Raw genomic sequence first — 111,208 nt, forward strand, 5'->3', positions numbered from 1 at the left:
GTGGCTACCACCACCACATTGCTGCCTGTTCAAAGCACTTTTCATTTATTTTTACTTTCATTTTGTCATGCCATCACTAGGAGGCTAAGGGGAACAGGGATCATTACTTCCATTTCACAGATGGAGAAACTGAGATCAAAAGAGGTGACATTCCCAAGGTCACAATGGTATTGTGTTTGGAATTCCACTGGGTCCTAAGCATTTCTTCCAGATCTAAAGAAGGAACTGCGTAGAAAGGTCCAGAGGAGAGGGGGCAGGTCCCTTTCTGAGCAGGATAGGCAGTGGCTATGTATGAAGCAGCGGCCCATCGGGAAAGGAAAGGGGTGGGCGGAAGAAAGGCTCAGGGACAGTCCAGTGTCCCCGTTTGCCTTGCAGGGGTTTGCCCTTGCAACCCCCCACTGCCATACCGTCGCCCCAGTTCCTCCTCTGCTTTTGGAGTGAGCCAGTAGAGTGTTGTGTTTCCAACTACATCCTTTGTCCTTTACAATATCCTCAGCGCTAGAACCCTTAAAAAATCAGTTATTTATATTTGAAAGTTAGGCTCCGTACCTGGAGAAGCCATTTCTATATCTACAGGAAAAGAATGGAATTGGGGAATTGACGGGAAGATGTTATCACCTCCAAGGTGGGAGAAGCGCTTTTGGAAGGTTTGCGGGGGGCGTGGGGGTTCTTTTCTTTTTTTCTAAGGGAGGTATGAGGGGAGACGTCCAGGGTGTACCACGGAAAACAAGTTTTCTTCCAAGGGGGGGGGAGAACAGGACGGTCACACCCCCAGTCCCGCCACCAGCAAAACGTCCAGGAAAGCCACTCTCCCGCTCGCCGCCCTCCCACGCGGCCTTCCCCCCCCCCCCCGCCGCGACCTGGGTCAGCGGGGGACCCCCGGCCGGGACCGAGCTCGCAGAGGGGCCTAGGGCAGGGGATGCGGCCCCGAAGCGCGCCCACGCCCCCAGCCCGAGGCTCCTCGGCGCCCGGCCGCGGCTCTCACTCACCCGCGCTCCCGCCTCGGGGGGCCCGGCGCGACGGTCCCCGGCGTGTGACGGCGGCCGGCCAGGGGGCCGTGCGGCTGGGGCCGGGGGGCGCGGGCCCGCGGCGCTCCCGGGGCGGCGTGGGCGGCGGCGGCGGCAGCTCGCGCTCGGGGCCGGGCTCGGGCGGCCGCGCCGGCCCCGCTCCTGCGAGGGGCGCCCCTCTCGGCGCGCGGCGGGCCGGGGAGGGCGGCCGGCCGCGCGTCCCGGGGGCGGCCGGCGGCGGCGGCAGCAGGAGCAGCAGCAGCGGCGGCAGCAGCAGCAGCAGCAGCGGGCGCGGGAGCGGCGGCGAGGCCATGGTGGCGGCGCCCGCCCGCGCTCACATGCCCGGCGCGCGGGGCGGGCGCGGGGCGGCCGCGGGTGCGAGGGAAGCGGGCGGCGGGCGCCGCGCGGGGCCGGGGAAGTGAGCGAAGTGAGGCTGCCAGCGCAGTCCCCGCCTCAAAAGTTGTGGGGAGCCGCGGGAGGGCGGCCGGGGCCGGGCGGGCGGGCGCGGCGGAGGCGGAGGCGGCCCCGGCGCCGCTACATGCTAATTAGCCCGGGCGGGCGGCGGGCGGCGGGCGGGCGGGCGGCTCCTCCTCGGGTTGACATCACCGGCCGAGCGCGGCCGGGCCCGGGGGCGGGGAGAGGGCAGGAAGGGGGCGGGGGCCGGCCGGGGACGCGGGGTGAGGTCCACACAGCCGGCCAACTTTGGTCTCACACACACACACGCACACACACACACGCCCTCCCACCCCCATTAAGGTTGCTTTGCCATTGGGAGAAAAATCAGAAAAACCGAGTCCTCCCAATCGGGAACCAGAATTTCCCAACTCCTTAAATGCGCAGTAAGTGGGTGAAAAGCGGGTACCGGGTGATGTGGTTAGCTCTAACTAGATTGTACAAAGTGCTTTCACATGTGAGAGAAGTGGAACCTGTCCCCCTCTTCCCACCTCGCGTGGTCACTGCCCCTTGCTAATTGGAACTGCCCCCCTCCCCTCCCACCACCACCACACCTCCTCCAGGCCCCAGGGTTGGTGTCGGGGGTCGCTGCTGCCAAGCCTAACACCTCACCCTGTGGCCAACGCGGGAGTCACCCTATTCTCCAGAGCCTTCTCAAGCCTGGACTCCCATCCCCATAGGACCACTGCCTTTGGCTCACACAAGAGTTCTGCAGAAATGTCACCTCCAGGACACCCAAACAGGCCACAGGGAAAAGAAAACTGTGAATTGGGGCATGGCTAGGCAAACTCATAATTAGAAAAAGGGCTGCAGATCAAAAATTAAACAAAAGGACACACAGAGATCACTGAATTTTAAATGAAAACTTTCAGGGGAGAGATTCAAAGATTTAGTGAAAACAAAATTTCCTGGCAAATAAACTTCCATTTGTGTCCATATCCCTTTCCTTCCGGGTAAATAAAGGATAAAATGTCTGTATTTTAGGGACTGCAAGCCTTTTTATTTCTAGGTTGAAGAAAGAGGGGCTCAAAATGGGAAAATAATTTGCTCAAAATTCTGAAGCTAGACCCAAAGATTAAGAGATTTACCTGTGAAGGACTGTGTGGCATTATTAATTCTGGTCCCACAATTCAAATTTGCAATAATCTAGACAATGTCTCAACTGAAATGAATACTGGAGTTCCTTGGGGAATCTTGTCAGTTCCATCGGGGACTCCTGTCTGACCACCAGATGCTCAGGAAACTATGAGTATGGACTTCCCTTTCAGGCCTGACTCTCCACCCCACCCCATTTCTCCACTCCTCTCTGCTGTCTCCAGAGCTCCATGACCCCCACCTCCAGGGCAATGAGCAGATCGTGGTGTCCAGGGCAGCTGCAGATGGACCTAGGCCCACTTTCTAGTGATTCAGTCCAAGTGAGTCACTTGGCAGAAAACATGAAGGATGCTGTGTATAAACAACCTCACCTTAAACAGGGGAGTAGGGAGTAACCATTTGGGTTTATTTTATTATGTTTGTTAAGAACCACAAAACAGACCCAACTTGCCAGGGCTCTCATGTGGAATTTCCAGGTCTTTCCAAGAAAGTACCATACAATGATCCCCCTGTAAGTAACTAGGTTTGCTTTCGTGGCCCCAGCTCAACTTCTCAGGATCCTGCTCTCATATTAACAGGCAGAACTGCCCAGCTGCCCAGACGCAGCCAGACAAGCCCCAACAGGCCAAGACGCTGTGCTCAGAGGTTCTGGTCACCGCCACTCCCTCCCCCCTCAGAGTACTTTTCCCAGAGCACGGGTTGCCCTCCCAGGCAACCAGTGACATTCAAGGGTTTAATGGCCCTTGCAGGCTTCTCACGGGGATTCAGAGATCCCACTAGGGAGTCTGCCATCACTACCAAGGCCCAAGGAGCAAATGTGCACCTGGGACACATCCCTCCCTTGTAGGCAACACAGATTTCTCTCTCCCTAATCTTCTCTTTGCCTTCTAAGAGAAATAGCCAAGCTCACATCAGCTGGGAAGGGCTTCCCCTGGGGGGCGAGGAGGGGGAGACACAGGAGAAGGTGGAAGGATTGATCACAGTGAAATGGACCTGGGCACTTTTTCATCACCTTCTAGGACAGAAGAAGAGAAAACAGCAAGAGAGAGTTGGAGGCAAATAGAACCTTAGAAAGAGTAGTCAGCTGGGCCTTCGAGTCCTGGCTTGTCCTGACTTGACCGCTGTTTAACTGTGTGGTTCCGGCCTCAGTCTCCTCATCTGTAAAACAAAGATTGTTCAAGATGATTGCTAAGGGGTGCTCCAGCTCTGGTGTTTTAGGGTTCAGTAAGGACCTTCTGACACCGTAGCAAGGAGGTATGAAACAGGTGTTTAAGGACATTTGTGGTGTTTCCTGCCCAGGGATATAAAAATCGAAACATGATTTTTGGTCACTGTGGATGGCTTGGAAGAGGCCCTGACTGGAGCCAGGGGATAAATCAGATGACATCTCAGATCCATCCCAGCCCTGACAATCTACTGACTGAAAATGAAACAGTTGGGGAGCCAGCTTGGACCAAGTTCCCAGACTGAGTGAGGCAGGAGTCAGGCATTCCTAACCTCTCCAGCGGTGGGAGTGGGGGCCTTCCAAAGTGGTTGACAGTGAACTCCACAGTCAGCCTGCTGTCTCCCCCACCTGATATTGCGTGTAGTCAGAGCTTTTGCGGGGGCTCTCCCGGCTGCCGTGTGAGCTAGATTAGGTTTAGGCCAGATTGCGGAACTAAATCAGCCCCCCCGCAAAAGCTGCAGCTTCACGTGATCGATGTTTTATTCTTCTGGTTCTCTTAGCAGCCGTAGGCATTCATGTCAGCGCGTGGCTCTTCTCCACACAGTGTTCCTGGGACCCACACTATGGCAGCTCTGCCTTTCTCTAATGTATGGTTCCGAAGTTACCCTTGGAATTGACATCCCAATCAGCCAGAAGTGAAAAGAACATGGAGTTGTGAGCATAGGAGGTTTGAAAGAGCCCAGCCTGAACGTGGCATGCCGCCCTTCCTCTCACATCCCACTGGAGAGAACATTTGTCACGTGGCTCCCCAAACTGTAAGGGAGTCTGGGAAATACAGTCTAGCCATAGAGGCAAAGAAGGGGAAAAGGGGTCTGGGTAGACAGCTAGCAGTCTCTGCCCTACCACTCACTATCAGTAGGGCAGGGAAAGGAAAGGGAGGGCAAAGGAGATTCATCGCTCTGGCCTCAGTTTCCTCCTTCCTAAAACAAGGGTGTTGAATCAGATGATCTCTGAGGGCCCATCTGCGTTAGCATTCTGTGGTTCCAAGAGGTGATGAAATGTCCTTCTGCACCAAAGTAAACAAGCTTTTGCAGATTCCTGCTGCAGCTCTCGTCCTCGGCCCGAGGAGTTCTCCTCTGCCAACTGGTGTGGCTGGCAGATCCTGGAGAGAGGGCCTTGGGTTCCCTCCAAGCTCTGTTCCCAGACTGTTCTCACTCCCTGGCCAAGTCCAGTGATCTCTATTGACCTCAGTCTCCCCACCTGTAGAGTGGGGAGAGAAATCACTACCCTTTGCTGCCTCCCCGGGTTGGCCTGAGGATATGATGAGGTCATTGTCCAGAAGGCACAGAACTCTTCCCACTGAAGCGCTCCACATGATGCTCTAATTGTAACCAGAGCCTTTAACCATGCTGCACCCTGAACAGTGCCCAGCTCCTGAGGAGAGTGCCCTGTAGGATTCGTGGCAGTGTGGGGTGGCACGGCCATGGCTGGGACACAGTGGTGGCTGCAGAGCAGTAACATCACAGGACTAGGATCCTTGAGGGCCAAGATCAGCCAACAGACACCTGGATTGAGCTTCATCCGGGGGTGGTGAGCTGGGCCCAGGCAGCACCATCTCCTCTGGCCTGCTCCTCTGCTATGTGCTCATCACCCTGTTACACCCTGACTCTGTTTAGTCAGCCTCTCCTCTGCTTGCACCCTCCCATCCCAATTTGCGAGCTTCTTTCTGGGAAGTTCCATGCCTCATTTATTTTTGCAACCCCAGACTCCAACACAGTACCTTCTTTCTTTTATTTAGTCATTCAACAAATATTTACTAAGTGACAATTCTGTGCCTAGCATCGTGCTGGTTGTTGGGTCAGTCTCAGACCTCATAGCCCTAAAAGGTTTGGAGGAGACAGACGGTTATCAAAAGAACATAAATGTAAGCTTGTCACTGTGGAAAGTGCCCTGAAGGAGAACACTTGGGAGGGATTCTCAATTTCCCTATAAACATGAGACTGAGCCACCATCTGAAAGCTCTGTAGGCTGAAAATCAGCAAGGGAGAGCAGGGACAGTGTGTGCAAAGGTCCTGAGGCAGGAAGAATTGGAGTACCTGTAAAAGACCAAAACAAAACCAATGTGGCTGGAGCACAGAACGATGAAGAGTGTGGAGGGAAGTGAGGTTGGAGATCCTGATAGCAACCAGGTCATACAGACGCTCACTGCCCATTTTAAAGGTTTTTGCTTTACCTTAAGAATTTAGGGAAGTCATGGGGTGCCTGGGTGGCTCAGTTATTAAGCATCTGCCTTCAGCTCAGGTCATGATCCCAGGATCCTGGGATTGAGCCCCACATTGGGCTCCCTACTCAGTGGGAAGCCTGCTTCTCCCTCTCCCACTCCCCCTGCTTGTGTTCCCTCTCTCGCTGTGTCTCTCTCTGTCAAATAAATAAATAAAATCTTAAAAAAAAAAAAGAATTTAGGGAAGTCATTTTAAGGTTTCATGTTGGGGAGGTGGAAGTGGAAAAGAGAAAGGGGTGAGGAGTGACATGATTTGCAACTGGAAATCATTATTCTGGCTATGGTAATGGGAATGACTTAGAAAGACATAGAGCTGATGCCTGAACTCTTGAAGTCCAAGTGAGAAATGATAATTCTTGGACAAGGATGATAGACATCAGTTCACAGAAGAATATGGACTCGAGATTGCAGGAGGCACAATCCACAAGGTATGTTGATGGATGTAGAGGATGAGGGAGAAGAGGTCAAAGATTGCCTGAGTTTCCGTCCTTTATGTTTGGATGGATGGTAGTACCATTCACAAGGAGAGGGAACAGTGGAGGAGAACTCAATCTTTGAGGTTAAGGTCATGAACTTTGTTTTGGACTTGGGTCTGGGTGACTTTGAGACATCCAAGTGGCAATGTCAAGTGTGCATTTAGATGCGCAGGTGTGGAGCTGAGAGGAGAGGTCCAGATCTGCATACAAGGGAATGAGATCACTGAGAAAAGAGAGCACTCTTGTAAGTGAAGAGAGCCTAAAACTGAGCCATGGGGCCAAAACATGAGATGGCTGGGGCGAGGAGACTGAGCCAGGAGGGGCTGGGCGGGAGCCACACAGATGAGGGAGGAAGCCCAGGAGAAGTCACATCACTGGAGTGAAGGGAAGGAGATGGTGGTTCCTAGTGGGTGACCCTGACAAAAGGTCAAGTAAGGAGATGACCGAAAATACCCATTGGCTTTAGCAACATGGAAGTCCCCCTTGACCATGATAAGGAAAGTGTCTGCGTAGCAATTGGAGCAGATGCAGCAAAAGAGCAAGTAGGGAGGAGTGGGAAATGCAAAAATGAAGTCTCAAGAGAGCCTGGCTTTGAAGGGGAAGAATGAGTTAGGATTAGGACAGCAACCACAGGGGAATGAAGCAGTAGGGGAGTTTTTTTTGCTTTTAGGGGAAGAATTTGAACATGGAAAGGGTGTACACGGGAGAGAGAAAAATCAAAGCTTTAGGAAAGAGAAAATGTGGTTGGCAGGACAAGGCTTCTGAGACGTGGGAGCCCAGGCCAAGGGCCTGGCCTTGGAAGGAGGGAAAGACGAGAAGGTGGCCCAGCAAAGGGCTCTGGGTTTCTGGCTGAGGACTTCCATTTTCTTTGTAAAATAGCAACTACAAGGCTATCTGCTGAGGGTGGAGGGACTGGAGTGGGGGCAAGGGAGCTGAGGGGTGGGAAATCTGGAGGAACATGAATATAATTTATTTCCCAGGGCTGCTGTAACAAAGTACCACAAACATGGTGGTGTAAAACAACTGAAATTTATCCTCTCTCAGATCTGGAGGCTGGAAGTTCAAAACCAAGGTGTCAGCAGGGCCGAGCACCCCCCGAAGGCTCTAGGAGAGAATTCTTCCTTGCATTGTCCTAATTTCTGCTGGTTGCTGGCCACCTTGGTGTTCCTTGGCATGTGCACACATCACTCTAGTCACATGGCCTTCTCCCTTCCACGTGTGTCTGTGTCTTCACATGGCCTTCTTACCAGCACAACAGTCTTTGGATTTAGGGCCCAGCCTAATTCGGGATAATCTCCTTTTAACTTGATTACGTCTGCAAAGACCTTTTCAAGTAAAGTCACATTCACAGGTACCAGGGGTTAGGACTTGAACATACCTTTTTGGGGACACAGTTCCATCCACTACAATGAAGAAGTTTAAAAATCATAGAGGGTGCGAGAAATGTGCTAGAATGCCCAGCCCTGTAGGGCTCACAGAAATTACTGGAGAGTGTCCAGCAGCACGAGCTGTTCCCAATTTGCTTCTCTGTGCTGACCTGTGTCCGGCATCCCTGGCCTGAGCTGGGGCACCTCAGTCCTCTCCCACTTCAGGGTAGATTCCCTCTCACCAGGAACAAAGACTTCTGACCTCACATGACCTCCCCTTCCTGTCTCAGTCTCTGCATCCCACTCAGTACAAGAACCCTTTCAGAGAGAAACTGCTGACCCTGGCAACACTAGGGGTTACAACAGAGGAGAGGGAATTCAAGCCCCCCCCCCCCCCCGGACACTTACTACACCAGCACCATTTTGTCCAGAGTCCTGGAAACAGAGTGCCTTGGGATTTTGACAAAAGAACCAAAAGGATAAACCCATCTCCCTATTTGTGACCTCTCAGGAGAAGCCTTACTGTCCCCTTTCTGAAATGTCAGGAATGGTTTCATTTTGTCCAGGTGAGCCAGGCTGCTCGCTGGACCCCAGGCCTCGGGAGCCCTTGCTGTGCCTCTACCCGCTGGTGGATTTGCTTTGAGGGCCAAGGTGAGCCGTAAACACCACAATCCCGCAGCAGACCGCTGGGACCTCCTCCAGGGAGGAAGGCTTGCTCACAGCTTGGCCAGGCTCCCAAGCATCATGTACGGCAACCCTGAGTAACCACTGAGACAGCTTGGGGTGGGTCCTCGAATGACCTTCCGTTTCTTGTCTGCCCATCTGAAAGGACCATTCCATTCCAAACAACATTCCTCCGATAAAATCGGTTACACACTGTAAACGTCAATGAGCCAGGAACATTCTCCGACGCAACAGAATTCTGATAAAAGCGGTCTTATTTTGCAAAACCTTCCAGCATGAAAAATCCTCCCCGGAGCAGGCAGGGAAATTCCTAGGATGCCAGGACCCTGGGCAAAGTGGCCGAGGCCCTAGGGGAAGAGCAGAAAACTCAGAGGTGAACTTCCCATTGGGGGCAGAGGGGCCTGGGTTTTCAGGCATCGTTTCATTCAGTCAAGAAGTCAACACCTATTGGATGAGCACGTCCCATGTGCTGGGCCCTGAGCCAGAGGCACTGGGGAGGCAATGTCCTTCTTCATGTGATTGCCAAGCTCCTTGCCTTTTAACAAGCTGCCACAGTCCACGGTCCGGCTGGCGACCAGGTTCAACATCCACACTTTTACCTCCCCCTCTTGGCTGGACTCCCCCATTCCCTCTTTCTGCTCCTCTTTGCCTCGCTCTGTGAGGCTGGGGGTTTTCACCTTCCTCTCTAACCCCTGGCACCCTCCCCCCATTTTGGGGGGTCTTTCTCTGTTGCTTTCTGTTCACAGGTGTCTCCTCCATGGGGCTGTTTCTGCTTCTTTCCTTCTTGACTTTTCTTCACGTCTCACTTGACATCCCTGAGTGCCTCCCAGCCCATCCATTTCTCTACTTCTCCATCAGGCTTTTCGGTTTTTTTTTCTCTTTGTATGGCTTTCTTCCAATCAACTCATGCCCAATGTTTCTCTCCTTCTCTTTTCTGTTTCTTCTCTTTAACAAACTGTTACATAGAACTAAAGGTGTTTAAAAAAATATTTGTGGAATCAACTTTTACATTCCCTGGGTTTTATTTTTAAAATTGGTTGAAGAATATGTGTGCTTCCCGGTGTTGTCTGAATTTCTCCCAAGAGCATGAGCAACTATTTGAAACTTTTTATTAAAATGTGATGTACATAGATAAAAGTGCACCTGCGGCATGCCATAAACGTGTCCTGCAGAGCTCCAGGAACTTCACTCATTGGACGTCTGTGTACTCAGCGCTCAGAGGGAAAGATACCCGTACTCCCTTCCACTCTCTGTGCCCGTGGGTCACCGCCATCCTGACTTCTCTTGGGATGGGTTAAACCAAATAACAGTTACCTTACGAGTCTCTTGATTTATCTGTTTCTAAAATTTGGAAAAAAAGGAACATTTGAACCCGTGACTTTCATGAGACAAAAGATCTCTCTAATCTCTGACCCACTGTGGACAATAAGAGGTAAGTAAATGTCTCAAAGATAATAAGTAGTAGGTAGAAGATAATAAATGTCTCAAGATGTCCTGTTTCCAAAGGTCTTTGCTTCACCGGAGCAAGTGGAAACACGTGGCCTGTGACATCGTTTGTTCCTTCTAAGTAGCCCTGGCAGCTGAGGGCTCCTCGTCTTGAGGAGAAATAAAAACCCCTCTGACTGAGCCGCAGGGGCCTGAGCCACAGGCCCACGGAAGACACGCAGAAGGCCTCATGGAACTCATCTGCAGACACCAGCCCGGTGCCCCGTCCACTCCCCTGTCTTGTCCCCACTTTGTAAGAAGAGAATTGGAAAAGAATGTGGGACAGGAAATAGGGCTACATGTCTGCTGACGAGCAGAGCCAATCTAAGGCTCTGTGCTCTCGGCCACCATGCCATGGGGTCATTGTTGGCGTGGGGAAGCTGGTGCGGTCCACACAGCGGTGGGGAGGTGGCCGAGGCACCTGCCGTAAGTCCCACCCAGTTCTTCCTCCCCACCCAACCCAGACAGAGCCTGTGCTCTGAGGCTTGCTCCCTGAGGGGGCTCCCCCACACTCCCGGCTCTGCTCGGTGCTCTGGGATGCACGCCAACAGGGCCCTGCCCTGGGTGGGGACAGACGGGTGGTCTGCATGAGAGAGAGGGCGATTTGGGAAGAGGCCAAAGGTGTGAGAAGGTTCTGAGCGGGAACTCCTGTGTGGATGGAGAAATGGATGAGAATCTTGAAAACTAGGCCTCAGACCGGTGGTTCTCAATCCTGGCCAGATAGGAGAATTGCCAGGGAAGTTTTTACAAAATGTCAGTGCCTAGAACCTATGCACCTAATCAGAATCTCTCTGTAGGGCCGGGCATCAGTAGTCTTCAAAAGCTCCCAAGTGATTCTAATGCACATCCGGGGTAGAAAACCACTGCCGTAAACTTCGTGCGGCGGAAACAGAGACTGAGTGTGAGCTTTCAGCAGTAGAGGGATGTGATCAAAATGGTGGCTCGAGAAGCATTTATTGAGCACCTACTCTGTACCCATGCTAGACTCTGGGTACACAGAGATGAGGAAGATACATAGTCCCTGCCCTTGACTAGCCAGCGGATTAGGAGAAAATGCAGATCCACAAATAAGTATAACAAGTTATTTTACAAAAGTATGAAGCAAGTCCTCTAAGAACATTGAGGATTTGCTGGAGAAAGTTTTCTTAGAGAGGTGACATCAGAATTCTTTCCTGAGGGGGTTTGCCAAACAAAGAAAACAGAAGAGAACATTCTAAGTGGAAGAAAGTATGACACAGGTGCTGAGTGCCACAGAGACCCCGTGTTCAGTATGACACAGGGAGTGTGGGAGAGGACTCTGGAAAGAATGGCAAAGGCAAACCCCAAGCACCTGATTCTACTTGAGCTCCTGGAATTTGAAAAACGAGCTAGAGAAGGGGGAGGTAGGGACACCAGTCAGGAGCCTCTGTAGTGATCCAGATGTGAAGTGACAAAGGGCTGGACCAAGGAATTGGTGGGGATGAGGAAGAGAGTAACCCAAGAGACATTTCCAAAAAAGGCAGCAGAATTTGTTAACAGAACAGATGTAAGGAGAGGGAGAGAGAGAGAAAGACAAACTAATTTGAGACAGCAGAATGACACGGTCTTAGCAAGGATGGGATGCCAGGTAGATTATATGAATTTCATGGAACTCCAAGACATCCACATGGAGATGTGTTCAAAAGACTAACAGAAGGGCAGAAGCTGGAAGCTGGATGGTGGAAGGTGAGGAGGGAAAGTATAAGGAGAGAAGGTGAGATATCCAGGGGTAAACCTTATATACTAGTTATTTGGCACAAAAGAAGGAAAAAGGGATGGCACTGAGCAGATCAGGCACAGGCGTGTGTTTGCCAGGACTGACCTGTGGGTGGTGGAAACAGGAGGAATAAGGAGGAAATGGGGTAGCTGAGGAGCTAGGTCCATGAGGCACAAAAGCATGGCTTCCAACAGAGCAGGAGAGTTTACCTTTAGGAAGGAAGGGCATCGCAGATGTCTGAGAAAACTCATTCCCAAGGGCGTGGATCCAGGCCAAAACTCTCAAAAGCAGGGACCAGGAAACTTTTCCCATAAAGGGCCAGAGGGCCAGTATTTGAGGCTTTGTGGGCCGTATGGCATCTGCCACAACTGCTCACCCCCGCTACTGTGGTGAGAAGGCGGCCATAGACAGTATGTGACCCAGTGGGCATGGCTGCATTCCAGCAAAACTGTATTTTGAAAAACAGGTGGTGCTTAAAATGGTCAATTTTATTTTATGTGAATTTCACCTCAATTGAAATAACGACAAGCTCTGATTGATTTGACCTTGATTTGACCCACGGGGCTGTGGCTTGCCAGGGCCTGCTCTGGAAGGAAAGGATGAGCTGCGGGCGACTTGCAGAGAGCAGATCAGGTCTGGACTGTCCTCCACGGGGACTGTGGACAGTGACCGAGGAACGATCGGAGGTCAAATCCAGACTTGCCGCTGACTAGCTATGGGAACTTGAGTAAATTACTTCACTTTCCTGAGCCTCAGTTTCCTCCTTTGTAAGATGGGGGAAATAGTACCTACCTCACTGAGCCGTTCTGAGGATCAAATGAGACAATGAATATGGGTGTCCAGCATAATGCCCGGCTCAGTGAAGATTTTCTTATTTGATTTTTAAGGGTTGACCATGACTTGCAGGACCCCAGCTGCAGATGAGTGCCAAGACCGCAGAGCCCTAGCCTCCTGAGAGGTGGGACTGGAAGGAAGGGAGGATTTGGGGGCGGGGCCGGAAGGTCAGGGGAGGGCTGTACCTGTCAATGGTAGAGACAACAATACGTGTGTATCCAGGTCTAGAGATAAATAGACCCACAGCCGCAAACACACGCACACAAAGGTGATGTAGCCCAACTCCACTATTCTTAGTGTTCTTAGTGGAACGAGGTTCTGAGGTGCTTTGTCTCTAGTCAATCAGTGTGGCCCATGGGGAAGTGGTTCCCACAGTGAGTTTATTGGAGCCCAGCACGGACCAGCACGCCTCACCAGCAGACATCACCTGAAGCTCTGGACTCAGAGTGCTACTGCGCACCACGAGCCTGGAGCTCATAAAGACAGCTAGTCTCAGATTCACGTTAGCCCACAGCCTTTCCACCTAGGCTGCTCAAACTTTCAAGAATCACCTGGGGCAGAGGTTGCTTAAAAATGCATGTTCCTTGGCTGATTTAGGAGGTCTGATTTAGGACGTCTGGGAAGGGCCCAGAAATCTCCATTTAGCAGAAAAAAATCCCAGGTGATTTCTTATATTAGTGAGCTGAGAACTACACTTTAGAAATAAAGCTTTATCCCTTCACCCCTGAATGCAGCTGTATGGTGGAACAATGGGATCCCCGAACCCATTCCTGGAACTGCTACCATAGAGCATGGTCCACCCCCATCTCTTATGCTTCTTCCTACTGCTCATGAGGAAAAGATAAGCTCAGGTCTGGTGTCTTGGGGTAACATGACTAATTCTAAAACAGACACGAAGATTTTCCAGGGCACTGGGTTTACCCCAAAAAGTAAAACATCAGTCCAGAGAAGAGCTGATCTATTCTCTTCGGTCTTTTAAAAAATCTTGCAGGTAATTACTCTTCCCAGAGCGCTTTGGTTGAAACATCCAAGTGCAGTCTGTCCCAAGCCCAGTTCCTCTCTTCCTGGCCATCCAGGAAGTCTGCACCCAATTCCTCCTTCCTCATCCTTGAACACTCTGCTTCCAGCACCTACGGACTGAGCCGCAGAGGGAATGGCTTTCATCTGGTTTCACAGTTTCTGATTTTTTTTAAGGGCTTTGCACACACAGACATTCAATAAATACTAAGTGAGTGACTGAACGAATCCATGATAGGTTGGATGGGTTGACAGAGCACATAAAAAAATATTTAAAACCACGAATTGGGATGCTTTATAACTGAAGATATGCGTATACTATGTACGGAAGGTCTTTCCATCTGGGAAGGCAAAAAAGACCAACACAGATTGTGAATAAAAGACAGTGTATGAACCATAACCACCATCACTCACCCCCTCCCACACACATGCACACTCACACAATGTATCTAAATAAATGCTATCAAGTCAGCACTTTGAGAGGTCTTGTCAGTCCTCAAAATGTGTTATGTTGGGATCCCAACTTTGGAAATGGCCTCAAGAGTCAGCTGACTTTGTGGTCACACTTCATTTTTGACCCAAAGAAGAAAACGTAGCTGAATTGTCCCCCTTATCCCCAGATTGGGTTCCTAGTTATTTTGGATGCTTCCAGAAATCAAATGAACTTTCAAGGGATACAAACTTGCCTTTTATTAGAGTATTCAAAGGCTCTGAAGAGAATACGGAAAATGGAATTCTACACACAATAAAGGAATGGCAGAATCATTGGATTAAGTGTGGCGAAACAACACAGAACAGATTAGGAGATGCACTCAAATTTGCCCTCAGTAAGTTGCTCATCACAGCTGTTCTCATCCTGAGCACGGTGGCAGAGAGTGGTAGAGAGCGACCAGAGGCCCACCAAACCTGGTTCCTCTTCTTCCTGAACCCACAGCTGCTCTGTATTTCCCAGCCAGTCTTTCATTTAGACAGTCTATATGTCTAGTTCTGGCCAATGGAACACAGGAGGAAGTGATATGAGCCCGTTTAGCCCTGGGCCCTAAAACTTGTAGGGCCCCGTCCACATGTCCCTTTTTTCCACCTGCCAGCTGGATGTTGAGAATTCAAGGGGAAGACTCTGCCTGCCTAGATAATGTTCAGCTACTAAACCGAAGGAGCCTCAGTCCCTGAATGACAGTGAGGAGGAGGACTCCCACCCCCTTCTGATTTGCATCAGACTCTGGAACATGAGCCAGAAATAAATGTCTACAGTGCCAAGTCAATGAGATCTGGGGGCTGCTTGTTGCAGCAGCAAATCTAGCCCGACTAGTACACACATAGTTACACAGAATAACCCATCTGACAAGCAGCTCAGTTAGAAACTGACACTGCCATTTGGAGCATCTGCCCTTGTGACTTTCAATTTGGGGTTCATATTTGAAAGCAGGGCTGTTTTCTCCATCGTCAGCCTCTTATCGCATATGCTGCATGTCACATCACAAAGATCAGTGTTCATCAAGCCCTCTTGCTGGCTGCTGGGAGGGGGCTGCTAATGCTTTGAAATGCCACTCACCCTCAAGGCTTCCCAAAGTGGATCTGATGTGGGCCACATGGCCCCTATTTTAAGCCAGGCTTCACATTTGGTGAGTCCAGCTTCTTTTACATAGTGCCTTCTCTAATAGATAGTCAGGAAAGTGCACGTACACACAGACACAGGCGGACCAACAGACAGACAGACAGACAGACACACACACACACACACACACACGCCTTTTTAAACAAACAACAAAATCGGGAAAAAAGCCCAGGCTCTCCATTACAGACTCCCATGTATAGAACTGCTTCTGCCTCTTTTAGAAGGAGGCCGTGGCCACCCTCACCTCAGTGAATGGTAGGGAGGAGTCGACTGCTATCCATCCTCCACTCACTCCCAGCCCATCAGACGGGGGAACAGAGAAAGGGCACCAGCCTTGATGCTGCAAGGTGGGCTCCCTGCCCAGGAGCACAGCCAACAGGGGACCCCCCGATGCTGGTGGGCCTTTCTTGCCATCTGCTTTGCCTTTTACTTGAATGTGACCTTCTCCCCAAGAAGAGTACCTTGACAAGAGCCCGGGGCTTACGCCTCCACTCACTGCCTCAAACTGACAAACTGGTCTCTATTTCTGCTTATGAGCTCCCTCCAAGGAGCCCAGGCACACCTCGCAGATGCAGGGATGCTGAGCAATGTGGGGTGAGTACAGACTTCTGCATTCCCCTATCTGCGGAGAAGTGCAAACAGTACAGAACCCCCACATACACACACCCATGTAACCACCATATCTGAGCCTCTCTTCTTGGGCTCTATGTGGACACTGAGGGGATAAGACATAGCAAGAAAGTGGGTTATTTGCTCTAGAGTAAGCCCTGGTTCAAAAGAACTGGAGAGTGAGTAGGTTTTTGATGTTTAAGAAAAATTCCCAACGCTCTGGGAAGGGAAGGGAGAAGCCTGAGAGGAGAAGTGGTGTAGGAATGTGGCCAAAGAATCTGATAAACTGAGGGGCTGCTGGGGAAGAGGTAGAACTGAACTGGCGGCAGGCGACTCTGCTGGTTCTCCTCGCTCTTGCCCATGAGCAGGTTTCCTGGCTGGCTGGTGACGGCGTCTCACTCTGTCTGTGGCTGACAAGATCCAGTGTGGCCCGCCGAAGCAGTAGGACTCCCCTCTGCTCCGAAATGTCGGGCTCGCTGGTGCTAAGAATCACTGCAATGACTGCTAGGTTTTTTCTTCCTTTCTGTGTCCCCCGCGGCGAGTGACGGGGCACCAGCAGGGGTGGTAGAACATTTCTAGGACACCTCCTCCACCCTCACTTCCTCCAAAACAGTGCGCATCTCATCTTAGTTGTACCCACAACGCCACTTGGAGGCAGGCAGGAATTAGAATTCCCATTCCACAGAGAAGGAAGTCAGAGATCGGAGAGGTTAAGAAGCCTGCCTGAGGTCACAGAGCTAGCAAGTGGTAGAGCCAGGATTCAGACCGAGGCGTGCTTCCCTGAATCCCATGAATTTGCAACTACACCAAACTCCCTGCAAAGGAGTCCGCTTAAAAGGCAAAGGAAGGAAGAAGAGTCGTCAGGCTGAAGGCGAGACCTGCGTCCTCTTGCTTTGCTCCTTCTGTCTCATTTGTCTCCGAACCTCTTTCTGTTGGTTCACAAGCTTTCCATATCCTCTGCCCAACCGGGTTCAAAACCCGCTTCCCCAAGAAGTCCCCTGGATGTCTTCCTCCCTCCACGTCTCCTCAGCACGTGTGAGTTGAACTCAGCAGCCTGTCGTGGGGCGGCATCCGCGCGCTCTGTCGCCGTGCTTCGGCTGGCCCCCTGCGCACCTCCCCCATCGCCCCAGCTCCCCGGCCCCCACGGATGGCCCCGAACCTATGACTGGTTTCTTATATGGCCAAAGGAGCTTTGCGGATGGAGTTCAGCTAAGGACCCAGAGATGGGGAGAACGTGCAGGATTATCCAGGGGGCCCTATGTCATCCCACAGGTCTTTAGAGGTGGAAGAAGCAGACAGCGGAGTGGAGAAGGCGCAGTGACAGAAGCAGAGGCCAGAGTACAGGTGATGGCTGAAGATGGACCGGCCCACCACCCAGGCCTGCAGGCAGCCTCTAGAAGCCGGAAGAAGCAAGGATAAATACTCTCGTCTTGATCCCCCGAAGGAACACAGCCCTGCGGATGCCCTGAGTTTAGCCCAGGAGAGCCATTGCAGACCGCCAGCCTCCCGACTTTACCTAAGAGAACACATCTGTGTTGTTCCAAGCCACTAAATGCGTGGTCGTTGTTACCGCCGCGCTAGGAAGAGTACTCTGTTCCTTCTGCTCTTAACCCCGCCCTCCTCCCGCCCTGGCCGCCCACGCTCACCGCTTACCCGCTACCCGTGCGGTTGCGGCTGCGGCTGGGGCTTGGCACCGCACGCAGTGGGGGCTCCCTGCGCCTCAAGTGGCTGGTCCCTGCCCCTGCGGACTTCAGGGCTGCTTCCGCGGCCCCTCCCCCCACCGGCTCTGCCCTCAGGGCTGGAAGCCCCCACTCGCCCCCTCTCCAGTGTGGAAGGGCAGGAACAGCAAGATGTGTCAGGGGAGGCGTAGAGCTGAAGCTGCGTGGTTCCTGGATCATGCGTGCTTAATTCTTACAAGGGTCTTCTGATAAAGCCCCATAAAATGTTGAAGATGGATTTTTATTAACATTTCTCAGCCTTCCATTCTCACAGCATACAGAGTGGGCTACAAGCCCCTTCAGGACCTGGCCCTTGCCTCGTAATTCTCTTGCCTCAAACCGCCTCACTCCTATGCCTCTGAAACCTTGAATTACCCCAAACGCCTTTCATCATGCTGTCCCCTCTGTTGGGAACGCCCTGCTTCTCTTCTCTTCTGGCAAGTGCTTGGATGCAGGTCAGATATTTCCCCTTCCAGGGAGCCCTCCATGACTGCTATCAAAGTGGCTTAGGGCTTCTGTGCCCATTCACAGCCCCTGTGTCTGCCTCTGTCAGTGCTCTTACTGCTGCTGGGGTCCCTTCCATTCTCCTCATTTTCCCCTCTGCCCATGGAGAGGAGAGAGCCACCTCCCAAGCTCCCCCCGCCACACCACTGCAGAAGCGAGGGAACACTTCGGTCCCCACCTCACTGGCATCCTATATCTGCTCCTCCCCATGGGAGTGGGAGGCCTGTCTGATTGGTCAAATCTGGGGCCACATTTCATTGGTGAACAGGGCCCAGATTTGAAAGGCAACTTATCTGTAACTGGGTGACAAGGCCAGCTCGTCATTGTCTCTCTTGATTCCAGCTCCTCATCCAAGGGTCTTTGGGAGAAGTGAACTCTTAGATTCAGAAGTCAGACACTATGGGCCTTACTTCAACCTCTGACCTCAGCTGCCTTCCAGACGACAGCTCTTACACCCTTGTCCAGGTATTAATACATAAACTGGCACATTGTTTCCCATCCTTAAATATACTCCCTCAGTCAGAAACCTGGAGGAGAGGAAGGAAGATGGAATCTTGAACCTCAAACTTCCACATTGATTTAAAATTGTTTGTGCAGGATATACTCTACTGTGTAGGTCAGAGGACTTGTTAGCATGACTCCCAGAGACATCTGAGAAATGACCCCTATTCTGGTTCCCAGCCCTGAACTCAAGAGTGCTCTAGAATTGGTCTGTACTCACCCTGAAAGTCTGAGGGTGGTGGCTGAGTTCATTTCTGTCGGAATGGCCTGTGATCATATTTTTACACTGTAAAACTCTGAGATTGGTGAGGTGTACCTGGCGCAGGTGAGGTGGTCTTGGGCATGCATACAGTTGCTCCAGGCATGGATGGGCAGGTAGATGGGTAGATCAATGGGTGGGTGGATGGGTGGATAAATGGCTAGATCAATAGGTAAGGGGGTAGGTGGATAGATGGTTGGGGGAATGATAGATCATTGGATAGATTAATCAATAGACCGTGTGGCCTGAAGGGAGACATTCATGGTTCTAGAAGGTCTGATATGACCCTCACTCATTCACACATTCTCATCTACAACTGTGGACTCCTTGGTAAAATCTTTATGCCAGAATCTTCCCCTCTGTCTATTTTAGAAAATGTTCCTAGTCTCACTGCCATATATCCTGACTGTACTGACAGTTTTGAAACTCTGTCTGAATGATCCAGTGACATCTTTGTCTCATTTTTCTGACAACTGTACTTGCTACCGACCTTTGTCCTTATGCAAGTTGTATACAACATCTCCTACGTGCCATCTCAGATCCTCTCTGTCGCACCTGTCTCTGGGGCCAAGGCCACCTGTTTCGTCTCAGCCACCCCTGCAGGGACCAGTTCTGCTGGGCTCCAGCCAGTTTCACGCACACAGGTTGCTGCTTGCTGCAGAGCTTGTTGGCACTCACATAGTGCAAATCACAAGTGTGGGCAGGAGTGAGGTTGGGAGATGCTTTATGTCTCCTGGCTAACCTGTGACTGTGGGAAACAAAAACCAGTGGATAATTCTCATCCTTTCCTCCCTCTGCAAGAAGGTCTTGAGATGCAGGTGTCTCTACAGACTCTCAGAAAGGGGCCTTTGAGATGAAGCGTTCAGCTGCCCCTGACGCTAAGCGGTTGCTAAGTCAATGCCGAGTCTCTCTCCCTGCCTCACTCCCATTTTCTCTCGCTCCTGCTTCCCTGGGTGCACCCTCAGGAAAGCAGTAGCACATAAACTTCTGCTTTCTGGGGATCCCAGGCTAAGATCTGATGACTGCTGTACTGGTTACTATTACAATTTATACGTTATGATTGGGTGAAACACAAGAGTTTTTTGGACTTAATTAGATTATTCAGTGTGTTTAGTATCTGCCTCCCACACTAGGTTGTGAGCCATTCACTGAGGTATCCCCAACACTGAGTGGAATGCTGGAAATCTTTACCCCATTCTCCTCTTACTCTTTTCTGTAACATTAATAATGTCGGGGAAGTTCTTATCCTGGATACTTGAATCTTCTGCTGTGTAAGGTTTTCAGAGTCAATACCATCATTTTCAGAGGGGTTACTTTTCTTTAGCTTGTTATGCAGAATTCAAAAGAACAAAACGCAGAATCATTAAAGGCTTCTGTGGTAGGCTGAAAAGTGGTACCCCAAAAGATAGCCACATCCCAATCCTTCAGGCTCTTGAGATGAGGTATCTTGGATTGTGTGTGTGGAACCTAAATGCACTCACACGTATCCTTAGGAGTGAGGCAGAGGCTGACATCACACACACAGAGGAGAGAGGGTGTGACCATGGAGCAAAGAGATTTGACGATGTTGGCCATGAAGATGTGAGTGATGTGGCCACAGGACAAAGACTGCCCACAGCCACCAGAAGCTGGAGAAGGCAAGGATAGAATTCTCCCCAGTAATCAGAGCCCCTGGAGGGAGCAGAGGCCTGCTAACACCTTGATTTCAGTGACACTGATTTTGGATGTCTGGCCTCCAGAACTCTGAGGATACATTTCAGAAACTTAGAGCAGTTTCTTCTTGAAAAGGGACCTCAGAGATCACCAACCTTAGCCTTCATGAATACAGTCACTTTATGTTGTTACTATTTCCCACATGCCTATTGAGTTGGTTTAAGTTGTTTCTAATAATGTTTGTAAGTCTGGTGTTTAACTCAAATGGTGCATGAGCAGTCACCATAAACTTTACCTCATTTTCTAGGAGAGAACGAGATCCAACTAGCCCCTCATCATGACCTTCCCCTCCCACTGGCTTTAAGCCTGTTCCATTCAGCAGGCCAGCACTCCTCAACATGGGGCCCAAGGATGGCCTGCGTGGAATCGCTGAAGCACTCATTAAAAATGTCTAGTCCAGGGGCGCCTGCGGTGACTCAGTCAGTTAAGCGTCTGCCTTCAGCTCAGGTCATGATCCCAGGGTCCTGGGATTGAGTCTGGCATCAGGCTCCCTGCTCAGCAGGGAGTCTGCTTCTCCTGCTCCCTGCCCACTGCTCGTGCTCTCTCTCTCTAATAAATAAATAAAATCTTAAAAAAAAAAAAAAAAAAGTCAAGTCCAGGACTCTGCTCCAAACCTACTGAATAAAAAAAATCTATGGATGAGGTGGAGAAATCTGCACGTTTAACAAGCCTCCCACGTGAGTCTCCATACACCGGCTTAAGAACGTCTACTACAGAAGAAAGGGGTCACAATGGACTGGCTCAGCGGGGAAACTATCAATGCCGGGGCAGGTGCTGAACTTACCGGGGGGTGGGGGGGGGACCTGCATGCTTGTGATGAATGCCACCCTGAGCTCATCAAGGAACCAAAATCGTCCTATCCCCTCATGAGTTCCTACTGTAAAACAGCTGCAAACGTGTCCCCAGAGCTGGGGCCCACAAAAGCTTTTGAGAACATGAGTCACCATTACATATTTCACAGTAATTTAACTTTTTAATTAAAAGACTTTCCCTAAACAATAATAGCTTGCAAATGCATGTGCCCTTTGATCTCATAATTCCACTTCTGGAAATTTATCCTACAGATAGACTTTATGCTTGTACATATGTACAAGATTATTCACCGCAGAACTGATTATAATAGCAAAACACGGGAAATGATCCAAATGTCATCATTGTGGAACTGATGAAATAAATTATACCACTTTCATACAGTGAAAAATAATGAGGAAACTGTATATGTATTGATATGGAAATGTCTCCAATGGGAAAAGCAAGGTGCAGAACACATGTATAATATACTACCTTTTATGTATAAAAAGGGAGTAATAGGAACCCACATTCCTATTTACTTGTATATTCATAAAGAAATGCTGGAGGTATATATAAGAACAATGGTTACCTCTGGGGCAGGGGATGAATGTATGAGGAACAAGGATGGGAGGGGGAATTTTCACAATATATATATATGATTATCCTTTGGGGTTTAGAACCATGTGAGTGTATTATTTATTCAAAAAATAAATAATACAATAAAATTTAAAACAACCATTTATTGTGGCCTTCAGAACAAGCAACCTGGTCTGATTCTCTACACCTACAAGTCTTGATGTCCGTGTGGCACTCTCCAAACTGGATGCATGTTGCAGAGCCCATAGCCATTCCAGGGGTTACCCTGATGAGATGGGTGTTCCAGACCAGAAGGCAGATTTCCGTTGTCCAAACCAGCAGGGGGAGGACAGGTCTCTGAGTTTCTTACTGAGGGGAACCAGCATCATGAAGGTTCTGGGATTTGGATCCATTATGCCCTGGACAGCTCCAACAGAGGAGGGTCCTTGGGCTGCCTACTAATGAGTACTCAGCACGTCAGTACTGAGACATCAGCTGTTCCCGACTCACAAGGGAGGAGTGGTGGTAGCGATCCCGAGTGGCGAAGTCTGCGTTCTCCTGGGTGAGCTGAGTCATCTCCATGTCAACCCTAGCCAGGGACGGCGCCAAAATTATCTGCTCTTGGGGAGATCTCAAGCTCCTTCGGTGAGAGAAACACAGAGGCGGTCAGAACGAAAGACAAAGTGCTGAACAGTGGGGATGAGTCTGCTCGGGGATAGAGTAATGCTTTGCACAAGTGTCATTGTGCTTATTACTTTGTACTTCTTATTTAACACGTATTTAAATAACTGTGGAACACTATATGTATAATAGTTTATGAACCCAAACTATAAAAAATAAATATCAAATAAAATAAGGAGAGAGAGTGATACTTACCTCTCTTTAGTAGAAACATATAAAACTGTACCCACCCAATAAGAGACAACCCACAAAGATAACCTTCCAAATGGTGTCATGTTGGGGCTCTACAGCTTTTCTTTGATTTCCTGTCAGATGAAATAATGGAACGGAGAGGCTGGAAAACTGAGAAGAGGAGAAAGAGAAACTTTCTCTTTGGTTCTTTGGAAAGAACGCTGACTGAAGAATGATTTCCGGGGCTGAGGTTTACATAGGAAGCAGCTACGAGGGGAACTGCAAAGGCTTTTGACACTAAACTGGCCTGAAGACAATGTGGACTCCATTGTCACTGATGTGGATTCCATTGTCACCGAAGTGTCTCCATACAGTTGGAGTGAGAATAAACTGGTAAAGAAAAATGTCTGGGAGACAAGAGGAAAGTGCTAGAGGCAGAACGCAGTAAGGAAGATGGAGAGTCACCGGCCTGCCACTAATCAGCCCCATGGCCCCAGGCCAGCTCTTCACCTCCCCTGCCTTGTTTTCTCATCTTTGCAGGTCCCCTTCAGTTCCCTCAGTCTGTGGTAGGTCCTTAAATCACCTCAGCCATGGATTTCCTCCTTAAAATTTTACTCAGAAAGAATCATCTTCTTTGTGAGTAGTAATGTTCCATTCTTTAAAGAATATATTTGACAACTATCTTAAAAAGGTAGCAATCTAACATTCTAAACTTGTGGAACCCCAGTAGAAAGCTCTAGTTGCCTCTGGCAAAATGTGCTGTTATAGAACTTTAGATCACAGGACTAAGGCTTGCAGCCACTTGCTGAAAACATACCTAAATTAGATAGATGGAGGTCTCCTGAGAAATGAGTGAACTTCTATAAAGGTTGAATCTTCAAGAAGTAAGGTTAAGAGGCGACATTCAGTCAACATACGAGTGTTTTTGCCAATGAATTATTTTTGTTAATGCTTTTTTTTCCCTTTTTTTTTAGGTGAAACCATAGTATTCTTCTGAGTTCAGGGAAACACTATGCTTCACTTTTAGACTAGAATGGCCTGAGAATTCTCACCTGGGCAATTGTTAGGACTTCTGGAAAGAAAGCCCTCTCAAGGTCAGGCTTCATTTCACATAATTCTGGGAACTGTATGTGTAACACAAGAAGCAACATACCCAAGTTCCTTTGCCCAAACACATTCTACAACATTCTTCTACTTTGGTTTTGAAGAGCATCTGGGACTATAGTCGGGGAAGTGGCGGGGGGGGTGGGGGGTGGGGGACAACAAACCTTTCAACACTACAAAACAACAATTTCTACTTTTAAGTGAACCATCCTTTCTTGGTCCTTTCACTCTCCTGAATAACCACCACAGGATCTCACCCAGTAGGCACGTGAGGCCAGCAAGTGTGATGTTGAGACTTAGCGGAGGCCTCCACCACCCACTTCACAAGCCCACAGAGCTATGAATAGTGTGCACTGGGTCCTATTCCAACCAAAGCACTATCCTTCTCTAACAATAATCTCCTCTGAAGACATTGTTTTCTCTAAATAGTATTATGGTGACCTCAGACGTGAAATTCCTGGACTTCAAGTGCAACTTAAGGAGTAGTGACCTCCTAGGGTCATTTATAGGCTTTAAAACCAGAGATGCCTAAAAATATTCCTGTGAATCAGAGAAGGCCAAGTATTCTCAACCACACACCACTTGCAGCTCCAGATTCTGTAGGCAGCTTCTACACAGAATCTATGTCCACTCAGCCTCTACCTTTCCTCAGGACCAGGTGGTAGAGGAGAGGGAGCAAGGCTGGTGTGTTGTGACTTAAGTCACCCAACCTGGTGCCCCAGACTGGAAGAGAGGCCGAGGGGCAACCCACCCCCTCCTATCGCTGCACAAAGGACAACAGCCCAGCTTCCAGGCAGAAGACAGGGGTTCTCCCCTCCACACCAGCTCCTCCCAGCCCTCTCCCTGGTGGTTTCCAGAGCCCCTGTCCTTTTTGTTCATCATCCTAGGCTCTAGCACCAAGGTTTCATTTCTTCTGTCAAGTTGAACAGATTGGTAGTGCTACAAAGAGCTGTCTTTAAAAGGATTCTTCGGAGGGAGGAATGGGGAGTTATTGTTTAGTGGGTATAGACTTTCTGTTTTGCAAGATAGAGAGTTCTGGAGATGGATGGTGGTGATGGTTGCACAATGATGTGGATGTATTTAATGCCACTGAACTGTACAGGGGTTAAGAAGTTTAAGTGGCTAGGTTTAAGTGAACTGTGGGTGGGAACCTGACATTTGACGGTTAAGATGGTTAAGATGGCTAAGATGGGGGGTGCCTGGGTGTCTCAGTCAGCTAAACATCTGATTCTTGATCTTAGCTCAGGTCTTGATCTCAGGGTAGTGAGTTCAAGCCCCGCACTGGGCGTGGAGCCTACTTAAAAAAATGGTTAAGATGATAAGGTTTTTATGATACGTTTATTTTATCACAATAAAGAAAAATGGAAAGAAAAAAAAAGAGGATTCTGAATTTACATTTGGGATCCATGGGAAACGCTCCCATCATCCATTAGCAATGTCAGGGCACAGAAGGTGGCAATATTGGTAAGGGCAACCCAAACATCTCTAGTTTCAGAAACAAACCAACAAAATGAAACCAAATAAACACTTGGTTGGGTTCTGCCTGGATTTTCCCAGCCCACAGCCCTGGTTCCTCACTGGTACTAAAAGGGGAGGGAAGTGATTTTCCAGAGTCCTGAGGCCTTCAAAGTCAAGGAAGCATTGTACCGGAAGGGTGGAGGAGGAAGAGGAAAGAGATGAGAGCACTCCTGAAATCTTACCTTCTCCATGAGGCCTCCTCCTACTTCTCCCTTTCCCTGTGTATTTGAACACGGAGGGCCCACAGAAATCCTCTAGAATCTCTGCTGTGTTTCTGTACTTGACCTCTGCACTTTCACCAATACAATCACATCAACCACCTCTGATTTGAGATGACAGAAGGGGTGGCCTTGAGGCCCTAATCTTGTGTATGGTTGTGTATTGATGCTCATGTGTCTTAGACTGGGAACTCACTGACTCAGCACCCAGCAATCAGATTCTAGATAAAGCCTCTGTTCATGATTCCTGAGGGTATGAAGGCAAGACGGGAGCCAGAGGAAGCTTCTGCTGAGCTGACACCGGGCGTGGGGTTGGGGGGCTGGGTGGTGGAAGGCAGTGAGGAACAGAGTCTGAGTGTCACTGAGGTTGTCAACTGTCAGGTTCCCACCCACAGTTCACTTAAACCTAGCCAGGGACTGGACACCCTGACTACCTCCCACGGCCCCAGATTAGCACAGACCTGCAGGAGGGGATCAGAAGGGACTTCATCCACCTGAAGAAGTTGAAGCTGGAGGCTAATCCTGCAGGGAAAAAATATACATAAATATTAATAAAGGCTCTACGTCCAGAAGCCCAGTTTTAATAGTGTGAATAAACACTCCCTGACACACACACAGAATTAGCACAAAATCTTTCTTTCCTTTTTCAGTTTAAACTTCATTTATTGTAAAGACTCTGACAGCAACCTACTAAGGACTTTGTACCCATATATAGCTTTCAAAAATTTCTAAAATCCAAAATCCCAAGAAAGAAACTAAATACAGTGCTATAGAGGAAAAAGCAGAGAAATAAATTTGCCAACTTCGGTCTTAGGAATCTAAAAATTTTTTGACAATTTTTTTCCTGTTAGTTTCAAATTGATAATATGTTAAATACATGCTATAAAATCCCCTACTAGACCATTCACTCTTTAAGCATAGAAAGGATGTCTTTTTCATCTTGGAACACTCACAGTACAATACCCACAGGATCTGGCACTGAGGATGTTTCTTTAGGTGTTAAGTGAATCACTTAGCTCAATATATAGCCATGTCAGAGCTGAAGTTTGAAGTGAGATTGTCGTGATACTGGCCAAATAGCCTGACATCAGGCACACTGATTAGTATAGGACTTATCAACTTTTTTTTTTTTTAATCCATCCCTCCTTTGGTGCGGGTTTTAAAAAAAATCTCATAGGGCGCCTGGGTGGCTCAGATGGTTAAGCGTCTGCCTTCGGCTCAGGTCATGATCCCAGGGTCCTGGGATCGAGTCCCGCCTCGGGCTCCCTGCTAGGCGGGGAGCCTGCTTCTCTCTCTGCCTCTGCCTCTCTGTCTCTCTGACTCTCATGAATAAATAGATAAAACATTAAAAAAAAAAAATCTCACATAATAAATTATATATAACTTTAGGAAATCAAATCAAATGTAGTTTTTAGAAAATGCTTCTCCAAACAGAGGAGCAAGATGGTGGAGGAGTAGGAGACTTAAATTTCGTCTGGTCCCAGGAATTCAGCTAGTTATCAAACCATTCTGAACACCTACGAACTCAACAGGAGATCGAAGAAAAGAATAGCAACAACTCTCTGAACAGAAAAGCGACCACTTTCTGGAAGGTAGGACGTGCAGAGAAGCGAATCCGAGGCGATATTCGGGAGGATAGACGGCGGGGGAGGGGCCTCCGATGGCCGCTTCTGGCAAGTGATAGAGCCGCGGAGCACAAAATCGGAACTTTTAGAAGTTGGCTCCGCTGAGGGACGTCACTCCAGTGGCTAAGCGGGGGGTGGAACCCTCGTGGGACAGTGTGGTCTCAGGAGCCTCAGGGTCACAGAAAGACCGGGGGTGCCTGAGTGCGGCAGAGCTCCCAGGTATCGGAGCGGGGAAACCGGCTGCAGAGACGGAGCCCAGGCGTGGGCTCTCAGCTCGGGGTTGCCATAAACCCTGAGCCGCAGCACAGTTGGGCCACTGCTCCTCCAGCAGGGACCCAACAAGCGACAGATCCGGGGAGACTCCCCTTCCTCCCCCGGGAGGAGCGGCGCAGGAGCGCACCACACGGATCTGCTGGGTTTGGAGACTCCACACGGGGTCGTGCGCCAGAGATAGAAACACTCTGTCACAGGCCGGGTGAGCACGGAGTGCGGCCAGAGACTGGGGAGACGGGAGTGATTGACTGCTTTTCTCTGGGGGCTCACTGAGCAGTGGAGCCCTGAGTTCTCGGCTCCTCCAAGGCAGAGATTGGGAGGCCGCCGTTTTCACTCTCGTCCTCCAAAGCTGTACGGACAGCTTGCAGGGAACAAAAGCTCCTGAGAGCAAACCCGAGCAGATAACTTAGCCCTGACCGGCAAGGGCGGGGCAATTCCGCCTCCGGCAAAGACGTTTGGGAACCACGGCAACAGGCCCCTCCCCCAGAAGATCAGCGAGAACAGCCAGCCAAGACCAAGTTTACTGATCAATGAGAACGGCAGAACTCCAGTGCTAGGGGAATACTGCACATAGAATCCATGGCTTTTTTTACCATGATTCTTTAGTCTTTCAAAGTTAATTTTTTTAATTTTCTTTTTCTATTTTTTTTAATTTTTCTTTTTCCCTTTTCCAACCATCTTATCAATCCCTTTTTATAAAATCTTTTTTATTTTTCATTTTTAGAGTTATATTCTATCCCTTCATTGTAGTTAACCTTATTTTTTGTATATATATAAGTTGTTCTCTCTTTAAAATTTTGGGATATGGTTTCTTCTAACAGACCAAAATATACCCTAAATCTCTAGTGTATGGCTTTGTTCTAGTCTCCTGCCTGATCATATTCTCTCCCTTTTTTTTTAAATTTCTCTCCTTTCTTTTTCAACCAACTTCTTATCTTATCAATTCCTTTTATAAAATCTTTTATAATTTTCATCTTACAGTCATATTCCATCCCTTCATCATATTTACCCTTATTTTTGTACATATATAAGTTTTTCTTACTTTAAAATTTTGGGAGGCAGTTTCTTCTAACAGACCAAAATACGCCCAAAATCTAGTGTGTGGCACTGATATATTCACTAGCCTGATCATGTTTGATGATATTCCTTTTTTTTTCTTTTTTCTTTCTTTCCCTTTCTTTTCCCCCAGGTTTCAGGTCTCTTCTGATTTGTTTAGTGTATATTTTTCTGGGATTGTTGTTACCCTACTACCATTTTGTTCTCTCATTCATCTATTCTCCTCTGGACAAAATGACAAGACAGAAAAACTCACCTCAAAAAAGAGAAAAAGAGGTAGTACTGACTGCCAGGGACCTAATCAATATGGACATTAGTGAGATGTCGGAACTAGAGTTCAGAATGACGATTATAAAGATACTAGCTGGGCTTGAAAAAGCATGGAAGAGACTAGAGAAACCCTCTCTGGAGAAATAAAAGAACTAAAATCTAACCAAGTCGAAACAAAAAAGGCTATTAATGGGCTGCAATCAAAAATGGAGGCTCTAACTGCTAGGATAAATGAGGCAGAAGAGAGAATTAGTGATATAGAAGAACAAATGATGGAGAATAAAGAAGCTGAGAAAAAGAGATAAACAACTACTGGATCACGAGGGCAGAATTCGAGATAAGTGATACCATAAGACGAAACAATATTAGAATAATTGGGATCCCAGAAGAAGAAGAAAGAGAGAGAGGGGCAGAAGGTATATTGGAGCAAATTATAGCAGAGAACTTCCCTAATTTGGGGAAGGAAACAGGCATCACAATCCAGGAGGCACAGAGAACCCCCCTCAAAATCAATAAAAATAGGTCAACACCCGGACATCTAATAGTAAAACTTACAAGTCTCAGAGACAAAGAGAAAATCCTGAAAGCAGCTCGGGACAAGAGGTCTGTAACCTACAAGGGTAGAAACATTAGACTGGCAGCAGACCTATCCACAGAGACCTGGCAGGCCAGAAAGGACTGGCATGATATATTCAGAGCACTAAACAAGAAAAATATGCAGCCAAGAATACTATATCCAGCTAGGCTGTCATTGATAATAGAAGGAGAAATAAAAAGCTTCCAGACAAACAAAAATTAAAAGAATTTGCAAACACCAAACCAGCCCTATAAGAAATACTGAAAGGGGTCCTCTAAGCAAAGAGAGAGCCTAAAAGTAACACAGACCAGAAAGGAATAGAGACAATATACAGTATCAGTCACCTTACAGGCAATACAATGGCACTAAATTCATATCTTTGAATAGTTACCCTGAATGTAAATGGGCTAAATGCCCCAATCAAAAGACACAGGGTAACAGTTTGGGTAGAAAAACAAGACCCATTGATATGCTGCCTGCAAGAGACTCATTTTAGACCCAAAGACACCTCCAAATTGAAAGTGAGGGGGTGGAAAACCATTTACCTTGCTAATGGACATCAAAAGAAAGCTGGGGTGGCAATCCTTATATCAGACAATAGATTTTAAACCAAAGACTATAATAAGAGATGAGGAAGGACACTATATCCTACTTAAAGGGTCTATCCAACAAGAAGATCTAACAATTGTAAATATCTATGCCCCTAACATGGGAGCAGCCAATTATATAAGCCAATTAATAACAAAATCAAAGAAACACGTCGACAACAATACAATAATAGTAGGGGACTTTAACACCCCCCTCACTGAAATGGACAGATCATCTAAGCAAAAGATCAACAAGGAAATAAAGGCTTTAAATGACACACTGGACTAAACGGACTTCACAGATATATTCAGAACATTCCATCCCAAAGCAACAGAATACACATTCTTCTCTAGTGCCCATGGAACATTCTCCAGAATAGATCACATCCTAGGTCACAAGTCAGGTCTCCACTGATACCAAAAGATTGGGATCATTCCCTGCATATTTTTGGACCACAATGCTTTGAAACTAGAGCTCAATCACAAGAGGAAAGTTGGAAAGAACTCAAATACATGGAGGCTAAAGAGCATCCTACTAAAGAATGCTTGGGTCAACCAGGAAATTAAAGAAGAATTAAAAAAAATTCATGGAAACCAATGAAAATGAAAACACAACTGTTCAAAATATTTGGGATTCAGCAAAGGCGGTCCTATGAGGAAAGTATATAGTAACACAAGCCTTTCTCAAGAAACAAGAAAGGTCTCAAATACACAACCTAACCCTACACCTGAAGGAGCTGGAGGAAGAACAGCACATAAAGCCTAAACCCAGCAGGAGAAGAGAAATAACAAAGATCAGAGCAGAAATCAATGAAAAAGAAACCAAAAGAACAGTAGAACAGATCAATGAAACTAGCAGCTGGTTCTTTGAAAGAATTAATAAGATTGATAAACCCCTGGCCAGACTTATCAAAAAGATGGCTTCCCAGGGGAATTCTACCAAACATTTAAAGAAGAATTAATACCTATTCTTTTTAAAGTGTTCCAAAAAATAGAAATGGAAGGAAAACTTCCAAACTCGTTTTATGAGGCCACCATTACCTTGATCCCCAAACCAAACACCCCATCAAAAAGGAGAATTACAGACCAATATCCCTGATGAACATGGACGCAAAAATTCTCACCAAAATACTAGCCAATAGGATCCAACAGTACATTAAAAGGATTATTCACCACGACCAAGTGGGATTTATTCCTGGGCTGCAAAAGGTTGGTTCAACATCTGCAAATCAATCAACGTGATACAATACATTAATAAAAGAAACAACAAGAACCATATGATCCTCTCAATAGATGCAGAAAAAGCATTTGACAAAGTACAGCATCCTTTCTTGATTAAAACGCTTCAGAGTGTAGGGATAGAGGGTACATACTTCAATATCATAAAAGCCTTCTATGAAAAACCCACAGTGAATATCATTGTCAATGGGGAAAAACTAAGAGCTTTTCCCCTAAGGTCAGGAACACGGCAGGGATGTCCACTATCACCACTGCTATTCAACATAGTATTAGAAGTCCTAGCCACAGCAATCAGACAACAAAAAGAAATAAAAGTCATCCGAATCAGCAAAGAAGAAGTCAAACTCTTATTCTTTGCAGATGATATGATACTTTATGTGGAAAACCCAAAAGACTCCACTCCAAAACAGCTAGAACTCATACAGGAATTCAGTAAAGTGGCAGGATATAAAATCAACGCACAGAAATCAGTTGCATTTCTATACACCAACAACAAGACAGAAGAAAGAGAAATTAAGGAGTCGATACCATTTACAATTGCACCCCAAACCATAAGATACCTAGGAATAAATCTAACCAAAGAGGCGAATCTGTACTCAGAAAACTATAGAATACTCATGAAAGAAATTGAGGAAGATGCAAAGAAATGGAAAAACAGTCCATGCTCATGGATTGGAAGGACAAATATTGTGAAGATGTCAATGCTACCTAGAGCAATCTACACATTCAATGCAATCCCTATCAAAATACCATCAACTTTTTTCACAGAGCTGGAACAAATAATCCTAAAATTTGTATGGAACCAGAAAAGACCTCGAATGGCCAGAGGAATGTTGAAAAAGAAAAGCAAAGCTGGTGGCATCACAATCCGGACTTCAAGCTCTATTACAAAGCTGTAATCATCAAGACAGTATGGTACTGGCACAAAAACAGACACATAGATCAATGGAACAGAATAGAGAGCCCAGAAATGGACCCTCACCTCTACGGTCAACTAATCTTCGACAAAGCAGGAAAGAAAGTCCAATGGAAAAAAGACAGTCTCTTCAACATATGGTGTTAGGAAAACTGGACAGCCACATGCAGAAGAATGAAACTGGACCATTTCCTTACACCACACACAAAAATAGACTCAAAATGGATGAAAGACCTAAATGTGAGACAGGAATCCATCAAAATCCTAGAGGAGAACACAGGCAGCAACCTCTTTGACCTCAGCTGCAGCAGCTTCTTCTTAGACACATCGCCCAAGGTAAGGGAAGCAAGGGCAAAAATGAACTATTGGGACTTCATCAAGATAAAAAGCTTTTGCACAGGGGGCACCTGGGTGGCTCAGTCGTTGGGCGTCTGCCTTCGACTTAGGTCATGGTCCCGGGGTCCTGGGATCGAGCCCCGCATTGGGCTCCCTGCTCAGCGGGAGGCCTGCTTCTCCCTCTCCCACTCCCCCTGCTTGTGTTCCCTCTCTCGCTATCTGTCAAAAAAAAAAAAAGCTTTTGCACAGCAAAGGAAACAGTCAACAAAACCAAAAGACAACTGACAGAATGGGAGAAGATATTTGCAAATGACATATCAGATAAAGGGCTAGTATCCAAAATCTATAAAGAACTTATCAAACTCAACACCCAAAGAACAAATAATCTAATCAAGAAATGGGCAGAAGACATGAACAGACGTTTTTCCAAAGAAGACATCCAAATGGCCAACAGACACATGAAAAAGTGCTCACCATCACTCGGCATCAGGGAAATCCAAATCAAAACCTCAGTGAGATACCATCTCACACCAGTCAGAATGGTTAAAATTAACAAGTGAGGAAACGACAAATGTTGGCGAGGATGTGGAGAAAGGGGAACCCTCCTACACTGTTGGTGGGAATGCAAGCTGGCGCAGCCACTCTGGAAAACAGTATGGAGGTTCCTCAAAAAGTTGAAAATAGAGCTACCCTATGATCCAGCAATTGCACTACTGGGTATTTACCCCCATACAAATGTAGTGATCCAAAGGGGTATGTGCACCCCGATGTTTATAGCAGCAATGTCCACAATAGCCAAACTATGGAAAGAGCGAAGATGTCCATCGACAGATGAATGGATAAAGAAGATGTGGTATATATATACAATGGAATATTATGCAGCCATCAAAAAAACCGAAATCTTGCCATTTGCAACGACATGGGTAGAACTAGAGGGTATTATGCTAAGCGAAATAAGTCAATCAGAGAAAGACAAGTATCATATGATCTCACTGATATGATGAATTCTTAATCTCAGGAAACAAACTGAGGGTTGCTGGAGTGGTGGGGGGTGGGAGGGATGGGGTGGATGGATGATAGACATTGGGGAGGGTATGTGCTACGGTGAACGCTGTGAATTGTGAAGGACTGATGAATCACAGACCTGTACCCCTGAAACAAATAATTCATTATATGTTTAAAAAAAAAAAAGAAGATAGTAGGAAGGGAAAAACGAAGGGGGGAAAATCGGAGGGAGAGATGAACCATGAGAGACTATGGACTCTGAGAAACAAACTGAGGGTTTTAGAGGGGAGGGGGGTGGGGGGATGGGTGAGCCTGGTGATGGGTATTAAAGAGGGCACGTATTGCATGGAGCACTGGGTGTTATACACAAACAATGAATCATGGAACACTACATCAAAAACTAATGATGTAATGTGTGGTGACTAACATAACATAATAAAGTAAAATTAAAAAAAAATGTTTCTCCAATTTTGTATCATCTATCTGTCTATCTATCTATCTGTCTATCGTCTATCTATCTAAATGGCTGGTTGAAAATTGGTTGATAAGATAGTATTCAGTATATAATCAGGACATTAGCATTATGGGGCTTACGTTAGAATCTTGGCTAATGTCTACAGGATGTAGCTGATAATACATATTTCCTCAGTTTCATTTAGGGTTCATGTGGTTAAAGGGGGGGACAAATTTTAGATTTGCATTAATATCTGCAATTGCAAGAGAAAGTTTCTAATATATTTTGATACTGTTGGAAGGAAGAAAATAAACATAAACATTTTACTGAACTTACTTATTTGTGATCATTTGGATTCTAAATTATCTAAATTCGAGATGTAGATTGGCCTGAAATTTTATTTCATATTTTCGTGTGAAGAAATTTCTGGGAAATATTTAAATTTCTTAATATCAAAGTAATTTCTAAGAAATTCAGAAGTAATCACTAATATAACCCCTATGTTAATCAAAATGTATTCTATTCCTTAAACTAGCTGATAGGAGGACCTCTCCCTAGCATGACTTTTTCTAAAGCATTATTTTTAATGTAAATGGGACTTACAATGTTTGATGTGCTTTTCTTTTAAAACATCAGACTGTTCCAATTCTGAAGAACTTTTTTTTTCTTTTCATTTTGCCTGGATTGTTATGGTCTGATTTAGTTAGAACTTGAAACCATTTATTGCTTTATTTTAAATTGGGGCATCAGGGGCACCTGGGTGGCTCAGTCGTTAAGGGTCTGCCTTCGGCTCAGGTCATGATCCCAGGGTCCTCGGATGGAGCCCCACATCGGGCTCCCTGCTCAGCAGGAGGCCTGCTTCTCCCTCTCCCACTGCTTGTGTTCCCTCTCTCATTGTCTCTCTCTCTGTCAAATAATAAAAATAATAAATAAATAAATAAATAAATAAATAAATAAATTGGGGCATCATAGTATTTTGCTGAAAAGGGCTCTCAACCGTACTTTTTAAACAGCTTTATTATTGAGGAATAACGGAATACAATCAGAGTACTGATTGTGTTTTCTTACTTTCTAGATTCTTGACGCTCTGGAATTTGTGACCTTAATCCTGGAGGTGGGAGGTAATTCCTAGAGATAGCAAACAACTCCCCTGTGAGCATACTTTGGATGTACAAACCAACAAATCCAGAGCCCTCACCCCCAATTACCTTCTTTGTTAAACTCCCACACACCAAGCCAATACTCCCCTGCCCTAAATCACCCCAGAGCCAGGTACTGGGTAGCCAGTGACCACTTTTATATCCCAGAGCCCACCAAAATTACTCAAACTATCCAATCCTAAATGCGTCAGCTACCTACCTGCCTCGCCCATCCCTTCCCATTAAAACTTCAGTAATGGCTCTGGGCCATGTTCTCCTCTCTTCCTCTTCTGCCTCCTGACCGACACTGGTCCTTCCCCACTTGGCCCTGAGTGGCATGCCATGCCTCCTGTTTCTAGGGAGCTGTCAGCATAAACTTCTTCCTTCGTGACTATCATTTCTGTGTGTGTGTGTATCTTACCATTTCTGTGCCTCTGTTTAATCTTACTAATTAAAACAAATTAGTACATTTTTAGAACAACTACATGTATTTAAAGTGTAAAATTTGGGAAGTGTTGACACATATATGTACTGTGAAGCCATCACCACAAACAAGATAATGAACGTATCCATCACGTCCAACAGCTTCCTCAAGCTGCTTCATAAGACCTCCTTCCCACACATCCCCCCACCCACAAACCCCACCCAAAGGCAACCACAGTTCTGCTGTCATTATAGATTACTTTGCATTTTCAGTAATTACATATATATGAAATAGTATACTATGCACTCTTCTTGTCTGGTTTATATATAAATTATATATAAAATATATTAGTTATACATATATGAAATACTACACTATGTACTCTGTCTGGTTTCTTTCACTCAGCATCTTTATTTTGAGATTCATCCATGTTACTACATGTATCAATAGTCCATTCTTAAAAAAAAGTTCATTCTTTTTATTGCTGAGTAGTATTCCATTGTATGGTTATACTACAATTCATTTACAGAGTCACCTCTTGGTGGACATTTGAGTTGTTTCCAGTTTGGGGCTATTTACAAATTAAGCTGCTATGAATATTCATGTGCATGTTTTTTTTTTTTTTTTATGGCCATACGCTTTCATTTCACTTGGGTAAATAACTAGGAGTCCAGTAGCAGGTTCATATAGCAAGTATATGTTTAACTTTACTTATTTATTTATTTATTTATCAATGTCTTTATTAAATTTTAATTCCAATTAGCTAACACACAGTGTTATATTAGTTTCAGGTGTACAATATAGTGATTCAACAGTACCCAACATCACCCAGCGCTCACCACAGCAAGTGCACTCCTTCATCCCCATCACCTATTTCACCCATCGCCCCACCCACCTCCCCTGTTTAACTTTTTAATAAACTGCCACACTGTTTTACAAAGTGATCGTATCATTTACATTCCCACCAGCAGTATATGATAGTTCTAGTTGCTCCATATCTTCAACAGGTGACATGGTCAGTACTTTTAATTTTAGTCATATTAATAGGTGTATAGTAGTATGTTGTGATTTTAGTTGAATTTCCTAATGACCACTCACATTGTGCATCTTTTCATGTGCTTATTTTGCCATCCATTTATGTTCTTTGATGAAATCTATTTAAAATCTTTGCCCGTTTTTGTTGTCATTTCCTTATTATTGAAATTTGAGAGTTTTTATGTGTTCTAGATACAAGTCCTTTATCGGATATGTGAATTGCTAATATTTTCCCACAGTCTGTGGCTTGCCTTTGCGTTTTCTTTTTCTTTTTTTTTTTTTTTAAGATTTTATTCATTTATTTGACAAAGAGAGAAAACACAAGCAGGGGGAGTGGGAGAGGGAGAAGCAGACTCCCTGCTTAGCAGGGGGCCTGATGCGGGGCTCAATCCCAGAACCCTGGGATCATGACCTGAGCTTAACTGACTGAGCCACCCAGGCACCCCGACCTTTGCATGTCTTTACCAGTGGAAGATCAGAGATCTTAATTTTGAGGAAGTTCAATTTATCAACTCTTTTCCTGCATTGAGTGTTATATCTAAGAAATCTGCCTCATTCAGTCACAGTTTCCTACATTTTATTTTAGAAATTTTATAATTTTAGGTTTTACATTTAGTTCTATGATCCATTTTGAGTTATTTTTGTATTGTATGATGTATGCAATTGCAGCTTAATTTTTGAATATGGATTTCCAATTGTTCTAGCACTGTATGCTAAAAAGACTTTTCTTCCACTGAATTGCCTTTGTACGGTTTTTGATAATCAACTGACCATGTATGTAGGGGCTAGTTTCTAGACTCTCTACTTTGGCCACTGATTTGTCTATCTTGATGCCAATACCATGCTACCTCAATTGCTTTAATTTATAATCAGTCTCAAAATCAGGTAATGTAAGTTCAACTCTGTTCTTTTACAAAGCTGGTTGGACTACTATAGGTTTTTTGCATTTCCATGTGAATATTTTGGAATCTGCTTGCCAGTTGCTCCACAACAGGCCGCTGAGATTTTGACTGGGATTGTGTCGAATTATAGGACAGTTTGGGGAGAACTGACATTACGAATATTGAATCCTCCAATTCAAAAACACAGTAGATCTCTTCATTTATTTCTTTAATTTCCTCTTTAACTTCTTCTCAGAAATGCTTGTAGTTTTCCCCTTGTAGTTTGTGAATATTACACTAATTGATTTAGAATGTTAAACCTCGAATTCTGGGGTACATCCATTTTGTTATGATGTATTATCCTTTTTATACATTTTTATATTCAACTTGTTAAAATTTTGTTATGATTTTTTTGCATCTACATTCATGAGGGGTATTGGTGTAGAGTTTTCCAAAGAGTTTCTACAGAATTAATATTCTTTCTTCCTTAAATATTTGACAGTTTGCATTAGTGAAGCCATCGGGGCCTAGAGTTTTCTCTGTGGGCAGGTTTTTAATGACAAGGTATTGAGATTACCTAAATAGCCCTATATTCTAGAGTGAGCTTTGATATTTCCATCTTTCAAGGAATTTGTCCAGTTTATCTCAGTCGCCAAATTTATTGGCATATAGCTATTTGTAATATTTCTTTGTTTTACTTTTACATCCGTAGATGCTAGTAATATCATCTCTCTCATTCCTGATATTGGTATTTTTGTGCCTTCTCTCCTTTTATACTTATCAGTCTAGCTGGAGACCTGTCAATTTTATTGATCTCGCATAACCAGATTTTTGTCTCATTGCATTCTCTCTATATAAGATTTTTATTGATTTCTACTTTGATCTTTATTTTTTCCTTTTTCTTCTTTCTCTAGTTTCTTAAGTTGGAAGCTGGGGTCATTGATTTCAGAACTTTCCTCTTTTCTTTTTCTTTTTTTTTAATTTTAGGTAGTTAACATACAGTACAATATTGGTTTCTAGTCTTCTTTTCTAATATATGCATTTGATGTGATAAATTTCCTTCTAACTATTGCATTAGCTGCATCCCATAATTTTGAGATGTTACATTTTCATTTTTGTTCAGTTCAAAATACTTTGTAATTTCACTTTTTATGTCTTCTTTGGGCCATCAGTTATTTAGTTTCTTTAGTTTATTTAGTGTTCTTAGTCATTTAGTGTTATTTAGTGTTCTTTAGTTTCTAAATATTTTGATACCTGGAATATCATTCTATTACTTATTTCTAATTTACCTCACCCTTAGTCAAGGAACATACTTTGTTCTTGAATTTGCTTGAATGCTTTTAAATTTATTTAACCTTTTAAAAAACTTTTTAAAATTTATTAAACTTTTAAAAATTTATTAAACATTTTTTAATCCTAGACTATGGTCCATCCTGGTAAATGTTTCATGTATACTCAAAAGGAATGTATATTCTGTTGTTAGGTGGAATGTTCTATAAATGTCAGTTTGGTCAAGTTTGTTGACAAGGTTCTTCAAGTCTTCTAAAGCCTTATTGATTTTATGCCTACTTATTTCAGCAATTATTGAGAGAGAGGTATTGGAATCTCTGACTATAATTATGAACTTTTCTATTTCTTTTTGCAAGTCTGTCAGGTTTTGCATCATGTTATTAAAGCTCTGTTTCTAAATGCGTAAGTGTTAAGGTTTGTTTTGTCCTCTTGATGAATTTTTCCCTTTACTTTTCTGAAATGACCCTCTTTATCTCTGATAATATTCTGTTCTCTGAAATCTATTTTGTCTGATGTTAATATAATCACTTCAGTTTTGTTTTGATTCATGTTATCATGAGATTATCTTTTCCCTCCCTTTTGCTCTTAATATATTTTTGCCTTTATATTTAAAGTAGATTTCTTGTAGGCAGCATATAGTTGGATCATGCTTTTTTATTCAATCTGACAGTATCAGTGTTTAGACCATTTAATTGGGACTGTTTAGACCATTTATAATTAGTATGTTTATTGCTATGGCTAGGTTTATATAAACCACCTTGCCATTTGTTTTCTGTTTGTCTCATATGCCATTTTTTTTTTTAAAGATTTTATTTATTTATTTGAGAGAGAGAGAATGAGAGAGAGAGCACACGAGAGGGGGGAGGGTCAGAGGGAGAAGCAGATTCCCTGCTGAGCAGGGAACCTGATGCGGGACTCGATACAGGGACTCCAGGATCATGACCTGAGCCGAAGGCAGTCGCTTAACCAACTGAGCCACCCAGGCGCCCTCATATGCCCTTTATTATCATTTTCTTTTTTCCTGCTTTATTTCGATTTGAGTATTTTTTTAAATTCAATTTTATCTTCTTTATTGGCTTATTAGCTATACTTCTTCGTTGTATTATTTTAGTGGCTGCTTTAGGGTTTGTAGTATACCTTTTTAACTTATCATGGTCTACCTTTAAGTAATATTATAGTATTTCACAGTAGTATCAGAAACCTAAAACAGTATATTTCCATTTCTTTCCTCCTGGCCCTTGTGCTATTGTTATTAATTTTACTGCCATATGTCTTATGGCCCAACAAGTTGTTATTATTTTTTATTTGTTACCATTTGTGTGCATGTTATATTTTTCCTCCTAGACTATAAGCTACTTGAAAATGGGATTCATAGGTGAGTCAATGTTGGCATTTAATAGGTGCTCAAAACACATTTTTTCAATGAATGCTAAAAGAGAAGAAGGAAGATGGTGGCAAAAAGACTCTGCTGCTTACCAAGGTGAAGCCCTGGACTGGCCCGACCAATGTAGAAATATACAACAGCAGCAACACCCATGTTAATGAGGGTGTAGACCCACTGGATCACAAACATGATGAGAAGAGACCCAAAAGCCTGTGGAAACAGAGTAGGAAGGGCAAGTCATCTAATGGTATATCACATGGTAAGCAAGCCACAAGGCCAGGGCCGTAAGAAACAACAGTCCCTCTCATCAACCTCTGATCACTATAAATTCTGAATAGTTGAAGTTCACATATAATTCAAAACCTCCCTTAAGCAGATATTTGAGAAAACATCCACCCAAAAGTACCCTATAATCAAAACTATCAATAAATAGATATTCTACCCTAGCTCCTTGTCCTACCCCTCCTTAGAAGAAACAAATTAGAGTGAAATTATGCTAATTTGCTATAGCTAGAAATTTAGTGACCCAGAGGTTATCACGGATGATTAATTATTTTTAAAGTAAACCATTGATTAAAATAAGTGGTTCATTAAATATAATCTTGCCATTTGTAGTCTCATCTAAACTCTAATGTAACATACTTAAATCACCTTACTCCTCGTTAAGACTCTCCTTTCTCCTCTCCCCTATGCAGCCTCCTAGATTGACATCTCTAACTGAATTCTTTCTCAAGGACAATTGGGATAAAAATGAAGTTACTCACCCCTAACAGGGAGACCCAGGGGTTGCACACGTGGGTGTAGAAGGAAGTTGATCTCTGGATATCTTGTTCTCGGAGCGTAGACTTTAGGAAGAAATCTAAAAAATAAATGAGCCAAATCCTTGGTTACCAATTTGTTACCAAACCCTTTTCTATTTTTATGAGCAAATACCTATGAATTCCTCTTCTCCAATTTTGTAGCTCAGCCTAAAAAACAACTTCCATTCACCTCAACCATTAACTCCCTTGACCACACTTAAGGCTTGTTTATGAGTAATCTCAATCCATCTACCTCTGCCTATCACCTCCTTTTTTTTAAAAATTTACTCTGCTGTCTCTTACCCCAACTATTCATAGCCTACAAAGGAATCTTCCGTCAATTTGCCCTAGTATGTTTTTGCTTTCTATTACCTACTTCCTCTTTTCACTACCCTCTTACCTAGCTAAGATTCTATAAGACTTGCAGCATTCCCTTGCTTACCTCACCTTCTTCCATGCTTCAGCATTCCTCAGCAGTCTTGTACTTAGTCAACTCATTCTCCTACTCTCTGATGTAACAAATTTACAGCTTCTCCTCTCAAACAGAGCTTTTATATGCTCTCATCACAAGTCTACCAGGCTACTTGCATCTGTACCCTCTCTTCTACCTTTCCTCCTTTCACAGTGGGACGAACAGTCCCAGCTCTTACCTAAGGCAAATCCCTCCAGTTGTGCCCTGTTCAAGGGCTTTGCTTTCGCATTATCAATTTCTCCATCCTTTACCGAATCATCCCCATCAAATACAAATACACTGTAATTTCTCCCACTTAAACAAATATTTCCCAGTCCACTCCTTAGTTACTGCTCTATTTACCTTCCTTATAGCAAAACTCCTCATAAGAATTGCCTCTACAGTCTCTACCTCCCATTATTTCCTCAGCCCACTCTTAAGATTGTATATAACATTCCACTAAAACCACTCTTCCTAAGGTTGTCAGTGACTTGAAACTTTTCAGATTCAATGGTCAATTCACAGTCCTCATTCTACTGGACCTTTCAGACAGCATCTAACACATGTGGTCTCTTTCTTCTTATTGAAACACTTTCTTCTCTTGGTTTCTAGGATGCCTTACTCCCCTGGTTTTCCTCCTCTCTCACTGGCCACTCCTTCTTAGTCTCCTTTGCTGGATTACCACCCTCTTCCAACTCTCAAATATTGGAGTATCCCAGCATTTATTCAGTCCCTGGCACTCTTCTTATTTCCAAATATACTCACTTCTAGGAGATTTCATCTAGTCCCAAATGGCTTTATATACTATCCACATGCTGATGTTCCAAGTAGACATCATCATCAACCTCTCCCCTGAACTGAAGTTGTGAATACCTAGTTGTCTTCTTAATATCTCCCCTTACCTGGCTAACAAGCACCTCAAGCTTTAACATGGCTAAAGCAGAAATCTATTCTCCCCAAGTCTTCTTTATCTGAATAAATGATACGACCATTCACTCAACTATCGAAGATTTATCCTTAACCCCTCTTTTCCTCACAAATACGTCTATTCCATCAGTAATTCCTGTTGATTCTACCCCCAAAATATATCCAAAATATGACCACTCCTTACCACCTTCATTGTTCCCATCCTAATCCAAGCCACTTTCATCTTTCATCTGATTTACTGTAGTGTGTTCCTATAGTAGAGATCACAGTCATAGTACATTTCCCAGGATTTCTTGCAGTGAGGTGTGGTCACATGACTAAGTTCTCACCAGTGGAATATGAACAAAAGTGGTAAGTACCACTTCAGCACCAAGGTCTTTGAGAAAACACGTATGCCTCTTCTCTGTGCCTGTAAATCTGAACATGGTAACTGAGTCTTGACTTTATATGACAAGGTACTAAGGGATAATACAGTCAAAAGAATGGAAGGAGCCTGAGTCCCAGAATCAGTGCATGGAGGAGAGCCTTCCTAGACTATTAATGCAAGTAAGAAATAAATTTCCATTGTGTTTGAGCCACTATTTATTATTATTATTATAGCAGTTTAGTCTGCCTTAATATATCTCCAACAGGCTTGGCTCTTTCTCTTACCTCTCTCTATACAATACATTCCTCACAAAGCCAGTGATTTTTTTTCTTTCTTTAAGTGATCTTCTTGAAGCCTGAACCTGATCATATCACAACCCTGGCCTGCATGGCCCTACAGTGCACTGACCTCCACTTTTCTCATGTACTCATCTCCTACCTCTCTCCCCTAGCCCACTCCTCTCAAGTTACTGCTGGACTTCTGCTGTTCTTGGAACTTGCCAATCCTATTCTCACCTGTACCTTTATACATGCCATTTCTTCTGCCTGGAACTCTTCCCCCACATACCTACATGGCTCACTATTTTATACAATTAGATTCTCCATTAAAATATCCTCTTCTTGGGGCGCCTGGGTGGCTTAGTTGTTAAGTGCCTGCCTTCGGCTCAGGTCATGATCCCAGGGTCCTGGGATCGAGCCCCACGTCGGGCTCCCTGCTCAGCGGGAAGCCTGCTTCTCCCTTTCCCACTCCCCCTGCTTGTGTTCCTGCTCTCGCTATCTCTCTCTGTCAAATAAATAAATAAAACCTTTAAAAAAAAAAATCCTCTTCTCAGAGATATCTTTTCTGACAAACCTATCTGAAACAGTACCCTTTCTCCCCACCATCGCCTCTCTCTATCCTGTTACCCTGCTTTACTCTTCATCATAGTAGCTATCACTTACTGACGTTACAGTATATATTTGTTTGCTTGTTTAGTATGTGTCTTCCCCTCCTAGAATGCAAGCTCAAGGACAGCAGAGACCTTCTATGTCTATTCAGAATGTTCCCCCACACCTGGAACAGCGTTTGAAATGTAGGAAATGTTCTATACATGTGGTTAAATGAATAAAGAAACTATCCTAGCCCCCAAAGTAGTTTCTATCCTTTCAGCATCTGTCTGCCTTCATCATGTGCTTCCAACTATCATACTTATCTTTTGTATCTCCATACCTTGAGGGCAATGACTGTCTTTTTACATCTCTAAATGCCAAATCTTGGCATTTAGAAGTTTGTGTATAGGAAGTGCTCAATAAATGTCTCCTCTTTAATTGTGGATTAAAATAAACTTTGCCAAAGTTTATGATTGATTTGAATTAATGACTTTATTACTTTTTTAAAAAAAAGTAGGAATACTGTTGATTGCCATTAATTAAGTTATACAATTTTAACATGCCCGAGGCATGATTCATTTTTCCAATCACAGGCTTAGTGAAATACAGTTGCCCCCTTGGTTATTAAGAAGGAACAGTATTGGTTAAGGACTTAGATTTTTGCCTCTCTGAGATCTGTGAAATGTTAAGCTCACCTTTTCACAGTTAATCTCAATCTCACACAACCTCAATTACACTGTACCTAAGGAAACTGTATGTGCGTGTATGTTTTCTGAGGAACCTGGGGGGAAACAGAAGAAAGAGGTGTGCCTTCCAGGCAAGCACAATGCAGTTTTATACACCAGCAATGTGAGGGAAAATTCATGCAAGGATGCTCAACTACTTTGAATAGGCACAATAAAGCAGGCAGACAATTATTCAGAATTCTGAACAACTATGGTTTCAAAACCCTTTGAAAATGACTAAAAGAATTTTTTTCTCTTGTCAAGGATTTTGCTGAAAGAAGAAAGTCTTACAGACTAGTGTGGGAGGGGACAGTTTCTCATGTTATAAATTCTAGAATAGTAATCAAGAAAGCGACTTTACTTTATCATGCCTTATTTGCAAAACAAACAGGTAAACAAAACCATGCATCAGGCATGTTAAAAATATCAAATACAATAAACATAATTATGTCAATTTTTAAAATAACAAATTAAGTAATTTTATAGAAGGCACTTAAAATAAATATTAAACCATCTCTGAAAATATACTCCATATCTTTATCAGAATAAATAAACACATACCTCTAATTAATATATATAAACTAAGAATGTGCAGAGTCCACAAAGGATCATATTTCAAGTCCATGTGGTATTTTATTATGTTGATAATACAATTCTTTTAACCACTTTCCAAATGTTGCACATTTAAGTTACGTCTAATTTTTTGTTAACACAATATAGCTATGAAAATCTTGAACACATCTTATGGTTTATTGTTTGGTTTTGAGTTGTTTCCTTGATATACAATTCCCCCAAATAGATTTAGAGAGTCAGAGCAATTAAATAGTTTTATATTTCTTGTTACATCATGAAAGATCATTCTCTAGAGAGAATGAACTGGAGACGTTAATGTCAACTATACAGCAATAATAAAAATTAAAAATAAAAAAAAAAGAAGAAGAAGAATGAACCAGAGGGACTGTCAGCTATGGCAATATGAAGAGGTCAGTGAATCCTCTCCACAAGAAGTATACAACTAGACAAAATAATAAAAAGCAATCACTCAGGGCTCTAGAAACCAAATGGAGACAAGTAATTAAGAAGTATTTATTTTTCAAAAACTGCTGGAACTGAGGGTGAGAACAGTGAGAGCCTCTGGCCTGGCCTCCCATCCCCATCCCAGTTCTTCCCAGCATGGAGCCAGTCAGAAACTGGCAGTTTTGCTGTCAGAGGGGACAAACTTGTGAGTTGTGCCTTTATAAGCTAAATGTGGTGAATACAGTAGGAAACTGGGAGGGGAAAAGTCCTCAGCTTTGCTAGCCTGAGGTTGTGGACCCAGCTAGGGCAAGCCGTGGACCAACCAGAAATTTAATGGAAATATCTAGAAATGAGAGAGCCACAGAAGCACTATAGAAGAACTAGATCTCCCCATATTTCCCTGGCTGACTGGAAAACTGCTCCTGCCTGAGGAGACCAAAGAGAGACTGGCAAAAAGTAAAAGCCAGGGGAGACTGGAGAACTAGCTGTAACTTTGACTGCTTCCCAACCTACACACAGATCCACTGGCAGAGGGTGGAGCCTCATGGGCCACATAGACTCAAGGGCAACCCCCAGGAAGCCAAGCTAAAAATTAAAAATAAGAATAAAAAACTGAGTAAGGACATCAGAATCCACACACCACAGAGGAGAGAGATTCCATAGTTCAAATCCGGGAAATTTACTAAAACAAACAAAAACTTGGAAACATATACCAGAATCAGGAGTTGCCACACTATATTATCTAAATTGTCCAGTATTCAACCAAAAATTATAAAACTTGCAAAGAAACAGGAAACTGACCCTGCTTTGGAGAAAAAGCAATAAAAAGAAACTGAGTGAGTGGGCCTGCATGCTGGGTTTAGCAGACAGACTCCAAAGCAGCTAGTATGATAAATATATTCAAAGAATTAAATAAAAATACAACCTTAGGGGCTCCTGGGTGGCTCAGTTGGTTAAGTGTCTGACTTCAGCTCAGGTCAATCTTAGGGTCCTGGGATAAAGCCCCATGTTGGGCTCCCCACTCAGGAGGGAGTCTGCCTGTCCCTCTGCCCCTCCCCTGCTCACTCTCTCTCTCAAATAAACAAATAAAATCTTAAGGAAAATATGATGGCAGTTATTTCAAAATAGGGGATATCAACAGAGACATATTAACATTAAAAAAAAAAAAAATCATGGGCACCTGAGTGGCTCAGTTGGTTGAGCGTTGGGCTCTTAATTTTGGCTCAGGTCATGACCTCATGAGATCCAGCCCTGAGTCAGGCTCCATGCTCAGCGTGGAGTCTGCTTGTCCCTCTCCCTCCATCCACTCTCACGTACACACACACACACGCTCACACACTCTCTCTCTCTCTCTTGAATAAATAAATAAATCTAAAAAAAGCAAATGAAAATTCTACAGTTAGAAGGTCAAATAACAGAAATAAAAACTTTACTATATGGGCTCAACAGCAGATTTGAGATGGCAGAAGAAAGTATCAGTGAACTTGAAGATAGATCAGTAGAAATTATCCAAACTGAAGAACAGAGCCTCAGAGACCTGGGGGACAATGTAAAGTATACCAATTAATGTGTAATTGGAGTCCTATAGAGATGGGAGAGAAAGAGAAGAGCAGAATAAATATTTGCAGAAATAATGGCTCCCAAATTTGATGACAAACTTTAATCAACAGATCCAGAAGGAATGAATCCACTGGAATTGCTTCCAGCAATGTGTACATATACCTGATTACCACAGACCTACTATTTTTTATTTAAATTTTTGATAGCTTAATAGATGTGCAATGATATTTTAAAGGTGGTTTAATTTGTGTTCTTTGAATTAATGTGATGGCCTAGTTCATAGTACATACTATCAGCAAGTAGCATACGTTTTGTGTAGTGGTTAAGAGCACAGGACCTAAAGTGAAAAGGACCTGATTTCAAAATCTGGCTGTCTCATAACCTGAGCAAATGTTTAACTTCTCTAAGCCTCTGTAAAAAGATAATAACAATGCCTAACTCTGAGCTTACATGAGATAATCTGTTAAGTGCTTATCTCAGTGCCAAGAACATGGACAAGCTTGAAAAATACTGGCTATTTTTAGCTACCAACAATATTTAACAATTAACAATAAAAGTTTGTTGAATGAACAATGAACGAGTCTGGGCATTGATTTTTCAAATGTAAACTGCATATTCATCTACACACTTCTCTTTAGTAGAATCTGGAGTTTGACCTTCCTATTTTAAAAAATAATATGCATTGGACGGTATGCTTTTATCAGCTGTGCTTGTCAGAATAATTGTTTCCTTCTGTGACACTGTGTTGTACAAATGTCTTTTATTTCTACTTAATCAGATCCTCTTTGTCTTTGATGATGTCTTCAATAGTCAGAAATATCTCTCTTGCACAGCTGTTATAAATAAGGAATTCATGGCTATATAAGGTATAAAATACAGCCCAGGTTAATCTTTTTGATCCATTTGATTTCAACAATGTTTACTCAATAGTGATTTGATTCTTATTATTGTATGACATCTGGTTTGTCACAGATTAGGTTCTTATAATAGTATAACTCTTTCTACTCTACTTTATTGATCAATGTTTCATTTTTTAAGCTAATATTTTCTCAATTGTGCATCAATTTAGCCTTTTATGAGTGTTTGTTGCATGCTGTGTACTGTGCAGGAATACTGTGATGAATATAAGGTGGAAAGACATGGCTTGTGACTAAAGAAAGGCCACAGTAGGGGTAAAGAAATGAAACTAATATTTCTTTTCCGTAAGACAGACAGACATGTAGGCCTGAAAACAAATGTGTAAACAAATTTGATTTAAATGCATAAAACAATGTGTTAATTCTTTATACTACTAGCATGGATCAAATGTTATGCTTGCACAGGAGAGGAAATCAGGAAAGCCTTCTCAGAGGGGGTATAAATGGATATAAAAAGTCAGATGGATTTTAAACTATAAATTGGAGTTTTCCAAATGTAGAAGCAGGAGGTGAAGCAACTATGAAGACAGAACAGCATATGCAAAGACAGGAAGGAATAAAGAACAAGATGTGTTTGGGGCACTAGTCTAAGTGTAACTGGAAATACAGAGTATGGGCTGTAAGGAGAAAAATGGCCAAAAAGGTAATATAGGGCAGGATTGTAAAGAACCTTGCAAATCAAACCAAGGATCTTGGACTTTAGATGGAAGAGATTAGATTCTACTGAAAGTTTTTAAGTAAGAGAGACATGATGAGAGTTTTATTTTAGAAAGATTATTCAGTGGACAATGAGAAGGAGAAACAGGATGTGGGAGAATCTGGAGGCAAGAGTCTAGTTTGCAGACTTAACAAGAGACTGGGTGCTGGATGGGAAAGGTCTGCACCAAGGTACAGGCAGTGAGGATAGAAGAGAGGGAGTGGTCAACAGCTATGACATTTTACAATTGGGCAACTGGGCAGCAAGCACTTCATTGACTAAACATTACAAACTGACCACATGTCTCTCCTGAAAACCCACTGAGAAGACAGAAAAAAATTAAATTAGGCATAAACCCACAAACACAAGGAGAATGAGAGAGAAAACAAAAACAAGACTTGAAAGATGGAAAGGTGACAGAGGAATGGTAACAGAGTTAGCAGAGCAGATGAGAATGAACTCTAGGGTCTACAGAGAGGATACTGGCAAGGAGCAGCCCAATGCACCCTGGTAGACCCCAGCAAAGTTCAAGATCAGGCAATGCCATGTCCCTGGGAAGTGCTAAGGGGCAGAGGTTTGGTTGTGAGACTGTATATGGAACAGCTGGACACCAAGAGCCCTTCTTCTGCTCACAGAGCTAGGTAACAACTCCTTCTTTGCCTGACCCCTTTCCTCTGAAGAAATCAAGCCAGTGAGTGCCTGCACTTGGGACACCAGGCACAGCAAAGAGTAGGCAGATGGAGCTAGAAACTAAGGAATTAAATGAAAGTCTGTATCCTAAACAGTAAGATACCCCTAACTCCCCTACTTCCCCCTGCTCCCTGAATGCAAGCAGCCATGTGGGTGAGGCAACAGATTAAAGGACTCGCCTCTGGAGGAACTAAAGAGTCCAGAGGAAAACCTCTACAGAGTTGCATTTGGGGGTCTTCTGGGGTCCTCCTATGAAAAAGCCAGCTTACCCCCTAATCATTCTACAGTGAGGTGCCCCAATCAACAAGCCCTGACCAGTATGTGGGTCTTCTAAACAGCTTTTTAGTATTTCACTTCTAAGTAGGAAAAGAAATCAAAGATCAACAGACATTTTAGTAAAGCCTCCAATATCAGAGAGAGAGAGAAAGACCAAGCCAAAGCGAAAAGGATCTAGAGAACACAGGTCAGTAAAAAGAGCAGAAAAAGACTAGAGGGAGAATAAGTAATATTACTGGAGAGATAACATAAGCCGTTGTACTCATAAAACAAGAATGAGATGTTCAGATTTTTTAAAAGGTGGGGGGTGGGGCGCCTGGTGGCTCAGTTGGTTAAATGCCCGACTCTTGATTTCAGCTCAGATCATGATCTCAGGGTCTTGGGATTGAGCCCCACATTAGGCTCCACACTCAATGGGGAGTCTGCTGGAGATTCGCTCTCATTACCCCTTCCCCCGCTCATGCTCTCTCTCTTTCTCTCAAATAAATAAATAAATCTCAAAAAAAAAAAAAAAAAGCATAAGGACAAATTGGGGTTAAACCAAAAGCTCTTAAAAATTAAAATCATGATAATAGTGGCATAGACTGTTGCTACCCAATCTCCCTTTTTCCCTTAGAAAAAAACCCACACAATTCCATATGAAGTAGCAAAATGAGCAGGTAAAAACATACTTCCTAGCCTTTCCTCTGAGAATAGCTAGAAAGGCTAGCAAAGTAAGTTCAGGGCTATTCGGCCAAGAACAACACTCAAAGTTATATGTCAGAGCAGTCTAGGGGGGACACTACTGTGGCAGGCACCAAGGTCTAGACACTGAAGTCTGCTGATTCTGAAATCCCTGGACACTGGAGCCAGGAATGCAGTCATCCTGCAGCTAATATCAGGCTTTCAGAGAGTTCCTTGAAGTCCCCATTTATTCAGGTTTCTAGGTCCCAATTCCAGGTATAAGGGGGTTCATCTGATTAGGAGAGCCTTGGCTTCATGCCTGAACTCTTAGCTATAGGAGAGGCTGGAAAACTGAGTATCTGACATCTTCAGTTTTGAGTGTAAAAGGCTTGTTTTGCCTCTCACCATACTTACAACACTGGAAATTCTTCAAACATAGGAAGATCATCCAATGCTGAGTTGGAAAAAAAAAAAAAAGCAAAAATCTAGTATAATATTGTATCTCAAAAAATCTCTTATTCCCTGGATCTGACATAGAAGTGTGATAAAGAGAGAAATTCCAAGATAATAGTTTTGTAGCAGGCTTAGAGAACAGATAGTCTAGACTGGAACAGGATGAGAGCCATACAACAAAGGGAAAAAAAGAAATGAATATGTTAAATTTCTGAAGAATTTGAGCACTTGGAAAATAACATTAAGAGGTATTTGATATATCTGGTCAAGCATTTAGAGAAAAATGATTTTACAGAAAACCAAGCAAATTAAGAACAAGGCAATTATTAACTCCAGGAAATAGAAAAAGTTGAACAAAAAGAAAATGTAATCATAGTATAATATATGGCTCAGAGTTAAGCAATATTTACTTAATCATGATCATATGAATATTAGCTATTAAGTTAATCAAAAACCGTGATATATGTACTCTGGGACATTGGATGAGAAGTCAGAGTAGCAGAAATGAATTAAAACTTCATTTACCGTAATAGGAAGTCAAAAGATGATATCTGAAACTGACATATGAAGAAGTAGAAATACAACTATATTATTTAGTAACATGAAGGTTAATGGAAGAAGCAACTTTTTGGTTGAAAGGGGGATTGGGTGCCTGGTGGCTCAGTCTGTTAAGCGTCTGCCTTGGGCTCAGGTCATGATCTCAGGATCCTGGGATCAAGCCCTGCATTGGGCTCCCTGCTCAGCAGGGAGCCTGCATCTCCCTCCCTCTGCTGCTCCCCCTGCTTGTGCTCTCTCACTCTCTGGCAAATAAATGAATAAAATCTTAAAAAAAAAAAAAAAAGAAAGAAAGAAAGGGGGGTTTTCTGGGAGTGGGACTAGGGAGCAGAGCAGGGTACAAGGGATGGTATAGAAGAGTGGGGGCTACTATTTCTGATTATGTTACTTTTTAAAAGATATTTTATTTTATTTTTAAGACTATTTTAGAGAGAGAGCATATGCGCATGTGTGTGTAAGCGCAGGTGCGTGAGCAGGGAGGGGGCAGAGGGAGAGGGAGAGAGAGAATCTCAAGAAGACTCCATGCAAGCACAAAGGCCAAAGTGGGGCTTGATCCCACAACCCTGAGATATATGAGCTGAGCTAAAATCAAGAGTCGGATGCTCAACTGACTAAGCCACCCAGGAACCCCAATTAGGTTACTTTTAATTCCACTTGGCTTATTAAACTGTACACTTATTACTTTGATAAAAATAAAATAATTCTTAAAATTATAATAATGCTCCTATCATTAAAAACCTCCCACCAATTTGGAGGGAAAGAAGGAAAGCAAGTGTATGGGAGAATGTAAAGTATTTGTTTTTAGACATCTCTGTCTATGTCCCTCTGTCTCCTCCTCTTTGCTCACACTTGTAAATATAGATTTCACGGGGCCAGGTAATAGAGAGAAGAGTAATGGGCTTCCAATACAGGTGGACCTGGGTATGACACCCAGCTGTGCAAAGTATGAGCTCTGAGACTTCTCTGTGACCTCACTGGGCCCCGGGATCTTCATTTGTAAAATGGAAAAATGTAACATCTATCATATTACATGAAATAACATATGTAAAGCACCTAAAATGTGGAAGAGTCAAAATTATGAATTCTTTCTTTCTCTCAGAATTTCTCATGACCTGTAAGCCTCTCTTTGAGAGTCTTTTTCTGTGCCTCCATGTTTGTAGATCTGAGAAAGCAAAGCAGAGCTGTGTTCCTTTAGCCATCTTTTCTCCATCCCCTCTTGCCTGGTTTGGGAGATTCATCTTCCACAGACAAAACCTACTAAGGCAGACAGTTTGTTACATTTCCACTTCTCTTGAAAGGAAAAATTGGTCTCACTTGTGTTGATATTATATCTCAGCTGATTTTTGAGTAAAATGAAATTAATGTTCAGTTATTAGCCATGGCTCCCAGCTCTACTGTACAAGAGTAGACAGAAATTTCTGTTTAAAATCAACTGTAACAGAGTAGAATTACAAATGCAGCTGATGTTTGCATATAACTTTATTTATTTTTTAATTTATTTTTTATTTTTATTTATTTATTTGACAGAGAGAGACACAGCGAGAGAGGGAGCACAAGCAGGGGGAGAGGGAGAGGGAAAAGCAGGCTTCCCGCAGAGCAGGGAGCCCAATGCGGGGCTCGATCCCAGGACCCTGGGATCATGACCTGAGCCGAAGGCAGACGCCTAACGACTGAGCCACCCAGGCGCCCCCTGCATATAACTTTAAAAAATAAATATCACACAAAATTGACAAGGATTTTAAACCCAGGTATAAAGTGAACTGGCTAAGGGCATGAAAAGGGGTTGTGATAACCAGGCAGGTGGTCATCTCAAATGAGGAGGCCCTAATGTGATTTCAAGGCACTCACCTTCTCCAGTTGGGACAGGCTGGTTGCTCGGTTCAGGGACAAGTTCAGTACATGGTCCTCCAGGCAGAACCCCTTCACTCCTGGCACTCTGCTTATTCCAGTAGGCCTCCTGTCCCTCCCAGGAGGCGGTAGGCAATCTGTCAGAGCCCTCAGCAGGGAAGGAAGCTGGGGACTTGAGGTCCAAAAGGAAGCTATCTTGTAGGGTTTGCTTGGTGGCCTTCTTGTGGTTCCCCTTCTTACTTTCTGGGATCCCGTCACTGCCTCCTTGCCTCGGCCGGCTAGTCTCAAGCTTCCTGGTTAGCTGGAGGAGCTGATCCACGTCTTCGGTGAATTCTAGCAGAGTGCCCTCAGGGAGGCTTTGGGCCGTGCCCTCAGAGCCATAGCTGGGAGCCTTCTCCAAGAGCAGGTGCTCAGAGCAGCGGAGAGCTCCTGTGCCCTCCTTGGGCACCGACTCACGCACCTGGGGAAGGCTGCAGGGAACCATGGACAGGGAGAAGTGGGAGTAGTCCACTGCAATATACGTCAGCAGGAAATTGATGGTGACGATGGGGGCTAACACGTTCACCTGGCCCACAAGGACAAAGGCCATGGTCACTAAGCTGGTCAGGAAGATGGCAGCTACAGGTGTTTTATTTGGCCCTTTCTGCAGAAACAAAAATAACACGCAGGACTATGAAATTTCAGAAGAAAATCACATTACACGACAGAAATACAACTCATAATGGCCCAACCACTTCTACGATGATTCTACCAATCAGCTAATAACTGATTGTCTACAAACTTGGGATAATAATATTCAACTCATGGGGTTATTGTGAGATCAGAGCTAATGCACATAAAATGCCTGACACAGCACTACACAGAGCCGGCTCCCAACACACCATGGATATTGGCTGTATTCGTAACTATTAAAATGGGGCATTACCATATAGAACTTGGACTTCCCAAGTATTTCTCCTTTTGTTTCTCATTGAGTTTTAGCACCAGTCTTGGAAGTCAAAGTGCTGCAAAGTTCCCAGATTATAATGGAGAAAAGGGCCTGAAGGGGAATGGCAGAGTCTGGAAGATGGGACAGAATCACTGGTGGCTGTGGTGGGGAAATTGTGAAACTAAACATACACATGCTCCCACACATGCACTCACACACGTCTGGTATTAATGGAGGTGAGTGTGGGGACCTGCAGGAGAACAGGAGTGGTGAATATGTGCTGACTCCATAGAATTTGTCGCTCCACAGAAACTATTCATCACAGTCACTCAAATGGTTCTTGGGCCCAAAGCAATAATCACTTCTGGGTCCTCATCTTCCTTGACCTAAGAACTACATTAGCCCCAGCTGATCACTCCTTGGTCTTTGAAAGACTTTCTTTGCCTTGCTTCTCCTGATTTGCCTCCCTCCTCATTAGTTTCCAGGACTGGCTTCTCCACATCTCTGAAATCTACATTTAAAGTAGGGCAGGAGGGTAGGGGGATGGGGTCACAGGGTGATGGGCCTTAAGGAGGGCACGTGATGTAATGAGCACAGGGTGTTACATGCAACTGATGAATCACTGAACTCTACTTCTACACTATATTTTACACTATTCACTATGTTAATTAATTGAATTTAAAAATAAATAAAGTAGCCCAGGGCAGGGCACCTGGATGGCTCAGTTTGTTAAGCATCCGTCTCTTGATTTTAGCTCAGGTCATGACCTCAGCGGCTCAGCTCATGGAGGCTGCTTGGGATTCTCTCTCTCACTCTCCCTCTATCTAAAAATAAAAAATAAAAAGTAGCCCAGGGCTCCATCCTCATGCCCTTTCTATTCTCTATCTATATTCCCTTCCTACGTGATGTCAACCAGGCTCTTGACTTTAAATACCAGTGTTATGCTCTTAACTCCCACATCTGAATCTCCAGCCTGAAATGTTCTCCTGAAATCTAGACTTAAATATTCAACTGTCTACTCAACATTTCCAGTTGATGTCTAATAGGGTCTCAAATGTTCCAAAACAAACTGCTCACCCCCCAATCTCCCACCCATCAAATCTACTTCTTCTGTAGTCTCTGTCTCAGAAAATAGCAATTCCATCCTTCCGGCTGCTCAGTCAAGCAAAACTCTTGATGCCTTTTCTCATTCTCTCAATCTCCATCAGCAAATACCGTCAGCTTTACCCTTAGATATATATGGGATCTCACCACTGCTCCCCGCTCCTTTACAGCCAACAGTCTGCAAGGGGAGGGGCAGACCTGGAAGCCACTTCCAGATCGGACCTGTAAACCCCCCACATGTGTTCCTCCAGGTGCATTCCCCCTTCCTGACCGTCAGAAGAGAGAGCAACCTTCGAAATCACAGGATGAAAGCAAAGTCATCAGCCTGAGTCTCCGAGGGTCAGAGACCCTGTTGACCCAAAACACCTGCCCAAGAGCCTCAGAGTAAAATTCTGGGAGGAAAAAATAAGAAGTAAAAATACACTTTTACTGACTTTGAGGATTACATTTTGGGGTAGATTTGCTACAGCTGTTTAACATACTCTAACAATAAAACTATTAAGAATAAAGTAAATCCTTAGAAAATGCAGAGAACTTAAAAGAAGGGTGTTAGGTAAGCTGAAGGAAATGTTAATGATCCAGGCCAAGACGTTGATAAGGGCAGCTTGTGAAGTGTTAATAACAGTCAAACATGAACTTCTGTGACCAAAAGACATCATCAAGGATGAAAAAACAAGCCACAGAATGGGAAAAGATATTTGCAACACATACAGCTGACAAAGGGTAACCCAGAATATCAAAGAATCCTTACAAAATAATTAGAAGAAGACAGACAATCCACTAAAAAACAAACAAACAAAAAAAAACGAGCAAAAGAATGTCTATTAAACATATTGAAAGGTACCCAACCTCATTAAGTAATCAAGGAAATGCAAATTAAAACCCCAGGGAGATTCCATTAAACCCCACCAGACTGGCAAGAATTAAAAAGTATGATAATATCAAGCACTGGAACAAACATAGAGGGATAGGAACGCTTATCCACTGCTGATAGGGGTGTGAATTAGTACAAGTACTTTGGAAAAAGACTTCGGTATTATCTAGTAAGTGGAAATATACATACCTTATAGTTTAGCAATTCCAATAATGGGTATATAGTCTGGAAGACCTCTACCTGTGAACCTGTCCACCAGTATAAGAATGTTCGTTGTACTGTCTATAGCAGTTCCAAATTGGAAACAACCCAAATGTCCATCAACAGCAGAATGGAGAAATAAATTCTAGCGAATGAGGAAATGCTAGATAGGGATGACAATAAACAAGTTGCTGTTACAAGCAAAAATGTGGATGGCTCTCAATGTTGAGTGAAAGAGGCATGCCACATTTATATAAAGTTTAAAAACAGGCAAAATCAAACAATTCTGTTTAGAGATGCATATGTAGCAAGCAAACCAGGGGTCAGCAAACTACGGCTCCTGGGCCATCTGGTCACCATCTGTTTATGCATGCCCACGAGCTACGAAAGGTTTTACATTTTTAAACAGTTGGGGGAAAAAAATCAAAGGAAGAGCAATATTTTAAGACACACGAAAATCACATGAAATTCAAATTTCAGTGTCCATAACAAAGTTGGATTGGAACACAGCTACACCTACCCCAATAGGTGTGCCTGCCTGGGGCTACTTCTGAGATACACCTGCGGAGTTGAGTAGTTGTGACAGAGACCATAGGGCCTGTGAAGTCCGAAGTACTATTTGGCCCTTTTCAGAAAAATTTTGCCCACTCCTGGGTAAAGCCATAAAGAAAGCAAGGAAATTTTGATCACAGAAGTCAGGTCAGGAGCTATAGCTACCACGGGGAGAGGGACGGGGCTCGGAGTAGAGAGCGCATGTGGAGGGTGGCATCCAGGGCCTGGGAGTTTCACTTCAGTTATTCTTTAAACCGTTCATATTGGTTCTATGCTCTTTTCTGTATGCTGAATATCTCTCAAAAAAAAAAAAATTGGGGTGGGGGAACGCCTGGGTGGCTCAGTCGGTTAAGCGTCTGCCTTCAGCTCAGGTCATGATCTCAGGGTCCTGGGATCGAGCCCTGCATTGGGCTCCCTGCTCAGTGGTGAGGCTGCGTCTCCCTCTCCACCGCCCCTGCTTGTGTTCTCTCTCTCTCACTCTCTCTCTCAGATAAATAAATAAAATCTTTAAAAAAAATTTTTTTTAAAGTAGTTTCCATGCCCAGTGTGGAGCCTAATGTGGGGTTTGAAGTTATGACCCTGAGATCAAGACCTGAGCTGAGATCAAGAGTTGGATGCTTACCTGACTGAGCCACCCAGGCACCCCTCTCTCAAAAAAAATGTTTTTTAAAGATTTTATTTATTTATTTGACAGAGAGAGACACCGCGAGAGAGGGAACACAAGCAGGGGGAGTGGGAGAGGGAGAAGCAGGCTTCCAGCCGAGCAGGGAGCCTGATGCGGGGCTCGATCCCAGGTCCCTGGGATCACGACCTAAGCCAAAGGCAGACGCTTAACGACTGAGCCACCCAGATGCCCCTCAAAATATTTTTTATTTTTTAAAATTTAAAAAAAATTATACCACACACTTCTATTTATTTATTTTTAAAGATTTTATTTATTTATTTATTTATTTATTTATTTATTTATTTATTTATTTATCTGTCAGAGAGAGAGAGAACAAGCAGGGGAAGCTGCAGGCAGAGGGAGAAGCAGGCTTCCCGCTGAGCAGGGAGCCCAATGCGGGACTCAATCTCAGGACCCTGGGATATGACCTGAGCTGAAGGCAGGTGCTTAACTGAATGAGCCACCCAGGTATCCCTCAAAACGTTTTTTAAAGTTTATTTTTTAAAGTTTAAAGTTTATCTCTCCCATTAAAAAAGAAAATGTGCTAATAAAATCTAATCATACGTAAAGAAGCTTTTGGGAGAAAAAAATTTCAAAGTTAAAGGGCAAGTGACAAACTAGAGAAAACATTTGTAATACATATCACAAAGAGTTACCCTCCCTAACAAAAGAAGAGCTTCTAGCAACTGAGGAGAAAAAGACCAACAATCACAGAAAAAAATTTTTTTAATTAAAAACTTAAAAAACATACAAATATAAATGACTCTAAGAGGAAATGATGTCCAACCTTGTTCATATAAGAGTAATGCAAACCACAAGGATCCTGAGATGCCATTTCTCACTACACAACTGGCAAAAATTCACATCTGACAATGAACCGTGATTGCTAATAATGTGGTACCCAGGGCAAACAGCGGTCTACACACCCTATGTCTAAATATTCACAATTACAAACCAAGCTAACAGACTGTTAAAGCAAACGTGTTCTATCCTCCTTCCTTTGCAAATACAGCTTCAGGACAACGGGGAAGGCCAGGTTCAAGTTTAGAATCCTCGCACTCCTCAGAGTTCCCCAGTGGAGGATGGCTACCTGCAACTCTCCCCCCCCCCACCCTTCCCAGACCATACCGTGGGGGCCTCACACCCACATGTGGACTGTGACATATTCCCTGGTCCTAGAAAGGACAGGCCCAGAGAAGAGGCCCTTGCAGACCCTGGATGTGGGTTGTAGAACATCTGGGCAGAGAATTCCAGGCAAGAGTGCAAATGATCCAGTGCAGCACACCTAGACCATCCAGAAGCGGGGCATGGGATCCAGGTGGGCATGTCCCCTTGTTCTCATGAACTTCTTATGCCAACGACCAGAACAGAGTCCTAGAAAGCAGGGTGTTTGTCCTGTGTCTAAGAGTGATGCTGGCTGTCGGGACGCAGGAACTGTTAAACATTGGTGGTAGAAGCACAAAATGATACAAATTCTATGAAAGGTGTTTTGGCAATATCTATTAAAATTAAAAATGCATCTACCCTTTGCCACAGCAAATCCACTGATGAAACTTTATCCTACAGATATATCCGCACGTAAAATAATTACACATGCACACATACAAAATTATTCCTTGTAATACTGTTCACTGGAAGCCACACAAGGGTTGATCTATAGGAACAGGTTAAACAAACTATGGTAAATCCACACGATGAAAAAAGAATGAAAAAGTGCTCTCAACATCCATATGAAAAGATGATTTCCAAGCCATATTAAATGAAAAAAAGCAAGGTATAGAGCAATGTATTAGAATACTATCTTTGTGTAAAAAATAGAAGGATTCATAAAAAACTAATAAAAACAGCTACCGATAGGGTGAGGGTGCAGGTGAAGAAAGAGAGAAAAGATTCGTGACAGGAGCAAAAATTCTCAATGTATACCTTTTATATCATTCTTGGTTTTGAGCCCTGTGTATACACTACCTAATAAAAATACATGAAATTAAAGAAAAGGCATAGACAGCACGGAAGGTACTGACATGACAGTGAGAGCTCCGAGCTGGCCCATGCTGACTGACGCGGAGGCAGAGGAGGATGGTAAGGGAGGACTGCTGGCCCTAACGGCGAGGGGTCTGGGGTGGGAAGGGGGTGGGGAGGGCCTCTGTGGTGCTCCGATAAGATAGAAATGAACTCGATCGCATAAAAACCACATTTTTGGGAAGTGGGTTCTCTCTCTATTTCTCTTTTGTCATCCCTTAGGTTTTAGGAATGTCTCGTTCAATCATTCCATGACTCAATCAAGCTACACTGTATCAGTGAGAGTTCAGGTAATGAGGACCGACGGGGGTCTGGGGGCCCAGAGGCCCAAAGTGTGGGAAATCGTCATAGAGCAACCCCAAAGGGAAGGCGAATCTCAAGGGCAGAGTTAGAGCTGCAGGGTCCAACTCCCCTCCTCACCAAGAGGTTTTTTTTTCTTCTATCTTGAACTTAAAGGATCCGGAATTTGTTTTTATTAAAGGATGTGATACTCCCTTTCCCTGCCGCTTAGGGTCCCAGATGTCACGATGACAGTTAGCCAACCCAGTGCTAAGGGGTCCTGGTGGCTGTGACACTGACAGATGCTTTGTCCAACCGGCCCCAACCTCAGGCGGCCAGAGGACAGGGGTGAGAGAATGACCTTTGCATTCTCATTTCTCCCATTCTGAAGAACTTGACTACTGGCTCTAATCAGAGAGACTTAAGCAATTTACTGGCTGATAATCAGGTTCACAGCAAAAGATCCCTTTCTCAAAAAAAAAAAAAAAAAAAGGTCACTTACCCCTTGCCCCAAACAGGCCAGCGCGGGAATGACTTTCTCCTGGGCAATGCACTGCAGGATCCGGGGAGCTCCGTAGAGTCCTCCCATACAGGAGGCCAGGGATGAAATGTATAAGCCCAAAAGGAACAGGAAGCCTACCAGGGACACCTGTATGAGGAAGCAGTTTCATTACCCAATGCCAGAATCCACTTGTCCCTTTCTGCTCCCCTAGCACCCACCCATCTGCACCCCATCGATCATTAGTCCTCTAGATTCAACCTCTTGGATAGGTTTCCAACATTCCCAGGCCCACCCCACTTCATTCATACCATGACTGTTTCAGTTTGGCCCACCATCACCTCTTGTGTGGATGACACAGGGTCTCAAATTGAGCATGCACCAGACTCATCTAGAGGGCTTGTTGCCCTCCAACAGATGAATGGATAAAGAAGGTGTGGTCCATATATACAATGGAATATTACTCAGCCATCAGAAAGGATGAATATCCAACTTTTACATCAACATGGATGGGAACTGGAGGAGATTATGCTAAAAATAAGTCAAGCAGAGAAAGTCACCTATCCCTATGGTTTCACTTATTTGTGGAATATAAGGAATAGCATGGAGGACATTAGGAGAAGGAAGGGAAAAATGAAGGGAGGGGGAACCGGAGGGGGAGACGAACCTGAGGAACTATGGACTCTGAGAAACAAACTGAGGGTTTCAGAGAGGAGGGGGTGGGGGATGGGTTAGCCCGGTGGTGGGTATTAAGGAGGGCACGTTCTGCATGGAGCACTGGGTGTTATACGCAAACAATGAATCATGGAACACTACATCAAAAACTAATGATGTATTGTATGGTGACTAACATAACATAATAAAATAAAATTAAAAAAGGGCGCCTGGGTGGCTCAGTCGTTAAGCGTCTGCCTTCGGCTCAGGTCATGATCCCAGGGTCCTGGGATCGAGCCCCGCATTGGGCTCCCTGCTCAGTGGAAAGCCTGCTTCTCCCTCTCCCACTCCCCCTGCTTGTGTTCTCTCTCTCGCTGTGTCTCTCTCTGTCAGATAAATAAATAAAATCTTTAAAAAAAAAAAAAAATACAGGTTCCTGATCCCCACCTCAGAGTTTCTGATTAAGTAGGTCTAGGAAAGGGCCCAAGAATTTGGATTTCCAACAAGCTCCCAGATGATGCTGATGCGGAGGGTCTGGGGAGCACACTTTGAGGACCACTAGCTAACTGCAGTGCGAATTGGCCTCCCGCCTCTAAGCTCCGCCCACTCTGAATTGTCCCCAAGCCTCCGCCAGAGTGACCTCTCTAAACTCAAACCTGATCAGAATGCCACTGCCACAAAAATATCAGTGGCTTCCCACCGCCCTGGCATCCTCAGCCCGTCCTGGTCTGTGACCTTTGTAGCCCTGTGTGCCACACACTCGGACTTTCTGTCAGCTCACTTCCCTGCCTGCTGCCACCCTCTGTCCATGCTTGTTACACCCAGGTGTGCTTTAAGACTCAGCCCAATCCTCTCCTCCGCCATGAGACCTTCCCCCAGCCCCTCACAGCAGTGGCTGCTCCTTAGGGCCCCGCAGCATCTCAGCCTGAGTTTGGGGAGCACCTAGCATGCTGTCTCCTCTAGTGGCCCCAGAGGCCTCATTTCTGCAGGGCTCCTGTCTTGCTCATCCTAGTATACTTGGTGCCAACACAGAGCTACAAATGCTGAATGGATGAATGAATGAGCTCCATGACCCACGTGGCCCACAAGTCACTAACAGAGTAAGAGAGGGCACAGTTGTTCCGCTTGGTGTCGACTTGCAAAGATCAGCGCTGCTGGCCACGCAGCTGGGCCCCAGGCTGTGGGTCAGGAACCCGCCCCACCCTCCTGAGCCGGCCCTCCTCTGGACCCACTGGGAAGTGGCCCTGCTTTCTGATTATTTGAGGTGCCCTTCTCCATTCTACTTTCCTATAGGCACGGCGGCCAGTACTGTGTGTTCCAAGTGCTCATTTGTCCAGCTATCACAGATGGGTTAGCTCTAATTTGCATGGTCTTGTCGCATCCTTCATGATGAAGCTTCTTCACCTCACTTTTTATGTCCCTGCTTTAGCCGTCACTGGGTCAGTGGCATCGAGCTACACGGGACACCAGCTTCTGGCTAGACCTCTTTCCTGGCTCATAAATTATGGAAAACCTGCACCAGCCAGGATTCCTGATCGGACACAATATATTTTTAAAAGAATATATTTGTAGGACACTAGAGGTTCACATCACGAGGCTGAAAGGTCAGGTGTGGAAAGGAACAAGACCCAAGCCTAGAGGTGCAACCGGGACTCTGGAAGAGGGACGGTCTGGCCAGGAAGTTACCAGCACCCTGCTGTCCTGCGGATGAATTCCATCATCCCTTCTTCGTTGCCTCATTCATGATACTTGGAGCATCTGATGGGTCTAAAACCTAGATCACATGCCCTAACAGGGCCACAAAGGGACAGGCAAGAGAGGGGCTTCTGTAATATTAAATGAGGCTCACTCCCTCCAAGATCATATATAGGTGGAATGACCCCCAAACGGTCAGGGATGCCAGGGGCCTGATGGACGTGACTCAGGTCCACTACAGAGCCTAACTTGTCCCTCATTTCAGTGTGGATTACTTTTCCCTAAATGCAGGACCTCATCTCATCCCCAGTGAATGTCCCCTGTATATTTTCTTCATTGTCACCAGCGTAACCCCCACCTGTGTTGTAGTCCGTGACACGAGGGGGTTCTCCTGCAGTCGAGCACAGGCTCCTGCCGCTCGTGCGTCCTGCCCCTGCCCCACCACACCACAGGCTTCGTCGTGCCCACGAAATTCGTGAGGCTTCGCGGCTCATGCCCTGGAGGCCTCACAAAATCGTTAGATAAACTGCTTCCATTATCAACCCCTGATCCATTCTGGGATGCAGTCCTTCACCTCGAACGTTTGTTTCTGTTTTCGCGACCAAACGCATCCTGTATTCATTAGTTTTAAAAATACCTAGACTCGGGCGCCTGGGTGGCTCAGACGGTTGAGCGTCTGCCTTCGGCTCAGGTCATGATCCCAGGGTCCTGGGATCGAGTCCCGCATCGGGCTCCCTGCTCCTTGGGAGCCTGCTTCTCCCTCTGCTTCTCTCTCTCTCTCTCTCTCTGTCTCTCATGAATAAATAAATAAACTCTTTAAAAAAAAAAAAAAAAAAAAAAAAAACGGCAGATTCTTTAAAAAAAAAAAAAAAATAAAAAAAAAAATAAAAATACCTAGACTCGTCAGGGGTGCCTGGCTGGCTCAGTGGGTGGAATATCCAACTCCTGATCTCGGGGTCATGAGTTTGAGCCCCACATTGTGGGTACAGATTACATTGAAAAAAAAAATACATAGACTCTGTGATAAAATTTTATCAAAAGCTTTTAGAAAATGCAACTAGGAGTTCTCCACTCCAGCTATACCAAAGAATCAGTCCAAGAGGTTTGGCTTTATCAGTGTTGGGTGGGGCACAGACGTCACTGATTTTTCAAACACCCTCCAGGCAATTCTAATGTGCATCCAGGGTAGAGAACCGCTGGGCAAGGTGCATCGGAACCACTGCACTGTCCCTTCAGAGAATTCTCCAGGAGACATGGTATCTCCTTGCAGAAATTTTATTGCTTCTTATCCAAAAGGTTATATATATCTGTGTTAAAAAAAATTTGTTTTCATTGAAAGCCTGTCCATTACTCAGGTTGGAAGTGAGACTGCCTAGTCTGGCTTCCTCCTCGTGTGGGGCTGACCCAGGAAACGGGAGTCTCTAGTTCCAGGTCCTACAGAGATGCCCATGTTTGCCTTCCCACAGACACTCCCTGGGACTCCTGCAGAAACTCTGGGCTGGGGGCCAGAGACGGGACTGTCCAGGCACAGTGACTTGTTTACGTCCAGTGTGGCAACTGTGTTTACAATGGTCTGTTCACTCGACAATCTTTTATATAAAACTATGATTCTGTCAGTTTTCTGAAAAATAAATGAAATGTTGGTTGTCGTGTGTGGATCAATTATAAAAACTCCATTCTATCTCTCTCCCACGTGTATCCTGTCCCTTCCTTCCCGTCATCCATCCACGGGAGCATCTGCTGAGGACAGGTGACAGACCTGGCCCAGGGCTAGGCACAGGGTAAGACGTTATAGGTACAACAGTGACCTACACAGCTTTGCTTCCAGCCCTTGTAGAATTTAATCACTTTCTCTCTTCATACGGAACTGTGAGCTTGCGAACTATGCCTGTGGAGATGAAGTGAGCATTTATTTGAGCAGATGTGTGTCAATAGTTTTTTAGGGGGGAAAAAAAAGTACCCCTCTGTCATACAGCTATTTGAGCAAAAATCTATCTTTCCAAAATTATCTGAGGTATGAACTACCCTAACTTCTTCCTTCAGTAACTCCTGATGAAAATTATAATTTCATCTCCTTGCTTTTTATATTTTATGCCAGCTACCATCAGAGCTTCAGTCCTGAAGGTATCTCACCTGTCCACCGGCCGTTCCTTTCTCTTGAAGGATCGCATTCAAAGTCATTTGCAAGGTGCTCATCCTGCCTCATCCAATTCCTATGGCCCCTTGACATCAGTGAGGAGTACATCCTGAAACTCTTACAATCCCAAATTGTCTCATGGTCCCCTAGTTTTCTCCCGCATCAGATTTCCACAGACAAGAGTTTCCTCAAACTGTCCCAGCTTCACAAAAGGACCAATATCTCAACTTTCAGTCAAGTTTTCTCTCACTTGATAGCCATTTTCCAGAAGGAAATAAAGTTGGCTTCACTTCCTGAGAGACCGCTCTGTGTCCATGAGGGAGAGCAGAGGACAGCCAGGCTGGGCTGGATGGGCAAGGCTGAGCAGCTTCCTCCTTCACCAGCTGCCAACCCTGCCCCCCCACCCCCCCAACCCCCCACTGTGGGCGCTCCAGGTCCCTCCTGAACACCTGAAACCATGACTGTCAGATCTAAGAATGATTAGAGTTTACTTGGTGGGATACCTCCTTTTTAACAACGATGCTTTGGGGGTACTTTTCCTACTTAGTTTGTTCTTATTTTGCTGGTTGGCAAGCTCCAGGCTTCCTAAAGTACTTGGTCTTTTTGATGTTTAATAAATTTCTTTTTTTCCTGGACTGTATACAAGTTTATTCCAAAACAGTTATTTAATCTATTTAGTTTTACCTCTGCTAATACCTGTTCTTCACACAATTCCTCCTTCTATAACTGAATAATATTGGGATTGACTTTTTTTTTCTATCCAGTTAAATACGGTGGATTTGTAGGAAAAAAATACGTCCTACCTATAAGGTTATCCCCATTAAGGAGTGTTCAGAGGAGGCACTATTTAATAAGCACCTACTGTGTTTCAGGTATTGTGCTTTCCATAGATTACCTCAGAGCCACCACAACGTACTGAAGACTTTTGAAAAAGCGTAACACTACGGGGCAGCTTGTTGGCTCTGTCGGTAGAGCAGGCAACCCTTGATCAGGAGGTCGTGAGTTCAAGCCCCATGTGGGGCGTGGAGCCTACTTAAAAAAAAAAAAAAAAAAAAGCGTAACACTATGGAGACTGACACCCAAGAACCAGGCAAAAGTTTTTGTGGGGTAGGAATATAAAGCAAGAAAGAAACTTCTTAGAGAAACCGTAGGCTGGGAAGACAAATCATTAGAAATAGATCTGAGAAGCTGCAGAAACCAAAAAAGAAATAGATGAACCGACCAGCTGCAGGTCAGTGGAAAGGAATTCAGGGCAGCCAGCAGCCACTGAAGATAAGCGTTCTGGCAGAAAGCACCCGCCAGAAAGACGGAGAAGTGCACTGCGGAGCTTCCTGAGAGCCAGCCCCAAGGGGAGCGTCCTGGAGGCCTGCTTGGTCTCTGCCCCAGGGGGAGACCCTCAGGACACACAGACCAGACTGAGGAGGCCTCGCTTCCTCAGGGCCCAGGAGAGCTCAGAGATGGGCTGGCTCAGAACCCAGGCCACAGCTAAGACGTGCAGCTGAGATAACAGTGACCCCGAGGGTGGTAAGCCGTGTCGAGGGACCACGGAGGAGACCGTGCGCTCGTAGCTTGTGGCCTCTGCAGGTGGCACCACCCCCTTCTCCAGGCGCTGCTAGTACAACCTTCCGCAGCCCAGCTTGCTGCTGAGTGCAGCCGAGTCAGTCCCAAGGAGGGACATCAGAGAGCAGAAAAGGAGGAAAGCCAAGGTTGGAGGCTTCGGCGGGGCGGCGGGGGGGGGGGGGGGGGTAAATCCTGTGCAGTCCCCTTTGCAGCGGGGAGCCCGGGGGCAGCAGCTCAGCACAGTGCCCCTTTCTGGAGTTGCCCTGGTGGGTTCTTCCACTGTATATTTACTTGCTGTACCAGCCCCTGTTTGCTACTGAGAACCAAGAGCAGTATCTTTCCTGACTTGACAGCCTTTACAACCGCCTCTTCTAGGAAACGGTCTATTCCCCTCCAAAGCCCAAACCCTCCACCTCTCCGCCTGGTGTGCGCACAACGGCACTCCCACACATTAGTGCCCAGCGTGGTTTAGCAGGTGCCCCCACCGGCTAAATGTTCGCCTACCTGTTTCAACGCCTAGGACAGGTGGCATTCCAAACAAGCTTCCGCCAGCTCAGGTGGCTATTATTAGTGGTGGAATTTCCACCCACAAAGGCTTTCCCGAGCTGTCCGTGGAGATGTTTTTACTCTCCTGTGGTGGCCTTCCTTGGATACAGGCTGCCTACCCTCCCGTATACCTGTTCTTCGTTCTCTCTGCAAAGGAGGGGAAGGAGGGGAGAGAGGAGCCCCAGATCAAGGCATAATTTGCCTTGTTCCATCCAGATCAGAGCCTCGAACGGTTGAAAGGACCTCTGTGAGGGAATCTACTAGAAAGGAGCCCGCTTTAGAGGCTGAGCTAGCTAACCACTGGCAAGTTGCGGACCACAGCAGGCAGACCCCCTGGTCAAAGCATCAGCTGTTCCCCAAGGCCTTTAATTCCTCTGACGCAGCCAAGCTTTTCATTCTGCGATTAGAGAAAAGGCCGTGGGAGATGAAACTCAAGATGGAAGCTTGCATGAGGTATAAATGAGGGCCGCAGATTCCTTCCCTGAGAGGAGGTGTCTCGCTGGGGGTCTAAGACCTTGGTCCCGGGAAGGGGGTGGAGAGAGTGCCCTCACCACCTGAGCTGCTCCCCCTTTCAAAACCTGCTTTCAGAGTCAAGACCCCTGAAAACATAGATCATCTTTACATTGTCACCTACATATCTTAAAAAGAAACCTGTGCTAATGTGGAAACCAAGCCCAAATGTAGCTCTAAAAAGAGAGTTCAGAGTTTCCTGCCCCAGGCTGCCCCAGTCAGTGGTCCTCTGTGAAGATCAGCAAGGTGGCTTTGCAAAGCCTCACACCAAGAGAAAGTGCTACTTTCTCCCAAAATCTGAGCAGAAACACTCGGGAGTTAACTAGGAAAACTTTCCTAGCCTTCTACATTTCTCTGATAAATGACAGGAATCTCAGGGTCCACTTTTCCTCCAAGAACTTAAGGGAAGGTAGGAGTTTTTGGGGATTTCCAGAAAAGCATCTGGGAATCTTATTCTCCTAGGTTCTAGAGATGCCAAATGAGTGTCCTTCACTGTCACCTGACCTCCAGCCTATTAAGGGGCAGCTGTGGAATGTGAGGAATTTGCTAATCGGCTTCTGGCAGGGTCCACTGCTCTAGAAACAAAGGTGTTACAGCCAGATCAACCCCAGCCCACTCCTGGGGAGAGCCCATCGAGTCAAGGTCTGCAGAGGGCAGGGTGGGCTTCCCCCTGTCACTGGGCCTCCTCCAACTCCCTCCACTTTGCTGCCTCCTTCCCACCCCTCGGCTTCCTCCTTTACTTGCTTCCAGTGAGCAGCCCTTTCTGCTCATGGTGGAAGGTGAGGCTAGTGGCAGAAATGAAGGGCTGGTTGAGCTAGGGGTTTGCGCTCAGGGCATTCTTTGTTTCTGTCCTGATTTTTGACATGAAGAGAAACTTTTGTTCCTCTTATTTAGTGCCCTGACCCATAAGAAAAACCTGTACCTTTTCCATATTTTTGCCCCCCCCCAGCCCCCCCTTCAGTCCTGGCCCAAGCCTCTCTGGATTCCCAGGCAGGACTGCAGGGGGCGGGGGGCAGCTATTAGTAGATGGGAGCAAACGAAAGACGCAGCAGACGGAGCTGGCCGGCAGAGCAGGACTCACCCACCTTTTCTGCTATCAGGAAGTCATAGCGAAGGGCCTCTCGGGTGCAGGCAGAGCCCAGCAGGAAGACGAATACAAGGTACAGAAACCACCTGCAAAACCCCAAGAGTGGAGCAGAGCTTACAGCCCCCGACTTCAGCCAAGCACATCCCAACCCACCGCACTCAGCCTCCCGGGTTCCCGCGGGGACCCGTCTCAGAAGGAAAGAGAAAGGCCAGTCATGAAGCCTCCCTGGCTTGTCTGAGGGGGCTCGAGCACTATTTCCCCTCTAGCATATCTCTTGCCAAAGAATGTATGATTGTTTTGTCTCTTTGTTACATTAAAGAAGAAAGATGCACTGAGGGTGCTGGGAGTGGGGAACAGGTGGCCCCTCTGGCCTCCAGCTTGCCTGGACTCAGGCAGGGGTGACCGGCAACCCCACAGCCCCCCTTTGCACCCGTGAAGAACACGCAGATGATCTCTCAGACTTCTTAGTCCCACTGTTCCTTGGATCCCAGATGACAGAGAGCCGGGCCAAGTGTGAAAAGGGCAGCGGTGACCCGGCTCTGCCCCAGATGCCCTGTGACCTTGAATAAGTCACATGATCCCCGCCGCCTCATTCCCATCTGGGCAGTGAAAGGACGGGCCAAAGGTCCGTCCCGGGACCTCCCAGCTCTGACCCCAAAATGAGGCAGGGCTCTTTCTTCTCTGTCCTTCCCAACACCCGAGCGTTCTCTGTGGCCTTCATTCTCTTGCCAGCATGCAGCCCTACTTAACACACATCGGACTTGTGCTGTGTGCCCGACGCAGTGGGGCCGCTCTAATAAGCTGAGAGCAAATTCAGCGTTTATGAAACGCACATAGTCGTATTTCGAAGTACCACACTTAAAGTAACACAGGCACTTTTCACTTCTCAAGTCATCGGCATGTCTACGCCTCTCACATCCACCCAGTGAAGGCAGAGAAGCTTCTTCCTGGGGCACAGAGAGTAAAATGGAAGACTCTGGAAGGTCAGAAGCAGCTCCAAGGCCACTCAGTCTGCTCGTGTAGGTGGCGCGGTGGGAACTAAAACCCTGAGAGCCTTGGGGTGGTGCCGGGGAGGCGAGCTGAGGGGAGGACAGCCTGCCACGTGTCTTCACACACAGTGGCTGCGCCACAGTCTCTGGGGTACACATGTTCCCATTATCCCCATTTTATGAGAAAGGAAACAGAGGCTCAGGGAGCTAAGTACATTGTTCAGCATATCACCCAGCCCCCCAGCAGCAGAGCTAGGGTAGAAACCCCAACCTGACAGCAGAACTCTTCACCTTTCTGTTCCTCCCAACAATCCTGGAAAGTCAACGGTTAAAAAATCCCCAAGTTCAAAATGGAAGTGGGGGAGGAGGAGGGGCAGGAGGCTGAGGAGAAAGGAAAGAAAGGATTCATCCTCCTCCTCCTGCATTCCCAGGCAGGGGGTCTGAACCCACCAGACGTGAATTTTCCAGCCGGCTGAGTGTTAAAAGGAGAATTGGAATATGAAATAGATTGGCCACAGTTGGGGCACTCTCAGAACAAAAGGGGCAATCCCCTCTTTTGCCTGGGGTTTTCTCTCCTTCTCTCCAGTGGATTGCCACCAGGGGAACTTACTTACGAGATGCCAACAGCTGCTAGGGAGCCCAGGGGGATGCTGGCAGCGGGCTCCCGGAGGTCACCCCCCATGTTGAAACCGGCCATGACTCCTGAAAGACACCCAGACAGGGGAGAGGGGTGAGCAGTGCACTCCACTCCATGAATCACCTTCCCCTCGTCAGGGCCCTCTCCTGGAAGCTATCCCACGGCAAGCCCTTCCATCTGCAGTTCTGGCAACTGAGTTTCTCAATCTCCCCTGGCAACTGGGGAGGCATCCGTGGGGCATGAAAGGGACCTTTGTGGATTGGATGATGCTTGGGAGAAAAGCCCTGCTGGCTACAAAAGCATCTTGTGGCCCAGTGCAAAGTAATGAGGGTGAGTGAGACATCTGGCAGGCTGCACAAAGGTCCTGTGGCTACATACTGAGCTCTGCCACCCCCTTCTCCCCCAACTCCCTGGGGAGGCTCAGCCTTAGCAAAGCACCTGCTGCCCCCTCCTCCACTCAGCTCCTTGCCTCTGCTGCCCACTGACTGCACTGGGGTTTAGGTGTCCTGGGAGCAGGTCCCATCCAACAGCCAGGGCCAGAGACCAAAGGGCTCTAAACAAGTTCCAAAGAACCATCGTGATGCTACCAACACTGAGTCCCAAGCTCCTCTTCATCATTGCCTCTATTCCCCAAGAACACTTGTGAAAAGTCATAATTAGTCAAGATGGGGAGGGAGGACACCGTGTGGGATGGTGAGAGGGGTCATCACCTCTGTCCGTATTCACCCACAGAAGAAACCAATAAGACAATATGTTCTGATCATCAAAAGCGGGTCCAGCCCACAGGTGCTCTACAAGCCCTGGTCAGGAAGGTCTCACAGAGGGGCGGGTGCGTCTCAAATGTGGCCTTGTGAGAAGATTTACATAGGCTTAGGGAGAGAGATGGGTCTAACGCCATCATTATGGGTTGAACACCTTCAACCTGACAGGGCCTGGGCTAATGCTTTCCATGCATTTTTTTATCTTGTTCAATCCTTACAACAACCACATCAGAAAAGCAGAATTATTTCCCCTATTTTACAGAAAAGGAAACTAGTATTCAGAGAGGTTAATTAAAGTGGCCTAAGGTCACACATTTACTAAGTGGGAAAGCTAGGCTTCAACCCCAGTCTGTCTGACTCTGAAAATTCTGTTCCAACCAGCCCTGCTAAAACACTTGCAGGAGCGCAGGTAAAATGGGGGTGAAGTGAAGATGTGGAGGCAGAGAGTTAACGGGGGCGTATTTCCAAGGGTGCCCTGAATGGGGGACCAGCACTGGGACCTGCACACGCATTGACCAGCAATTCCACTCCTGGGACTTCCACCTCAGTGAACAGTCAAGGATATGAGCAAAGTGTAGCCAAAAATGTTTATGAAAATGCTTGTCTATATACTAGTGAAAACGAGAAACAACCTAATATCTACAAGTAGGGGATTGGCTACATAAGTGATGATACATCTTTCACTAAATACCAGGGCTCAGCGTTGGCCGAGATATGTTGTGACACAGAAAGATATTTAAAAAGCTATTGTTTCATTTTCAGATACATATTATAAAACAGAACATGTGGTATGATCCCACTGTTGTAAAAAAAAAAAAAAAAGACAACAGACAAATGTATGCATGGCGGGGGGAAGGAACCAGGACATATTTTAAAATGCTAAACATTTTCAAATGTGTTGGTGATGGAAAAACAGATGATTTTTCATTTTCTTGCTTAGATTTATTGTCCCAATTTTCTACAGTGATTGTTTTCAAATGGGGGCTTCTTAAAGGGCTTTTTGTTTAAAATGCCACATTAGGCATCTTCTCTTTCCTCTTGTTTCCCTTCTTCCCAAGATCCTATTAAAGGGTAGGAAGGGGGAAATGCATCCATGCCTAGAAGCAAAGAGGGTTGGGACAGGGAGCCGTGAGTAGATGAAAGGTTGCTCCAGATGTCTGGCACATAGAGAATGCAGAAAATGACCCAGCGTGAAAGGGAAGGAAAGGAAAGCCTTAGAAAACTTCTCTAGAGGATCTGGATAAACCCAAGGAAAACCAGGGCTGCTAGTGTAGATGTTTGCACCCCAACGAAGCCCTCCTCAAGGACTGGCCGTACTCACAAATGAGCCACAGTCAAGTCCCCTTCAGGGATGCAGACCTACACACACTACAGCCAGGAATCCATGCCAGCAACCCAAGATTGCCAGGGGTGTGATGAAAACCAGCAACAAATGCATGCATGATAAAAATAGAACAACCTGGGCTGGAAGGAACATATAAATCAGAACACAGACGAGAATTTTGAAGAAAATACAATTAGTAGCTCCAGACACATCCAAGAAGAATATTCTCTCTATAAAGCAAGGTGCCAGGAAAACAAAAATAATCCAAGAACAAAAAAGAACTTTTGGAAATTACAAACATGATCACTAAAATTAAAAATGCAATAGAAGATCTGAAAGATAAAGTTAAGCGAGTATCCCAGAATTGAGAACAGAAAGATAAAGGGGTACAAAACTGAGCAAAGCCTGGGAGAAACAGAGGGGCTATCTCAGAGTTACAGCATCCAACTAACGGGAGGTCCAAAAAGAGAGAACAGAGAAAACCAAAGAAATAACCAGATAAATAAACCAGAACTAAATAATAAATAACCGGAAATGTCTCCAAACTGAAGAAGACACAAGTCTTCAGGTTGAAATATCCCATAGAATAGACAGCACAAAGAACAAAATTTAAAAAGCCCATACCTAAATGTAGCATTGTGCAATTTCAGGAAAAATCCTAAATATTTCCAAAGGTAAAAAACTGAACACTTATAAAGGAACAAAAATTAGACTTCTCTTTGGCAACAGTGAATGCTAGGAAACAATGGAGTGCCGATTTTAAAATTTTGAGGAAAAATTATTTGAAACTAGAATTTTAGCCAGATTACCAATTAAGTGAAAGCAAAGTTACATAGACAAGGGCTCAAAAAATTTACCTCCACATATCATTTCTGAGGAAGCTACTAAAGCATGTACTCCAGCAAAATGAAGGAGGAAAACACGAGATTGAGAAAAGAGTGGTGATGACTCAGGGATGGAGTAAAGTCCCAGAACCACCATTGTCACTGCGTAGAAACCAGCAGGGACTGAGGCAGAAGGCTGGAGGCCCCAGGAGGCATGCCTCTGGATAGGAACTGGATTCAACCCAATGAACAGTATGATTAACAAGCTGAATGATTTTAAGGACATGCTAAACTGCATATCTTGGCTCAAGAGAAAAGAAAGTTTATTGAAACTCCAGGAAAAGTGAAAAAGAAAGTCAATGTCTAAATATGACTCAAACTAAAATGTCATGACATGATTTTACATAACTAATGGAATATAAGAGAAAGTAACCCATTTGACCACGATATGAGGAACATTCTCTCCTAAATGGCACAAGGACTGCATCAGAATCAAAGCAAAAGAAATGGGATTCTAGCTACTACTTCACTCTTCACCAAATGGCAGCTACCTGGTCATAACAGTGTACATGTTTACTGTTGTTTTTTTTTTAACTTCTAAAAATTGACCTATAGACAAAGCACAGAGGACATAACTCTAGTTATAAAATAGAATATGAATATCATCTACCTCAACAATGTAGAGGTGAAGCTGGTATTAGGAACCAATACCAAAAAAAAAAAAAAAAAGAAGAAGTAGAGGGAATGTAAAAAGCACTAATATCTTCATTTTAGTAGTGCTGAAAAACAAAAATATTAGTCCCATGACCTTTCACTCAGGTCTGGATTGGCCCTTACAAGCTTCAGTTAGTTAAATAAGAAAACCTGAAAGATGATTCTAATAATGCCTTTCAAGCTAGCCATTACATTTGGAAAGTAGGTAAAGAAAAGGCTAGTGAATATATACCAGTTGCAATAAATTTTAAATTAATTCTAAACTTCTTCTGTATCTTGTTATCATAAAGGAGAATTTCTAAGTGTTTGCTAAAAAGAGCAAAGAAATTTCCAAGAATATTGAGCAGTTTGTCTTTGAAGTTATAAAGATTGTTGACTTATAAACTTAAGATAAAAAAACTTTAATAGATTTGAGTGTGTGTGTGTGTGTGTGTGTGTGTGTGTGTATGAAACTGTGCTTGTTCACTGAAAGTTGTAGCTACAGTTTTCGTGGCATTTTGCCTACTCACCTGCTAATTGTCAACTCGTTATGGCTTCTCTCATATTGTTCTAAAACACAAATATAGAAGGATTGTGTAGATTCCTCCCAACTAGGGATTCCCTTAAGATAACTGAAGTATTCCTTGTAAAAATATTTTACACATAAAATAAATATGACTCTAATACATTAATCTTAAAACACAACACTGAATTTCAATTTCCCACACCAATAATAAAGAGTGAAGGGATGTAGCCCAAAACGGTTAAAATAACAGAGATTTAAGAATATTATTTAAAATTAAAAAGGTAACAACAACAAAAAAGCAATGTAACTATCAAAAATTAGGAAGCGGATGGAGGAGCATGTAAGTAAGTGAAACTCTATTTCCTAACATGGAGTCAATAGTTTATGTCTTTCATTAATCAAGTTACAGGTTCAAGCTTATTGCTTGGTAATCTACAGCTAGCTCCCAAAGCGCTAAAAATGATTAAAAGCGGTTGCCCCGATGGGCTATCTGGGGTTGTGATGGGTGGGGTGGGAGACTACTGCTTTCCATCATAAACACTTCTGTAGGATTTTCTTTTTTGTCATGTGCAGAACTTATTTGAATCACAAAAGGATGCCCAGGACCTGCCTCCCTCTGACCAGTGTTCCTAGGACCCGATCCTGTCACTGAGGCTCTGTTCAAAGGCTAGGGCTTCATTGCTCGCTCCCAGAACTATCTGGTGCCAAGGGCATCCCTGGCCAAATCTCCACATTCACCTGACTCCCAGACCCCACTAACTTCATCCACTAACAGCAGCCCTTCCTGGACCTCCTAAATTCTGACCCCCTGCAAAGGTTCCCACCTGTCACCACATTTACTGGTACCTCACCTGGCTGGCCACATTCCTTCCCACCATTGACAACAGCCTCATTCTGCACCCCCTCCGCTCCCCTAGCAATTTTATGCCCATTCATTCAGCATTGTGAGATTACATACTGCTAATTACTCTTTGCCATTTTAGTACCTCCTATAGTTCGTCACATAGATGCACATTTGTGCATCTTCCATCAGATCATTTACAAAGACCCACGAGAACTGCACTAGTATATATGCTCTGTTTGGGAAAGTGATTGATTAATCCTAACTGCTTCCTGCTTGCAAACAGGTTCTGCATCCGTAACAAAAGCCCTTTTCTTCTCCCACGAATCCCTCACACAGTCGACAACACAACCTTTGATCACAGGGTCTGCTAGCTGGCCTGGTGTGGGGTGCACTGGGATCCTGGTCAGTGGGAGCAGAGACAACAGACATGGGCAAGGCCACCCTCAGGAATGGGCCAGACCCAGACAGCCAGGAAGTTGGCTTTGTTGGCTCTGTTCTTTGACAAAACAGAGAAGCCAGAAGGGAGGTAGTCAGTACCACCAACACAATGCACCAAAGCCAGGGAAATGCCTGCTAGGCGGGTCATTCCTGTTAGGCTAATGTGGGCAGACTGACGTGGGTGTTCTGTGCGCACCTATTAGATTGGTTTGCACACTGAGACTGTCGCTTGCAGAATTTCGCCCTTGTGTGACTACATGATACCTGAGCAGATGATCACCAGTTTTGGTGAATTAGAAATTTCTTGCTTGTCAGTTGGATCTAGAAAAATTATTTTGATTTAGTAATTTTTTATGCACGCTTGTCAAGTATTACAGAGATTCTCTAGTTTGGCTTTCCATCTGCTTCTGGTGCCATTTTAAGATATTATCGTTAATGGTAGAGCTGGATTTAGTGGGTGTAATATAACAAATACTATTTCTCAGAGCATTAGTATCCAGATGTTTTACAGATACTAAAAAAAAAAAGCTTGGGAAAATCTTGATTAAACAAGATTAGAGAGGTGTTTACTGCTGGACTTATCAGTGCCTACAATATGCTAATTTCATTGTCCACTCTAAGAAAAGAAATGTAACACACAGTGTTTCCCAAAACTTATTTAACAATATTACACTTTTTTTTTTAAATAAAAAACTTTATTCATTACTAGTGTTTAAGGGAACACAGTTTGGGAAACACTGTGTCCGTTTTATAATTACTATTTAATCTTTATGCTTTTCTTGGGACGCTTCCTAAAATCGCTTAAAATGGCTACTTAGAATAACAATTCTTAAAGCTGGAAGGTGTCCTAGAGGTCATCTACTCCAACCTCTTATTTTACAGATGAGGAAAATGAGGCCCAAAAAGAAGTGATTTTGCCCAAGTTTCATCAAGTCTCCTGATCTCAAATCAGTGTTCTTTCCACTATGTCACAGAGTTTCTTAGTTTCTAACACCCATACTTTTCTCGGATTTCCTTTTATAACAGAGAAACTGTATGATTCATTTGGGGTTACTCCACCATGAGAAGGCTGAATTTATCAGTTATGATCAGCACTACACACTGGTTTACCCGCAGGTACTTTCATCACAGTTCCAAATCACTAGTCTGTGCCTCTCCAGGGCATTTCCCCTCCTCGTAGGTCTTAAACTTCCAGTTCCAGGAAGCAGTTAATTGCTTTACCCGAAACCACATTTCTCTCTGCATCAGGATGACAATATAGTCCGTGCATTGTTACCACGTGACCTCGGTAAACAGCTTCCTTCATATGGTTAAGTCTTCTGACTTGGTCTTCTACCCTAGTTCCGCAGCCTTTTAGCAGATGCTTATTGTCTCGGCTTTTATATATATGTAACATGGCGTCGGCCAGCACCTTGCCCACTTAGGTTTATGAGGCTAAACTTCCAGCGCCACCCATAGTCTCCTGGGCACTGACATTATGCCTCCAGTTTGGGTGGGTGGCACCAGGTGAACAGGGCTTTGGGCCTGGTGCCACATCGCCAAGGTCAGACCTAACAACAGGCAGAGATGGCCGGGAGAGAAACTCATCCCCTCTACATCTCAACAATACGCCTGCGGTTAAAAGAACCAGTATCAATGTCAAGTAACCACTTGCTTACAACATTTGCAAGACTGTGGCCGTGTCCTTCTGCCCCCAGTCAACCCCCGCTCACACAGATCAAAGCCTTCACTTGCTGCATATCATCACGATCCCACTTCCTACCCTATTTTCCTCTTTGTTGCTGAAAATGAGAATTAGAAAGGGGGTAAAAAAGCCTACTAGTTTTTCTAGGCTTTTTTGGTTTCTGTTAGTTGTTCATTAAAGGACTACTTACTCCTTCTCAAGGAGCTCCCAAGCTTCCTCCTGGGAGCTTTTCAATCCACATCTGTGTCCTTAGAAACCTTTAATTTTCTCCTCCAGCTCTACCTTAATTGTTTCTCTGCTGCCTATTTTCTCTCTTCTTTGAAGTTCATGAGTTTATTCTTTTTCTTTATCATGAAGGCAGAATATCCATGCACTAAAGTTCCCACACCTTGTCTGTTGCCTTTTGTGCTGAAGGAAGCAGTCTGCTACTGTTTGGGGGCAGTGTGGCTCTGAGCCTCGGGCTCCTCATCTGCAAACGGGGATCAGACGCTTTACCTGGAGGGGCTGTTGTGAAGTTAGGAGGAACGGTGCCTGGCACCTAGTAGGTGCTGAATAAATGTCCACGCAGGAAAGATGGGCTCCCCTCCTCACTTGGAAATCCCTTGGGTTCCTAAGGACCCTGGCCGTCCCTCCTTACCTTCCACCTGATTCCCAAACCCACTCCCTCCGCACACCTGGCTTATTGGCTGGTTTGTTTGGCGGCTCCCGCAGGAAGCTTTCCTCTCCTCTTGGCTCTATTCTTGGAGGCAGAACTTGCCAGGCCCCACCCTCTCCATGCCTGAGAGACTCTGCTGAGACACATGGTGTCTCCCGGAACACTGAAACGCCAGGATTCAGGCAAGCCTCGCTGGCCTTGCTGGCAGCTCCCCACGCCTGTGCATTCTCCCTTCTCGCATCCTCTGCAAAGTAATGGGAAGCAGTGTGGTTCACCACTTACTGTCCGGCTGACCTCTCTGTGTTGTTGTTCCCTCATCTGTAAAATGCAATAATAACCGAACCCATGGAAGGATCCAAGTTCTCTGGGGTCTGACACTTTAAAAACAATACAGATTTATGAATATGAAATTAAGAACAGGGCCTTAGCAGGAGCTCCCGCAAGGGAGGGACCCCTCAGCCTGGGCTTCATTACCGTCATGCTAAGTCTGCGCCTCATTGGAGCAGAGGGGCTGTGTGGTGAGGCCGAAGTGAGAGACCGAGTGTAAAGTGCTCAGCACGGCGCCACGCATAGTGGGCTGTTGTAATACTAATGATTAGTATAGATACTTATAATAATTTTGACGAAATTATAAGTTAATTCTATAAATAGAATTATAAAAATAAACACATATAATAATTATAAAGCTTCCTTTTCTCATGTTCCTGCTCATAAGAATGCAGTGGGGTGAGCCCCAGCTTCAGCCTGCCCTTACTTGAGGCTCTCTCCTCCTTAAACCTGGGAACCCCATTCTCAGTGAATTTCCATCTCCTAGTTCTTCCCTGTATTGTGGTCCCTGATCCCTGGAGTGGCCGTGTGCGTGTGTGTGTGTGTGTGTGTGTGTGTGACAGAGACAGAGAGAGAGAGAAACAGAGGGAGAGAGAGAATCCTGTGGGCACCGAGGTTGGTTTTTCAGGGCAAGTTTGGCAGTGTAGCTTGGAGAAGGAAAGCACTTTAAGAAACAAAGCAAATGCAGAATCTCCTCCAAGGCCCCAGCCCCACCCTGTAGCCACTACCACAGGGTGTGGCCGACTGCAGGGAGGACAGAGGGACAGGCCTCATAAATCCAGAGACGCCACTGAAACCTAGTTTTCAACTGATCCTTACAGGAATTGTCCTACCCTTGAGATAAAATATCTAAGTAACTAAAATAATATGTCTCTGACTGGAGGTGGGGACAGAGTGGGGGGGACTTGTGTTTGTTCTTCCAAACTCCTCTCCCCTCTCCACAGCGTGGAGGTTCTCTTGTTCCAGAAGAGGATGGTGTTGGAGGGAGCCCCGGCCATGACTCACTCAGAGCTAATCCTTGGCAAATCCATCACCATGGAAACTGCCAATCATCCATGCTTTTCATAGCTTAACAGAACATCTGCCAGGGGAAGCCAAGTGATACAAATTGTTCGTCCTGCCTACCGTGTTTACACTGGGGCCCCTGGCAAACAGAGAGAGAGCCAGGGAGGCAATGCTCCATAGCAGAATGGTGGCCCAACCCCGGTCACTAATTAGCTGGGTAACCTTTAGCAATCCTTCATAAGTCTCTCTGTGCTCCTCCTTCCCCAGGTGGTCACATAAAGGATCAGTGATTCTCAACCTGGTTGGGCCAAGGGGTGGTGGGAGGACCGAGAAGCGTATCTCCTAACAGGGGTGGGGTAAAAAAGAAAAAAAAAAAAAAAAAGCTTGTGTAGTTTCTTCAATATTATAATTTTATATTTGGAATTTTATAAAATAAGATTTTCATAATTTAAGCTATAGAATATAAAACTTGATTAATATTCTTAGGTAGCAATCTGTCTCAAAGGAAGGACAAATACACCCTTCTCTGGTCCAGGGGGTGCATATCAGAATTTCTAGTGTAGGTGAGGATTTTAGTATCATCATCAAAAATGAATATGGGTTAAAAAGACAAAAAGTTGAGAGCTGCTGAACTTGCTGATCTCAAATGTGAGTCCCGCTCAGACTCAGGGCTACTGTGTGGCTCTTCAAACCTCAGGCTGCTAATTCCTTGCTGGAGGGAAAAATACTGAAGTGGGGCCCACCACTCTCTGCCCCCTCTCAGACCAGGCATACCCTCTCTTTCTAAGACACCGGGCCTGGAGAGGCAAAGGAGGGGAACCATGGAGCAGTGTGGAGGGGGCCCAGCAGGGTCACATTACTGACACAACCTCCTAGGGGTGCCCCCTGGAGTACTGCCAGCCAAGGAGGACCACAGCCCCCTCCCCCCCCCCCCCGCCAGGTGTGACTGCCCACCTGGCATCTGGGCCCAGGGTTTCTTGACCTGGCCTTAGGACTCATTGCCAGGCCCAAGGAAACGCTCGGGTGGGAAGCCTCTTGAATGTGTGTTCCACCTATGTGTGGGAGGGAGGGCGGGACAATATTTTCAAATGTTAGCTTTTTAAAAAATTCCCTCTATTTCTTTTCCCCCTTGCCTTTTCTGTCCATTCAAGAGGAAGTTGACCTCTACTGTATTGCCTTGAGGGAGATACAAGGCAGGAGGAAGCAGAATTTGCCGGGACTCTGTTTTGGGATCTGTTTCTCCAAAGCCTGAGCATTTAGGAGATTTTAAAGAATCAAGGAGGTAGAAAAGAAGCCGCAGCATGGGGGGACCAGAATAGACTTTGGTACATAGTTTGCGGGGTCCAGTGCAAATAAAAATACAAGATCCCTTGTTCAAAAATTACTAAGAATTTTAGCAACCGTAAATCATTAAACCAAGCACGGGGCCCTTCTAAGCGTGGGACCCAGTGTGAATGCATAGGCTTGTGCCCATAAGGCTGGCCCTGGATGAGACTGTCCGCCATACTGTTACAGAAGATTGTCCCTGGAGCTGGAGGCAGGGAGAAAAGGTCGCACAGGATCGGGAACAGTGTGGACCTTGGGCCCACTCTTTGCCAGCACTGGTGGGGACCCCATACGACCCTAGAAAGGAGGGCCTGGGAAGTGCATAGACTCTAAGCACAGGGCTCCCGGGTTCAGATTTCTGGTCCTGAGAAGTGGTCCAGAAGCAGCAGAGAGCACGTACCTGAAGGGATATGCAGACAGGACAATAAGAGAGTCTGGCTCTGTGTCCAGTGATGAAAAGCCAGACATGCCTTGGGACGTGGTAAGACCCTAAGACCCTGGAACAAACCGGCAGGGCATGGTGGAGGCATGATGAACGACTGACATCAGTTTTCAGTCATCCTGGCAGAATGAAGGCGTAGAGTCAGAGACTAACCCTTTGCATTTCATAAGAATGAAAGGGATGTGCCACTTCAGGCACATCTGGGTTTGTGGACCGAGAGTCTACCTGCCACTACTGAGGCCTGGCTCCAAACTCACTTCTGTGGCCAGGGAGAGATAAGGCTTGGACCAGAGTGGTCAGGTGGCAGAAGTGGAGAAAAGTAGGAAGTAAAGAAGAACCTCCTTTAAGAGGAAAAATTGACAGGACTTGGAGGGTACTGGTAAGAAAGAGGACATTACCATGAATAACTCCCCATTACTGGCATGAGCAGTTGTCCAGATGGAGGTGCCCTTTCCTGAGATCAGGAGTAAAGGAGAAGAACCAGTTGGAGGATGGGTGGGTGGGATGGGCTTGGTTCTGAACATGTTGGGTCTGAGATGCCCAACAGATGATGTCATGTAAGGAACCGAGGATATGGTATGAAGCTTAGAGAAGTCTGGGCTGGAGGTCCAAGTCTGAGAGTCATCAGCATTGTGAGCGGCCACCGAACAGTAGGCATGGATGAGATTCTAAAGGAAACAGTAGAGAAAGAAGAGAAGAGGGCCGAGGCATAGCCTGAAAAACCCCCACGTTTACTGGGCAGGCAGAAGAGGATGTACCTATAAAGGCAAGTCAGAGGCGCAGGAAGCAGACAAGGAGGGCGCTCCATCACGGGAGGCAAGAGGAAAGAAGGAGGAAGTGGATGTGGCCCATTTGAATGCACTGAGAAGTTAGAGATGCTCACTGAACTGAGTAGCATGGCAGCCTCGGAAGACTGGGAAGAGCCATTTCAGGGGTGAGGCTGGTTTGGACTTCCAAAAGAAGAGAGTGGACAAGTTGAACAGGAGGCAGGAAATGGAGACACAGGAGCACAGATAAAGCCCAGGTGTTTGGCAGTGAAGAGGAGTGAAAACTCACCACGGCTAGAGGCAGGAGGGCGATTCAGGAAAGCTGGTTAGGGTGATTAATGTTGTTCATTTTCTTCAGTTGCACAGCTTTACTGAGGGGTAAGTATCACACGATAAGCGGCACATGTTTAAAGTATAAGAATCTGGAACGTTTTCACATATGAATATACCTGTGAACCTATCACCATCGTCAGGAATAGAGTTTCATGCCCCGAAATTTCCTTGTCCCTCCCTCCTGCCCCCCTCACCCCTATTCCCCATCCACTGATCTGCTTTCTGTTACCATAGTTTGCATTTTCTAGAATTTTATGTAAGTGGAGTTTTACACAGTTTTACCCTTTTAAAAAGGTACTCTTTTTTTGTCTGACTTCTTTCATGAAACATCATTATTTTGCGACCATCTATATTGTTGCACGTATCAATAGCTCATTCCTTTTTATTGTTGAGTAGTTTTATATGGCATGGCTATATCCTAATTTGTTTACCTATTTGCCGATTGACGGGTATTTGAGTTGTTTCCAGTTTGAGACGATTACAAATTAAGCTGCTTTGAACATTCATGCACAAGTCTAGATGAACACAGGTTTTCATTTCTCTGCAGTAGATAACCAGCAGTGGGAATGGCTGGGCGTATATTTAATTTTTTTTCTTTTAAGCCTACTGCACCTGGTATTCCTAGGTGGCTCCCATCCAAATACTAATCTGGCACAGCCCTGCTTAGCTTCCAAGAACAGACACATTTAGGGTGGTATGGCCATAGACTGTTCAATTTTTAAGAAATCATCGTCCTGTTTTCCAAAATGGTTGTACCATTTCCCTTTCCTATCAGCAGTGTACGAGAGTTCCAGTTTCTCCACATCCTTGCCAACACTTAGCATGGACAGCCTTTTAAATTTTCAACATTCTAGTAGCTTCTCCTCTTTTTCTAACCCCATCCTATTTGAGGAGAGGATAATGAGCAAGGAAATAGCCACATGTAGGCAGAGGGAGGAGGGGAGGCAGAAAAGGAGATAAAATCAGCCACACTCCAGGGTATCCACACTGCGTGATCAAGAGTAAAATGCTTCTCTGAGTCTGTGCTCTGGGACAAGCCCAGTCACTAGCAAATGGTTATTTCTCACAGATATTTGGTTTACATGTTAGCTTACTACCTTCCAGGCCAGGGCCCAAAGCCTAAGACAAGAGTCCTAGAGGGACCTCAGCTTTGGAACGTTCCTCCCTGGCCACTGGAGAGCCAGAAAATGGGGAAGGTGGGGTAAGGAGATTCATTCACTGCCCGCGGGACCTTAGTCTCACCCACACCCAGTACAGTGAGAAGACAATAGCATCTCTCTGTCCCCTGGGAGAAGACACACAGGTTGGGGTAGAGACAAGGGGAGTTTGGGGACCAACTTTACACTCGGTCTGGGGTGGAAGGGGTAGCTTGTCCTGCTGAGGAATCCATCCTGTTCAGCCCTAAAGAGGAATGTGTCTCTATTAACGAGGCCAACAGGTTTCAATACATAGGTATGGAGCATAAGGAAGATGAAATAATGTGGGAGGCCTTCAGGAATTATGAACAAGGAAACTCCGTTAAGAGATTTTTAGTGAAAGCTAAGGCCGTCTCTAGAGTCAGACATAGATATACATCCTAGGGACACGTTCAGGCCACTTATAGTACTGAGCTTCAGAAACCAAGCACCTGTACCCCTCATGTGGGAGTGGGAAAGAACCCAAATCACTATACCTGTAGCCGCCGGGAAGAATACCCCAAAGACGGTGAAGAAAGATTCCCCGGGGCTGTAATCTGGCAGAGTGTTGTTCCGGAGCAGTTCCCGTGAATAGCCCACAAAACCGTGCTCTGAAATAACACGAAGAGCAAAATGAGCCAAGTGATCAGGTAGTGATCCCAGAATCCTGGGATCGAACCCCACCTCGGGCTCCCTGCTCAGCAGGGGGGTGGGCGGGGAGGGGTCTGCTTCTCTGCTTCTCCCTCTCCCGCCGCCTCTGCCCCCCCAGCTCACGCGTGTGTGCGTGTGCGAGAGCTCTCGCTCTCAAATAAATAAACAAAATCTAAAAAAAAGAAGTTAAAAAAAAAGAGCTGAGTGATAAGATATAGCATGCAGGCTTCCCTGGATTGCAGACCTATCTTATGTAAATTTAAATACTATAACAGAGGGGCATGTGTGCGAGAGAGAGGTTGAGAGAGAGAGAGGAGGAAGTCTGACTGTGCGAGAGAGAGGTTGAGAGAGAGAGAGGAGGAAGTCTGACTGTGCGAGAGAGAGGTTGAGAGAGAGAGAGGAGGAAGTCTGACTGTGCGAGAGAGAGGTTGAGAGAGAGAGAGGAGGAAGTCTGACTGTGCGAGAGAGAGGTTGAGAGAGAGAGAGGAGGAAGTCTGACTGTGCGAGAGAGAGGTTGAGAGAGAGAGAGGAGGAAGTCTGACTGTGCGAGAGAGAGGTTGAGAGAGAGAGAGGAGGAAGTCTGACTGTGCGAGAGAGAGGTTGAGAGAGAGAGAGGAGGAAGTCTGACTGTGCGAGAGAGAGGTTGAGAGAGAGAGAGGAGGAAGTCTGACTGTGCGAGAGAGAGGTTGAGAGAGAGAGAGGAGGAAGTCTGACTGTGCGAGAGAGAGGTTGAGAGAGAGAGAGGAGGAAGTCTGACTGTGCGAGAGAGAGGTTGAGAGAGAGAGAGGAGGAAGTCTGACTGTGCGAGAGAGAGGTTGAGAGAGAGAGAGGAGGAAGTCTGACTGTGCGAGAGAGAGGTTGAGAGAGAGAGAGGAGGAAGTCTGACTGTGCGAGAGAGAGGTTGAGAGAGAGAGAGGAGGAAGTCTGACTGTGCGAGAGAGAGGTTGAGAGAGAGAGAGGAGGAAGTCTGACTGTGCGAGAGAGAGGTTGAGAGAGAGAGAGGAGGAAGTCTGACTGTGCGAGAGAGAGGTTGAGAGAGAGAGAGGAGGAAGTCTGACTGTGCGAGAGAGAGGTTGAGAGAGAGAGAGGAGGAAGTCTGACTGTGCGAGAGAGAGGTTGAGAGAGAGAGAGGAGGAAGTCTGACTGTGCGAGAGAGAGGTTGAGAGAGAGAGAGGAGGAAGTCTGACTGTGCGAGAGAGAGGTTGAGAGAGAGAGAGGAGGAAGTCTGACTGTGCGAGAGAGAGGTTGAGAGAGAGAGAGGAGGAAGTCTGACTGTGCGAGAGAGAGGTTGAGAGAGAGAGAGGAGGAAGTCTGACTGTGCGAGAGAGAGGTTGAGAGAGAGAGAGGAGGAAGTCTGACTGTGCGAGAGAGAGGTTGAGAGAGAGAGAGGAGGAAGTCTGACTGTGCGAGAGAGAGGTTGAGAGAGAGAGAGGAGGAAGTCTGACTGTGCGAGAGAGAGGTTGAGAGAGAGAGAGGAGGAAGTCTGACTGTGCGAGAGAGAGGTTGAGAGAGAGAGAGGAGGAAGTCTGACTGTGCGAGAGAGAGGTTGAGAGAGAGAGAGGAGGAAGTCTGACTGTGCGAGAGAGAGGTTGAGAGAGAGAGAGGAGGAAGTCTGACTGTGCGAGAGAGAGGTTGAGAGAGAGAGAGGAGGAAGTCTGACTGTGCGAGAGAGAGGTTGAGAGAGAGAGAGGAGGAAGTCTGACTGTGCGAGAGAGAGGTTGAGAGAGAGAGAGGAGGAAGTCTGACTGTGCGAGAGAGAGGTTGAGAGAGAGAGAGGAGGAAGTCTGACTGTGCGAGAGAGAGGTTGAGAGAGAGAGAGGAGGAAGTCTGACTGTGCGAGAGAGAGGTTGAGAGAGAGAGAGGAGGAAGTCTGACTGTGCGAGAGAGAGGTTGAGAGAGAGAGAGGAGGAAGTCTGACTGTGCGAGAGAGAGGTTGAGAGAGAGAGAGGAGGAAGTCTGACTGTGCGAGAGAGAGGTTGAGAGAGAGAGAGGAGGAAGTCTGACTGTGCGAGAGAGAGGTTGAGAGAGAGAGAGGAGGAAGTCTGACTGTGCGAGAGAGAGGTTGAGAGAGAGAGAGGAGGAAGTCTGACTGTGCGAGAGAGAGGTTGAGAGAGAGAGAGGAGGAAGTCTGACTGTGCGAGAGAGAGGTTGAGAGAGAGAGAGGAGGAAGTCTGACTGTGCGAGAGAGAGGTTGAGAGAGAGAGAGGAGGAAGTCTGACTGTGCGAGAGAGAGGTTGAGAGAGAGAGAGGAGGAAGTCTGACTGTGCGAGAGAGAGGTTGAGAGAGAGAGAGGAGGAAGTCTGACTGTGCGAGAGAGAGGTTGAGAGAGAGAGAGGAGGAAGTCTGACTGTGCGAGAGAGAGGTTGAGAGAGAGAGAGGAGGAAGTCTGACTGTGCGAGAGAGAGGTTGAGAGAGAGAGAGGAGGAAGTCTGACTGTGCGAGAGAGAGGTTGAGAGAGAGAGAGGAGGAAGTCTGACTGTGCGAGAGAGAGGTTGAGAGAGAGAGAGGAGGAAGTCTGACTGTGCGAGAGAGAGGTTGAGAGAGAGAGAGGAGGAAGTCTGACTGTGCGAGAGAGAGGTTGAGAGAGAGAGAGGAGGAAGTCTGACTGTGCGAGAGAGAGGTTGAGAGAGAGAGAGGAGGAAGTCTGACTGTGCGAGAGAGAGGTTGAGAGAGAGAGAGGAGGAAGTCTGACTGTGCGAGAGAGAGGTTGAGAGAGAGAGAGGAGGAAGTCTGACTGTGCGAGAGAGAGGTTGAGAGAGAGAGAGGAGGAAGTCTGACTGTGCGAGAGAGAGGTTGAGAGAGAGAGAGGAGGAAGTCTGACTGTGCGAGAGAGAGGTTGAGAGAGAGAGAGGAGGAAGTCTGACTGTGCGAGAGAGAGGTTGAGAGAGAGAGAGGAGGAAGTCTGACTGTGCGAGAGAGAGGTTGAGAGAGAGAGAGGAGGAAGTCTGACTGTGCGAGAGAGAGGTTGAGAGAGAGAGAGGAGGAAGTCTGACTGTGCGAGAGAGAGGTTGAGAGAGAGAGAGGAGGAAGTCTGACTGTGCGAGAGAGAGGTTGAGAGAGAGAGAGGAGGAAGTCTGACTGTGCGAGAGAGAGGTTGAGAGAGAGAGAGGAGGAAGTCTGACTGTGCGAGAGAGAGGTTGAGAGAGAGAGAGGAGGAAGTCTGACTGTGCGAGAGAGAGGTTGAGAGAGAGAGAGGAGGAAGTCTGACTGTGCGAGAGAGAGGTTGAGAGAGAGAGAGGAGGAAGTCTGACTGTGCGAGAGAGAGGTTGAGAGAGAGAGAGGAGGAAGTCTGACTGTGCGAGAGAGAGGTTGAGAGAGAGAGAGGAGGAAGTCTGACTGTGCGAGAGAGAGGTTGAGAGAGAGAGAGGAGGAAGTCTGACTGTGCGAGAGAGAGGTTGAGAGAGAGAGAGGAGGAAGTCTGACTGTGCGAGAGAGAGGTTGAGAGAGAGAGAGGAGGAAGTCTGACTGTGCGAGAGAGAGGTTGAGAGAGAGAGAGGAGGAAGTCTGACTGTGCGAGAGAGAGGTTGAGAGAGAGAGAGGAGGAAGTCTGACTGTGCGAGAGAGAGGTTGAGAGAGAGAGAGGAGGAAGTCTGACTGTGCGAGAGAGAGGTTGAGAGAGAGAGAGGAGGAAGTCTGACTGTGCGAGAGAGAGGTTGAGAGAGAGAGAGGAGGAAGTCTGACTGTGCGAGAGAGAGGTTGAGAGAGAGAGAGGAGGAAGTCTGACTGTGCGAGAGAGAGGTTGAGAGAGAGAGAGGAGGAAGTCTGACTGTGCGAGAGAGAGGTTGAGAGAGAGAGAGGAGGAAGTCTGACTGTGCGAGAGAGAGGTTGAGAGAGAGAGAGGAGGAAGTCTGACTGTGCGAGAGAGAGGTTGAGAGAGAGAGAGGAGGAAGTCTGACTGTGCGAGAGAGAGGTTGAGAGAGAGAGAGGAGGAAGTCTGACTGTGCGAGAGAGAGGTTGAGAGAGAGAGAGGAGGAAGTCTGACTGTGCGAGAGAGAGGTTGAGAGAGAGAGAGGAGGAAGTCTGACTGTGCGAGAGAGAGGTTGAGAGAGAGAGAGGAGGAAGTCTGACTGTGCGAGAGAGAGGTTGAGAGAGAGAGAGGAGGAAGTCTGACTGTGCGAGAGAGAGGTTGAGAGAGAGAGAGGAGGAAGTCTGACTGTGCGAGAGAGAGGTTGAGAGAGAGAGAGGAGGAAGTCTGACTGTGCGAGAGAGAGGTTGAGAGAGAGAGAGGAGGAAGTCTGACTGTGCGAGAGAGAGGTTGAGAGAGAGAGAGGAGGAAGTCTGACTGTGCGAGAGAGAGGTTGAGAGAGAGAGAGGAGGAAGTCTGACTGTGCGAGAGAGAGGTTGAGAGAGAGAGAGGAGGAAGTCTGACTGTGCGAGAGAGAGGTTGAGAGAGAGAGAGGAGGAAGTCTGACTGTGCGAGAGAGAGGTTGAGAGAGAGAGAGGAGGAAGTCTGACTGTGCGAGAGAGAGGTTGAGAGAGAGAGAGGAGGAAGTCTGACTGTGCGAGAGAGAGGTTGAGAGAGAGAGAGGAGGAAGTCTGACTGTGCGAGAGAGAGGTTGAGAGAGAGAGAGGAGGAAGTCTGACTGTGCGAGAGAGAGGTTGAGAGAGAGAGAGGAGGAAGTCTGACTGTGCGAGAGAGAGGTTGAGAGAGAGAGAGGAGGAAGTCTGACTGTGCGAGAGAGAGGTTGAGAGAGAGAGAGGAGGAAGTCTGACTGTGCGAGAGAGAGGTTGAGAGAGAGAGAGGAGGAAGTCTGACTGTGCGAGAGAGAGGTTGAGAGAGAGAGAGGAGGAAGTCTGACTGTGCGAGAGAGAGGTTGAGAGAGAGAGAGGAGGAAGTCTGACTGTGCGAGAGAGAGGTTGAGAGAGAGAGAGGAGGAAGTCTGACTGTGCGAGAGAGAGGTTGAGAGAGAGAGAGGAGGAAGTCTGACTGTGCGAGAGAGAGGTTGAGAGAGAGAGAGGAGGAAGTCTGACTGTGCGAGAGAGAGGTTGAGAGAGAGAGAGGAGGAAGTCTGACTGTGCGAGAGAGAGGTTGAGAGAGAGAGAGGAGGAAGTCTGACTGTGCGAGAGAGAGGTTGAGAGAGAGAGAGGAGGAAGTCTGACTGTGCGAGAGAGAGGTTGAGAGAGAGAGAGGAGGAAGTCTGACTGTGCGAGAGAGAGGTTGAGAGAGAGAGAGGAGGAAGTCTGACTGTGCGAGAGAGAGGTTGAGAGAGAGAGAGGAGGAAGTCTGACTGTGCGAGAGAGAGGTTGAGAGAGAGAGAGGAGGAAGTCTGACTGTGCGAGAGAGAGGTTGAGAGAGAGAGAGGAGGAAGTCTGACTGTGCGAGAGAGAGGTTGAGAGAGAGAGAGGAGGAAGTCTGACTGTGCGAGAGAGAGGTTGAGAGAGAGAGAGGAGGAAGTCTGACTGTGCGAGAGAGAGGTTGAGAGAGAGAGAGGAGGAAGTCTGACTGTGCGAGAGAGAGGTTGAGAGAGAGAGAGGAGGAAGTCTGACTGTGCGAGAGAGAGGTTGAGAGAGAGAGAGGAGGAAGTCTGACTGTGCGAGAGAGAGGTTGAGAGAGAGAGAGGAGGAAGTCTGACTGTGCGAGAGAGAGGTTGAGAGAGAGAGAGAGGAGGAAGTCTGACTGTGCGAGAGAGAGGTTGAGAGAGAGAGAGGAGGAAGTCTGACTGTGCGAGAGAGAGGTTGAGAGAGAGAGAGGAGGAAGTCTGACTGTGCGAGAGAGAGGTTGAGAGAGAGAGAGGAGGAAGTCTGACTGTGCGAGAGAGAGGTTGAGAGAGAGAGAGGAGGAAGTCTGACTGTGCGAGAGAGAGGTTGAGAGAGAGAGAGGAGGAAGTCTGACTGTGCGAGAGAGAGGTTGAGAGAGAGAGAGGAGGAAGTCTGACTGTGCGAGAGAGAGGTTGAGAGAGAGAGAGGAGGAAGTCTGACTGTGCGAGAGAGAGGTTGAGAGAGAGAGAGGAGGAAGTCTGACTGTGCGAGAGAGAGGTTGAGAGAGAGAGAGGAGGAAGTCTGACTGTGCGAGAGAGAGGTTGAGAGAGAGAGAGGAGGAAGTCTGACTGTGCGAGAGAGAGGTTGAGAGAGAGAGAGGAGGAAGTCTGACTGTGCGAGAGAGAGGTGTGCGAGAGAGAGGTTGAGAGAGAGAGAGGAGGAAGTCTGACTGTGCGAGAGAGAGGTTGAGAGAGAGAGAGGAGGAAGTCTGACTGTGCGAGAGAGAGGTTGAGAGAGAGAGAGGAGGAAGTCTGACTGTGCGAGAGAGAGGTTGAGAGAGAGAGAGGAGGAAGTCTGACTGTGCGAGAGAGAGGTTGAGAGAGAGAGAGGAGGAAGTCTGACTGTGCGAGAGAGAGGTTGAGAGAGAGAGAGGAGGAAGTCTGACTGTGCGAGAGAGAGGTTGAGAGAGAGAGAGGAGGAAGTCTGACTGTGCGAGAGAGAGGTTGAGAGAGAGAGAGGAGGAAGTCTGACTGTGCGAGAGAGAGGTTGAGAGAGAGAGAGGAGGAAGTCTGACTGTGCGAGAGAGAGGTTGAGAGAGAGAGAGGAGGAAGTCTGACTGTGCGAGAGAGAGGTTGAGAGAGAGAGAGGAGGAAGTCTGACTGTGCGAGAGAGAGGTTGAGAGAGAGAGAGGAGGAAGTCTGACTGTGCGAGAGAGAGGTTGAGAGAGAGAGAGGAGGAAGTCTGACTGTGCGAGAGAGAGGTTGAGAGAGAGAGAGGAGGAAGTCTGACTGTGCGAGAGAGAGGTTGAGAGAGAGAGAGGAGGAAGTCTGACTGTGCGAGAGAGAGGTTGAGAGAGAGAGAGGAGGAAGTCTGACTGTGCGAGAGAGAGGTTGAGAGAGAGAGAGGAGGAAGTCTGACTGTGCGAGAGAGAGGTTGAGAGAGAGAGAGGAGGAAGTCTGACTGTGCGAGAGAGAGGTTGAGAGAGAGAGAGGAGGAAGTCTGACTGTGCGAGAGAGAGGTTGAGAGAGAGAGAGGAGGAAGTCTGACTGTGCGAGAGAGAGGTTGAGAGAGAGAGAGGAGGAAGTCTGACTGTGCGAGAGAGAGGTTGAGAGAGAGAGAGGAGGAAGTCTGACTGTGCGAGAGAGAGGTTGAGAGAGAGAGAGGAGGAAGTCTGACTGTGCGAGAGAGAGGTTGAGAGAGAGAGAGGAGGAAGTCTGACTGTGCGAGAGAGAGGTTGAGAGAGAGAGAGGAGGAAGTCTGACTGTGCGAGAGAGAGGTTGAGAGAGAGAGAGGAGGAAGTCTGACTGTGCGAGAGAGAGGTTGAGAGAGAGAGAGGAGGAAGTCTGACTGTGCGAGAGAGAGGTTGAGAGAGAGAGAGGAGGAAGTCTGACTGTGCGAGAGAGAGGTTGAGAGAGAGAGAGGAGGAAGTCTGACTGTGCGAGAGAGAGGTTGAGAGAGAGAGAGGAGGAAGTCTGACTGTGCGAGAGAGAGGTTGAGAGAGAGAGAGGAGGAAGTCTGACTGTGCGAGAGAGAGGTTGAGAGAGAGAGAGGAGGAAGTCTGACTGTGCGAGAGAGAGGTTGAGAGAGAGAGAGGAGGAAGTCTGACTGTGCGAGAGAGAGGTTGAGAGAGAGAGAGGAGGAAGTCTGACTGTGCGAGAGAGAGGTTGAGAGAGAGAGAGGAGGAAGTCTGACTGTGCGAGAGAGAGGTTGAGAGAGAGAGAGGAGGAAGTCTGACTGTGCGAGAGAGAGGTTGAGAGAGAGAGAGGAGGAAGTCTGACTGTGCGAGAGAGAGGTTGAGAGAGAGAGAGGAGGAAGTCTGACTGTGCGAGAGAGAGGTTGAGAGAGAGAGAGGAGGAAGTCTGACTGTGCGAGAGAGAGGTTGAGAGAGAGAGAGGAGGAAGTCTGACTGTGCGAGAGAGAGGTTGAGAGAGAGAGAGGAGGAAGTCTGACTGTGCGAGAGAGAGGTTGAGAGAGAGAGAGGAGGAAGTCTGACTGTGCGAGAGAGAGGTTGAGAGAGAGAGAGGAGGAAGTCTGACTGTGCGAGAGAGAGGTTGAGAGAGAGAGAGGAGGAAGTCTGACTGTGCGAGAGAGAGGTTGAGAGAGAGAGAGGAGGAAGTCTGACTGTGCGAGAGAGAGGTTGAGAGAGAGAGAGGAGGAAGTCTGACTGTGCGAGAGAGAGGTTGAGAGAGAGAGAGGAGGAAGTCTGACTGTGCGAGAGAGAGGTTGAGAGAGAGAGAGGAGGAAGTCTGACTGTGCGAGAGAGAGGTTGAGAGAGAGAGAGGAGGAAGTCTGACTGTGCGAGAGAGAGGTTGAGAGAGAGAGAGGAGGAAGTCTGACTGTGCGAGAGAGAGGTTGAGAGAGAGAGAGGAGGAAGTCTGACTGTGCGAGAGAGAGGTTGAGAGAGAGAGAGGAGGAAGTCTGACTGTGCGAGAGAGAGGTTGAGAGAGAGAGAGGAGGAAGTCTGACTGTGCGAGAGAGAGGTTGAGAGAGAGAGAGGAGGAAGTCTGACTGTGCGAGAGAGAGGTTGAGAGAGAGAGAGGAGGAAGTCTGACTGTGCGAGAGAGAGGTTGAGAGAGAGAGAGGAGGAAGTCTGACTGTGCGAGAGAGAGGTTGAGAGAGAGAGAGGAGGAAGTCTGACTGTGCGAGAGAGAGGTTGAGAGAGAGAGAGGAGGAAGTCTGACTGTGCGAGAGAGAGGTTGAGAGAGAGAGAGGAGGAAGTCTGACTGTGCGAGAGAGAGGTTGAGAGAGAGAGAGGAGGAAGTCTGACTGTGCGAGAGAGAGGTTGAGAGAGAGAGAGGAGGAAGTCTGACTGTGCGAGAGAGAGGTTGAGAGAGAGAGAGGAGGAAGTCTGACTGTGCGAGAGGGAAGTCTGACTGTGCGAGAGAGAGGTTGAGAGAGAGAGAGGAGGAAGTCTGACTGTGCGAGAGAGAGGTTGAGAGAGAGAGAGGAGGAAGTCTGACTGTGCGAGAGAGAGGTTGAGAGAGAGAGAGAGGAGGAAGTCTGACTGTGCGAGAGAGAGGTTGAGAGAGAGAGAGGAGGAAGTCTGACTGTGCGAGAGAGAGGTTGAGAGAGAGAGAGGAGGAAGTCTGACTGTGCGAGAGAGAGGTTGAGAGAGAGAGAGGAGGAAGTCTGACTGTGCGAGAGAGAGGTTGAGAGAGAGAGAGGAGGAAGTCTGACTGTGCGAGAGAGAGGTTGAGAGAGAGAGAGGAGGAAGTCTGACTGTGCGAGAGAGAGGTTGAGAGAGAGAGAGGAGGAAGTCTGACTGTGCGAGAGAGAGGTTGAGAGAGAGAGAGGAGGAAGTCTGACTGTGCGAGAGAGAGGTTGAGAGAGAGAGAGGAGGAAGTCTGACTGTGCGAGAGAGAGGTTGAGAGAGAGAGAGAGGAGGAAGTCTGACTGTGCGAGAGAGAGGTTGAGAGAGAGAGAGGAGGAAGTCTGACTGTGCGAGAGAGAGGTTGAGAGAGAGAGAGGAGGAAGTCTGACTGTGCGAGAGAGAGGTTGAGAGAGAGAGAGAGGAGGAAGTCTGACTGTGCGAGAGAGAGGTTGAGAGAGAGAGAGGAGGAAGTCTGACTGTGCGAGAGAGAGGTTGAGAGAGAGAGAGGAGGAAGTCTGACTGTGCGAGAGAGAGGTTGAGAGAGAGAGAGGAGGAAGTCTGACTGTGCGAGAGAGAGGTTGAGAGAGAGAGAGGAGGAAGTCTGACTGTGCGAGAGAGAGGTTGAGAGAGAGAGAGGAGGAAGTCTGACTGTGCGAGAGAGAGGTTGAGAGAGAGAGAGGAGGAAGTCTGACTGTGCGAGAGAGAGGTTGAGAGAGAGAGAGGAGGAAGTCTGACTGTGCGAGAGAGAGGTTGAGAGAGAGAGAGGAGGAAGTCTGACTGTGCGAGAGAGAGGTTGAGAGAGAGAGAGAGGAGGAAGTCTGACTGTGCGAGAGAGAGGTTGAGAGAGAGAGAGGAGGAAGTCTGACTGTGCGAGAGAGAGGTTGAGAGAGAGAGAGGAGGAAGTCTGACTGTGCGAGAGAGAGGTTGAGAGAGAGAGAGAGGAGGAAGTCTGACTGTGCGAGAGAGAGGTTGAGAGAGAGAGAGGAGGAAGTCTGACTGTGCGAGAGAGAGGTTGAGAGAGAGAGAGGAGGAAGTCTGACTGTGCGAGAGAGAGGTTGAGAGAGAGAGAGAGGAGGAAGTCTGACTGTGCGAGAGAGAGGTTGAGAGAGAGAGAGGAGGAAGTCTGACTGTGCGAGAGAGAGGTTGAGAGAGAGAGAGGAGGAAGTCTGACTGTGCGAGAGAGAGGTTGAGAGAGAGAGAGGAGGAAGTCTGACTGTGCGAGAGAGAGGTTGAGAGAGAGAGAGGAGGAAGTCTGACTGTGCGAGAGAGAGGTTGAGAGAGAGAGAGGAGGAAGTCTGACTGTGCGAGAGAGAGGTTGAGAGAGAGAGAGGAGGAAGTCTGACTGTGCGAGAGAGAGGTTGAGAGAGAGAGAGGAGGAAGTCTGACTGTGCGAGAGAGAGGTTGAGAGAGAGAGAGGAGGAAGTCTGACTGTGCGAGAGAGAGGTTGAGAGAGAGAGAGGAGGAAGTCTGACTGTGCGAGAGAGAGGTTGAGAGAGAGAGAGGAGGAAGTCTGACTGTGCGAGAGAGAGGTTGAGAGAGAGAGAGGAGGAAGTCTGACTGTGCGAGAGAGAGGTTGAGAGAGAGAGAGGAGGAAGTCTGACTGTGCGAGAGAGAGGTTGAGAGAGAGAGAGGAGGAAGTCTGACTGTGCGAGAGAGAGGTTGAGAGAGAGAGAGGAGGAAGTCTGACTGTGCGAGAGAGAGGTTGAGAGAGAGAGAGGAGGAAGTCTGACTGTGCGAGAGAGAGGTTGAGAGAGAGAGAGGAGGAAGTCTGACTGTGCGAGAGAGAGGTTGAGAGAGAGAGAGGAGGAAGTCTGACTGTGCGAGAGAGAGGTTGAGAGAGAGAGAGGAGGAAGTCTGACTGTGCGAGAGAGAGGTTGAGAGAGAGAGAGGAGGAAGTCTGACTGTGCGAGAGAGAGGTTGAGAGAGAGAGAGGAGGAAGTCTGACTGTGCGAGAGAGAGGTTGAGAGAGAGAGAGGAGGAAGTCTGACTGTGCGAGAGAGAGGTTGAGAGAGAGAGAGGAGGAAGTCTGACTGTGCGAGAGAGAGGTTGAGAGAGAGAGAGGAGGAAGTCTGACTGTGCGAGAGAGAGGTTGAGAGAGAGAGAGGAGGAAGTCTGACTGTGCGAGAGAGAGGTTGAGAGAGAGAGAGGAGGAAGTCTGACTGTGCGAGAGAGAGGTTGAGAGAGAGAGAGGAGGAAGTCTGACTGTGCGAGAGAGAGGTTGAGAGAGAGAGAGGAGGAAGTCTGACTGTGCGAGAGAGAGGTTGAGAGAGAGAGAGGAGGAAGTCTGACTGTGCGAGAGAGAGGTTGAGAGAGAGAGAGGAGGAAGTCTGACTGTGCGAGAGAGAGGTTGAGAGAGAGAGAGGAGGAAGTCTGACTGTGCGAGAGAGAGGTTGAGAGAGAGAGAGGAGGAAGTCTGACTGTGCGAGAGAGAGGTTGAGAGAGAGAGAGGAGGAAGTCTGACTGTGCGAGAGAGAGGTTGAGAGAGAGAGAGGAGGAAGTCTGACTGTGCGAGAGAGAGGTTGAGAGAGAGAGAGAGGAGGAAGTCTGACTGTGCGAGAGAGAGGTTGAGAGAGAGAGAGGAGGAAGTCTGACTGTGCGAGAGAGAGGTTGAGAGAGAGAGAGGAGGAAGTCTGACTGTGCGAGAGAGAGGTTGAGAGAGAGAGAGAGGAGGAAGTCTGACTGTGCGAGAGAGAGGTTGAGAGAGAGAGAGGAGGAAGTCTGACTGTGCGAGAGAGAGGTTGAGAGAGAGAGAGGAGGAAGTCTGACTGTGCGAGAGAGAGGTTGAGAGAGAGAGAGGAGGAAGTCTGACTGTGCGAGAGAGAGGTTGAGAGAGAGAGAGGAGGAAGTCTGACTGTGCGAGAGAGAGGTTGAGAGAGAGAGAGGAGGAAGTCTGACTGTGCGAGAGAGAGGTTGAGAGAGAGAGAGGAGGAAGTCTGACTGTGCGAGAGAGAGGTTGAGAGAGAGAGAGGAGGAAGTCTGACTGTGCGAGAGAGAGGTTGAGAGAGAGAGAGGAGGAAGTCTGACTGTGCGAGAGAGAGGTTGAGAGAGAGAGAGGAGGAAGTCTGACTGTGCGAGAGAGAGGTTGAGAGAGAGAGAGGAGGAAGTCTGACTGTGCGAGAGAGAGGTTGAGAGAGAGAGAGGAGGAAGTCTGACTGTGCGAGAGAGAGGTTGAGAGAGAGAGAGGAGGAAGTCTGACTGTGCGAGAGAGAGGTTGAGAGAGAGAGAGGAGGAAGTCTGACTGTGCGAGAGAGAGGTTGAGAGAGAGAGAGGAGGAAGTCTGACTGTGCGAGAGAGAGGTTGAGAGAGAGAGAGGAGGAAGTCTGACTGTGCGAGAGAGAGGTTGAGAGAGAGAGAGGAGGAAGTCTGACTGTGCGAGAGAGAGGTTGAGAGAGAGAGAGGAGGAAGTCTGACTGTGCGAGAGAGAGGTTGAGAGAGAGAGAGGAGGAAGTCTGACTGTGCGAGAGAGAGGTTGAGAGAGAGAGAGGAGGAAGTCTGACTGTGCGAGAGAGAGGTTGAGAGAGAGAGAGGAGGAAGTCTGACTGTGCGAGAGAGAGGTTGAGAGAGAGAGAGGAGGAAGTCTGACTGTGCGAGAGAGAGGTTGAGAGAGAGAGAGGAGGAAGTCTGACTGTGCGAGAGAGAGGTTGAGAGAGAGAGAGGAGGAAGTCTGACTGTGCGAGAGAGAGGTTGAGAGAGAGAGAGGAGGAAGTCTGACTGTGCGAGAGAGAGGTTGAGAGAGAGAGAGGAGGAAGTCTGACTGTGCGAGAGAGAGGTTGAGAGAGAGAGAGGAGGAAGTCTGACTGTGCGAGAGAGAGGTTGAGAGAGAGAGAGGAGGAAGTCTGACTGTGCGAGAGAGAGGTTGAGAGAGAGAGAGAGGAGGAAGTCTGACTGTGCGAGAGAGAGGTTGAGAGAGAGAGAGGAGGAAGTCTGACTGTGCGAGAGAGAGGTTGAGAGAGAGAGAGGAGGAAGTCTGACTGTGCGAGAGAGAGGTTGAGAGAGAGAGAGGAGGAAGTCTGACTGTGCGAGAGAGAGGTTGAGAGAGAGAGAGGAGGAAGTCTGACTGTGCGAGAGAGAGGTTGAGAGAGAGAGAGGAGGAAGTCTGACTGTGCGAGAGAGAGGTTGAGAGAGAGAGAGGAGGAAGTCTGACTGTGCGAGAGAGAGGTTGAGAGAGAGAGAGGAGGAAGTCTGACTGTGCGAGAGAGAGGTTGAGAGAGAGAGAGGAGGAAGTCTGACTGTGCGAGAGAGAGGTTGAGAGAGAGAGAGGAGGAAGTCTGACTGTGCGAGAGAGAGGTTGAGAGAGAGAGAGGAGGAAGTCTGACTGTGCGAGAGAGAGGTTGAGAGAGAGAGAGGAGGAAGTCTGACTGTGCGAGAGAGAGGTTGAGAGAGAGAGAGGAGGAAGTCTGACTGTGCGAGAGAGAGGTTGAGAGAGAGAGAGGAGGAAGTCTGACTGTGCGAGAGAGAGGTTGAGAGAGAGAGAGGAGGAAGTCTGACTGTGCGAGAGAGAGGTTGAGAGAGAGAGAGGAGGAAGTCTGACTGTGCGAGAGAGAGGTTGAGAGAGAGAGAGGAGGAAGTCTGACTGTGCGAGAGAGAGGTTGAGAGAGAGAGAGGAGGAAGTCTGACTGTGCGAGAGAGAGGTTGAGAGAGAGAGAGGAGGAAGTCTGACTGTGCGAGAGAGAGGTTGAGAGAGAGAGAGGAGGAAGTCTGACTGTGCGAGAGAGAGGTTGAGAGAGAGAGAGGAGGAAGTCTGACTGTGCGAGAGAGAGGTTGAGAGAGAGAGAGGAGGAAGTCTGACTGTGTGAGAGAGAGATTGAGAGAGAGAGAGAGGAGGAAGTCTGACTTCGTGTATCTGTATCTCTAGAGACAAACAGATGAAATTACTTGAAGGAGAACAGCAGTTACTTCTGGGAAGGGGAGCATTTTCTTTTTTTCCTTTTCTGTTTTTCTTTCTTTTCTTCTTTTTTCTTGATAGCTGAAATCTTTCATTGAGCATGTATTTATGTATTTTCCTTTAATTTAAAAAAATTAAGCTACTTTTCCCGTTCAAACACCTTTCCATGGGTCCCTCTTAGCTGCAGAACATAGCCCAAACTCCTTAAGATGAGAATCAAAGCCCACGAAAACCGGGCACCGTACCCACCGCTTCCTGCTCATCCTCCGCTTTTCTCTGCCCGGCAGTCACGCAGATGAGTCTCCCCAAGAACACCAGTAATACCCATCCCTGTGTTTCCTGCCTTCCAGACCCTTCTCCCACTTCTCTAAGCATCAACGCCATGCTTACTTTTCAAGCCCATCTCAAATGCTACTTCCTTTGGGTTTTACCTCAACTCCTGAATCAGTATCAATTCCTTCTAAGTGCTTTCAGTACTGTGACTGGCCATATTAGGTCTTTCCCCAACTAGACTCCTCAGAGCAAGAAATCCAGGCTTACATAGCTCTGTCCCCCAGAGTCAAGCGCTGTGCTTGGTACACAAGAGGTTGGTTGCAAACACGGGTCACGTTAAGAAGAATCTTTCTCTTAGATCTTGGCTATGGGCACATCTCACGTCCATGCTTTCCGTTTGACTTGTTCATAGGCTACTTTATAGCAGGAACATCTCAGATCCGATTTCTTCAAAGCATTTTAAACATTTGTACACTGACTTCAATAAAATGTTTCAGGTGGTTTCAAGCCTACTTTGCTTCTTTGTCAAAGGAGGTCACTTTGAACAGCATCTGTGGACATGTCAGTGGGCTGTGGAAGTTGAAGATCCAAGTCAAGTGTTCTTAGGCTCGGGAACACCCAGGAGAGGCTATCCAGCTGCTGCTTTTGAATCTGATCTCTGAGAAGGAATTGGTTTGTTCCTGTTAACTGTAGTCTAAGAGAAGCCAACCCTGCTCCCTTTCCCGAAACCCCCACAACCACATAGGATAGGCATTTGGCCATCACTCCAGCCAACCCCTAGAGCTGTGGTGACAGAATTTCCTGCCCAACTGTCCTCCACCTACCTCGGGGCTTAGCTTCCCCCTGAGCTTCCATCCACAAAAGAGCTCCTGCTCGCTCATGAGTCCAATGAATTGCCAGCACTTTTCACAGCTTCCAAGATTCATAACTTAATAGGAAAAATATTGTGTAAAAAAATGAGAAAATGAAAGCTCAGTGAAGCACAAGGGATCCTGGGGAGTCCGGTCAGGACTTAAAATCACTGTCAAGTGCTTTCTTCTGCCCAAACACAGAATTTGCCCTAAGATATTAAATCCCAAGTACTGGGCAACATTTCTGAAAGGTTTGGCATCTTCACAGCTGGTCTTCCCCTCATTAACAAAAAAGCAATAATGGCTGAGTTAACTTTAGTTTATCCGCTGGCTGATCCCACTGACTGGCCTTTCTGACGTGAAAACCCAGCCCAGCCTGCCTTGGAGCAGAGTTCGGCCAAGCTGGGATGATGCGCAGGTCTGAAAGCACATCTGAACGCAGGGCTGTGGGCACGCTGGGCAGGCTTCACCGGGCTCCACTGACCTCGGTGGTCCCCACGGCAGCTCCGACAGAGGTGGGTATTCGGTCACCAGGCCTGAGGGCTTTGCCCAGGTCCCATGGATGAGTCACTGGGAAGATTTTTCTCTCCGTCCACCCCACCAACAAGATCCACAGGTTGACAGCCTAAGTCACTTGGATCTCACGGAGGGGGCGGCTGTCAGGAGGCCTGCCTCGTCCCCTCTCTCTCTGCAAATGCAGCCCCACACCTCGCCGAGCACACGCTCACACTGACACGCTGCCGGGCCAGCCCTCTCCTTCGGCTGTGCTTCTGAATCTTTCCCAAGGAAATCATCTTAACTTCGAAAAGAACTTTATGGACAAAAACACTGTCAATGCTTTATTTATAATGATGTAAAATGGGGAGTCTACATTTCTAACTCTGGGGGACCGAGGTATTTTAAATGTTTAGAAAGGATTTTTGATACCACAGAAAATTGTCCACATTATGTATGATACACATGAAGCAAGGAAACCGGACGCCATTTCTAGTACAAATACCAAGAAAGTTTTAATTTATACATGTAAGGAAAGAAGGAAACATACTAACTATGGATGTCTATATAATGCAATTATGAGCAATTTCTCCTTTCTTTTTTTCTTTTTACAAGTTTTCCACATTGTCGTGCTCGCTTCAGCAGCACATATACAATTTTTCCACATTGTCTTTCACAAGCAAAATCGACTTACCAACACAAAATAACATCTTTTAGAAAAACACACAGAACATCCCAGGACTGAAAGCCTACCTTTTCTAGATCACAGTTCTGTAAACAAGTTTCTTTTATTTTTTTTCTTTCCATCTATATTCTACCTGCTTCTCAAAATGATTTAAGTGATTTATGAGGAAAACCTAAGTAAGATAGGGCAGATAAAATAAGAACCAAAAGAAACAGAAAAAAGAAAAGAAATGGAGAGAGAGAGAGAGAGTACCCACAGCCTCATCTCCATGAGACACAGCCCAAGGTCTCTGCATAAGGCTCTGAGGTAAGATCCTGCAACGATCACCCTCCTACTAGAATTCAAGACCTAGAGAGATCATTTGATGACTTTTTGGCCAGCCCACTCAGGCAGGGACAGACCGTAGGGCCCAACCCTCCTATGTGCCACTTTCCAGTGGATGAGAAGGAGCTCTGAAGGGTGGCATGGTGGACTTCTTCATTTCCTCTGCTCTTAACCTTCCCAGGCCCTTATGGCTTCCACCCCCTAAAAACCCCACCACCTCAGGTCCCCAGGCCTCAGCCAGCCCCCAATGAGGCTTGGCCCTTCTGGTCCTCACCCCAACTTCTTGGGCCCTGGTCTCTCTCCCACACCCCAAACCGGGTCCAGCTGAACCTTGAGCTTATGGCAGGGTGGATGCCCAGGTCAGGCACCGATGTCCCTGATGGGCTTGGACTTGCTGGCTGAGGCATAGGGTGAGGTCAGCTGCACGCATCCAGGGCCTGCCATGGCCTCTTACAGTGGGTCTTCATGCCGGACATGCTGACATCCAGAACAAAGGTTCTTAAGTTTTGTAGTTATGGCCCCATTGGAGAATCCGATGAAAGCTGTCCCCATGGATAGCACATTTTGCACATCATTTGGGGGTTCCAGGCCTCTGAAGCCTCTTGGAGGGGCATGCGCCCCGAGGTTCAGGACTCCCACGCTAGGCGCTGCCCCTGCCCTTGAGACTTGTGGCAGCCCGGCATACCCCGACGGCATCCCCTGCCCTGCCTGCCACCATGCCCGGCCTCACAGTGGACGGACCGCAGCCGACGGTGTGTCATACCGCTGTCCTTGCCAGGCCACAAGGAGTTTCTCTGTGCGCAGGACCGTGCAGGCTCCCCAAGGACATCACAGGGCAACCTCTCTTCCGAACATAACGATGAGCGGCCCTTTATTGAGCACCTCCTACGCACCTGTTCCTGGGCACTAAGTCCTTTACAATGTCATCCTTGATCCTCATAGCTACCCTGCAAGATCAGAGGGAAGGACACCGGGCTCAGGAAGGTGAAGAATCTTGTCCGAGGTCACACAGCCGGACCTGCCTGTATTACGGCCACTGCCTCTCTTCCAGGAGGCTAGTCCCCAGGTCCCTGGCACTGCCCTCCCCCACAGAGGGGGCCGGCCTTGGTCCTGGGCGGGCCTGTGGCCTGTGGGACAAACTCTTCTGGGGACATCTCTGGGGGGGGTGCCAAGGCATGCAACACAGGTCCTCATCAAGCCCAGGAGACACCCACAGAGCTCACGGCATCCCCCCGTCTCGTTCTGCAGGAGGCTGACAGGGGGCCTCCCCTGTGGCATGCCACACGCACCTAGGGGTGTATGACTGGTGGAGGCTCGCAGAGCTCGGAGCAGGCAGATCCTAGCCTGGCCTCCACATCTGTCTGGATTCAAAATTTTCCAACACCATGCTGTCTCTCTGTAACTCATCCCGAGCTGTCTCCCCAGAGATCCCTACCGCTTGGGTCTTTGCCCCTGCGAACCACTCAGTTCCTCTGCTGGTACGACAGGGAGACAGTCTGGGGCCTTCTCAGCTGACATCTTCCAACCCTGAAAGGCCTGGGATGCCCCGTGCCTGCACCCGCCACATGTGGACGTATCTGGGTTTGACCCGAACGTCTGTTTCTGTATTTACCAAAAATACTTTGGCCCCATTTGAGCCATGTGCTTTTAGGAAAAACAAACACGGGGCAGGGGTGGAGTGGGGGGACATAAGAGAGAGAAAACAAATCAAGACAAAAGCCAGGCAAGAACAGGCAGAGGGAAGATACTTAAAAGTCTGTCTGCAGAAAGGCTTGGCCTTTCTTTCCTGAATCTGGGGGACACGGCTTCTCCGGGTGTTCCACAGGGTCCACTGTCTGCTCTCAGAGAGTCCTCATGGGACCCCACCCATCTTGCCCTGGCCAAAGGCAGTCAGCCCTGGTCACCGGTCAGGTGGCTGCCGGGAAGCTCTCTGAGGCACCTGCGGCTCCCTCCACCCCGCCCCCGGGTCTGCTGAAGTTACAAGAGGCAGTTGGGAAGTCATCAGCCCCCACATGTGGGTGTCAGATTGCTACTGCTGACTAACTTAGAATGTGAGATTTCTAAAAATGACACTGGCAATGGGGTTGGGGTGGGGGCACCTTGCTGGGAGCCAAGCTCCGGGGAGGGCAGGGGCTTCCGGCGCTGGCTTTCTTCTTGGCTCGAGTCCCTCACCCCTGGACCAGCGAGACAGCCCTTTCCTGGGAATGGACAATGGGAGAGGCTGGTCCAACCAGGAATAGAAAGAGCGGAGGAAGGGCCTGGGAGAGAGGAAGGCAGGGAGGGCCCCAGAGGGCGGCGGGCTGAGGCCTGAGGGATCACAGGAAGAGCAACTCTGCAAGGAAAAGGAAAGGAGAGGCCGAGGTTCTGGGAAGGGACACACACCAAAACAAGGCGGTGGGGGAGGGACCGGGACCAGGCCAAGAAGAGAGGAACGAGCTGAGGATCCCCAGACGAGGAGGAAGTACAGTAGGGCATGCAGCAAGGGAATCATGAACTGGGTGCCTCTCCCAGGGGCCAAACTTCATGCCGCACACACGCCCCTCCTCGGGTCCTCCAGGGTGGTGGCGCTGGAATGGTGCCCTAAGGGTCTGCCCTGCCGGGACCACTCTGGGATGTCGTGGCATGGGGACAGAGATCTGCAGCTTGAGGGAGGGAACAGGTCTGAAATGGCCTGACAAAGAGAGGTCAGTGAAAAGGGGAAGAAGGAGAGTGTCCAGGATCCATCTGGCCACTAAGTCCCCCACGGAGCTCCTGCCCAAGCAGCACCCCTCAACTTATTCAGACACTGCCCGACCGCAGATACTCTAAGGCGGACAAACATGGGCAGCTCACCCCGCAGGCCTCTGGCTGTTTGCACTGGCCAGTGGAGTTTTCCCTCCTCTGCGCTGTGCTGTTAGCTCCTGGGAGCTGCAAAAGGGGGGGTGGGGTGGGGGCAGTCGACCTGGGCCCAGAGAGCATGGATTTGGGAGAAGCCAGGCTCTTGTCCTCCTGCCTTGGGTGGAGCACAGGGGCCCCTTCCTGGCATGAGCATCCTGAAGATCTCTGGGGAGGAGGGGAAGGGTGGTGTCAGGAACAAGAGTCTAGACACAGGGGTGGATGCCCTGGTTCCTGGGGGACTGAAGGTGAGTCCCTTTTCCTTTTGAAATGCAAATTCTGACTGTCAATCTGGGATGAGCCCAAGGCTCTGCACCCCTACTGAGCACCGAGGTATGGCGCAGGTGCAGGGGACCAGGTGATGCTTCAGAGCCCTTCTAATTCTGAGAGTGGCCCGGCCAGAAGCCCGTTCCTAACACTCAGCACCCAGCCTCCAGTGACACCACTGATTTCCAGCGGCAGACGTAAAATCCCGAACTGGCTTCTAGAACATGTCAGCACCACCCCCGACCTCGCTGCTATCCCTCCCCTTCCCCGTGGCTGTGACACAACAGGCGGAACTGGGGGATGAGCTGGCCGCCACATTTCGTGACCTGCTGATGAGACCGAGCAACTGTGAATTCCAAGGACTGCCACTAGGTCTTCTGTTCTTATGGTGTCTTCGGTGCCCTCCATTCATGCAGATAATGAACCTTCAAGGTCGAAGGCACTGGCCCATTTCAACAACCGAGGGACCCAGAGCTCAGAGATGCCAGCCGGCTCCGCAAAGCCTGAGAGCGGCCGGTGGCACGGCAGCCCTCGCGAGGAGGCCAGCCGGGGCCCACACAGCGCTGAGGCCCACCCCGCAGGGCTACCCCATTGAACTGGGTCACAACAATGCCCGTCCATTAGAGGGACGCCACAGAAGCGTGTTGAACTTGAACTCGGTCGGGCTGTATCGATTTGGACTGTGCTGACCACGGACTGGAGAGACAGAAGGGAGCTGATGATAGGTTTGGAAGAGTCTCCCGAGCACCCACCCACGGCAGTCTTCCTTCCCCACAGGAGTTCTGGGCAGCCAGCTGGTGGCCTGCCCCACACCGCAGCCTCCTCTCGGGCTCCAGCCTCTTCGGAGTTTGGTCCTCCGAAGAGAGGGTGGGGAGAGGATGTGAGCAGGGTTTCCAGCTCCCAGGCCCCCACCCAGAGAGAAAATACACAGAGGGAGGGCTAGGCACTCCAGCAGTGGCCAGAAGGGAAGTCTGAAGTGGGGCTGTGCCTGCCCAGAGGGCACTGGGCGGAGCAGCCTGGAGCCTCCGGGCCCCTGGGGAAGGCCTCCGCCCTCCGGGACAACCGGCTGGCTGAACAGCTGGAAAGCCCCCAGGGCCAGAGTGGAGGGGGTGTCAGGGTGGCCCCCTTGGAAGGGGGTGGCTGAAAGTTTCCCGTAACCAGAGAGGCTTCTGCCAACCCCTACAATCTACGATGGACAGTTCAGAAGCTCTTTCTGAGCAAAGGATTCCTCCCTTGTGAAAGTGAGGACGAGCCCTTTCTTGACGAAGGATGAGTTCTAATACCCAAGAAACTGTTCCATCTGCTGATGTGGCTCCATTTTGCATGCTTAATGAACCTTTTCTTATAATGGCCTTTGGGGTCAGCAAGCTGAGATATGAGGTTTTTGCCTGGAGATGCCTACAGAGAAAAGAACTGTCAAATGCCCAGAACGTGACAGGGCCCTGCCTTGGGTGGGGACTGAGGCTCACCTGGGCCCAGGAAACAAAGAGGTAGCTTGGGATAGTAAGAGCGACTGCCGCACACAGAGCAGGGCTCTGTGCCAAGCCCATCAGGCATATTAGCTTACAACAACCCTACAAAATAGGTGCGTTCTTCAGGTAAAGAAGTCAAAGCACAGAGGAGACCGAACTGAACGCTTGGCTGCCCCTGCTGGGGTCGGTGCTCGCCCAAGGATGCAGGGAGTCTGGGAGGGGAGCCAGGAGCGCGAGCTGCTCAGGCAGGGGCCCGACCGGGGGGGCTAGAGAAGTCCTACCAGACCCCAGCTCACAGAGCCTCCAACAGCCTGCCCAAAGCAGCCCGCGGCTCAAAGGAACCCTGAGAGGAAAACAGGGCCTTCTTATCTCCTCGGGTAAAGGAATGCACTCTCCGGCCAGGATAAGTGGCTGTTTTGACAGGAAATCTCCACCCTGGCTCTGGGTTCCACCCAGCCACCACTTACTCCTTCTGGCTGTCCTGGCCTCTGGCATCCCAATTACCATCCTACTTAAACTCCAGGCCCCCAGACCCCCCAAATAATCCTAACCCAACTAGTAGTCCTCCACGTGGGCTGCCCCTATACAACTCTAGCCCCCTGTGGTGGTCAGGAGTTCTGACCTAGGAATCATTCCCCTTCCCTAGTCTTGCCTGGACACCCTCTCCAGGCAGGCGACTGAGAAGGGGGAAGGACATTAAGGTGCCCCCTGCAGGGGGCAGACAGCAAGGCAATCACAGTTATGTAAGCAAGGCTACCCTCCTCCCAGGCACTATGCTGGAAATATTCAAATTCCCAGGCACCCCTTCCTCCCCCGACTTCTACAGCCACAGGAACTTCTTCCCCACCACCAGCCGTACCCAAGAAAGAGATAGAGATGGTCTCCTAGAATTCCATAGCAGAAGATTCAGCATCATAGTGCCACAGGAATCTTTAGCCTCAAATCCATTTTACAGATGGGAAGGCTGAGGCCTGAAAAAGCAGAACCCCACACAGTCGGCAGCTGGTCAGGCAAGACAGAACCCAGTGTGGCCAAGCCCCCATCCAGCATGTCCTATAAGTCCCCCCAGGTCCTGTGATGGCACTCATCTCTCTGTTGTCCCTGCCTGGCTACCTGCCAAGTGCAGACAAGAACTATCTTATTTCCTGGTGTGTCTCCATTGTCTGGACCCAGGGAAACTACAAGAACTATAAAATATTAACAATTAACAATGGATGGGCACCCCTGGGTGGCTCAGTCAGTTAAGCATCTGACTTCAGCTCAGGTCACGATCTCGGGGTCCTGGGATCGAGCCCCGAGCGGGGAGCCTGCTTCTCCCTTTCCCTCTTTCCCTCCTCCCACTCGTGCTCTCTCTTTCTCTGTCTCTCTCTTCCTCTCTCTCTCAAATAAGTAAATAAAATCTTTAAAAAAAATAACAATGGAAACAACCCAAATGCCCATCAACAGATGAATGGATAAACACAATGTGGTATATCCATACAACAGAATATTATTCAACCATACAAAGGTAAGAAATGCTGACACAGGCTAGAACACGGATGAACCTCAAAAACATTATGTTAAGTGAAAAAAAATACAAAAGGACAAATACGGTATGATTCCGCTCATATGAAATATCTAGAATAGGCAAATGCATAAAGACAGAAATAGAATAGAGGTTACCAGGGACTATGGGGGAGGGACGGGGAGTTATTGCTTAATGGATACAGTTTCTGTTTGGGGTGACGAAATTGTGTTAGAAGCAGATAGTCAGCATGGTGGTACAAAGTGAGGAATGTAATAAATGCCACTGTACTGTACATTTAAAAAATGGTTAAAATGGCAAATTTTATGTCATATATGTTTTACCAGAATGAAAAATAAGCAAGTCATTTGTCTCCACAGCGCCCTGTGCAGGGACCACCCCTGCATCCTTGTTTCTGCCGGGGCTCCTCTCGGCTTTGCAAATGCAGAATAGAGAATAAAGGGAGCTTCCTGGCTGAAGCTGATCAGAAAGTGAGGGGCAAAGCCCCAGATTCGGCCCATTCCTAGCCGTGGGCTCCTTTGGCATAAGGATGGAAGCTCCAACTCTCACCTAGTGGGAGCCCACCACCGAGCCATCTGATCACCATTCCTGTGGGCGAATTTCGGGAGAAAGCACCATGCTCTCAGGAGTTTAGGCAGAAACCAGGGCTCCCTCTGCTGAAGCTAGAATCTACAGAGTTTTATTCAGGGGTGGTGAGTAGGACCAGGGGAGCGGGCGATGGGGGAGGACTGGAGGCAAACCTGTCAAGCACAGAATGCAGTTTCTCAATACCAACCATAACCAACTCCCACCAAAAACTTCAGCAAAGTCCGGGGCACTGTTGTCCCAGCCTTGCTTTTAGCACATGATCCCACTTTCAAGAATCTCATGGTCACTAAGACCCAAGGCCCGGGAGCAGCATTTAACACAAGTCTCCCTTAATGAGAGCTAGCCTTGGATGAATATGCCTTTTAACCTGGGCTGCCCCCAGCCAGTGCCCGTGCTATGCCCACCCCTCCCAGGGGTGCTCTGCTCTCAGCACCTCAGCCCGCTGGCTCTGAGAAGGGCAAGCAGGACAGGGTCCCTGCCCCCTTCCCCGGCTGCAGGAGCCCCAGAGAGGACGCAGCTTGGTTCCAATGTGTTACTTTGTGGCAGGTTCCTCATCCTGCGTGTTCCTTTGCAGGCCTTTGCATGCCTTTCTGCAGGGTTCTCATGGACAGCAAGGTGTGTTTGCACGCGTCTCCAACAGATTAGGAGCTCCTCAAAGTCAGAGACAAGTTCCCTCCTCTCTCAGGATCCTCTCCTCGTCCCCAGACGGATGCCACAACTGTGGGTGCTCAGTGGGAACAGGCGCAACCCTATATCCAGCCTGGGCCAGTCCCAGCTCACGCCTGTTGTCTGAGAGTAGTTTTCAATAGAGTGCAGGGAGTCCTCTGATTGCTGGCTGCCTCAGGGGGCAGGGGAGGCACCATAGGGCAGAGAGCAAAGAGAAAGGAGGAAGGAGGACACTCCTCTAGGCAGGACCAGGTCAGTGCCATCAGCAGCACGGGGGAGCCTGTTAGAAATGCTGAATCTGGGGCGCCTGGGTGGCTCAGTCGTTAAGCGTCTGCCTTCAGCTCAGGTCATGATCCCAGGGTCCAGGGATCGAGCCCCGCATCAGGCTCCCTGCTCCACGGGAAGCCTGCTTCTCCCTCTCCCACTTCCCTGCTTGTGTTCCCTCTCTGGCTGTGTCTCTCTCTGTCAAAAAAAATAAATAAAATCTTAAAAAAAAAAAAAAGAAATGCTGAATCTCAGCTCTCTCCTCTCCCCTCCCCACCCCCAAACTTGCAGAATCAGAATCTTCATTTTAACAAGATTCCCAGATCTTGAAGCTTGAGAAGCTTGGAGTCTTGAAGTATATAACCCAGGGGCCCTCGGGGACCTATGCTTCCAGGATAAACCATGATAACGATAATGATAATGTGTTGAGCACCCACTTGGTAACAGCTACCACACTTGTGCATTATCGGGATTTTATGCTCAGACAATCCAGCAAGGCAGTCCTTATCACCTGCTCTTCAGAAATGAGGCCAGCAGTCAGAAAGCCCGTGCCCCCGCTTACAGGCTAGCTGGAATCTGATTCCAAAGCCATGCCTCTGACACCTGTTGTAAGTGTTTCAAATTGGGCCAGCAGTTACAGCCACTTGTCCACTCTACAGGGCCTAGAAATTCACTGGCAAATGCAATCCCTAGGGAGGTATTTTAGGGGCTGCCCCATTGCCCGGTGCTGGCCTGAGCCCCGGTGTGCTGGGGTCGGGCTAACGCGGTGGCAGAGGGCTCACTATTTCTTCAGAAACAGTCCCTGAAGATGAACGGGCGTGGTCTGGCCCCCAGTGAGCATTAAGTGCTGGAGTGACAAATCAGTTAGATGATAAGCAGGCCTGGGGCCACTTCTGCCGTGAGCTCAGAAACTTCTAGCACTGGCGTCACCAGGGCCAGAGTGAGGGTAAAAGGGGAGGCTCGCTCAGTTCCCCATTCTATCACCTCCAAATGTCTGATTTGGGGCTTCATCTCCCGCCAGCCCCCAGGAGGCAGCCAACTCCTCCTGTGGCAAACTCCACACTCGCCTCCGAGCAGCATCCAGAGGCTCCTCAGGCCACAGAGGCAGGCCCAGTTCAGGGAGCCCGGCTTTCCGCTGGTCCTCTCTGCGCCACCTACCCTCAGGCTGGGACTGTCTATCTGGTTCTGTGTCTGTAGGTGGTCGCCTCATTCCCCACCCAAATGTGAGGGACTTGAGGGCACGTCTCCCTGACTTCATGTCTCTCACAGACCCACTGCAATGCCTCTCAACCCAGTAGGTGCCCCCCAAATGCTTGGGCCGGGAAGTGCCATTACAGAAGCGAGGAAGGTCTTCTGCCCACTCCCCACAGCCAGAGGACTCCTTCCATGTGCAGGGAGAGGAGCTGGGGCACAGGCGGGATGTATATATGTGTGTGTGTGTATAGCCCATCCCTCAGGGAGTCGCCGTCCACTTCCTTGGAACTCCCAGCTGTTCAAGGCTGAGGCAGGCAGGCCTAGCAGTGTGAAAGGGCCCTCCCAAGCCAGTGATTTCATGCTTCAGGCATCTATCCCCAGAACACTGGCCAGGGAGCCCAGCAGCCCAGACCCCCTCCTGCTCACAGAGCTGGAGCAGACACAGGGGTAGAACCGGACAGTGTTAGCTCTCACTTCCTTCTGCAGCCTTGACTGTGTCCCCACGGCCTCCTCAGCCTAAGGGTTGCTTCTCTGCCTTCCACAGCCAAAGCCGGCAAATGAAAAATAATCCCAGCTAGCGGGAGGGCCTCGGAGCCGGGGGGCCTAGGAGTCTGGCCAGTCACTCTTTTCTTCATCAGAGTCAAACTCAGAACGAGAGGAAGGCCTGCGGCGTGCCTGTTCCTGCCCTCCCTCCAGCCAAGGATGAGTGAGGACCTCTGCCCACAAAAAACCTTCTATCAAGGGTTAGATCCAAAAAGCCAGGAATTCCGGGTACCTAAGCTATCATTTTCTCCCTCTCCCTGAGAAATCTTAAATGTTCAACTCATCCCATTTTAAAAACAAGAACCACCAACACGCAATGCTATTCCATAGGTAGAACAAATCAAAGAATGAGCTCTGCTTCTTAATTAGGGCAGCAAGGGAGAGGAGGGTAGAAGGACCGGATAGGAGGAGGGATGGCACCCCGTCCAGATGGGGCAGCAAGTTCAAGGTGGGGAGGAAAACCAGAGAGAGACAAACCTAAAAGGAGGAATGAGGCAGGATGGAAAGAGGAGAGAAGCCAGGTAAGGAATGCTGGAGGTCACGATTCGCTGTTGGCTCTGTGTGCCGAAGTTCAGAAATCCTTCCCGGGACAGGAGCCTTTGTTTACAATTCTCCACAGTCCTAATCTTTAAAAATTCCTCTGTTTGAATTCTTAATCTTCCCTGCTCTGGGTTAACTATGCCTTTGAGAATCTGGCAATAGTTCTGGACCCTCTCCTAGAAAAATACACTCTTTCATGTCAGATTTTGCATGCAGTTTCAGGGGCTCATGGATCCTAAGTTACAACCTGTTTCCTCTAAAAGTTCCACTCTGATTGGGAGGCCCACAATGGCCAGAGCAAAAACACCCCAACTACCAGATGAAGGTCAAACCAGGGCAGGATGTGCTGAATCTTACGTGTGTTCAAGCCATCACATCGAGCTGTTATGGACCCCAACATCCTTCCCTGGTTACTAGCCCCACAGTGGTCCCAGAAGAAGGTTGGTTACTTTAAGGGGCCAGCTGTGTGTCTTCAATAGTTATTAATGCAGTAAAAAGTCTGCCTTTGACCCAGGTAACAATGTCTGTACTGACCTGGAAATTAACCCTTTATAGACTAACGGGATTATAGTAAATCGCCCGTATGCAGTAGGTCCCAAATCTGAATGTGCATTAAAGATTACCATTGTGCTGGTTTAAAATACAGATTACTGGGACGCCTGGCTGGCTCAGTGGGTTGAGTGTCTGCCTTCAGCACGGGTCATGATCCCAGGGCCCTGGGATGGAGCCCCACATCAGGCTCCTTGCTCACCAGGGAGCCTGCTTCTCCCTCTGCCTGCAGCTTCCCCTGCTGTGCACGCGCTCTCTCTCTGACAAATAAATAAAATCTTCTAAAAAAATAAATAAAATAAAAAAACCGATTACTAGTCTGAAATTTGATAGTCTGATTCAGACTGTTCTTCTAATGAGCTTCTAGGTGATTCTGAAGCAGGCAGTCCCTAAACCAAACTCTGAGACACAATGTTCTTGTAGAAAATTGCAAGCCCAGGAGGCTGAGCTTCTGGGCCAGCAGATAAGCAGATTCCCTGCTCACTGTAGGGTCCTCCTCACGTATCGGGGCAGGACTAGGCATATATGCAAGGGAACGTACTATGTGACTAGGTTTGGATCACTGCATCAGAAAAGATATAAACAATGCAGGATCACAGGGTAAGAAAG

At 47.1% G+C, this 111,208-nt stretch overlaps 1 protein-coding gene across 4 annotated transcripts; it reads right to left on the reverse strand.

Annotated features, from left to right (window-relative positions):
• Positions 1 to 3,098: 3,098 nt before the first annotated feature.
• SLC12A8 (solute carrier family 12 member 8) lies at positions 3,099 to 70,033 on the reverse strand. Of its 4 annotated transcripts, none has more exons than XM_078066955.1 (8): positions 69,797 to 70,033; positions 68,192 to 68,279; positions 60,008 to 60,154; positions 52,885 to 53,527; positions 40,834 to 40,928; positions 40,162 to 40,279; positions 26,040 to 26,100; positions 3,099 to 3,713 (listed from the first exon to the last, which is right to left on the reverse strand). In XM_078066955.1, exons 1-8 carry the CDS (start codon positions 69,877 to 69,879, stop codon positions 3,710 to 3,712), a joined length of 1,239 nt encoding a protein of 412 aa, XP_077923081.1. In that variant the 5' UTR covers positions 69,880 to 70,033; the 3' UTR covers positions 3,099 to 3,709. The 4 variants fall into 4 exon arrangements, with proteins under 4 accessions (XP_077923081.1, XP_035927534.2, XP_077923086.1 ...); XM_036071641.2 differs by lacking the exon at positions 3,099 to 3,713 and adding an exon at positions 21,647 to 22,526; XM_078066960.1 differs by lacking the exon at positions 3,099 to 3,713 and adding an exon at positions 21,647 to 22,526 and having other exon boundaries at positions 69,793 to 70,033.
• Positions 70,034 to 111,208: the final 41,175 nt, after the last annotated feature.

The sequence above is a fragment of the Halichoerus grypus genome, chromosome 1, assembly GCF_964656455.1.
Source record: "Halichoerus grypus chromosome 1, mHalGry1.hap1.1, whole genome shotgun sequence".
Taxonomy (NCBI): Eukaryota; Metazoa; Chordata; class Mammalia; order Carnivora; family Phocidae; genus Halichoerus; species Halichoerus grypus.

Excerpts from the sequence above, each read along its gene's own strand:
- SLC12A8 (XM_036071641.2), bottom strand. The coding sequence starts at position 69,879 with ATGGCCGGTTTCAACATGGGGGGTGACCTCCGGGAGCCCGCTGCCAGC. Across the intron at positions 60,155-68,191 it reads ACTTCCTGATAGCAGAAAAG|GTGTCCCTGGTAGGCTTCCT; the intron begins GTGGGTGAGTCC and ends TTCCTCATACAG. Across the intron at positions 22,527-26,039 it reads CTTCTGATCCCCTCCTGCAG|GAGCTTGAGATCTCCCCAAG; the intron begins GTCTGTGCTAAT and ends CTCTCACCGAAG.